The 143088-nt window shown below is 35.0% G+C and overlaps 1 protein-coding gene across 1 annotated transcript; it reads left to right on the top strand.

Moving 5' to 3' along the window:
- The first annotated feature begins 40659 nt into the window (after positions 1-40659).
- On the top strand, positions 40660-105595 carry LOC138698272 (uncharacterized). Its single transcript, XM_069824058.1, has 7 exons — positions 40660-40745; positions 72767-72987; positions 79333-79404; positions 82659-82730; positions 87277-87342; positions 97194-97428; positions 101626-105595. The coding sequence occupies exons 2-7, from the start codon at positions 72786-72788 to the stop codon at positions 101684-101686; spliced, it is 708 nt and encodes a 235-aa protein (XP_069680159.1). The 5' UTR covers positions 40660-40745; positions 72767-72785; the 3' UTR covers positions 101687-105595.
- The last annotated feature ends 37493 nt before the right edge of the window (positions 105596-143088 follow it).

Here is a 143088-nt window from a genome sequence, read left to right as displayed (position 1 = left end):
TTAAAAAGTATGAATATATAATATGTTTTCCATTTTGGATATTAAAAATTATGGCAGAGGTTGTACGAAGGAGAGTCAAAAAGTAACATTAATAATTGTTTTATTAATTGAATATGTACAATAAGACTACAAACACTTTATCACTTTTCAACATAGTCTCAACTAAATTCACACAATGCAAGTGTTCCTGTTATACTATGTTAAAAGTGATGAAGTGTTTGTAGTCTTATTGTACATATTCAATTAATAAAACAATTATTAAGATTACTTTTTGACTCTCCCTTTTATATACACGACGGAGGCAACCAATGTTAAACTATAAAAGATATTCACTGTATTTAGTGTGCAATATCGAATAACTTTTTTTTTTTCAATTATACTTGGACCTGTTACGATACGATAGGTACGGCTATCACTTCCACTCTGTCAGCAAAGATGGAAGAAGAAGATATTGCAGATGTGAGGATCGACAGAATTGTAACGTAAGATGCACAACTAGGACTGACTTAGATAACATCGCTATATATAAAGATGGCAGTGCAAAACATCAACATAATGCAGGTGTGGAGGGCGAAGTTAGGAAAGTTATGAATGACCGTAAGAGACGCGCAGAAGAAAATCCCAACGAACCTCCGTCACAAGTCAGGCATGCAGCTCTTCACGGCGTGGCGGACCAGGAAACCCTTCTAATGTTGCCGTACAGAAACTCCATGAAGAGACATGTGAACCGAACTCAAAATAAAACTCGGCCACCAATTCCTCGAACTTTACAAGAACTTGTTCTCATGGATAAATAAATTTAAATGAATTAATTTTCACCAAATGAAATATGTTTCATGTCATCCATTTTTTTTACCATAGTGGACGAAATATAATCTTTTCGCTGTAAGAAAAATCCTAATATAAACAATAGCACGTGACTGAAGTGAGGCTTCATTGGCCACTGTTTGGCGCCATAGATTCTCAGTACGTGTTCCCGCCTACTGTTGTACATTCTGTTTCATGTTAAACATTTCCCGTTACTCGTCAAGTAGGCCTAACCTCACTACTATGCATTCTTTTGCTTAGAAAACATTTACTTTATAATTACTGCAATTAAATTATTTTTAAGTCTTATGTCTTCACAATGAACAGTTGAGGATGCAGAAGCCATACTTCAGTACCACATGCTTACGTGAACAATTACGAGCTCAAGTGACGCTAGCTTGTTACAAGAACAGACTACCTCGGTATTACTGTTGGTATTCATCCGCGTTCATAGTACATAACAAAATATAAAAGTAGCTTTTCTTTTACATAGCGTTTTACATATGAGTGAAGTTAAATGTTCCATCGTATTTAACAACTAGAATTCAATTTTTATTTTCAAATAATACAAGATTATGGTTTCCAAATACGAACTATATTTTCCTGCGTCATGTGAGTGTTTCGACTGGGAGCCAATCACGGGTATGACAGCAACGTGCTTATGTTTACGTTAGGATTTTTCTTACAGCGAAAACAGTATAGTCAGTGGACGAAAACATAATGGACGAAGGATAAAAATAGACTAAATGATCAGTGGACAAAACTTAATGGACGAATCATGACATGGACAAATGTGTCAGTGGACAAGAAAAAAAGTGGACGAAACGTGATGGACCAAAGACCCTATAACAGTGAGCAGACATATTTAATCAATATTGTTTTTCTGTATTGTATTTCATTCAGTATTATATATTTTCTTCCTGTAAGTATCTTCTCAGTGTATAACGATGAACGCCAAACTGAGTGTTCAAATTAGTGTAATGACCGACGAAGAACATGTCGACGTTCTTCGCTGTCGCTTAGGGTCCAACAGGAGATCCGAAAGTCGTTTTGTTTACTCTTCAAACATTATCTGTAAATACTTGTTTATAAAATCAGTAATTGAAGCGTCGGCTGGAACAACGTTGTAAGTTACAAAATTTTCATTCGGCGTGTTTCCGTGTAATAATGTTGTCTGTCATGTCACCTTGCTATACTCTTTGGCTTGCAACTGTCCATCAATGCAGTACGTGAAATTTGTCCGCTCAAAAGTTTGCTACCCTATAAGAACAACGTTGTACGTGTACACATTTTTGCTGCTCCTGTAAATTTTACCAAATGTAACTTATAACGTTGTTCCAGCTGACGCTTCAATTCTATCAATATGTGTAAAAAAAATAAAATATTAATGCCACTGTTAACGCCATTGATGAAGAATTAGAAACGTGTGAATAGTAAGTCCTTGCACCTTTCAATATAGGCTTGTAGCCAGTGGTGGCTCGTGGGTATTGAATTCAGGGGGGCTGCATACAAAAATAAACCATGCAACTTACTGTACTCCAACCACGAGAAAGTCTCCAGGGAATGAAACTAAGCGAGGTGATGCTGTGAATGAATGTTGATATCATAACATGTCATAAGGTTACACACGTGGGTACTCGTATCTCTATTAGCTATCTCTCAAAGCACAAACCATAACACTGATATACACATTTTTATACTACCCTAGTTACAGAATTAGATCACTGTTAATCTCCTGGTCTTTTAATCCCTCCATACAAGAAATAACATATACAGGAGAGCGCATGATTTTTAAACTGGTGTTATAACTCTAATATTATCTATCTACTTCGCTCCAATAGATGACGCAATAGTAAGCACATTCCCTTCACGGTTTACCTCCTGGTTGGAGAACAGTAAGCTACCTTATTTAAATATTAGTTCCATGCGCCTTGTCTTGTAGGTCGCAAACTTTTGAACCATTTTCTTATTAAAATCCGATATGTCGTTTACCATAGTCTTTACAATGGAAAACATAGCTAATGCGGTCAGGCTCTCTTCTCTCATCGTATTTCTAAGATAGGATTTTACTCTCTTCAGACACGAAAAGCAACGTTCTGGTTCGGAAGTTGTCATTGGTTTGGTGATAGCTATGCTTAGTAATTTCACAACTTCTGAAAATGAGGCCTGCAAGTTCTCACATAGAAGAAACTGCAAGAGCTTGACTGCGTCACTGATATTTCTGAATTATTCTTGTTTCTGATACAACACAGTGAGTTCCGTTTTTATTTTGTCTTTATCGAACATTAGAAAAAGCTTCACACATACATTTAGGTCATTCTCAGGAAATGAGCTTTCGTAGCATTCAAATTTTTCTTGATACAGAAGAGAAGATAATATCAGATGATCTATGAACTGGAATCGGGTGTTAGCTAGTGTGATAATGAGGTCACACACTTCCTTGGCTGTCGCAACCCTTGTCTGAATCCCTTCGACATTACGACGCTTTTTAGGGTTTTCATTTTCACACATCTCGCCGCTCAACTGTGCATTGTTCCGTATTGTCTGTATGGCATTAACGAAGCTTGATATGCAGAGTCGGCCTTGGTAGCATAGTCGGTTGCGGGTTCGATCCCGGGCCAGGTCGATGGCATTTAAGTGTGTTTAAATGAGACAGGCTCATGTCAGTAGATTTACTGGCATTTAAAAGAATCCTGCTGGACAAAATTCCGGCACACTGGCGACGCTGATATAACCCCTGCAGTTGCGAGTGTCGTTAAATAAACCATAATTTAATTTGTTTTATATGCAGATTTGAATCTTAGAAATATCTAACTGGCGATGTTGTAGTTGGTTGTATAATATATCTACATGATACATCACTAAATAAAAAATAAAAAAAAAATAAATAAAAAAAACTGAGCCAGCAATTGAATTCAGGATCTTCAAGAGCACGCACCAGGGCGCTTGCCTCATTAATTGTGATGTTAGATGTTTCAGATTCCATTATGGTTTGAAAACATTCTAGCAATGGCTCCTTCTTCTCATGAACAACATTTACTGTTCTTATTTTAAAACTCCATCTTGTTGCCCTATCTGATGGAATTATCTTTGAAACACATTAATCTAATACAGACTGTGTGGAGATTGAGAGAAGAAAGCAGGGATACTGGATAAATCAGCAAAAAATATGCGAGCCTTTGCATTTTGTTTAGCGGCTCTTACCGTTATGAGATTCAACTGATGGGCACTTAATTTCACATTTCTCCTGAATTGTTAAGGTACTGAACTGAATAGACTGTAAATATTGTACAGAATTAAGCATTGTTACACTTGTTATATTCACAACATTAAAAAAAATGTATTTAAAACTGCGCGCTACTGACAAGCTGCTGTAAATTTTGCAGTGCCTTGAAACTCTGGATTCATGGCCAGGGGCAGCAGGAGGAGGGGTAAAACTAACGCGCAAAGCATCCGAAACGAGACTGTCAGCTCCAGGGGAGGAAGTGGCTTCACCCATAGTCCTTGTTTCTGGCTTCGCTCTGGCAGCACCAGGGGAGGAAACGACTTCACTAACGATTGCGTGCATGTCAATGAGAGCGAAATTTTAAAAAATTCGAGCCGCTAAATAGAGACTGTATAATAAATATATTTCAGAACATAAAATGAGACAAGAGCCACAAATGTCTGGGGGTGCTGCAGCTCCGCAGCCCCCCTTCGAAAGCCGCCCCTGCTTGTAGCCTACAGTCCCGTCGCTCTAATTTCCGGCAGCCAATCGCGTTGCAGGTCGGCTACATTTAAACGTGTGCGTCTTGTGATTCACTGAGGAAGACGTTATTCATTTCTTAAGGCTCGATAAATACTTAATATAGTCGCCCGCAATTTTGGCTCTTTCGTTGGCGTTCGCAGAAAGCACACAAAGACGTTATTTGCCGCTCAATTATTTGCTGAATTACAGTGCGTTTGATTTATTATCATAGGAGCTACGACATGATAATGTTTAACGGTGTGGCAAATAGATTCCTCGTATGGTAGCTCGGCAACGAAATAACAAAAATGGCGAAAGATACTACCTACCTAGACTTTATAGAGCCTTGACTTCCTAAGACGTAAGCAAAGAGGAGGAGTCACGCCGGGAATAACAGCGTCGCGACTTTAGTATTTACCGTACCTACTAAAAGTCAGGGCATGGAAAACCAAAGCAAAGGACAGAGATTTCTGGAGGCGAAGCATCAAGGAGGGCAAGGCTCCATTTGGGCTCTAATGCTATAGAAGACTAAGATGAAGTGTTTACCTTGTATAGTAATCTAAGTCTGTTTTAGAATGATTTGAATTAATCTTTCATTTAACTTAGTTCTTTGGTGACGCAATTCCCTTCAACGCAGGCGATAGTTTGGGCCAAAATAGCATAGTTTTGAGCTTCTTCTTCTTCTTCTTCTTCTTCTTCTTCTTCTTCAGTCCCTTCTGCTGCTAAGCGTCGGGTTCGCCTCTCTCCGTCCATTTCATCCATTTTTCCCCGTCTCTACACATTCTCTTCATCTCTACCATTGTTTTTCCTTTCTGTTGGCCTATTCTTTCTATTGTATCCTCCCATTAATCCTTGGTCTTCCTCTTCTCTTTCTTCCTTCCACTCTCATTTCCATCACCTGTATAACCTTCCTTTCCTCTCCCATACGATATACATGCCCAAACCATTTCAACTGCCTTTCATTAATCACCTCTGTTAATGCTTTTCTCATTTCAACTTCTTCTCTTATCCTGTCATTCCTTATCCTATCTCTTCTGGTCTTTCCTACAGTTCTTCTAAGATATTTCATTTCGACTGCTGTTAATTTACTTCGATGTTTATCTAAGAGTGGTAAGCTTTCGGTACTATATTGTATTATAGGTTTAATTATTGAATTATATATCTGTATTTTTGTCTTAGTGGTTATTTCTAGTTTTGAGCTATTAGTACAATAATTCAGCCGCGAGAGTCTGTCAAAACCGTTTACGACTGTTATGAGATATGCGAGCATATTTACTTTAACTTAAGAAGTGAAATACCAATAGACATAAAACGCTAGCCTTGACAATAGTTTTTGTTTTGTGCACGTGTTCATCTAGAACTCCACTACGAAGAACTCGAAACTTGATGCCAACGTCTGGGTCCCTGCAGGTTGTCATAGCCGCCACAATAAAGCTCCGCGCAGACCGAACTTGAACTTTGACATCCCATAAAACGAAGTTACGTGATGCCGAGCAGGACACACAATTAAATTACAAGGAAAGGGCGGTTCTTTCGATTTTATTACGGTCAGCTGCCGCAGTTCAGAGCAGAGAAAATAGATTTGAAAAAATGGCGTTGTAAGAGAGAAATATTCTCCATTTGTTAACTTTTTTTTTTGCGTATACATCGTATACATTTATTTTATATAACTTATAATACATTAACAATAGCAAGCTGTTTTCTTCATTACGTCCGCCATCATCTTCATAAATGCCATCCTCATTAACATAATCTCGATTTCAGACATTAACTTTTCTACTTCCATTACCATTGCCGTCATTATGTACCTTCGGTTTTATCAACTGTAATCTCACTAGAGGTTTTGATTTATCTAGAGAAAATCAAAACTCGAGTGGGATTTAATTGACTATTACACGATTAGAAGAAAGTATATAAAGATTAGAAGTAACAAAGTACTCCAATACAATAAAATATTAATTGGCTCACGAAAATACAACTGTCTTCAAATGTATTATTGTACCATCTCAACATTACGCTAGATGGCAGTAGTGTTTTATGATTATGTTTTCTTGTTATTAGTTGTGCCAACTATGGAATCTTCATTGAACTCTGTGGACGGTTACTAGTCAAGAAGGCTTTGTTGATTCAGTTTCATTTTTATTAAAACATTTGCATTCCACTTCAATCATCCGGATCCCAGTAATCAACGTCACTCGACAGATGATTTTCAATAAATCTTAGTATTAAACAATCTCTGATACGTGACTATCCATAATATCATATAAGTTAGCAGAAGTTATAACAAACATAACCTAAATAATGTAAACAAGTGTTAGAAAAGTTTTAATTAGGGATGATGAAATAAACAAGAAACGTTTTAATTAACGATGATGAAATAAAAATAAACATGAATAATTTTAAAAGAAACAATTATTGAAAGTACAATTTTCAAATTTGAATGTTTTAGTGGTTGGTGAGCATATAGAGCGTTAGTTGGGAGGTCGGAGGGAAAAAGACCTTTGGGGAGGCCGAGACGTAGACGGGAAGATAATATTAAAATGGATTTGAGGAAGGTGGGATATGATGATAGAGATTGGATTGATGTTGCTCAGTATAGGGATCTAGGGCGGGCTTATGTGAGGGCGGCAATGAACCTTCGGGTTCCTTAAAAGCCGGTAAGTAAGTAAGTGGTTGGTGGTTCAGTTGATGTTATATTGGGCGTGTGCATGGTGTATCCCTCTACTTAGTCAGGATTTCCGAATGGTGCTCTTCATATCATATGACCAGTGATCTTTATTAATTCTTGTTCTTGAATGCCAATGCGAGTCATATTTGAAAGTGTTGTGCATCGACTGGAGTGGTTTGTAATTTTCTGTTTTCTGACGTCCAGACCAGTGCAGTTTGAAATGTTGGAAAACAAAGAAACAAATGCTAGGGTAGTGATAAAAATAAAAAAATGCTAGGGACGCGATAAAATTAAACAAATGCTAGGGACGCGATAAAATTGTGCGATAAGCAGCCATGATTGGTTGAAAGAGTTCTTTCGTGCCGTTTTATTGGTTATTTATTTTTTTATTTTTTATTGGGTTATTTTACGACGCTGTATCAACATCTAGGTTATTTAGTGTCTGAATGATATGAAGGTGATAATGCCGGTGAAATGAGTCCAGGGTCCAGCACCGAAAGTTACCAGCATTTGCTCGTATTGGGATGAGGAAAAACTCCGGAAAAAAACCTCAACCAGGTTACTTGCCCCGACCGGGATTCGAACCCGGGCCACCTGGTTTCGCAGCCAGACGCGCTGACCGTTACTCCACAGATGTGGACCCGTTTTATCTGTCAAAAGTAGTGTGACGTAGTAAAAGTGTAATAGTCATCTTAATTTACCTCTTCAGTATCTCCCACTACGAACTATTTCATTTTCAAATATCCAGTGATCTAGAAGTCACTCAACTCATACAATAATTTTATTGTTTGTTGCTGTACAATGATGCCTGACGCGTAAGTCCGTTGCTAGAAAAGAATATCTGAATGTGACTGTACATATCAAGGTCAGCACACATTGATCACGTGATCTACCTTCAGTCTGCTTCTGAGAGGACAAAAAGACGGGAGGGGTGCAATCGAAGGAAAAATGCTTGCAAACGGTGCGATGCATGTGACGTCACGCCCCATAATCCTCTGCGAAATACCGCCAAATATTCAATTGCTGCTGTCTGTTTCGGTCATACGTAAACGGTTTAGAATGGATGTGGAGATAACAGGGGCTCATTTCACAATCCTAACAAATTACAAATTAACAATTTACAAATAACAATTAGAAGATTGTGTAGGCTACCACAATGCTATCTTATTAATTTGTAAAGTTTGACGAACTTCACAAAATCAGCTAAAGAAATTTACAAATAAGCATTATTAGTTATACAATATCGCCAACGACAGTTTACAAAAATCGCTAAGGAGCAGAGCTATAGTCGCTGTATTTTTACCACTGTCGATACACATATTTATATTTTGTACTAAAATAGATTATTCTAAGCTTGCTGATTCATATTTCAGCAACAGAAAATATAAAGTATTGTTTTAAAAAATTAAAAGTATTTAGATTTTTATATATTGGCGACAATGGAGTTTCATGTGTTGTGATTGGTCGAGTATAATAATACGCCTATTACTTAAATGACCAAAGTTAGCGCCAAATTCAGTTAAATAAGTAAAATAACAGATTTTTCTACGTACAAATATGCAATTGATAAAATAATTACAATGTCTACCACAAAATCAGGTTCATTTTTTTGTGTTGATCCATCAGTATTTATTAATGTTGCATCCATAACCTCACAAACATTAGTGATCCCAGCAGCAGCATAAAAATTCTGTGCTACAGTAAATAATACGAGTATTTTGGTGATCAAAAACCTGCCTTGAATTTAACTCTTTTAACAACATTAACTACCCTGTGGGCACTTTTGCACACTGATATCTTAGAAATTCCGTGCTTATCTGCTAACGCACGGAACTGACAGCTAGTATACAACCAATGCAAAACAATACAGTTCTCGCTTTGAGGTTAGGGCACCACTTTTCCATTTTGGATGTGATGTCCCATATCTTGTAGGAAAGATTCCAGCGAAACGGGACTCGAAACGGCTTCAGAATACCGCGTAAGTAGTGTCGTTATTGTATTATTTATTTTTGATACAGGGAACTTCTTTTTTAAGTGCGATATAGTCTCCTTATATAAATACTTACGCGGTATTCTGAAGTATAGCGCGGGACTCATTCGAAACTTTTCATTAAAGTCATACGATACGAACGTGTTAATTCTTAGCCGGAAAATTTTACGTATACAACTTCGTTTGATTAGGCCTAAATTCAATATCTTCGTCTGAGTCATTAAAACTACTTAATAACATCAAAACTAACTTAGTTTAATTCTTAATATTATCTAGTTCCTTGAAAATTAATTTAATAAATACATATATATTTATTGTATTTATTCAGAATTCGTTGCAATATCAAACTACTGTATATACATCTCAGAGCTACTGTAGAAAATATGCTAACTTTACAAGTAAAGTTTACACGTTTGTAAAATTACCCTTCATTGTGAAACAGAATACTTGTAAAGTGCGCAAAATTTATTTTGTAAAGAATTGATTTCCTTTGTAAAGTTGAACATTACAAACAAAGATTGTGAAACAGAAGTTTACAATTTACAAGCAAAGTTTACAATTTACAAAGATTGTAAACATTGTGAAACGCCCCAGGAGTATCATTCTCCGCAGCAAATCTCCTGCATATGGCAAGAACCAACGAAAGATCGCTGCTTCACTCTAACATAGGTGGCCTGTGCGGCGAGACTAAGGCGGCCATACCGAAGCGAGAGGGAGGACATAGGCCTAACCATTTTTCGGCTTCGTTACCATTTATCATGTCGTAGCTCCTATGGTTACCAGAACAATGGAAGGAGTCCGTAATCGTACCTATCTTTAAGAAGGGGGACAAGACTAACTGTAGTAACTTTTGAGGAATATCACTTTTGTTGACGTCGTACAAAATTTTGTCCAATATTCTTTTGAGAAGATTAACTCCATACTTAGATGAAAGTATTGGGGATCATCAGTGTGGTTTGAGGCGTAATAGATCAACTATTGATCAGATATTTTGTATTCGACAGATAATGGAGAAAAAATGGGAGTATAAGGGTACAGTGCATCAGTTTTTCTAAGATTTCAAAAAGGCATATGACTCGATTAAGGGAGAGCTTTTATATGATATTCTTATTGAATTTGGTATTCCCAAGAAACTAGTTCGATTAATTAAAATGTGTCCGTATAGGTCAATTTCTGTCAGATGCGTTTCCAATTCACTGTGGGCTAAAGCAAGGAGATGCACTATCACCTTTACTTTTTAATTTTACTCTAGGGTATGTTATTAGGAAAGTCCAGGATAACAGAGAGGGTTTGGAATTGAACGGGTTACATCAGCTGCTTGTCTATGCGGATGACGTGAATATATTAGGAAAAATCCACAAACGATTAGGGAAAACATGGGAATTTTACTTGAAGCAAGTAAAGAGATAGATTTGGAAGTAAACCCCGAAAAGACAAAGTATATGATTATGTCTCGTGACCAGAATATTGTACGAAATGGAAATATAAAAATAGGAAATTTATCTTTTGAAGAGGTGGAAAAATTCAAATATCTGGGAGCAACAGTAACAAATATAAATGATGCTCGGGAGGAAATTAAACATAGAATAAATGTGGGAAATGCGTGTTATTATTCGGTTGAGAAACTTTTATCGTCCAGTCTGCTGTCAAAAAATCTGAATGCTAGAATTTATAAAACAATAATTATATTACCGGTTGTTCTTTATGGTTGTGAAACTTGGACTCTCACTTTGAGAGAGGAACATAGGTTAAGGGTGTTTGAGAATAAGGTGCTTAGGAAAATATTTTGGGCTAAGAGGGATGAAGTTACAGGAGAATGGAGAAAGTTACACAACACAGAACTGCACACATTGTATTCATCACCTGACATAATTAGGAACATTAAATCCAGACGTTTGAGATGGGCAGGGCATGTAGCACGTATGTGCGAATCCAGAAATGCATATAGAGTGTTAGTTGGGAGGCCGGAGAGAAAAAGACCTTTGGGGAGTCCGAGACGTAGATGGGAAGATAATATTAAAATGTATTTGAGGGAGGTGGGATATGATGATAGAGACTGTATTAATCTTGCTCAGGATAGGGAGCAATGCCGGGCTTATGTGAGGGCGGCAATGAACCTCCGGGTTCCTTAAAAGCCAGTAAGTAAGTAAGTAAGTTCCTATGGTAATCAATCAACCCCGCTGTAGTTTTCCATAGATATGTCAGTTTCTAACAGTAAGGAAAGAATAGAAAGAAATCGAAATATTTTTTGAAATGAAGAGATCTGTTCAAAATAAACATTTACACCTTCGAAAGTTAGTAAGTGGCAAACCTTTTTTTCACTTTACATAAGTGCACAAAGCAAGAGAAATTTTGAGAAAGAATGGAAATTACTTTTAAAAGTTAACGCTATTCAAAATCTTTAGTACTAGTTTCCGAATCACGACGAGTTAAAGGAGCATTTTCGCTTGGCGAAAGACTCAAGACAGAACATTTTGTCTGTTAAAAAAGAAATAACGCTGGGATATTAAGAAAAGAACTAGTACATTGTAAATATCAATATTGTCATGCGTGGCTGGTAGCGTCAATTACAACCTTTTCTCTCTCTTTTATCACTACTACTGGCTTTACTCAACGGCATGGTGTAACAGAAATATTCCTTCACACGAACTAGAAATGATCTGCTTTTTGTGCAACGTTAAAAAACGAATGGGGAATCATAAGCGTGTCGAATGTGTTTTTGTTTTCTGTTTTCTTATGTCTACGTGCCTTGCGTGATGCAGACCGTTCTAAACAATAGAGCTCTTGTTCCAGATTAAGTTCGAACACTGCGCTGTAACCCTTAGCGTATCTTTATATAATTGTACAGAGGGAACGGTTTGACCTAAAATTAAGTTTTTTTTTTTTTTTTTCGGACATACTTAGACATTCATTCTCTTTATATCCGGCAAGCTACTGAATTTCGGAATTAAATAAATACCCGACCGACAATGTCCCCTTTGATAGCGCTACTCCTTTATTAGGCAACGTTCAGGACCAGATTTAGGTAGGCTATAGTGCCGCTCCTACGTAGACAGTGCTAAAATTTGCCACTCCCAACTCTCACAAAGAGAGTATGAGCAGCTTTATACAGGTCATGTTTAGTTTAAATTAGTTTTAATTAAAATGTTACAATTCAGAAAACTAAAAATAGTCCACATCTGTGGAGTAACGGTGGCCCGGGTTCGAATCCCGGTCGGGGCAAGTTACCTGGTTGAGGTTTTTTCCGGGGTTTCCCTCAACCCAATTTGGGCAAATGCTGGGTAACTTTCGATGTTGGATCCCGGACTCATTTCACCGGCATTATCACCTTCACCTCATTCGGACGCTAAATAACCGAAGATGTTGATACAGCGTCGTAAAAAAAAAAGAAAACAAGAAATTACTGGAATCAAAACACATGCATCTTACTTGTGAATTAGAAACGTTTCCTTCGCAATTTCTTCACAGAGAAAGCATTGATGATGTCATCAAAATCGAGCTGACGAAGCTAGGGTTACCAACTCTCTCGTATTTCCCGTGATCTCTCGTATTTGGCCCTAATTTTTAACAGACTTCCGGCTCCGTATTTTTCTTCTCTTCAAGCATTTTTCTCTCTTATGTTCGCATAATGTACAAATTTTCACTCGAAACATTTGATTTTGCCGTCAATGATGATTTATATGATGAATTTTGAGATGCTCTAAAATATACAGTCTTTGTAGAAGTGATGTTTGCCAGAAATGAATTTTAGTGTTCACTCGTTTAAAATTAAATCTTTTTAACGTTATAAATTTGGAAAAACTGGCGAGATTATTTTTCTAAACATACCAAGTAATTAGTAATGCTCATAGAAAGAGGGTGTTTCATCTCGAACAATAATTGGACAAATGTTCAATACAGGAACACGACGCATCTAATCAAATCATAACTGCAAACTGCAGTTAATTTTAAGTATTACGCGAGACAAAATATGTCTAAAAATACTCCAAATTTACTAGCTGCCAAAGTGTAGAATAAAGTTGCTTTTTAGTAACTAGATTATTTGCCCATTTTCTATGTGAAATTTTGTCAATTTCTGTCTCTGGTATTTTCTTCAAAAAAAGTTGGCAACCCTAGACGAAGCACATCAGACTCGATCATAGACAAATAAGTAGAAGACTCGATGCAAAGAAATATACCTATTCAAACTTTTTCATTGTTGAAACAAAATTGATTTGTGAAAAAACTGTGGTTTATTTTTAACCACTGATTTTGTTGATGGTATAATTATTACGAGTATTTCTTACTTCGTTAGGAAGTCTAAAGTAAACTGAAAAATAAACTCCAACTCTTTGGGAAATAAACCTTTCATATTGAATTATATAGTTCACATGATGGAAAGTGATTAAATAGTATTGTTGACAATATATTATAATGAAAATGTAACAACGATAATCTGTGTGTGTGTGTCTAATGCCTACCCACTTCAATTGCGTCATTCGGGTTCCGCATACTGCGGATAGATGGCACGACTGTAATTCATTTTTCAAGTTGCACACCACTTCGGCGGGCCACGTTATGCATGATGTGTATCTGTGAAGAGTTATGTCGTTTACTAGGGTGAGTGTTCGTGTAAGTGTAGTGTAAGGAATGGGCAAGGATGATGGTGAGGAAGGGAGAAGGGGGAAACCCGGTGCCGGCACGTAGCCTACTCCTGACGAATAACCAGGTCTAACGTCTGCATCAGACGGACGAATCACTATCAGTAATGACATATGCCTTCCCTTCAAATGCACTGTAGAGAGATTTGGGATTTAACCCGGCATATTGGTGCACAATTTAGTGATTAGAAGTTGTGCACCGTCATCTCTTCTAGTTCCGAGGTAGAATAAAAACACATCCAATTTGATTTTCAATAATGCATTCTTGTTTATATAAGCAGTTAAATTTAAGCAGTTTCATGGTATGATAACGCGATACCGGCATTACAATATAATTATGCAGCTGTACACTTTCCTTTTACTCTCGCCACGACCACGACAATGCAATAACAAAACAATATCCGACTTACACAATTGTTCAAGAAGAAACTTCAGAAAAGATTTACTAAAAAGTGGTTTAAAAACAAATTTCACTGTAAAAAAAAAAAAGAAAAGAAAAATGCCGCCCTGCCTAAATCCGGCACTGGCAATGTTACGCTCCTCTGATTCGCTGGAGCTGAAGTTCATATGCAGTAGATTTGCCGCGGAGAATATTAGATTGTTATATCAATGTACTGTAGAGATGGGAAAAGTTGTTATTTTCTCGTAACAGTTCCAACTGTTCCAGTTCCACGAAAATACTAGGTTTCAAATAACAGTTCCAAAATAACAGTACCACAATATAGTATTATATAGCCTACGCCGAAGTTCGCTCCACTGCACCGGATCGAATCCCTCTCCTCCAGTGTTTTTCCCTTTGTGGCCTGACTCCATGTTGTTACTATAACAGATAAATTCTGTAGGATCAGAAATTAATTTTTACATTATATATATATATATATATATGTGTGTGTGTGTGTGTGTGTGTGTGTGTGTGTGTGTGTGTGTGTGTGTGTGTGTAATTTAATTTGGAAACTGCACCAAAATAAAACACACCAGGAATGAACGAAACTCCTCCAGAGTCAAGTCCCTAAATTCAGTTCTGTCATTCTGTGAAGCGTGTGACAACTTATTTATGTTAAAACACTTTACCCAAAGTAGTTTATGCAAACATTTGAGTAAAAAAGGCAAAAGTATAAGTCGAGGGCCATGAGAAAGTTCAGAAGTCATACTGACAGTATTGACACCACGAAACCAGTTACGTTATATTTATGCACGACCCCAGTTCAGGATTAAAAGTTGGTATTGATTTTGTCCCTGAAAATTGTTAAAAGTAGCCAGATCTAGTGACAAAGTCGCTAAATTGACAACACTGCAGCAACGGTTGTCATAATATAGTTCCATACACGGCCGACTTGATGCTAGCTTCGCTTCGCGAAGGGACCATCAAGTCGGCCGTGTCCCATAACATCGAGTATATTGTAACATGTAACAGCAAGTATTTTGTATAACAGGTACAGTACTACTAGTATATAATGTAACAGTGGTCTTTTGGAACAGGCCGTTACGTTACTTTATAGTCATAACTCATAATGCAGTTCCATAACATCGAGTATTTTTTGTAACAGCAAGTATTTTGTATAACAGGAGTATTTAATGTAACAGTGTTATTTTGGAACAGGCCAGTGAGCATAGAGCTCACTTCCCTATATGCCATGTGATGCAGTACGATGCCATAATGAGTCGAGATGTGAATTCCTGGAAATGAAATCTTTTCTAATGCTACAGTAAATTGAATTCGTAGATCAGGTTTGTTCGAAGCAGGAAATGTAATGTAATTTTAAATTATTTGTAAATTGGTCACGAAATCGAAATGGATCCTAGTGGTAAATGAAACCTAACCTATTCTTCCTCTTCTGCTTAGCTGAAGGTCACAATAATGTTCAATTTCTCCAAAAATGCATAAATAAAAGCTATAATCAATTCGCCCGCGCTAAAATTCATGTTAATAATGTACCGTCATGAAGAATAATAATCTCATTGTAATGAAATATGAAAATTTACCGTTGTACTGTTTTTTAAACAAAAGAACTTAAATAATACAGTCATGTTTCAACAGACTTTAGTTTAATTTCAAGAATTGGTAATGAAACTAAAACTGTAATGTATTTGGAAATAATACATAACCTATATATTTTCATCTCCCTTGATAAAATTCACAATGCAGTTACTATAATACAGGCATTATGTTATTTGATAGAATCCTATACTCAATTAACATCATCAGTTCCAAGATAATGTGTACATTTTTTAAAGACGATCTTCGTATCTTTACTATTTATCTTTTACTTTAGTTTCCAACATTAATTTCAGTACGACGAAAGGATTCCCAATTCTGCTTTCAAACAGTAGCGCCAACTTATATGGGCTCGTCGTGTTGTGAGATTTATTTAACTTACGGCTCGTCAAAATGTTTGAGCCCACCCACTGTTTTCCAAAAGTTGGCGTCACTGCTTTCAATAGTACCAAACATGTTCCGTTCTGTGGAACAGGCGTTGTCATAATGTAGTTCCAAAGTGAGACGAGTATTTGTAACCGCAAGCATTTCATACTAGCCTAGATCATATGATCTAGGGTACTAGCACAGTCTAATATATACAGTCGCGCAACTTCAACACTTTTTTTGCCAGCATTCACGACACTAGCGCTCAAGCGGCAGGCAAGGCACTGGTCATAGGGTTGATACAGCCGGCACGTGCTTTAAAGGTATGCGAGATGTTATAATAACGTTTTAATCATGCGTCGGAATAAAGGCAATGTGTGCAATGACGAAAATTGCAGTAACAACAAGTTTAAATCTCCGAATTTGTCGTTCTTCAGATTCCCTAAAGACCAAGAGAAAATCATAACTCAGTCATAACCTATAATCCACGCTGTAGGTAGCCTACGTATTGTGTTCTATAAAACATTTATTAGTTATCAGTTACCTATTTGTATGTCAGGAAGGAGAGTTTAAATAAGAACAAAGTAAATACCTGTTACAGTATATTATTGTTTTGCAGAGATCATGTGTAAATGTGTAACCATTCCGATTTTGGATAATGTATCTACAGTTTTTAATGCAAGTAATTCCATAATTTTTGTATTCGTGTTTTTTTTTTCTTTATATTTTTCAAAAGTTGAATGTTATATTGCATTCAAGTAGGGATTATGGTGTTAATTTTTTCAAGAATTCGTGGCGTATTGGAATCCTTTTGCAATTTATTCACTTCTTGAATAAATCCAGACTGTGTCGATAAATTTCTGATATGTTGGTGTAGATTCATGTGGCAGACGTATTAAGTTCTCAAGAAATAAAAGAGCCTTTTTAAATTTAATATAAAAAGCAATCTTTTCTGTAATAATTTGCATGACTGTTATTGGTGATGATTTTACATTACCAGTGATTATTTGAACCATTCAGAGCAGAAGTGGTATAAGTCAAAATTAGGTAATGAGGTTTAAAGTAAAAATTCTGTAAAATACAGAGCAAAGTAGCAATTAATATATCCTTCGTATTCACTGACTACTAATAGTTTAAATAAATTCAATATTAACTGCTACTTTGCGCTGTATTTTACAGAATGTTTACTTTAACCCTCATTACCCATTTTTGACTTACACCACTTCTGCTCTGAAAATAAAATTAGGCCTACATTTTCTGAGTTAATTGAAGTTACAATTTTTTCAACAAAATTGTGTGTTCATTTATTTGTTCTCACCTACGTCATAATAACAGTAAGTGCATGTAAATTAGGTATTATATAGGTAGGGTGACTTCAGTGGAAAAAACATGTCGAAAGGATGGATCGCACTAGATGGCCTAAACAAATTCTTACTTATGTACCAAGAGGAAAGAGGAAATTGGGAAGACCACGAAAGCGCTGGCATGAGACCGTAACAGATCCTGTAGGGTCTAATACGTGAGGGATATGATGATGATATAGGTAGGGTAAGTTAAAATTAAGCTATGTGTGAAAACTGGAAATGTAATGTAAAATGCGGTAAACTTTCCATAAAAATTTAAACCATAATATCAGCACTATAAGCGACTCAAAATAATAAAAAAAAATTGAAAAATAATGAACTTCATAAATCAATGTCTGTCAAATTAAGGTATAAATCTTCCCCTTTTTATTTTTAAGTTTACCTCAGCGGCCGAGTTTACCCCAATTTGCGGTATGGAAAATAGTTAATTTCTCAGGAAATAGGGAGAGGAATTCACCATGCGATGTACCCTACGAGATATGCCCTACAATTTTGACTCTTCTCACAGGAAATATAGAGTTCCAATGGTTTATAAATATATTTAGGAATGAATTGAATTAACCGTCCACGTACAAACAATTATATTATTTCAAACCATGATACGTGATCAGGGCCATGATTCAGTTGTAAGGAGCAGAAAGAATTACGTTTATTCCCAGCTTCTGAAACTTGTAGATTAACTGCGTGTGAAATTCTTCCAGGATTCTAAAGTAGAATTAGTAAGAACCATATACACTCATTGTATAGCATAAAAATATAAAATAAATTACGCAAAACCCGTTTTCTGATGTGTTATCATATGTCGTGTGCACACTTTTAACTTGCTTGCCGCTAGGGGGCTACTGTCGCGCCAGCTGTCAAATGTTGGCATATTTTATACGTATGAGTTGCGTGACTGTATCTATTAGACTGTGGTACTAGCTCAAAGCAACACTGTTATTTTGGAACATAGTGTTCCAAGGTGCTGTTACTTTTTGGAACAGTTCCAAACAAGGAACAGTTCCAAAATAACTGTTACGTTATTTTTTCCCCACCTCTAATGTACTGTACAACAGTCAGAATACCAGGTTAGGGAGTTCCGAAAACCTATACTTTTCTTTATGAGAAGACACTGCATTTTTTTTTTTTTTTTTTTTTTTTTTTTTCAGAAAGTTGGTGTATGATGTTCGATTTCGGACAAACGAATCGTGGGTTCAATATTTTTCATATTCTTTGTGGATACTGCTACGAATGAACCGGTTGAACGTTAACAGACATTATTAATCAGTTCCTATCGATTTTAGAAATTCATAAACGGAAGTGTTGGTTACAGCAAGATGGGGCAACGTTGCACAAAACATATTCCATAATGTTACAAGAGTTCTTGGCAAACCGGTTGAACATTATGTTGTGTTACATAATTAATCATTGTCCCTATCCATTTTACCCATTAAATATAAAAGCACACGGTATTGTTTACGTGTAATTTTAGACTGGAAATTGTCAACACAACAGGGAAAGGTCAGATCACGTCATTTCCCCATCCCTTACCATTCCCTCCCTCTCTGCTGTACTCAGTCGGATACACGTGACACTGTGCTATGTTGAAATATTTATTTTAACGATTTTCGCAATTATTCAATTTAAATTCATGGCTAAGCAATTTAATTTGCAAATAAGGCTCAAAGCATTAGCTATTCAGATTGTGTTCATCTATCTGCCTATAACTCACAGCAGTAAGAGATTTCTCTCGGGCCGTTACCGCAGTAGATCGCTGCAAACAATGGGCACGCTATTTTTTTCCTGCTTAACGGCGCTTTATTGAAGGAAGAGAGTAATAAAAGTTTTATTATAATTAACATGTAGAATCATATCTTAAATTTTGGTGCATAGGTCCCCTTCCACTCTGCATAATATTAGACGTTATGAAAAAGAAATGCAAGATACTCGTAATATGGAGTGTGATGTTAGAATTAAATTTATAATTATTAGAAAAATTACAAAAATAAATAAATAATTCTCTGGCTTGCCCATCGCATGCAACACTTTATTGAAATTCAAATTAGTAGAATGATAAACCCGCGTTTAACACCTAGAGTCAGGTGCATGATATAGATTAGACCAGGCATAGGGATATGGGTGGGGAGTAGAGTTGAACAACGATCGAGTAAGCAAGACTAACAGCGCCCTCAAAATCGAAAACCGCACAACAATGTTGTATACGTCACATCGTTGACGTAAAGACTGCTTGTGAGTGTTTCAAGACTCGGGACTTCGGGAGAGATCAACTCTCGAACTTCAAGCAACCTTGCATCGCCAGTTTTACCAGGCTGAACTTTTATCTACTTTGGCAACTGTTACATATGTATAAAACATAAAGTAGCCTATTTGAAACATCATCTTTATCTTTCAGTGTATAATAATCCGTTCCCCAATCTTTATTTAATTACTAGGCCCTTATTAAAAGGCTAGGAATTTTCTTTTCGTATGTTTGAAATCAAGTGTGCAATCTCAAGTAAAAAAATATTTACGCTTTATTTAACGTTATGTTTTACGTTTCTTAAAAATGCAAATTCATTTGAGAATTGTTTTCTTTTCTATTTATATAACCATAGGTAATATCATATAATAGAAACCAGAACATTTTGATAACTAAGATACTGTTCTATTTTGTCTTTCTGTCTCAATTAAACATTTATAATGTTATTTATTTTAATGATGTAGATTATTCAAAGTTACGAAATCTTTCCGCGCCGACCAAATGCTATATCGAGAATGATGAGCGAGACTCGAAGCGCACGTGAATGACGAAACGAGAACAAGACTCGAAAGACAAATGCAACGAACACAGCGAGCGAGAGCGGCATTTAGTTTTGTTCATCTCTAGTGGGGAGGTATAAATGATCGAGTTCTCTCCTTCCACAATATTTCGGACGTAGCTGCTTGTGTTTACATCAAAGAGTAACTACATGAAACTTAGCTTCTCTACCGCTTAGGGGTGTACAAAACTAATGAGGTATGCCATTACATTTAACATTTCAAATCAAGTCAAATACGCAATATAGGCTTTCGTGTGTTCACTATGGTTTAGCACTCTTTATACATAATCACTTATGTGCTTTAGATCGCCTACACTCTTTGGTCAGGACTAGTCTGTCTATATTAGGATGTACATATATTATTACTATATAAACGTAAAGCAGTTACGAGATGGTAGGCTGTTAGACGGATACACGCAGTATTTTTAACCAGGTTCATTTCAGAAAAAAATTGTTCTCAGATATTCGTTGATTCGAAGATTTCCAGCATCTTAGCTGCGAAATTACGTAAGTTAAGAGACTTGTCATTAGGTAATAATTCATACAATTCCTTACCGGTTTTACCTCAATTTTACAAAGAGTATTGTTCTCTTCGACTCGCCTACGTGTTTTTTAATTCGATAACTTGATTGCACTGCATTTTGGCAGTGGGTTCGCTTATCCATAAACAAATTACTGACATCATTTATTCAGAATAATCAGGAAAACATATTAGTGATTGTTTCAAATTTTTATATGTTCTATGTTTTAAATGTCGTATTTTTTCTCCTTATTAAAGTGAGTAAACATTCCAGAAAGTAAACAATGTACCAACTTGTATATCAGTTAATGGTTATTACTTAACCAAATACATTTAAAATAAAATACATGCACTTACCTTATCTTCCTCGACGATGTGGGGACTTTAGAACATCCAGATGATTTCATAGCAGCTCATGCCCATCTCCAATAACAATAAATGTTTTTCTTCAAATATAATATAAACTGCGGATTTTCAACACACGGAAAACGTCAGATGTTACAGTTAATATAATATATCCTGTTCATGTTCAAGTCTTTCTTTTAATTCCTTTCTTCCTCGAATCGAGAATTAATTCCCCACGTTACATGTGAAATATGATCAATAATTACAATCATAAAATGGGAACAACTGGATAATACGGACGGAAAACCAAAGTCGGTAGTCTACGTTGCTCGCTGACCACTAGTCACTAGGCCGTACCGAGCCGTGTCAAACAAAAGACAATCGAAATGGTGGTAGTAAAATTCGCGACTATATTCTTAAATAATTTACTGCATTAGTCATGAGCAAGGTTTATGCAGTACAACGGAGATGTTTTGAATGCACAAAAAGAAAATGCAGATGTAGTAAGATCTTAAAATAGATTATCATATCGAAATAAAGGGGGAAAAGGTGTGTTTCAGGGAATATCATTCAAATGAATGAAAGTAAATTTCCGGTTAATGTTCACTAGAGCGTTAAGTATGTAATTATGACCACGTTGCCGATTTATTTGTGATCTAGACAAAATACGTCTTTTACGAGGAAAACTTTTAGCGGCCATGAAATTAATCACCGCTTTCATATTATTGTTTATCAATATTACGGTTTTGTATGAAAATAATTATAAGCGCTGAACATCCTACATGCCTAGAGTTCCACAATTGAGTGTCCTTGTTTTTTATCCGCACTGCAGCAATCTCGGGATTGATTTCGAATAATGACTCACTTCTGTATTGTTTGATAATGATAACTAAGGTTCGGAAAAAGTAGCTGTATCAGGAGAGGCATCCTTGGTCTCTGCGTTTTGTTTACAAACATTAACTGCAGAGGGTCGTACTGAAGGTCATGAGCAACCCAGTACTATAATTCCAATTTCAACAATGTAACAAAAACAACTATATGATCATAATGTACAGACTTTGCACTATGTATTGACATATTGTGACGTCATTAGCTTCTAACACGTGATCACAGGCAATGTTTGCATAATGGTCGACAACGATGATTCGTTTCGACAGCGTGCTGTCATTGAATTCCTTATCAACGAGAAAAAATCTTCTGCTGAAATTCATCTCAGGCTTCAAACTGCATACGGAGATATGTGCATGGGCGCCAGCAGTGTTAGGAGATGGGTGAAACATTTCGAAGGTGGGAACACGAGCATCCGAGATGAGCCTCGTAGAGGTCGCCCTCGAACAGCCTTCACGGAACGCAAGAAGGAAAGAGTTGATGAGTTCTGGGATGCATTCTGGTTGAATTTCCTGAACCTGGAGAGACCATAAATGCTGTCCGCTATATTCAGACACTTTTGAAGCTCCGTAGTGTATTGCGCGAGAAACGACCTGAAAAGATCATCCTGCAACACGAAAACGCAGGGCCTCACATTGTTCGTGTCACCATGGAGAAAATCAGGACAGTTGGGTGGGAAACTCTTCCTCAATCACACTACAGTCCCGACTTTGCACCCTTCGACTACCATCTTTTCGGTTCTCTAAAGCAGCGGTTCCCAACTGGTGTGTCGCGTAGCCCCATGAAGTGTGTCGCGAAATTTTGAAATTGAAAAATAAATTTTATGTCATCCAGAAAGTCTCTTTGCGAATTATTTTTTATTTACAACGAAGTCTTTGATATGGTACATTTTATTTTGAGACAGACTTTACCAATGAAACGTGAACACAACAATGCTCAATTTAATTTTCCTGCGTGGCAATAATTCGAATGAAAGTGAACACCTGCAACAATGCTTAATAATTTGTTTACTCTATCCCTCTTAGTAATAAACAAGAGTTTAGAATCGTCGGAACATATTGGTCAGTTTCAGTATATATGTACATATGGACGGGTGAAAGTGCGATTATTTTATCAAAAGAGGTTTATTTAGATTTTATCATATACAAATTTTTAATTCGAAAAAGACAATATGAATCAATTTATGGATTAGATGACAGCAGTGTTAATTCAAATAACGCGAGCGAAAATTCTCTTCAGGGTTCACAAAAACATAAGTACTGCGTTTCGTAAATATAGTGATGTATACTTGCAATATGGGTCTTACGTGGCGTGGAGATGAGTATAAACAAAATCCCGAGTATCTTATATGAGGAAATGTTTTATCAAAACCGTCGATGGTGCCGAATAAACTAAAAAGACATTTAGAACTGCCGTTTTCAACGTCATACTTGTGTGAATCAGCATTTTCTACCATGAAAATAGTGAAGTCTAAACAAAGGAATACACTGCTTCATCTCGAAGATTATTTACGTGTTGGCCTGTCACCCATAAGACCACGCTACGTATAGAGAAACTTTGTGTAACCGACCAAGCGCAGACTTTAGATTAATTTAAATATGTGAGTTTTCAAAAAACGGTTATAAAAATCTTTTATTGGACATCTAGTAGGCCTATAGATAGGTTGGGATTTTTGACACATAGGTACCTTTGTTTTTTTTTCTAATGCCACTAAGTTGCTCCTTGTTCCTTAGAATGTTGGATTGCGTGTTAACATCGACCTAACTACAACACTGGATGTCAGACACTACATAGAAGTTATCAGTGCTTTTTTTTTCTGGCACCTTTTTGTTGTATTTTTCGTCATGCAATTGAAATATGTGTGAATAATTATGTTTTTAATATAACTTTCCTTTGAATTCTGCTTAGAAGTTGAAAGTCTTATTTGGATGAAAAGGAGACTAAAAACGATAAAATTCCCGTGCTGTGAACAGTAATATCCCAGTCCGCTATAAAATATTCTACACAGAGTTCCACCACCTTTTTCTCCAGAGGAAGAGCACTGGTTGTTATTATTATATTATTATTAATAAAAACAAATAAGTGTGTCGCGATATCGTGAGCGATCAGCAAAGTGTGTCGTCAGTTAAAAAAGGTTGGAAACCACTGCTCTAAAGGAACAGGTGCGAGGCCAACTCTACATCAAGCTGGAACGGACTTCTACCGCAAGGAAATTTTCTAAAATTTTTTGGGGAAAAGAAATGGTGGCTATGTTGAAAAGTATGTATGTATGTATGTATGTATGTATGTATGTATGTATGTATGTATGTATGTATGTATGTATGTATGTATGTATGTATGTATGTATGTATGTATGTATGTATGTATGTATCCACACTGCAAATGGGTATATACCCGGTGGCAGTGGTAACTAATTACACTCAATAATGACAATTAATAATAAACACAACTAATAAAAAACAATAATTAATAATAATAATAATAATAATAATAATAATAATAATAATAATAATAATAATAATAATAATAATAATAACAAGGAGCATCCTAAATTAAATTAAGGTCACTTAAAATAACATTTAAAGTAAATTTGTATCTTAGCCCTAAGTTCGAACTAAGACCCACGATTGTGACAGGTTCATACCTGCACAAGTACCTTTCGGCACTACACTTATTTCGCTGTCAACTCACTCACTGCACTGATTCTATCCTGATTTCACTAATACTTCTAACCATTTCACTGTTCAAATACTTTGCACAGCCACTTCACTGACATCAACACACTTCACTTACACAATAGACTTCACTGACAACACACTTCCTCACTGATAGAACACTTCAAATAACAAGATATCAATTACACCCTTTAAATAGTGTGTATAATATACTACCGTCTATTAGTAAAATTCTTAAGCCTATTTTGAAATACTTTTTGGTTATTGGTAAAGCCTTTAGTAACTCTACAGGTAAAGCATTCCAGTCCCTGATAGTACGATTGAGAAAATAAAACTTTCCAGTGTCCGTCCTCTGTCTTCTTTCTCTCAATTTATATGAGTGATCGTTCCTTGAAGAGTAATTTGGCGGCTGCAACCTATTTTTTATTTCTCTCCAGGCAGGCTCACCTCTGTAAATGTTAAATGTTATGTTTTATTTAACGACGTTCGCAACTGCAGAGGTTATATCAGCGTCGCCGGATGTGCCGGACTTTAGTCCCGCAGGAGTTCTTTTACATGCCAGTAAATCTACTGACATGAGCCTGTCGCATTTAAGCACACTTAAATGCCATCGACCTGACCCGGGGTCGAACCCGCAATAGAAGGCCCGCATAGAAGGCCAGCGCTATACCAACTCGCCAACCAGGTCGACTCACCTCTGTATATTCTGATCATTGCGCATAATCGAATTCGCGTTCTCCGGTCCGTGAGTGTGTCCCAAGTGGCAGAAAAGTCTGTAGAGTAAGATGATGTACCTGGTTTGGCTAAAAAAATAAAAAATTAAGATTTATAACAATGGGTTGCTCATGACCTTCAGTATGACCCTCGTAGTTGTGGCGTGTCCCCCAGTACTAAAAAAATACATTCAATCCCTATCGTCTGTACTGTCCATTCACTGATGTTTTAGCAAGGGGAGTGCTCTTACCAGCAGGTAGAATTTTAGCTAGTGGAAGGGGGTAGTATTTAGTCTGAAGCAAGTCAAGGGCCAATCCTATACACATACAGTCTATCCTGATACAGCTACTTTATCCGAACCTTAATGATAACAATTCACTCACTGATAGTTGGGAAGGAAAAGTCAAATTTGCACAGTGTTATATGAAGAACACAAAAACACAGGAAAAGGAGACTTAACAAAATGACTTAAGTTACATGAAAAAGGGAAGCTCCGCTTTGAACTGAGAGTTGTAAAGGGGAAGTTTCGCAGCAGCGCTCATATTTCACAGCAAAGATAGTAAGTTATAGGAAAGACATGGTTTTGATTGAAATTATCACAGTTTCTATATGTAAATATCACCATTAGGCCTACTAATATAATCACATGAAAACTATAAGTTATACATTTTTTTCATTTGTGGAAGGACAGTTTTGGAAATAACTTGCCCATACGTATACAGGGTGTTTCTGGGCTAATGTTACAACTTTCAGGGATGATGGAGAACATGTATCAATTTGAGATAAGGAACCCTGGTCCGGAAATGACGGAGTCGAAAGTTACAAGGAAAAATATTTGTGTATAAATGGAATAATTTTATTCCTCTGTACACTTTATTTATGTATATTTAGCTGTACATCTTACACATACTGTATTCATCTGACATTGTTTACGTTGTCTACTTACAGTATTCCATTCAGTGCGCTGTCTGAGGGGTGGGGACAGGAAACTACACTAAAGCAATGCAGATAGCGTAATGTGTAACGGACATGATCGGTCCTGATATGCACGTCTGTAGACAGCAGTGTAGGTGTACAAGTTGCAGTGTCCAGTCGATCAGTCCTAGTGAAATGGAGGAGTACACGAGAGCGGAATAAGCAGACCTGATTTTCGAATATGTATGAGCCAATGGGAACAGTAGACGAGCTCACAGATTGTATCGGGGCAAGTATTGTCGGACCATCGGATCTATGCCCCTTCAGCGCTGTCGTCGTTCTTGGAAAAGTTAACGCCTCTACTCACCCCATTTCACCCGTTTCTCTCCCACTACGTCAAACAGCAGGCCACGAATCTTGCCGAATAGGGATGTTGCCAAACTTCCGTCAAACACTGTCATGTCTCTTGAATATTGCTTATAATACTGTAAGGTTAATTATTACCAGGGAAAGGATTTATATGTAAATACATATTTACTTATAAAGCTAATATAATTTATATTTTGCATTATCTTTATGTTTCACAATGTGTAGGGTTGAAAAATCCTACTTTTATTTTCCATATTTTTCCATATTTTAGAGTTTAGTACATATTTTCGTTAATTTCCATATATTTTCCATATTTCATATAAAACAGTCCATATTATATTAGGTTTAACAATAAAACAAAACAAAATTCCATTAACTTTTAAAAATACATTTCAACAATAGAGATTTAAACACATGTTCAGTAATCCCTTTAACATCAGAGTTATTTGAAAATTAGCAGTCCTATCAACAATGGGAAAGTAAGTTACAAAACTGTATTAATTTAATTTAAAATTTTTAACAGACTTCAGTTGTGCAGCTCAACAGTTAAATGCCAGTCAGAGTACACATAGGTTCAGTTTTGTAAATCATACTATAAAGACGGTAAATATGCCAAAAGTACGTCATTCAGTCAATTTAAAATCAAAACTAACAAGTTACATTTCAGAATTTAAAGAAGATGGTTTATCAACTGACAATAAAATATTATTTTGTAATTTGTGTCAGTGTGCAGTATCATCTACACAAAAGTTCCTGGTGCAACAACACATTACAACTAGTAAACATCAGGCCAACAAACAACTAAATTCCAAGCAGAGACAATTGTTTTTAACACAACCAACAACATCGAATGTAAGATCTGAGTTTAACATCGACCTGTGCCGTTCTCTCATCTCTGCTGATATTCCTCTCTACAAACTAAAGAATAAGGTCTTCAGGGAATTCCAATGAAAAATATACTCAACATACAATCCCGGATGAGTCAACACTTAGGAAGACGTATGCTCCATCCATCTACGATGAGACAATACAGAAGATAAGAGATGAAATTAAAGATAGTTCAATTTGGGTTTCCATTGATGAGACTCCCGACAAAGAAGGTAGACTTGTTGGTAATGTAGTTATCGGTTTGTTAAGTGAACAATATTCTGAACGAATTCTTTTACATTGTGATGTTCTAGAAAAGTGCAATAACAAAACTATAGTTAAACTGTTCAACGAAGCTATGGGTATCCTGTGGCCAAAGGGTATTATGTACGATAATGTGTTATTCTTTATTAGCGATGCTGCCCCTTATATGGTCAAAGCTGGACAAGCATTATCTGTTGTATATCCTAAATTGACTCATTTTACTTGTGTGGCGCATGCATTTCATCGTGTGGCAGAAGTGGTCAGAGACAATTTCCCTAAAGTAGATTTGTTGATTTCATCAGTGAAAAAAGTATTTCTCAAAGCTCCCAGTAGAGTTAACGTGTTGAAAGAAATGTACCCTGAAATTCCATTGCCACCAAAGCCAATTTTAACTAGATGGGGTACATGGCTAGAAGCAGTTGAATATTATGCCGAACATATAGACTCTATTAACAATGTTCTCCTTGCATTGGACTCTGAAGATGCAGTCTCAATTGATACTGCGAAAACAGTTACCTGTGACATAAGTGTGAAGAATGACTTAGCTCACATTCAGCATACATTTTCATGCATCATAAAAACGCTCAAAAGTCTCCAAAATAGGCACCTTTCACTATCTGAAAGTTTTGAAATTATAAATAGTACTGTGGAACAACTGAATCGTGGTAGAGGTAAAGTTGCAGATGCAGTAAGAGCTAAGGTGGACACTGTACTTTCAAAAAACCCTGGATATGAAGAACTACAAAAGGTTGTTGCTGTGATGAGTGGTGAATCAACAGTGAAGATTAACTTGGACTTATCCCCAGCAGACATTGTGAAATTGAATTATGTACCAGTTACTTCTTGTGACGTCGAACGCTCTTTTAGTCAGTATAAATCTATCCTCAGAGACAATAGAAGAAGATTCACTTTTCAGCACTTGAAAGAAATGTTTGTAACCTATTGTTATGGTAACAGACAATAAAAATTGTGTTTTGTTGAAACTACATTGGAAGATAAGGTACGTCCATTATATTTTTTGTTTAGTTTGATTAAAATGTACCAATATTTAACGTACATAGTCATTTTTTTATAATTTTAAGTCCATATTTAATTCCATATTTTGGTAAAAATCCATATTTAATTCCATATTTTGGTAAAAATAACTACATATATATTTACATATTTCATATATTTTTAGTCCATATAAATCCGTTCCCTGATTATTACTTATTCATAATTTAATTTAAGTAGGTCTAATGACGCTGATTGACTTATGTAAAATGCTATTACTTGCTTAATAATATTTCTTTCACCACTCCGTGCTACAGTATTCATGTTGAGTTGACAACACTGGACTGCAAGTGCAAATAAACTGTCCCGCAAGAAGGCTCAAAATTGTGAGTAGTGGGGGAGAGAAAAAGAGAGGGATAGAAAAGAGAGAAATAGGAATACAGGGAGAGAAATGAATTGCCGAGGCTGAAAAGGAATTAAGGTTCAGTTCGCATATCTTACGGGGGCACAGATCCGATGGTCGAACTACACCCAGGTAGAAGACATCCGGTTCATATCATTTTTCTCACGACTGTTCCAAAGGTTAAGGGAAGAAGGGCACGTGTTGCGAAATTACAATTCTATTTCCACACAACTATTTTTGCTTATAACTTTCGACTCAGTCATTTCCGGACCATGGTTCCTGATCTCAAATTGATACATGTGCCCTTCCCCATCATCTCTAAAAGTTTGTAACACTAGCCCGGAAACATCCTGTATATAGGTCTATATCGGGAAATGTATGCAAAACATATTTACCGGAAGAGTAAAAACGGGTGTGTGTAACTACTACTTGTTTCATGAAAACAGGTAATTTATTGTCCAGTTAAATAAGTACACATTTTAACTAGGCCTACGTATCATATCCGAAAGCATCCAAGAATATGCGGAGATAGAACGATTTCCTTGGTGGGGGAGCACAATAGAACAATAAAATAAGGTCGAATGAATGAATGAATGAATGAATGAATGAATGAATGAATGAATGAATGAATGAATGAAGTAAGTGCATTTATTGGTACACAATTATACAAACTCATGTACACAAGATCCTTCGCATGAGCCCGCAGGGCTATTCGTGCTATAACTACGCACAGTTTGAATCTTCAAAGAAAACAAAAATAATACTAGGCCTACTAGACCTAATAATAAAATAAGGTAATTCGTAGATAGGCCTAGTTACATATTCTCATCGTGAGCATAGAAATACGCCCACACGCAAAAAAAAAAGATAAAACTTTACATAGGCCTACCTTTTTTTTACAGAAGATAGGCTCTAAGACTGCACTGCAGCCTGAGGCTTATTGTGCTTACCACTCCTGTTATTTAAATGGTTTTTGTCGCCGAACGGCTGTGCTTTTGTACAAATACAGCACGCTGTACCGTGAATTAACCCGTGCTGTGGTAATAATGACAACGGCATTCTATTTCATATTTCAGTTAGTTGAGGGAACTCAATCAGGTAACTTGTCCCAACAGAGATTTGAACCCGGGTTCAAACATGCTAACCGTTGCTCTATAGCAATGGACAATACATACACAATTAAAAAATAAACATTCATTATGTCCTCTGAAACCTATACATTGCGCGCTGGAATGTTTACCAATGCACATTTGAGGATTAAAATCCCAACCGTGGCGCAAATGGCATACACCCCTTAATAAACTCCAAGGCATGGAGCCCCAGGTCCTTGCTATGTCAGCATCTGAAACGAGTACTCTCTCTCTCTCTCTCCCTCTATGAGGCCGGGGGGGGGGGAATCCCTGTACACCGCGACCTGAGGGATGAGTTGCAAGCCCACCGACCGCGCCCACGCCGAATCGACCTAACACCTACGACCAGTTCCACCATCCTTCTAAGTCCGTGTACCATTCCACCCAACAGCCCCCCCACAGTCCCCCCTCAAAAGGACAGAAAGTGTACGCCACCCCTCCCTTCTGGCCAACGGAAGAAAATATGAAAGAAAGGTGGAGAGTGTTGCTGAAATAAAAGAGGGAAATGGGCGTATCCAGAGAAAAAAGCCCTCTGCAGCGTCAGTTTTGTCTACCACGAATTTCATCACAACTTGGGCGGAGGCCGAACCCTGGACGCCAGACTGAAAGACCAGCGCCACAAACGCAGAAAAAAATATGCGTTCCAGTACGAGAGCAATTGGGTCATTTTTTAAGAAGTGAGTGAATTTTAATACGTCTAGCCTTTGACAGTCTGACAGAGTAAGCCTTATGTTCACGTAATGAACAGGGCGATAATACTTAATTCCGCCACTGGTTCTCAACTATTTCCAGTAATTACTATTTATATTTTCCCACTGACCTTCAACTGTTACTTTCTTTTCATTTGTAACGAATTATGATGTTTATTGTGATGAACATAAATTATTTTTAAATGTAGTGTTTATCGTGTGCTCATTATCAATAACTCTTATTACATAATTTCAACGCTAGAGACCCAGTATACATCGGTCTGTAATATTTGTCATAGTAGGCACTTTAAAGCTCTTTCAAAATTCAGTAGGAAACAAACGATTAATTAATTAGGGTCTAATGGTTTTGTTTTGTTTTTTTGTTTGTTTGTTTGTTTTTGTTTTTTTTTTTGTTTTTTTTTTTTTTTTTTTGCAATCTCTTATTAATGCGTTTATATTTTATATGAAGAAGGGAAATGTGGTCTTTCGGGAACGGAAAGGAAGACAATTTTAACTAAAAGGTCGTTTAAAATAGAACGGTTGGGATATTCGATTCCAAAGCACTTGCAAAGCCGACAGGATGCTGGAAGTAACATGGCGGCTTGTCGCCATGTAGAATACTTTCATAACCTATTTCAAGCAGAGGGCCATAAAACTCGGCCTTGTAGTTCGCTGCAAGGTATTTCGCAACGTAACAAATGAAAAGTAACCACAACAAAATGAATGATATAAGAATATTTTGTCTTTTTTACGTGCCTAGGACAAAATCTTAACACATACAGTAGCATATTATTTGTAGCGTATAATTGAGTTATAAATCTGACACTAAATAAAACAAAATATTGTAGGTAGTTTAATTTTATTTCTGTATAACCATGGAACCTTCCATTAAAATGTATGAAAGCTAGACTGCACTGTAGCACTAGAAAAGAAATAATGTAGAGACAGGACAGAGAGAACTGAAACCCGTAAAATGGAATAGATTTAGAAAATTAACATTCCGTTAGACGCGCTTTTACAAAGGTAGAATATAAATAAATGATGAAATAATAGTGGAACGGAAAAAAATTCTCTCCGGCACCGGGTTTTCAGCTGATGCTTTATGCACTAAGCCACACCGGATTCCCATCCCGGTGTCGGATCGAATCGTCTCAGTTTAAGTTCCACCTCTTGGGTTCCCTCTAGTGGCCTACCCTCTGCACTACGTCACAAATATCTATGAACATAGGACAATGTCCAAATATTTGCGGAGGTGCACTCGTTATAAATGACTGATAGGCCGGGATCCGTCGGAATAAGCGCCGTCTTAAATCACAAAGTGATTTACGCATATCATGTAAGTGAATTATTTGTTTAATGTACCGAAGTACATATGATGTTTCCATGCAGATATTCTGCGTCATCGTACGATGAAAGAGTAGAGGAACGGAGAAAAATTTTCTCAGCTGAAAACCCGGGTTCAAATCCCGGTGCATGGAAACATCATATGTACTTCGGTACATTAAATAAATAATATATAAATAAATGAGCTTACAAAGATAGGAGATCGACACTACATTTACATATTAATAGCGGAGGAAGGAGACAAAAGAGAACACTTCAATTTTCACGGTATAAGAAATATCCTTGGCTGACAAAGTACACTGACACAAACAAGTTATATTGTTATACCTTGTATTCTGTTTGTGGGCGAAAATGAGTGGTCATCTTATTGTGGGGACAAAAAATCTTGATGGTAAAGCCGAGAAACATCTACTATATAAAATATATATAAGGTAAGTAGATTTTTATCAGCCTACCCAGTAGCTATTTACTATTTACACCTTAACATCGCCAGTAATTCATATAGAGGATTGTTTCCGATCTCTGATAACGAATTTGAATGACATCATGTGCGTCAGGAGTCACACGACAGCTTAACTGCGGCGCGAGATGACATGCCAGTAGTGAGTGATCTCATAGTCAAGAGTGCACGGCGACTCACAGCTGAAATTCCCAAGAAAATCGTGTCTTTTTGGGAAGGGTACATTATGACCCTTTCCAATGCCAAGTACAATTAACTGAAAATAAAAGAAGCCTGCAATAAACGAGGTTGCGTTATTTCCAAGAAAGGCATCTTCTGTGTACTTAATAAGATTGGTAAAGCTCGAATGGAATTAATTTGTAGCATTTCGTGGGGTGCGGCGACCTGTGACGGGGGTGGATTTACTTGCTTTTTCCACTATGGAATTAATCTCATCCGAGCTTTTCCAGTCTTATTAGGTACACACAAGATGCCTTTCTTGATAATAACGAAACCACGTGTTTTACAGGCTCCTATGATTTTCACGTAACTATACTTGGCATCGGAAAGAGTTGTTATGTACCCCTCCCAAAAAGGCTCGATTTTCTTGGGCATTGGTACATGATACATCGTGTATTCTGATTATGAAATCACTCACTACTGCTCTGTCACCTCTCGCCGCAATTCAGCTGTCGGTGTGATTCCTGACGCACATGTCATTCAAGTTCGTTATCAGAGATCGATAACAACCCTGTCGCCTAGGCCTAGGCCTGCAACTCATTTCGTCATTGTTCAACCTACTAAAGTTACAACTTTAACAAAATAATTCTCTATTCTTAGCAGAAGAAAATTGGAATAAACCATGTGAAATGTTTAAATACAATATATTTCTGAATGATTTTCAAGATTTGTGGATGAACTAAATAGCCTACACTTCAAGTTTCTCAAACCATCAAACAAGGGCCAAAAATTATGAAGATAGTGTATATATATATACATATATACATACATATTTATTTATTTATTTACTTAATCTGGTAAAGATAAGCCATCAGGCCTTCTCTTCCCCTCTACCAGGGGATTACAACTACAATGTTAAGAATACAATTACAATTATAATTAGGCCCTACAATTAATATTAAATTTACAAATACAATAAAAATCAGAGTACTAAAATATTAATTGATTAATAAAGGTTAGGCAATTTATTACAGAAGTTAAGAACAAAGAAATATTTTTTTCCTTAAGTAAAAATTAAACCTAGAATAATAAAAGTAGGCCTATATAGTGATGAAATTACCGGATATTGAAATATTTTGTGCTAGAATAAGAGAACTATTTACAAGCAGTCATGTCTGAACGAGTCTCAATTACTGACCAAGTGCCTAGTAAGTTTGCGTTTGAATTCAATTTTATTTCGACAGCCCCTGATGCTAGAAGGTAGCAAATTCCAGAGTCTTGGCAGGATGACTATGAGGAGGTGCGCTGGGATGGTATTGTTAGTACTGTTTCATGGCGAAAGCGTGTGTTCAGATTATGGTGGGAAGAAAGGTAAGTAAAGCGAGACGACAGGTACGAAGGAATAGAAGAGTTCAATATTTCGAAGAGAAGAAGTGAATGTAAATTTCTTTTCTTATCTAGTTTAAGCCAACCTATTGCTTGCAGGGATGGGGTAATATGATCATATTTACGAGCATTGCTTACAAAACGTACACACAAATTATGAACACGTTGAAGTTTCGTTTTGTTGGCGTTGGAAAGGTGAGTCAGTAAAATGTCGGCATAGTAAAAATAAGGCAATACAAGCGTCTACGCAAGGGACTTTTTTTAAACGAGAGGGAAGATGAATATTTATCCTTTTTAGCACATGGATAAATAGAATATACTTTTCTGCAGGTTTCTGCGATAGATCATTATTCATGTGAATGCCAGGTAGTGAAAGGTAGTGTGACTTCTGCGAAAACGTAAGAGTCATTCAGTTTAATAGGGGAGGAAGTAACATAACTGTACAGACTTTATCAGTTCTCTCATTTGGATAGATTATAACAAAATATTCTAATACCATATTAGTCCCAAATGAATATTACTCTCAGGAAAAAATAACTTTCCCCTAAATGTTAACACTGTTTTACTCCATTAGTAGTCTACTATCCGTACAGCTCGATTCAGGGATTTTGAGCCTTGCAAAAAGTAAGTAGATAGACTAAGAGCGAGTTACTCATCACTGCTAGCGAGCTGGGTCACACAGGTCAGGCCGCGCAGACATAACATCTACCTCTTCCTTCTTCTTATGTCGCGGTACACTCCGCCTTAGGGTACGTACACGTTGGAGCAACTATAAACGATAAAAGAAACGATCTAGCGACGCTTTGGTATTATCAAAGAATCAAGTGTTCATATCGGAGCAACGAGGACGCGGGAAGCCAACATTTTGATTTATCAGTAGAAGATATTCTATACATCCACTTAATGAAAGAAGATATATAGAAAATATCAGCTGCTAGATTCAAGGTTAATATAACTTAAATACGTACAAAATTAAACACGTTTCTCATCCCAAAGATAGTATAAATTCGTGTGTTGTGATTGGTTCTTGTGATCACATAACATATGACGAATAAATACACACCTGATCAATTTGCCAATATCTACAATAATTAATTTAATATGCCGAAATAACAATAAATCGATTAATATTCGGATATATTGATAACCACCGGTAATTAGATAGATTAATATTATCTTAATCAGAGATGATATGAACGACAAGAGCGAAGAAAATGGAACTTTTCTTTTTCGTCCCTTTTATCGTGTATCTTCCTTTTATCGTTACTCCAATATGCACACCTCAATGACAATGCATGCTTCAATTCTCTCTGATATAGCATCGCTGCTTCCTTTATCGTTTATCGTCGCTCCAACGTGTACGCCTAAGAAACACAATATTCTTCCACACGTCCCGTTACTAACCACTACGTCTGTTGACTAAACAATGTCATGATGACATATTTTCTTGACATGAGTGTCCCTCAGCTATAGGTCTCGCAAGCAGGGAATACCGACGGAATGAATACGAATGAAACACTGCGATAAGGAAGAGCGGGCGACAGGAAAGGTCACGAGATAACTTGAATGATATTCAAGAGTACAGTTGGAAGAAAAATGACATCGATAGAATCAGTCTTGCGTTGTGATAGTTACGTTACGACTTTAGTTTGTTCCATTGCATGTGAATACGTGTGTTGTATCGTACAGTATTATTATTTCATTTGTAAACATATGTTGAACGTTTAATTAGCTTCGAATTTTTCTCTTGCTACGTTCTTTATTTCCACAGCGGTGTTCTTATTTGTTAATCTTCTTGGAAGAGACAGTACTTCCATCGGCCCGCACTTTTCGCCCCCTCGGCGTGCCTACATACACACGTCAAAACAGACAGCAACGCCACCATTATTTTTCGGTAATCGTTCCTTGCGCGAGCTATACGCGCATAGATATTATTTTCATTTTTCCTCTTCCCTCTTCCGCTCCTATCCACATTTGTGATTAAATTTCTTTCTTATGACGCAACACACAGCTCTCTCACTAGCCAAACAACCAAGGACAGGGGCTAATAACGTTGAATCGAGCTGTACTGTACGTTTCTAATTTATAACCTTACATTAAAGAAAATGGTCAGGAATGATTTACCCCTAAACAGTTTTTTCAATAAATTGCGGATTTTCTTACAAATTAAATAAATTAACATGTATCATTATTTCCTGGCCTTAGGTAGTCTGACAATCCTGCTGCAGTGACTAAACGACGGAATGCTGAATTCGTGTAGGCCTACTTATGTATTCGTAGGTGAGCCGGAGACACGCTGCTGCCAAACGTCGCAGAATTTCAATCGAGTTTTCTAATTAATCACGCAATTAAATACAGAACGCATAATAGTTTATTTATCTTAGTGCATTCCATTACTCTCTTTAATCGGCATAATTATATGGCATTGTATACGAAACTATTTGAAAACATTTCTCATGTACGCTAAGCTGACATCAAAACTGCGATGGTCCAAAAAGAAGTGCACCAATAGAGAACTCGCAACATCATATATTTTTGTGGTCTTTTACTACAACAGAGAACATATTGTGGCGCTGCAAAAAATATTTCAAGAGATTTTCGTGCAAAAACATGTTTTCAGCATCTGTAATCCCCAAAAAAAGTTTTGGGCGTGCTTGTTTTTTGTCCGTTCGTTTCGTCTGATTTTGTTCACATTCAACATCTATGAGTCAATATGAGTATATCCGGGAATGATGCACACACAATAATGTACAATAATTTTAGTAAAAATGTTAATAGGATTTCATTTCAAATTAAAAACGCAATGTAAAGACGATTCATACGATTTCGCATAATTGTTAAATAAGCATAGGCCTACACTTCTTTAACTTAGATTTCATTACTTCATCTGCCTCATCCAAATCATAATTTTATTAGCCTATGTACGTTACAGTAAGTGATCAATATTAGTGTGATTAAGTGTGTGTGGGTGTAACAATTATAACCATTTAAATGTTCAGACCTATCAGATAAGCTTCTTTCTTTTCTACAGTTATTACAAATGAAAGTAGGCCTACGCTCGAAGATTTTAAAGCTGTTACATGATACATAATATATATCTTAATTATATTATATATGATATATAATTAAATAATTAAATATTAGGCCTACAGCTTTATTATTTTTCATAATATTTTCCATTTTAAATATGAGACAGGCTGGCACAAACGAATTGGAAACCGGCACTGCGGAGGAATCTGCAGATTTACCCATCCCACCAGAAGAATGCAACAATGGCCTGAAAAAAGATTCACAGCAGGTGGAGCAGGGAATTGGTGTGCTTCAACGCCAGTTTGATCCGATCAAAAAGAATCACTGACAGAAGGGTTAAATAAGTTTCTAATGATGACAAAATATATTTCCTAAAAAAGGATGCAATAATATTTGCAATAGGTCTACATTATAAATTTGAGTCCGTTAGAGTCATAACTCACTTGTTCCAGAAATGAAAATTTTCACAAATGAGGGAAAACATATTTGCAATACTTGGAGGCCATTTTGTTCACAATGAAGGTCAATAAATGAAAGACCAATGATTAAAAACTACTATTCATATTTTTAACCGTATTTATTTATACAGGAGTAAAAGTTATTTACCTTTAACTTATGGATCATACGAGTTTTGACAATGACCTTTGGATCATGAGTGTTCTGAGAGTGCTCCGTTTGGAACACGTGAGTTTAGAAAGTGACCAGTTGGGATCATGTGGGATTTGACAGTAACAAATTAAAATATTACACAAGAACATTAACTCAAGCATATTTTAAAATGTACTGTAAAAGTATTGGTGTCCAATTATTAAATTCTTCAGATGAGTACACTTTACAAAATAATATAGTACAGTATAAATTGAGAGAATGGTAAGTCACAAATCTTGGAATAGGGAATTTAGGTATTCTCAAAACAGTCTGAGAATTTATTGTGGAAATTTAAATTCCAGTGGGCTAAGCTATTGCCAGAGTTATTGCAATTATGACACAACATTCTAGAGACGAGAAAGAAACTAAATTTTCTTAGAAAAGCGGGTTCTCCCCTTATTTGAGTCGAACCCTCAATTTACAGCCTACAAAAGAAATACTGATTATAAATTTTATCAAAATTCAAATTTTCTTTACTAAGTTCCTTTATATCACACAATTAATATCTGCGTCCATCAATTCGCACATATGTTCAGTATTGTCCAATTGATTATTATTTACGGCACCATCAATCACATACATGTAGAACTTGAATATATTATAACTGTGATAAAACACTCGATCCTGCTTAATTTACCAATACATCAGTAGGAGCCAAGTAGAATCAGAAAAGAATATTATAACCTTGCTAATTTGACCTGGTTTCTTTTCGTTATTTCTGGAGCTGCTATACATTTCCGTGGTCGTCCTCTCTCTCCAACGGTTGATACCTTCTCCTCCATAATATTACGTTTACAAAATGCTCAAATACAGCCGCTAAATTCACTGATATTTATAAAAATAACAAGGCACATGCAAGATACTCATCCACAACCCTATTCTACACAACAAGAAGTGGAGAAGCGGGAGGGAAATACTGATCGGTGATTGGTCGAGAAGCGCTATACAATAGAACTCACAAGATCCAGTGAATCATGAGACTTTTGACAGAAACCGGGAAGTTTGTCGTCCGTTTACTCAAGCATCATGTAAGAAATGTGATAAATTAACCACTGAATCTTGTTCTACGCAGATATGCGCATGGAAATGTAACGGTATCTCAATTTTTCATTTTTTGGAGCATGTGAGTTATGACTCTAACCAACTCATTTACTCTCCCTTCTTGCCAGAACTAATACGCTAATAACATGTATTTGCAACGCTTCTAATCAAGATATCATACTTCATACATCGAATTATGCACACTTCATCCCCCTATTACCTATTCACTCGTTTTCATACTCTCTCTCGGTATCATAATATTAATACTCGATCACAACGCGATAACACGCTAGAAATTCCACTTCACACATCATCTCTGTATTCCTCATCTTTCACTGTTGCTATCTCTCGTCACTGGAACTCTCTGCCGCCTGAAGTCAAGGGCTACCGAACATTGAAATCTTTCAAATCCAAGTTAGAAAATTATGTTATGACGAGTTGCCAAACTAACTTACTATTATGACAAGTGTTGTATTGCATGTTTCCACGTATTCACATTTATTTTTATGTTCTAGTGATATTTAACTTATTTTATATTTTTGTTTTCATATTTTCCGATAATGGTATATCTATAGTGATAAGTTGAGCTATAATATAATCATAATTTTCCTTACTGTGTGTACTTAAAAATATTGTATTCATTGTATGCTTTGTACTGCACTATTTTATTACTATTATTATTATATTATTATTTATCATTATTATTATTATCATTATTATTATTATTATTATTATCATCATCATCATCATCATCAATAATTGTCTTATTTTTTTATACTTTGTATGTCTCATTTATTTTGACCTGCTGTTCACATTTTATTATACTTTTTTTCTTTCTTTCTGTATGTTATATATTATGTCTGATTTCTACTTACTTGTTATTTACATTTTATTATTATCTTATTAGTTTTGTGTGTAAAATTGTAGTGTACTTCGTAAATTTGTAGTGTTTTTTGTAACGCAGTTTTACTGCTGGTTGAGTGTTAGAGAAGGCCGTATGGCCTTAACTCTGCCAGGTTAAATAAATTATTATTATTATTATTATTATTATTATTATTATTATTATTATTATTATTTATATTACATTTAAAACTTCATAGTGTCATGCGTGAGACATTTAGCTACATGTCAGTATATTTACAATTATTATCAGTGTTCTAGAATGGAATCTGCAGCATAAAAACTGAGAGAGAGCGTCAATTTCCCTATTCCAGCAATGTTAACAGAGCGAGCGCTTGGGTCCAGCCGCCGACATTTTCGGCACTCTGTCTATATATGCAGAGCTCTAACACCTGATTCTAAAGAGAGACGCATGGCGAGGACTCCTTGAACTTCACGTTCCCCACTCCCGTTTGGAAGGTGGGTGCGAAGCGCACTTGCCTGGAAATCCCAGCGATTGGTAACACTAAAGTCATAAAACTGTGTCGCTCTCCTGCGGGGGTTTATATAGCACAAACAATAGCGTGCCAGCGTCACTGCTGATTTGAGTTGTGAGGAGGTTGAACGTGTGAAGTCTGGTTGGCAACTGAAGGTGACTGCAGCAGCTTTTGTAAGTCCATTGTTTTGCTTTTATTATGGAAATGGAAGTATTTTTACTTCATAATTCACGGTTCTTACGCAAATCAAATATTGGTGTTAATGTTTAATGACTGCAGATGCAACCAGGTTTTGCTAGAACAATATAGAGTTTGAATCCTTTGTTCCTCGATGCGCCATTTTGTATTCGTGTTTCTATAGAGTTGTAGTCTACATCGTTTTAGATTTTGCTGTTTTAACGTAGCCTATGTGACCATACTTACTGCAGTATTATTTAAACTTCTGTAAATAATTATTATTATTTAATATTTTCAATATTTTAAAGGAACTTCGTAATGAATTCAGTGAAATCTTCCTTTCGGTTCGTTCTAGAACAATGACAGAAAAGTTGTAATCATATTAAAATGCGGGACTTAAATAGTAGAATATAAAACTTAGTGGACTTCGATAGGTACTAAGAACAATAACATGTCGTAGGCCTATACGGTGGACTAAAAACACAACTACTTACTCTTGTTTCAAATGTCATAGTTTGAAAGCCATATCGATGTTCATTTATACATCAGAATAATGTATCGTGCTCTTCATACTTACTTACTTACTTACTTACAAATGGCTTTTGAGGAACCCGGAGGTTCATTGCCGCCCTTAGATAAGCCCGCCATCGGTCCCTATCCTGTGCAAGATTAATCTAGTCCAGCGTTTCTCAAACTTTTTTTGAAGTGGGGACCACTTTTATAACAGAACAGTTCCGCGGACCACCTTACCCTTGTTCCCTTCAAAAGCAAAATTTATCATTTTTGTAGCATTTTTTAATACCAGTATACTTATATTTTAAAATAGAATTAATTAATTATAATACTCTTTTATTTATATTTTTTATAGCCAATCACAAGTAACTTATAACAAATTCTGTGCATTGTTGATTCATCGCTTGCCAGTTAGTTGTTCGAAATCCTGCTTATGTGATCCACGCTAGTACTTGTCCATGTCTCTGTTAAATAGTGCCCATTATAAATAATGGAAAATTGGCTTCGATCCGGATCTTTGAAAAGAAAGGAACTTGATGATACGCTTCATTTAGGCAGTGCTAATACTTCAGAAGCTGTGTGTGAAGAAATATATTAATTATAGCGCCATTAAAGAAATATCTAGTCCTAGTGGTAGCTATTCAAAGAAAAAATACTTTCGTAAATATGACAAGAGTTAATTGGAACTTGTATTTGCATAGTGTGGCAATGAGAGTGAAACAAAACCTCGATGCATTGTTTGTTACGAAGTGCTTTCAAACGAGTGTATGAAACCCGCGAAATTGAAACGGTACTTAGAGACGAAACACGCAAGTGTAAAAAGTAAACCTGTCGGATTTTAAAATAGGCGAAGTCTAAAATTTCTTATATCGTCATCTGGAAAAACAAATAAAAAGATTAATGCAGAAACATGCCCGATTTTCAACAAGTAAAGATGCAATTTGGCACGTTCTATTATTGGTGTATGCCGTACAGTACGTGCCCATTTCAATGTGCAGACTGGGTGTCGGTAAAACTATTAAGAAATTCATCAATACACGAAAATGTTCGGTACTTTGGTCCTCTGTTATGAATTCGAGTGGTCTCTGGCTGGGTTAGAGGCTAGCCAAATATACAGGGAAAAGATGGCTAAAATTCCCACATTTATGGTGCTTTACATCTCTCTTTTGTTGCTGAGTGTAGAGTGGGAAGTGGGTATACGGGTAGGGTAAGAAATTTAATAAAATATTAGTAGACTACTGGGAGAAAAAGTAAAAGGCTATTGCCATGTGTCCTTTCTAAACTCTGAGATTTTCAGCTGTAGTGGATACGCAATTCGTTTGAATTTTATTTTTTCATCTGTCTTTTTTTAAGGACCACAAGGGCAGAACTCGAGGACCACAGGTGGTCCGCGGACCAAAGTTGAGAAACGCTGATCTAGTCTATATCATCATATCCCACATCCCTCAAATCCATTTTAATATTATCCTCCCATCTACGTCTCGACCTCCCCAAAAGTCTTTTTTCCCTCCGGCCTCCCAACTAACACTCTATATGCATTTCTGGATTCGCCCATATGTGCTACATGTCCTGCTCATCTCAAACGTCTGGATTTAATGTTTCTAATTATGTCAGATGAAGAATACAATGCGTGCAGTTCTGCGTTGTGTAACTTTCTCCATTATCCTGTAACTTCATCCATGTTAGCTCCAAATATTTTTCTAAGAACCTTATTCTCAGACACCCTTAATCTCTGTTCCTCTCTCAAAGTGAGAGTCCAAGTTTCACAACCATACAGAACAACCGGTAATATAACTGTTTTATAAATTCCAACTTTCAGATTTTTTAACAGCAAACTACATAGATGACAAAAGCTTCTCAACCGAAAAATAACAGGCATTTTCCTTATTTATTCTGCGTTTAATTTCCTCCCGAGTGTCATTTATATTTGTTACTGTTGCTCCAAGATATTTGAATTTTTCCACCTCTTCGCAGAATAAATCTCCAATTTTTATATTTCCATGTCGTAGAATATTCTGGTTACGAAAATAAATTTCGGAAACTTGTTTCTTTTAATTGATCATGGTATGAAGAGTAGTCTAATTAACTTATGTACATTTAGTTTTGAGCAACTACTAAATGTACGTAGCCTACTCTTCATATCACAACCAATTAAAAGGAACAAGTTTCCGAAATTTATTTTCGTAATTCCCCAGAAAATACTGAAAATGTACAATTTTCTTTTCTTTTAGACTACAGGCTTCTTTGATAGGTCTATGTATGCAGGCCTAGTGACAGTGGTTTTAGTTTGCAGCTACAAATACTTCCAACTTAAAAATCGTTTGATACTTAGGTCTACCTGTATTTTTAATGCAATTTGCTGTACTTCCCCCTTACTTCTTACAAATTAGTAACATAAAAGGAGAGCCTACATGAGTGTATAAGAATATAGGTAAGTATGAAATTAATTTTTATATTGAAAGTACCATTTGTAGCTGCAAACTACAAAAAATGTGTTTATTATACATCTCACAGAAGTCGGTAAGTGAAAAGAAAATTGTGTTTCCTTTGGTGTACGATTTCTGGGGTAAATACCTGAATTTTTAAGAATACCAGGTTATAGTTTTTTTTTCGTTTAACGATAGATCTACTATGTCTATCGCAGTTATCAAGTACTGACAGAATTAATTTCGGGATAGTTTATTACCGAGATGAATGTCTCAGGATTCGCTGTGATATTTACCTGACAATCGTACTGAATTTGTGGAAAATTTCATAAAAATAAACCAATCACATAAGTATCAGACTAAGCGGGATGTAGGCCTAGTCTATATGACTCACAGCGAAATGTGAACACAATGGCAAGAGTTAAAACATTAAATATTGTAAATATAGTACAAGACTATAACTTAGTCATTTGTGACTGTCGAAACATTTTCTGCACAATTATTTTCCTCCAACAGCTACAAAGCTTGAGATTCGTGTTCAGACACGTAAAGCCTCGTTCACGCTTTTCAAGTAACTTGAATATAAGTTAACTTACGTGATTTCAAGTAATCTGAATTCAAGTCGCCGTTCAGACATATTCAAGTTATTTTGTTTTCAAGTAGGATAAAATGGTGTCGATGGAAGTTATGCAATTAGGAATTTCTGTATTAACAAGCCTCTGGACCAGGGAAAAGATAAATATATTGAAGAAATGGGAGCTGCGTTGTAACAAAATACAAGTAGGTCTGATTTACCATAATTGAAAATGATTATCTTGAAGCTGTTACAGTTCCCAAAAAAAAAAAAAATCTATCAGCCACATTGAACTATGCCAGTTTCGGCCGATAAAATGTCATCCCTTCAAGCAACACTCTTCTTAATCCCTCCTATCTTCCTCACTTCTTCTGTATCTACAGTTCAATGGTTTTTAATTGTCTTTCATATCTCATCTGTGTCCACTTTAAAATCTCTGCTGCTCAATTCTTCAATGAACTCTTCCTTCCTTGGCAGCTTCATTTGCATTTCTGTCACGAAACTTTGTAGTTTCTATAATCCACAGGCCTTCGTGAATTTTATACAACTTCAGAAACGAACATATTTGGTCATTATTTCATTTACTATTGTTTCCTATTATTTTTAAGTTCCCAGTAGAACAGAAAAACAATCAGCTGTTAATTTAACGCTCTTAAAACAGCTGTTAATTTAAATTCCTGCGCTTTTCTCCTTGATTTCAAGTTATCAAGTGACGTTCACACTCTTCAAGTTGTTTCAAGTGTCCTTCCAAGTCAAGTAAAAAGAAGAAAGAGATTCAACTTCACTTGAAACTTGAATTCGAGCCGTTACTTGACTTCAAGACAACTTGAAACATAGTTCACACTTTTCAAGTTCGTCGAATCTAGTGACTTGAATTCAAATTACTTGAAAAGTGTGAACGAGACTTAAGGTAAAAGCTACGTGGTACTCAGTGTTACCAACTTCAAAATTGACACGGTTCTTAGATTCATAATAAAAAAGAAAGAAAACAGGAAAGCACTGCCTAAACAATTAAATAATGCAATTTGTTAATAAAAATTCATTATTTGAGTCGGTTGGAGTCATAACTCATTTGTTCCAGAAATGAAAATTTTCACAAATAAGGGAAAACATATTTGTAATACTTGGAGTCCATTTTCTTCACAATGAAGATTGATAAATGAAAGAGCAATGATTAAAAACTACTATTCAGATTTGTAACCGTATTTATTTATACAGGAGTAAAAGTTATTTAGCTTTAAATTACGAATCACATGAGTTTTGACAATGACTTTTGGATCATAAGTGTTCTGAGATGCTCCGTTTGGAACACGTGAGTTTAGAAAGTGGCCAGTTGGGATCATGTGGGATTTGACAGCAACAAATTAAAATATTACACAAGAACATTGCCTCAAGCATATTCTAAAATTCAATGTAAAAGAATAGGTGTCCGATTATTAAATTCTTCAGATGAGTACACTTTACAAAATAATATAGTACAGTATAAATTGAGAGAAGGATGTCACAAATCTTGGAATATTGAAATTAGATATTATAAAAACAGTCTGAGAATTTACTGTGGAAATTTAAATTCCAGTGGGCTAAGCTATTGCCAGAGTTACTGTAATTATGACACAACATTCTAGAGACGAGAGAAAAAAAACTAAATTTTCTTAGAAAAGCGGGTTCTCCCCTTATTTGAGTCGAACCCTCAATTTACAACCTGCAAAAGAAATACTGATTATAAATTTTATCAAAACTCACATTTTTGTTACTACGTTCCTTTATATCACACAATTAATATCTGCTTCCATCAATTCGCACATATGTTCAGTATTGTCCAATTGATTATTATTCACGGCACCATCAATGACATATATGTAAAACTCGAATATTTATTGTGATAAAACACTCGATCCTGCTTAATTTACCAATACATCAGCAGGAGCCAAGTAGAATCAGAAAAGAATATTATAACCTTGCTAATTTGACCTGGTTTCTTTTCGTTATTTCTGGAGCTGCTATACATTTCTGTGGTCGTCCTCTCTCTCCAACCGGTGATACGTTCTCTTCCATAATATTACGTTTACAAAATGCTCAATTACAGCCGCTAAATTCACTGATATTTACAAAAATAACAAGACACATGCAAGATACTCATCCACAACCCTGTTCTATACAACAAGAAGTGGAGAAGCGGGAGGGAAATACTGATCGGTAATTGGTCGAGAAGCGCTATACAACAGAACTCTCAAGATCCAGTGGATCATGAGACTTTTGACAGAAACCGGGACGTTTGTCGCCCATTTACACAAGCATCATGTAAGAAATGTGAAAAATTAACCTCTGAATCTTGTTCTACGCAGATAACTGCATGGGAATATAACGGTATCTCAATTTTTCATTTTTGGAGCATGTGAGTTATGACTCTAACCGACTCAATCACACTTTTTGTTTAAACAATTCTGCACTATTTTTGTCCCTTATTGGTATCAATCAACTATCTGAAACATCCTCTGAATAAGACGACACTTATGAAGCGCTGGATTCTGTTCTAATTTTTACACGAGGTCTTCTGGTAGTTCGTAGTTGTGACAACATTCCTCTCCTTCCTGAGCCCAAATCCAACATGTATACTCTATCACTGCATATTATAATATGTTAACGTTCAAACGACTTCTTGGTTTAGATTTTCATTAGATTCATCATTCATCTGACTAAACACTCTTTCAAGTTCGGTGTTAGAATGGGGGAAACGTAATAATTGAGCGTGTCTTGTAAAGGCGTATCCACCTCTCATCACTATAGAAGTTAACCTCGGCCCAAAACTTCACAATATGCGTAACTTTACACCATTTTACATTACGTAAATTATCCCATTGCGATTCAATGCCTGTTCTATTTAGTTCTATTAGTCTGAGGATTTTAAACTGGTTCAAGATATTCCACTGGGGAAAACAAGTAGGGCCTACATGTCCCTCACTGTGTTAATATTTTGTGGACGCTGCACAGTGGTGGGGAGAGAGAAGTGAAATTTTCGTCACCGGATCTCTCGTCATTGTACCACCTAGTCACTCCAATTTTGTCACCAGGTGTTTTGGTCACTTCGACTTTTTGGTCACCCGATGTTTAGGTGACCAGTACACATTTTTCTTTTAAATAATCATTTATTTTGACAAGTAAAATATCCACAGGTAAGCTTATACTAAGTTATATAAAATTTAATGTGATTAATGTTTCACAATTGCCACACAGCATAAAATGTTACATGATTTATGTCTTAAAATTTCCACCCAAACTGTGTCCGATGGCTCTGAGGTATGTAAGAACATCACCATCTCCTTTATAATCAGGGTATCGTTCTGCAATATCCTTCTGTGTAAATCCTCCACTTTCGTCTTTTCACGAAATAATAACCTTACAATGACATTTAAATCTCGTTATACTTATAAGCGTAACCACGGAAACAACCTTACAATGACATTTAAATCTCATTATAATTATATGCGTAATCACGGAAACAATCTTACAGTGACATTTAAATCTCATTATACTTATATGTGTAACCACGGAAACAATCTTACAATGACATTTAAATCTCATTATAATTATATGCGTAATCACGGAAACAATCTTACAATGACATTTAAATCTCATTATACTTATATGCGTAACCACGGAAACAACCTTACAATGACATTTAAATCTCATTACAATTATATGCGTAATCACGGAAACAATCTTACAATGACGTTTAAATCTTATTATACTTATATGCGTAACTACGGAAACAACCTTACAATGACATTTAAATCTCATTATAATTATATGCGTAACCACGAAAACAATCTTACAATGACATTTAAATCTCATTATACTTATATGCGTAACCACGGAAACAACCTTACAATTACATTTAAATCTCCTTACACTTATATGCGTAACCACGGAAAAAACCTTACAATGACATTTAAATCTCATACTTCAGTTATATGCGTAACCACGGAAACAACCTTACAATGACATTTAAATCTCCTTACACTTATATGCGTAACCACGGAAACAACCTTACAATGACATTTAAATCTCTTACTTATATGTGTAACCACGGAAACAACCTTACAATGACATTTAAATCTCATTATAATTATATGCGTAACCACGGAACAATCTTACAATGACATTTAAATCTCATTATACTTATATGCGTAACCACGGAAACAACCTTACAATGACATTTAAATCTCATTACAATTATATGCGTAATCACGGAAACAACCTTACAATGACATTTAAATCTCCTTACACTTATATGCGTAACCACGGAAACAACCTTACAATGATATTTAAATCTCATACTTCAGTTATATGCGTAACCACGGAAACAACCTTACAATGACATTTAAATCTCCTTACACTTATATGCGTAACCACGGAAACAACCTTACAATGACATTTAAATCTCTTACTTATATGTGTAACCACGGAAACAACCTTACAATGACATTTAAATCTCATTATAATTATATGCGTAACCACGGAAACAATCTTACAATGACATTTAAATCTCATTATACTTAATTTATATGCGTAACCACGGAAACAACCTTACAATGACATTTAAATCTCATTACAATTATATGCGTAATCACGGAAACAATCTTACAATGACGTTTAAATCTTATTATACTTATATGCGTAACTACGGAAACAACCTTACAATGACATTTAAATCTCATTATAATTATATGCGTAACCACGAAAACAATCTTACAATGACATTTAAATCTCATTATACTTATATGCGTAACCACGGAAACAACCTTACAATGACATTTAAATCTCCTTACACTTATATGCGTAACCACGGAAACAACCTTACAATGATATTTAAATCTCATACTTCAGTTATATGCGTAACCACGGAAACAACCTTACAATGACATTTAAATCTCATTACAATTATATGCGTAATCACGGAAACAATCTTACAATGACGTTTAAATCTTATTATACTTATATGCGTAACTACGGAAACAACCTTACAATGACATTTAAATCTCATTATAATTATATGCGTAACCACGAAAACAATCTTACAATGACATTTAAATCTCATTATACTTATATGCGTAACCACGGAAACAACCTTACAATGACATTTAAATCTCCTTACACTTATATGCGTAACCACGGAAACAACCTTACAATGATATTTAAATCTCATACTTCAGTTATATGCGTAACCACGGAAACAACCTTACAATGACATTTAAATCTCTTACTTATATGTGTAACCACGGAAACAACCTTACAATGACATTTAAATCTCATTATACTTATATGCGTAACCACGGAAACAACCTTACAATGGCATTTAAATCTCGTTATACTTATATGGGTAACCACGGAAACAACCTTACAATGACATTTAAATCTCATTATAAGAACTTACTTATATGCGTAACCACGGAAACAACCATACAATGATATTTAAATCTCATACTTATATGCGTAACCACGGAAACAACCTTACAATGACATTTAAATCTCCTTACACTTATATGCGTAACCACGGAAACAACCTTACAATGACATTTAAATCTCTTACTTATATGTGTAACCACGGAAACAACCTTACAATGACATTTAAATCTCATTATAATTATATGCGTAATCAAGGAAACAATCTTACAATGACATTTAAATCTCATTATACTTATATGTGTAACCACGGAAACAACCTTACAATGACATTTAAATCTCATTATACTTATATGCGTAACCACGGAAACAACCTTACAATGACATTTAAATCTCCTTACACTTATATGCGTAACCACGGAAACAACCTTACAATGACATTTAAATCTCATTATAAGAACTTACTTATATGCGTAACCACGGAAACAACCATACAATGATATTTAAATCTCATACTTATATGCGTAACCACGGAAACAACCTTACAATGACATTTAAATCTCCTTACACTTATATGCGTAACCACGGAAACAACCTTACAATGACATTTAAATCTCTTACTTATATGTGTAACCACGGAAACAACCTTACAATGACATTTAAATCTCATTATAATTATATGCGTAATCAAGGAAACAATCTTACAATGACATTTAAATCTCATTATACTTATATGTGTAACCACGGAAACAACCCTACAATGACATTTAAATCTCATTATACTTATATGCGTAACCACGGAAACAACCTTACAATGACATTTAAATCTCCTTACACTTATATGCGTAACCACGGAAACAACCTTACAATGCATTTAAATCTCTTACTTATATGTGTAACCACGGAAACAACCTTACAATGACATTTAAATCTCATTATAATTATATGCGTAATCACGGAAACAACCTTACAATTACATTTAAATCTCCTTATACTTATATGCGTAACCACGGAAACAACCTTACAATGACATTTAAATCTCATTATACTTATATGCGTAACCACGGAAACAACCTTACAATGGCATTTAAATCTCGTTATACTTATATGCGTAACCACGGAAACAACCTTACAATGACATTTAAATCTCATTATACTTATATGCGTAACCACGGAAACAACCATACAATGATATTTAAATCTCATACTTATATGCGTAACTACGGAAACAACCTTACAATGATATTTAAATCTCCTTATACTTATATGCGTAACTACGGAAACAACCTTACAATGACATTTAAATCTCATACTTAAGATATGCGTAACCACGCAACCTTACAATGACGTTTAAATCTTATTATACTTATATGCGTAACTACGGAAACAACCTTACAATGACATTTAAATCTCATATTTATATGCGTAACCACGCAACCTTACAATGACGTTTAAATCTTATTATACTTATATGCGTAACCACGGAAACAACCTTACAATGACATTTAAATCTCATTATACTTATATGCGTAACCACGGAAACAACCTTACAATGACATTTAAATCTCATTATACTTATATGCGTAACCACGGAAACAACTTACAATGACATTTAAATCTCATTATAATTATATGCGCAACCACGGAAACAACCTTACAATGACATTTAAATCTCATACTTAAGTTATATGCGTAACCACGGAAACATCCTTACAATGACACTTAAATCTCATTATACTTATATGCGTAACCACGGAAACAACCTTACAATGACATTTAAATCGCGTTATACTTATGCGTAACCACGGAAACACCTTACAATGACATTTGAATCTCCTTACACTTATATGCGTAATCACGGAAACAGCCTTACAATTACATTTAAATATCATTATACTTAAGTTATATGCGTAAGCACGGAAACAACCTGACAATGACATTTAACTTAAATCTCGTTATACTTAAGTGCGTAACCACGGAAACAGCCTTACAATGACATTTAAATCTTATTATGATTACATGCATAACCACGGAAACAACCTTACAAAGACATTTGAGTCTCATTAAAATTTTCTAATAAAACATTAATAAAATATTAAATGTAATCGGTGACGAGAACACCGGTGACTAAAATGTAACCGGTGGCAAGAACGCCGGTGACTAAAATGTAATCGGTGACAAAAAGGTATAATGACGACATCTCCGTGACGAGAATTGCTAGACCCGTGGGAAGACACCTGTTTGACGCGAAAAATTCGAAGGACCATTCTGATTTTGATGAAACTAAGCTATGCTTAACTTATGTTGTCAAATGTTTTTCCACGTGCTTGCTCCAAATATTTAAGTTGATTATTTAACGACGCTGAATTAAGTACTAGGTTATTTAGATCGATGTAATTGGTGAGAGGAGATGATGCTTGCCGCGATGAGACCAAGGATTTCTCCATAGATTACCTAACATTCGCCTTACGATTGGAGTAAATCCAGAAGAAGACAACCAGGTAATAAACTCAAGCAGGAATCGAACCAACGCCAAGAGGAGCTTCTGATCACAAGACAGACGCCTCTGCCGACTGAACTAGGCCGGTGGCTTCCAAATATTGTTAACGCATGTTTACAGTAGTAGTAAGCTTATACACTTTTCCTTTTAAAATAGGCTACACTTCGGTGAAATTTTAATTTTCTTACGCGATTAAGATATATTTTTGAATATTAGTACACATATACAGGCTGAACCTTAAGTACTGTTATTAATTTCAGGGCGTTATTCTTTGAGATATTTCAAACAAAAAAGCTTAATACAATTTTGCTCGTTTTTGTTTTCTTTTCGAGATAAAACTTGTTTTATATGAAACATTTCATTGCGTGTTTTGGGAAAGCTATTGAAAATTCGCAATATGCTAAGGCAATTTAAAACAACAGTGTATTATGGTAATAAATGATTGAGAGAATTTCAGTTTTGTCTTTTAAATGTGCAGAAATTTAATTCTAACAAATGTAACATTGTAAAATTCGTTTGCAGAACGAAAAATTAGATCAAATTTCTGCACATTTTAAAGAACAAAGCTATATTTATTATCATAATACACTCCTCTCTTAAATTAATTGAACATATTGGGAATTAAATCAATGGCTTTCTCAAAACATGCTACGAAATGTTTCCTATAAAACAATTTTTATCTCGAAAAGGAAGCAAAAACGAGCAAAATTGTATTTAATTTCCTTGTTTGAAGTATCTCAAATTATAAACTCCTGAAATCAATGACATTACTTATGGTTCACTCTGTATTGCTGCATGTAAGATTAAATAGCCTCTGTACAAAATTAAATCTCCTCTGGTCCAAAATTATGTTAATTTTAAAAATTATTGTAAATTTAAATTATACCGTGTTTTGAAAAAATTGCAATTTGTTCTAGGCCTATTAAAATCAAAATGATAGCCTTACCTTTCAAACTCTCTCAAACATAACTTGCTATTTACTAAGCCTACTGTTTTCACATTATTGCTAAAGTGCTAAGAAAAAATTATTTTAATACAGAAACAGATAAAAATTGTGATGTGATTTTTATAGCACTTTAAGAATAATGTGAAAAACCTAAACAGAAAGTTATGTTTCAGAGAGTTTTGAAGTTACGTAGAGCAGATTTTAGGCAAACATTTTTACTTTTGTACGAGAAATAGTGCTTTTTCAAAATACATTACAATAGGCTTACAATTTAAATTTACAAAAAAATTATTAATTCATGTAATCCATCAAATTAAATAACATAATGTACAGAGGGATGCAGCATGATGTGTGTTGAAAATTTCAAAGCTCTATCTCATACAGTTCATCCTGCGACCGCTAAGCTCGTTCACTAAACATCAACCGTGAGTTGTAACAGTAACAAACTTGAATAGGCAGAAAAATCTTAGGGAAGCCGGAGGGAAAAAGACCTTTGGGGAGGCCGAGACGTAGGTATGAGGATAATATTAAAATGAATTTGAGGTAGGTGGGATATGATTGTAGAGACTGGATTAATCTTGCTCAGGATAGGGACCGATGGCGGGCTTAATGTGAGGGCGGCAATGAACCTCCGGTTTCCTTAAAAGCCATAAGTAGACCTAAGTAAGTAGGCCTATGTATGCAAGCAAGGTTGATTAAAATTTTAGGTCGATAGGAAGTCGGTTCTTGATTCTGGTGGGAAACGTAAACTTTCTCCCATGAGAGTAGCGGAAAGGGACTGAACCGGTTTTTAGGTTGTTGTAGAACTTCCTATAGATCGTGCGTGAATAAACTGATGGTGCCAATAGCAGTGTCTCTATGTAATTGACTGTTAAGGACAAACCAAGAAGAACTGAGTGAGATTCGTAGGGCTTTTATTTTGAAATGATTGCATGCGTTTCATTTCAATTAATTGCAGTTCCACCCAAAACAGGAGAGACGTAAAGCAGTAGAGGTCGTTACAGAGATGTGTACAGTGACATGCGATTTGCTTTAAAGATGATTTCTCGTTGAGAAGCAGATATAAGTTAGTCCTACAAGGGAACCGTCCTAGGTCGTGTAGTTTGAATTTAATTAAAGTGCATTATTTAAGCTAATTTTCGTTCGTGAAACGTGATGGTAGTCGTTCATTTCGCTTTCTCCTCGTTTACGAAATACTGTATAATGACATTTTTTTATTGTTGTTTATTGTTAGTAAAATAACATTTACAAAAATACAGTCTTAATTCTTCCCTGAAGGAGTAAAAATCGTGCTCAAGGAGTTATCTAAACACATACTTAGGCCCTAACACAAACAAAGATAATTATTTGACACAAAGCGGGTCGGGAAAAAAAATTATAGAAATAAATAAACTTCAAAAATTCAATTTCAATTTTAACAATTTAACTCATACAAATAGGCCTACATATAGATAATTATTAAATCAATATATATTCTTTAAAAATTATATTCCTAACGCTATTTTTGAAATTTCTGATATTAAAATTTTCCAAATTTGGGTATTTTTCAATTATTTTACTATAATAACCTTGAACTAAAGTAGGTAGCATAGCTAAGAGCTGTGCTTTGTGAAACACTTTGGTTCCTGTAGTCGTAGAAAATCGGATCTTTTAGTTCTATATTTATGATGATACAATTTGAATTTATTACCATTTTTATTTACGAAGTTTAAGGCAATATAATAAATTTGTTTGATTTCCGGATGAGTAATCTTTTATTCTTTTTTGAATAATTACGTATTAGTGGAATTACATTAGAATTACAAGCATTTCCCCCATCCTAAAATGAGTGAAAGATGCCATGGATTGCACTACTACTTTTTAATGTGAGTTAGGAGAAAATAAATTTGCTAGGGCATTAATGCGAGAGCTGTGATACGGTGTCGCGAAGCTATGAGGATACGAGTGCGCGCAAGAAACTGTATAAGTAGCAACGATTTTCAAGTCTTTATATTTCGTAAACGAGGAAAAAGCGAAACGAACGACTATCACTACATTCCTTAACGAACGAAAATTAGTTTAAAAATGCATTTTCATTTAATTCAAGCTACACGACCTGGACAGTTCCCTTGTTAGTGATTCTTGCGTATGCCAGTTCAACTTCTTGATATGATTCCATGATACGTGGCAATCTAAGTGCACTCCGAGATAGTTTACAGCTTCATTCTCGTAATTGAACTCATACGCAACATGGTCCTGAAATACATAACAAGTTGGTGTTAATACGAATCACTGTAAACATAATTTTAAAAAAATTCTTGAAAGTATGGAGTTTTCTGTAACCATAATCAAAATTGACGCAACCCTTTGATCGATTTAATTAGACAAACGTGGAAATTAATTATTATATTATAAGCTGCGATTAAAAAAAACAGCAATCCAGATGACAATGAATATCAGAACCTTTATGACGCTCATAATATTATATTAAATTTATTATAGGTATAATTTACTGAATCTAACAATATCGCATTTTTATAATCAAATTATAATACTTAAGGATAAACACCAATGTAGGTACAAGTATTTCTCCTTCAAACAATTGATTACCAAGTTGACTTCAGGCACATGACTTTAGCCTATGTGTTTATAGTTACTATTACTGCCACCAGATAGCGGACTGTCGCGTCGCAGCCATTTCCAGAGTCCGCCATTCCCGGACTCTGGCCATTCCAAGCGTGATCCGCTCCTTTAGGTATTGCGCAACGAGAGAACTGCAGGTAGTGGCACGCAGGGTTGCCAGATTGGCGAGAAATCGAGGATTGGTCTACTCCGGAGTCCTCTTTGCGACTAATATTTGCTCCAGGCGATTTGCTAATTCTTGGGCTAGTAGAAATTTTGGGGAATGAAATTTGGACTGTTAGAACTACTTTTCATTTTTAAACATTCCTTTTTCATTCGTTTTTCTTTGAGTTTATATTTGGTATTACATAGATTTTCGAGTCGTAAATCAATGACGCTCTTCTAATAACTTAAACGATACTCAGCTATGGGCACAAGGGGGGAAGCATAGAGGGCGAATGAAGATTCCCCCACCCTCCTCACGAGCCGTGGTGTGTTTCTTACCAAGACGCTCTCATGGATTCGGTCTCGCAATGGCGGAATATGTTAACCATGTAGCCGTGCACAAAAGAGCTAAGCTAATACGTATTTACTTACTTACTTATGGCTTTTAAGGAACCCGGAGGTTCATTGCCGTCCTCACAAAACCCGCCATCGGTCCCTATCCTGAGCAAGATTAATCCAGTCTCTATCATCATATCCCACCTCCCTCAAATCCATTTTAATATTATCCTTCCATCTACGTCTCGGCCTCCCTAAAGGTCTTATTCCCTCCGGCCTCCCAACTAACACTCTATATGCATTTCTGGATTCGCCCATACGTGCTACATGTCCTGCCCATCTCAAACGTCTGGATTTAATGTTCCTAATTATGTCAGATTAAGAATACAATGCGTGCAATTCTGCGTTGTGTAACTTTCTCCATTCTCCTGTAACTTCATCCCTCTTAGCCCCAAATATTTTCCTAACCACCCTTAATCTCTGTTCCTCTCTCAAAGTGAGAGTCCATACAAGTCCAAGTGAGACAACCATACAGAACAACCGGTAATATAGCTGTTTTGTAAATTCTAACTTTCAGATTTCTGACAGCAGACTAGATGACAAAACTTCTCAACCGAATAATAACATGCATTTCCCATAGGCTATTTAGTCTGCGTTTAACTTCCTCCCGAGTGTCATTTATATTTGTTATTGTTGCTCCAAGATATTTGAATTTTTCCACCTCTTCGAAGGATAAGTCTCCAATTTTCATAGTTTCATTTCGTACAATATTCTGGTCACGAGACATAATCATATACTTAGTCTTTTCGGGATTTACTTCCAAAGCTTATCGCTTTACTTGCTTCAAGTAGAATTTCCGTGTTTTCCCAATCGTTTATGGATTTTCTCCTAACATATTCACATCATCCGCATAGACAAGAAGCTGATGTAACCCGTTCAATTCCAAACCATCTCTGTTATCCTGAACTTTCCTAATGGCATATTCTAGAGCGAAGTTAAAAAGCAAAGGTGATAGTGCATCTCCTTGCTTTAACCCGCAGTGAATTGGAAAAGCATCAGATAGAAACTGGCCTATAGCCTACGGACTCTGCTGTAAGTTTCACTAAGGCACATTTTAATTAATCGAATTAGTTTCTTGGGAATACCAAATTCGATAAGAATATTATATAGCTAAAACTATTAGGCAAATTATGTATTGTAAAGTATTACGCGTTAGAACACCAGAAAGATGAACGTGAATGTAGCCTATTCGTATTATGAATTTTATTCTGAATTTTCCATCATTAAATGGGCAACAATTTTGGTAATCCTACCTTGAATAGTCTATTAGAAAAGTTTATACGTAAATAGGAATTTGTATTGTATTGTATTGTATTGTATTTATTAACATTCCATGGTATTCATACATGCTTACAGCTAGAATATGGAACAAGTCAAAAAGCTTAATATTATTATAAAATCTTAATTTATAGTCACAGTCTAGATGAAATATATACAGACGAGATTTACAATATAGTCTACTAGTACAACACAAAGTTTTAGTACCGGTATCAATTTCATGAAGTGTTATTGAATGTCATGAATTCACCTACAGAATAGAAGGCGTGAGAAATTAGGTACTTCTTTAATTTGGCCCTAAATAATTTTATGTTTTGAGTTTCATTTTTTATATCGATAGGGAGACTATTAAAAAATTTACTGCCATATAACGCCCTCCTTTTTGATAGCCGATGGAGTATGAAAGTCTTTTTTTGACGTGTAGGCCTATTTATGCTATGAACTGTTGAATTAGTTACTAAGTTTTCACGATTACATACGAGGAAGATTATTAATGAAAAGATATACTGACAAGCCATGGGCATTATTTGTAGTTTTTTTAAAATAGTCCTACACGATTCCCTAGATTTGGCACCTACTATTATTCTAATTACTCTTTTTTGTAATAGAAATATATTGTTACTATCTGTGGAATTTCCCCAGAATATTATTCCAAAACTCATTACCGAGTGGAAGTATGCAAAGTATATTGTTTTTAAGATATTGATATTTACTATCTTTTGCATAGGTCTAATAGCAAAACAAGCTGAATTTAGTTTGGGGGTAATTTCTTTAATATGATTTTTCCTGCCTGTAAGTCGAGAACGGAATCCAGATTTTGTCATATTCAAATGAGAAAATAGGATCTCGCACATATAGTTATGTAGAACCAAAAATAGCTACAAACTTAGCTTCAAATGAATGTAATTTAGGCTATTGTGAGGATTTATTTGTTTGTAAAGTTTTTTTCCTGTGAGAGATGAACACAGATCATGAAATTGAGAACCACATTTCAGGTCTATCAGTTCCATTTGAAAGTCTGGGTCAGTAAGTTTAATATTCATATTGAATAGATTTCGAAACATTTTGGTCATAGGCGAGATCTCCTAATGACACTGCGTCTCGAAAGGGAAATGCGTTCAAACATTTAAGTTTTTTTCAGGACACACAGTATCTGATGCCTTAAATAACCATTTTTAAACTAATGTGCTATCTCTTGTGCAATGTCATAGCTTGCTTCTAATGCAGGATTGAAATTTGATTTTTCTTCCAATTCCATATTAAAATCTTTCACCAGATCCATATATTTTCTTTTCCTATCGTCAACTGAAATACGAGTATAAAATAAGCCTGTCTGTAAAATATACGTAACTTTCAAAACCAATAGGCCTAATTCTGTATGAATTTCGCAGTGCCTTCGTGCGTTATACGCTTTTATATTTTGTAGGCCTAACTGTTTGTTACAATACACACAATGCATTTTATCATTTTTAAATCTGCAATGCTTGGGAAAATTGGCATAAGTAAGTCAGTCCCCACAAACATTTTTTATTAATTTATTGACAACTTACGGAACATCTGCTCGCTTGGGAAAAGATACATAATTTAAACATTTCTCCCATTACAATAATTCATACAGAAGAAAATCAAATCGACTTAAACCCTTTGTGAAGACAGTTTTTTTCCTTCTCCTGTAAAATTAACATTTCTGACTTGTGCCACTTTTCTCGAGCACTACAGAAATATCATGAAATAAGCATTTTCTCATTTCTTTCGAAACATTCGAAGCCTTCTTTTACCAGAAACATTCATTTCGAAACCATACAGTATTATAATACACCACTGACTGCATAACAGATGTTCAGACAGGGTTGCCAGATAAAGGAATCGAAACCGTCGTACTAACTTATGAAAACTGTCATACTGCAGCATAAAATTGTCGTACATTTCTCAACTACCTAATATACTTCTAGTCCACGCTGTGTAATAATGTTTAGCACGTCTAACTGTGAAACGAGCGGGCCGGAGTTCAAATCCCGGATGAGACGAGTTGTTTCCGTTTTTTTTTCCTCGACCCATTAAGAGCAAATGCTGGTTAACTTCCGGCGCTAGAGTCATTTCGCTGGCATTATCACCTTCATATCATTACGTAGCTGATAAAGCATAGCAAAATAAACTATATAGGCCTATATGTCTATCAGTAAATTTTTAGTTCCAATTAAAAATACTACTAATTCATGTTCACATTCACAATGACATTCAGCATTCAAACAAATCACCAACCATTCCTTCATCAGCAATACTGTCATCGCAGTAAGGCGTGCACGATGATGCTTGGCTAGAAACAACTTAGATATATTTAAAGTCAGCAGAAATTTGATCTTTGACCGACGCGGCGGCAGATAGGCCTATTTTAGTATCAATCAATGCGGCGGCTGAAAATTATATCAAGTTAGTTCATCTACAGTCGACTCAAACCCAACACCTCTATAATGTCGGCGCGTTTAGAATTTTTAATGCTACTGCGATACTATTTAATTGATAAAATATTTCCTTTATCGAACAAACAAGGAAGTTAATAAAATTAAACTCGTATTACTTTGATATAACTTAACTGCGCCGTAAACGTGAAACCTAGAGCTGAAGATGACAAATTATGACTTGCATGGCAAGCATAGTTACCAGATCGATTTTCAAAGCATTTCACCCTCCCCTTAAAAGCATGTTTCTTTCATATTAGTCCAGAACATGCTAAACTAAATGAAGAAACTTGTCTAAAAGGGACGAATTAACCATCAATTTTATTTTAATTGTTAACCAACATTATAAGTTTCCAATTATTTTTTCCCATCAGTGAAATAGCGTACGATATGGTACCTCGTACAATTAGTCAAAATAGTCGTATGGCAACCCTGTAGTTCAGGAGAAGTAAACAAACTGCGTTCAGCGCTCCTTAACCGAGGAGTGGGGGATACGTGTCATGCTCCACTTGGCCCTGGGTGCCACGAATCCCCTTGGCTGAGTCGATACTTATTGAAACCCACGTGAATACCTCCATGTTAAACAATTGTGTTACGCCTCCACATGTATTCGAAGAGGCTTCCCCAATCCTACTCCGTCACTTATGAGGAAATAATGATAAGTTATTTATTCTTTCATGTTATGTGTTTAATTATTCACAAGATGCGATGGGTACTTTTAGCCATGTAAAGTGTAACCACCGCACATTGTTTTTAATTTTTACCGTGGTAACCGCTAGATGAATTCCGCGCCGTGGCGTCGTGGTCTAAGGCATCCTGCCTAGGTCTCGCGTTACGGAATGCGCGCTGGTTCGAGTCCTCATGGGGGAAGAAATTTTCTCATGAAATTTCGGCCAGTGTATGGGACCGGTGCCCATCCAGGGAGCTACGATAGGTAGCGAAATCCCGTTACGCAAAAGCTATAACGGCTGGGGGGCTCATGGTGCTAACCATACGATACCTCCATTCTGGTTGGATGATCGTCCACCTCTGTTTGGGCATGTGGCCATGAAGCCAGCAGCCGGCTTGTCGATCTTGGCCCTTCGTGGGCTGTAGCGCTACGGATTATTATTATTATTATTATTATTATTATTATTATTATTATTATTATTATTATTATTATTATTATTAGCCGCTAGATGAAATTACACAAGACTAAAGCACATGATCGTTGTTCTTGATCAGGAAAAGGTAGAATTGAAGGAATTTCGTATCAGTATTATACTGTCGGTACCACTACAGAAGATAGTGTGACATGAAATTAAAATATTGGGTAATTTGTTACTCTAAAAGGTGATTTTCAGAGAAATTATTACGATTTTTTTGTTTAAACAATCTGGCAACTCTGTGCGTCAGTCATTTCACCAGGGCGGCGCCAGCAATGTGGGTGGGTTCAGCGAGTGCCCACACAAAGAGAAACAAAGCCCTGCCTCTGCCCTTTCTGCATGCAACAATCGAAACTTGCCAACCGTGGCCATTACACTTGGCGGAGTTGGGTTGCGGCAATAGTAGTCATATTTCATCGTATCTTTATTGTGTTTTCAATGCTGTATTTTCTTTTAACTTAATCATTATACGAATAGAGAAAATTCGGATACTGCAAAAAATATATATATATATATATATATATATATATATATATATATATATATATATATATATATATATATATATTTGTAAACGATGTCTATAGTGAGGATCACGTAAGAGTAGTTCCTAAAAGGCTAATTTGACCGTCTCTTCAGTGTTGCCAATTAATACTAGATATCACCAAAAGAGGGTAAAATCACAATGCCATGTAAAATAATAATAATAATAATAATAATAATAATAATAATAATAATAATAATAATAATAATAAGCAGTGGCTTCAAGAACACGCAACTTTAACTGATGTATCTCAGTATTATGTATAACAGGAAAACCGTCAATAATAGTAATTTTCTTAAAATAAAATAAGTTTTTTTTTCTATTTTAACAGTGCTTATTTTGTTATTTTTAGTGCATATATCGTGGTTTTTAAGTGTATACGTATATGGATATTTTGCCGTTTTTAGTGCATATGAATCCGCCCCTATTTATAACTATTAACATGATAATGGAACCTGCATATAGGTCTGAAACATTGCAGATATTGAAACTTAACACTTGGTTTAGAATTCAAAACTCTTCTTCTGAACACAAAAATAGCAAGATAGTTAAAAAGCCTTTCAAGTAGCAAACGTAGTAAACTGTCGAACTAATGATTGCAGCAATGGCTAGTATAATGACCCTTGCAACGGAAGTATCTTGCATTGTTCTTTCTATTATTAGACTCAATCGCAGCCGCAGTGCATAACCAGGAGCCTGATATCGTGCCACTTGGAACATTCAAACGTAACACAAAGAATAGTAAAACAAACGCAGCGGCCATAAAATATTTTCCTCTCGTCTAGAACTAACTAATGTAAAGCAACTCGTCATTCCAGAGTTGCCATATGTAGGACTACGGTTATTTTGACTAATTTTACGAGCTACGACCGCACTATGTCGCACAGTGGTTCTTTTACGCTCTGGTCGCGCAAAATTAGATTCTATATTAAAATTATGTAGAAACATTGAAATAACAATTTGTAGGCTACTTATCTTAAACATTTTCCTTATCCATATCGGCATGATTCGAATTCAATTTAGGCTTAATATTAACTCTCAATCACAGATACAGGTATTCCATAGACTACAACACTGTAGGACTTCTGATCTTCATCACAGGATGTATAACTTAAGTAAAATACATGGAAGATCAGTTACGCTAAAATTTTTATTTAAATTGCATTTTTAACTTCATACATGACACTTTTATTCCAATAAAAACACTAGGACTATATGTTTTCCTTTATGTTAATCAAGTAGCTATATCAATTCCATGCAGAAAGTAGTGAGTGCCTCAAATTTTAATAGGCCTAAGTTTATCATAACAAAATGCGCCCCTAAGTTAAATTTGTGCGCCGTGAATGCAAGAGACGAGCGCTAGTAGCTCTAATTGCTCTAGTTGTTAGTATACAACCTACCGTTTCGTCTGCGAGTGAGGTCATGTTACAAGAGAGAATGCAATGAGTGAGGTAATATAGGCTATAGGCTATAATGTGTGTAAGAAATACGGTGCATAATATTAACACTTTTACAGTATTTATACGGGTACAACACTTTCAGCACCTTCTATACACGTGTATTCACCAACTACAAAAAAAAAAAAAAAAAATCTCGCTGGCACGAACAGTAAACACTTCTTTATCAGCTTAGTATTCACTCATAGATCACAAAGGCCAGAGGAAGAGGGAACGGTGATTCACATTTTTTTCTGGACGCAGATTTAACTTGGGCACGTAGTAGACACACGTGTGTGCATTCCTATATATTCTCTATAGTTATAATATATTCACAGTAATAATTTTACCTCCACAGTCGCAGAGTGAGGCGCATGTCACTTCTGCAGCTATGTGTTACTTATCGCAGCTTGTATAACTTAAATATTGAAGAGATAAAATAGCCTAATGTGGTCCTTCCGAGCAGAGAAGTATTTCAATCAAACATTCATTTTATGAGGTCTACCACACATTTATCACTTCAGTGTTTTCTATTATGACATAGTTTTTATCAACAGTAATCTCACTAGAGGTTTTGATTTATCTAGAGAAAATCAAAACTCGAGTGAGATTTAATTGACTATTACACGATTAGAATTACTCCAATACAATAAAATATTAATTGGCTTACGAAAATACAACTGTCTTCAAATGTATTATTGTATCATCTCAACATTACAAATATTACGCTAGATGCATGCTAGATGACAGTGGTGTGTTATGATTATGTGATGTTAACAGGTGTGCGAACTATGGAATCTTTGTTGAACTCTGTAGACGGTTACTAATCAAGAAGGCTTTGTTGATTCCATTTCATTTTTATTAAAACAGTTGCATTCCACTTCAATTATCCGGATCCCAGTAATCAACGTCACTTTACAGATGATTTTCAATAAATCTTAGTATTAAACAATCTCTGATAATATCATATAGCAGAAGCTATAACATAACCTAAATAATATAAACAAGTGTTAGAAAAGTTTTAATTAGGGATAATGAAATAAACAAGAAACGTTTTAATTAACGATGATGAAATAAAAAATAAACATGAATAATTTTAAAAGAAGCAACTATTGAAAGTACTATTTTCAAATTTGAATCTTTAGTGGTTGGTGGTTCAGTTGATGTTATATTGGACGTGTGCGTAAAAGAAGTGAACTCGTTGATGTACATGATGTATCCCTCAACTCATTCAGGATTTCCGAATAGTGCTCTTCATTTATTTGTAAATAGGGTTTCAGGGAAGATGAATAGCTATGACCAGTGATCTTTATTAATTCTTGTTCTTGAATGCCAATGCGAGTTATATTTGAAAGTGCTGTGCATCGACTGGAGTGGTTTGTAATTTTCTGCTTTTTAACGTCCAGACCAGTGCAGTTTGAAATGTTGGCAAACAAAGAAACAAATGCTAGAGTAGTGATAAAAATAAACGAATGCTAGGGACGCGATAAAATTGTGCGATAAGCAGCCATGATTGGTTGAAAGACGTCCTTTCGTACCGTTTTATTGGTCAAAAGTAGTGTGACGTAGTAAAAGTGTAATAGTCATTATAAATTTTGAAGAACATTTTGCAAGTATAAGGTAATGGTGATGATGACATAACGTACACTAATAATGAAGTCCATGCCTGTGGAGTAACGGTCAGCGCGTCTGGCTGCGAAACCAGGTGGCCCGGGTTCGATTCCCGGTTGGGGCAAGTTACCTGGTTGAAGTTTTTTCCGGGGTTTTCCCTCAACCCAATATGAGCAAATGCTGGGTAACTTTCGGTGTTGGACCCCGGACTCATTTCACCAGCACTATCACCTTCATCTCATTCAGACGCTAAATAACCTTAGATGTTGATAAAGCGTCGTAAAATAACCTACTAAAATAAAAAAAAATAATAATGAACAGTTGTCACTATTCACTTTTCTTTTACTTAATGTAGTGTTAAAAGAGTTTTCAATAATATTTAGTTCTCAGTGCTGCTGTAAGTTTCAGATTAAGTTCCTGACAAGGGCGCGGGGTTTTGTTAAATAAAAAACTTCATTGAGTTGCCTATTAGTCCACTTCTCTTTCACGTTTTTTTTTTTTTTTGTGAGACTGCTTATTATACGATCTCACGGCACCAAAAGCATATTCAGCATTAGATGACAAGCCACTTATGGAAGCTTTTTCTGTATTTTCTTCATATAAAATGAATTTCTCTCTAGCCACTTCTTTTTGGGACTGATATTTACTCAGGAGTCGGTGACAAACAAGCAAAATTAACAAGTTTCTTCTTAATAGTATCTTTAAAACGGATTATGTGTAAGTTTTCAAACATTATTTTACAGTAAACAGTTAAATAGTTCAACACATCTTTCTGATTTATCATCTGTATGGCGCCAAACATGAAAAAGATCGCGCCGCGATACCTCTTCTGAGAGTATACTAAAACTTAAATAAAAAGGCAAAGTTGCATAACGTTGCAGCTAGTTTATATAAGAAAGAATAAGGTATTGGCTTTAGTCTTCTGAAAAAAAAAATTGACCAGTGGTCGACAATTCCAAATTTCCGTGTCTAAAAATACTCAAAACTAGAAGTTAAAATAACGATAATTTCTCAATTTTCAAGCAAATTTCACTTTAAAGTAGTAAGTTCTATGGGATTTTTAAAATATCACGAATATAGCACATACCTTGATCGTCCATATCCACCGGTAACCGATGAACATCGTCGAAAAAGCACGTCCTTTCAAGCACAGTTATCGAACATAAGTTACTGTAAATTATGAGCTCTACTTCAGGCCGGGGATGCGATAAGAAACGCCATACTTCTGACTTCTTTTGCAACACAAGAGCTGCACAAATAAGCATAACTATAACAAATCTCGTATCCCTGGATATTATAGTGATTAAAGACTCCATAAAATATTAAAGTATGTGATACTCAATTTTTATATTTTCCGCACCCAAATAGCGAAAAAGGACCACTGTGTGTCGTACGCAATTTTGTTCGAGGAGGCTTTGGAAGCGACAAAATTGTTTTGGAACTTATAATATTGTTTATAATTAGAATAAAATTAATGGTTAATTCGTTCCTTTTAGGCAAGTTTCTTCATTTAGCATGTCCTTTACTAATGTGCAAGAAATATGCTTTTAAGGGGAAAAAATGCTTTGAAAATCTATATGGTAACTACACTTGCTATGCAGGTCATCATTTGTCATCTCGAGCTCCAGGTTTCGTTATACAGCGCGGTTATATCAAAGTAATAATAGTTTAATTAACTTTCTAGTATATTCGACAAAGGAAGTCTTTTATCGATGAAATAGTAGACCTAGGTCTGCCTGCCGACAGTATAGAGGTGTCGGGATTGAGTCGACTGCAGGTGAATTAATTTGACATAATTATCACAGCTGTTGCATTGATTGAATTAAATATCTGCCGCCGCGCCAGTCAGTGATTAAACTTCTGCTAACTTTATAATCTGACCAAGCATCATCGTGCGCATTTTACGGCGATGACAGTGTTGATGATGAAGAAATACTTGGTGATTTGTTTGGGTAGTGAATATCATTGTGGATGTGAACAATAATTTGTAATATTCATAATTGGAAGAAGAAATGGTTGGTGATTTGCGTACTGAATATCATTGTGGATGTGAACAATAATAATTAGTAATATTCTTAATTGGAACTAACATTTATTGGTAGAAGTATATATATTTTTATTGGTTTATTTGACGACCCTTTATCGACTGCAAGTGTTATTTAGCGTCCGAATGAGATGAAGGTGGTAGTGCCAGCGAAATGAATCAAGGGTCCATAGCCGAAAGTTACCCAGCAATATTGTTCTTGATGAGTTGAAGGGAAACCCTGACGAAACATTAACCAAGTATCTTGTCCCAACCAGGATTTGAACCCCAGCCCGCTCGTTTCACCACCAGACATGGTAACTATTCTCCACAATGGTGGATTGGAATTATATATTACAGTAGTAGACCCGCACCATGGCGTCGTGGTCTAAGGCACGCATGCACAGCCGGGACGGATCTATCCTTCAAAGGAAAGCGTGTGCCTGCATTGTATTCTGAGATTCTACGTCACTGTTGCACTTCGTTTCAAGGCTAAATTTGCCCCGGCCGAGCATGCCTGGTCTAAGCCATCCTGCATAGGGCTCGCGTTACGGTGCACTGGTTCGAGTCCTCATGGGGGAAGAAATTTTCTCATGAAATTTCGTTCAGTGTATGGAACCGTTGACCATCCAGCATCGTGATGCATTTGAGGAGGGGCTACGGTAGTCAGCGAAATCCGGTTATGAACGCCAGCTATAATGGCTGGGGGGATTATCGTGATAACCACACGATACCTCGATGATCGTCTACCTCTGCTTCGGCAGGTGACTCTGAAGCCAAGAGCCGGCTTGTGAGTCTGGGCCTTTAAAGAGCTGTAGCACCACGGATTATTATTATTATTATTATTATTATTATTATTATTATTATTATTATTATTATTATTATTATTATTATTATTAAGTTGAGAAATGTACGACAATTTTATGTTGAAGTACGACAATTTTCATAAGTTGGTACTAGTACGACGATTGCTTTTAATTTATCTCGCAACCCTGTCATTCTTTAAGGAATGAGTTAGTCATACTCTTCATTTCACTATGGTTATTCGCTCTTAACGTTCTAATTAAGAGTGTAATTTGAAAGACCGTGGAGAAGAAAAACCTTATAAATTTTTCCTCGACTCACGTCTCTTAAATTTCGTCAATTCTGTCACGATAATTATCATCCTCAATATCATCATCATCATCAACAGGGACGGGAAACTGCCGCTCTTCGGAGTAAAGCTCCCTATTACATTGAATGAAACTCGTTATACTTTATGCAAAGTTGAGTGGTTACAGGGGAAATGTCAGAGGCACATTGGACTAGCTACATTAGAATTCCACTGCTGTACTGATGTTTCGCGTCACGCACAAATAGAGAGCCCTATTTCGGAGTAATACGTCATAACTTCCCTTCGACCATACCCACCAACTTATTTCAAGTGATGTGAAACAAACAGACATTATTTTATTTTGTAATAGACTATAGCAGAGTATTCTCGAGCGAATAGGAGTGCTGTCAGCTTCTATTGACAGGATCAGAAAGAGTTAATCAAGTGTGGCGACGCACAGTGATCCTTTTTCGCTATCTGGCCGCGCAAAATACAAAAACTGAATATCACATATTTTCATGTTTTATGGAGTTTTTAATTACCATAATATCAAAGGATACGAGATTTGCTATAGTTATGCTTAGGCCTATTTGTGCAGCCCTTGTGTTGCAAAAGAAGTCAGAAGTATGGCGTTTCTTATCGCATCCCCGGCCTGAAGCCGAGCTCATAATTTATGTTCGATAACTGTGCTTGAAAGGACGTGTTTTTTCGACAATGTTTATCGGTTACTGGTAGATATGGGAGACCAAGATCTGTGCTATTTGTCATATTTGAAAAATCCCATACAACTTAGGCCTACAACTTTAGAGTGAAATTAGTTTGAAAATTGAGAAATTATTGCTATTTTAACTTCTACTTTTGAGTATTTTTACACCCTGAAATTTAGAATTGTCAACCATTGGTCTAAATTTTTTCAGAAGACTAAAGCCAATACCTTATTCTTTCTCCTACATAGAAACTAGCTGCTACTTTTTGTAACTTTGCCTTTTTTTCAGGTTTTAATACTCTCAGGGCCGATTGTATAAACCATTTAATCTTAGATCAGAGATTAAATTGATCCTCGGTCTAGCTGAACTTGGAATTTTGTGTTGTATAAAATCTAATCTGAGATTAATTTGTCTTAAACTAAAGTCAACTTTGACTGAAGAAATTTCTCCGATTAAGTTAGATGATCCAAGTTCAGTTATTTCTTTTCTGTTTGAAATATACGAGTGGCAGATTGTGCAAAAAGAATATCCATTATTATTAATATTAATACATATGGTAGGTACATTTATATAATTATTAATTTTTTCAATTTCTTGCCTTAATACCCAAACGTTCTTATATTATATAAGGCTTTATCGTGTTCAGCAGTATCAAATAACATAACCTATAATTATATTATGTTCATAACAACCATTACTTATTATTATTAATGGATATGATAGGTACATTAATTTTCAATCAACTTTATTACTAAACGAAAATTGTCGTTTTATAAAGATTTATTATGTTTAGCAGTATTAAACATCATAACATGATAACAATTTGGAGAACGGTCAACCTTCTTCTTATTGTCCGCCATTATTTACAATGCACAAAACAAACCAGTGTCTCCAACAGAGTGTACGGAAAGTCGCCAAAAAGTAATTGGAAAGTCGCTAGATTTCTCATTATCAACTAAGAAAGATTAAATTTTGTCACTTTAGGTGTTAAAAAGGTCGCTAAATCCCTATTTAAGCCATGTAAAAGTTAAAAGAAATTGTCGTTGAAAAATAGTTAAAGTCGCTACATTGGCAACACTGAACAAATCTTTACAACATGGCCCGCGCATCACATACTTCACCTGTTTATGCGATGTTGCCAAATCCTTTTCACGTGAACTTAGATTGCATTTGAACCAAAGTAATTTGATCGCAGAAAAGTTTTATACAATAGAAGAAGTGCCTGAACTCGGTTCACTTTCCGATCTTCGATCAAAGTTGATCTTTAGTCAGGGAGTTTTATACAATTGGGCCTCAGAAGAGGTATCGCGGAACGATCTTTTTCATGTTTGGCCCCATACAGATGACAAAGCAGAAAGAAGTGATCAACAATTTAACTATTTACTGTAAAATAATGATTTGAAAACTTACATATAATCCGTTTTAAAGATACTGTTATGATTTTTAATTTTGCTTGCTTGTCACCGAATCCTGAGTAAATTACAGTCCCAAAAAGAAGTGCCTAGAGAGAAATTTATTTTATATGAACAAAATATAGAAAAAGTTTCCAGAAGTGGCTTGTCATCTAGTGCTGAATATGCTTTTGGTGTCGTCAGATCGTGCAATAAGCAGTCTCGCAAAGAAAACGCTAACGAGAAGTGGACCTATATTCAATGAAGTTTAAGAACCCGCGCCCACTTCAGGAACTTAATCTGAAGCTTACAGCAGCACTGAGAACTAAATATTATTGAAAACACTTTTAACACTGAATTACATTAAAGGAAAAATTAGTAGTGACAGCTGTTCATTATTAGTGTACGCCAGTGATGTCAAGGCAAGCGCATTTTTCTAACCTTGACGTCGTGAGCGGGCAGCAAGCGCTAAGTATGGAAAGAGGAAGGGTTGTGTATATGAATAAGAAACCTGTTGGATTAAGAAAACAGTGGTGCACAAACTTCAAACGGAACGTGAAATTTTATGTCGTTATTTTTAAATGGCTTCTTTCTGTTTAATATTATCTATATCGTCTGTAAAACAAAAGTACTAACACTGATTTCTTAATATTGCACTTGTGTTTTAAATCTTAATAACATAATAGAGAGTTAAGAAGGAATATTCACTTAAATTCCATAGTAGTATAATATTAACTGTATTAAGTGGATGAAACACATCATTCATAAAGAAAGCGATATTCCAAAGAAAGAGATTGAGTATGACATGATAAGTTGGAATTTATATTGATGGTATCTTTAGCCTTACATAAGTAATCAATAAACTAATCAAAACAATATTACAGTACAAAGCAAAGTTACCTAGGTACTGTATATGTTTTAACTGTAACTAATATTACATAACAAAACTCTTATCGCATTATGCTTTTAAGGTGATATTTGTGAGCAACTTCCTATCATCAGAATATTAAATTATTTTCTCGAAATCTGCTGAAGCTATAGAGCTGACATTTTTACAACACATGGGCACGTATCTTTTGCTTATGATGTAACAGTAGTTGCTTTGTTAATTAATTTCCTTACAAACAATTTCCATGCGAATATTTTCAAAATTTTCAATACACTACCTTCAGTAATACGTAGGCTATATACGGTATATATTAGATTTACGAAAACATTCTGTAAGGCTACTAAATAAATAAGCCTATACCTGAAAATTTCACTTTTCTATACGAAAAGTTGAGAAAATATTTCTTTTGAATAAAAAAAATCAAACTTGTGAAATATGAGCATTAAAATTAAAACTTACATTCTTATAATGCACTGATACTTCTCAGGCAAATCTAAAAATTAACATGGATGCAGTTTTAATAAGTTCTATTCCCTTTATCTATTGAATCAGTGCTGGCCATCCCTGAATATAGCTGGACCAAGCGGCATATACCACCTCTTTCGTCTGTCTCTTTCCTTTCCGCTGTAAAGCGCTCAGGCTCTCCTGGGCTCTAAAGCGCGCGCTTGCTCCTGTGGGCATCAATTGACATGCCTGGTGTACGTCATGTCATCTTCCCCATTATTTTATACTTGTAACATTTTCCTCACAATTTACAGTATAATAAAAAACTAGCTATATCATAATATAAAACACTGTACTGATAAATGTGTGGTACATCCCTCAAAATGAATGTTTGATTACAATACCACCCTCCTTAGAAGGACCACATAAGTAGAACATAGCTGCACAATGGCATGCTCCTCACTGCGACTATAGAGCTGAAATCATTACTGTGAATATATAAATATAGAGATTATATAGGAATAAGCTTACACTCACGTGTATCTAGTTTTAATGTATTATGTATTTTGTTGTTAAAATTTGAGGCACCCACTACTTTCTGTATAGAAAGAAAATGTATTTACTGATTGTAGCGAAATATCTTACTTGATTAACATAAAGGATACCATGTAGTGTTTTTATTCAAATATTATGTCATGTGTGAAGTTAAGAGTGCAATTAAAACATAAATTATACTGTAACTGATTTCTTCCATGTACTTTACTTATATATTTCATGCATGGAGTGACGAAGACCTGAAGTCCTACAGAGTTGTTGCCTATAGAATACCTGTATGCCTGTGACTGAGTTAATATTAAGCCTAAATTGTCGATATGGATAAGAAAAATGCTTAACATATGTACAAATTGTTATTTTAATGTTTCTACATCATTTTAATACTGAATCGAATTTTGCGCGACCAGATACCGTTGGTACTAGTACGACGGTTGCTTTTCATTTATCTCGCAACCCTGTCATTCTTTAAGGAATGAGTTAATCATACTCTTCATTTCACTATGGTTATTCTCTACGTCGGTAGAGCATTCGTGCGTTAAGCGAAGGTTCCGAAATCGATACCTGGCCCCGGAACAATTTTTCGCTTGAAATTATTCATTTAATAATCAGTCAATAAGACTAGTAAAACATACTCTATACTTCATTGAGCTTCAACTACTACATGCAACTGGTTTAGCTCAAGTGATAGTGATCTGGACTCGTGAGCCAAGTTTGCGTTCAGGCGTGGTTTCGAATCTCGATTGAGCTAATTACGTGATTAACTTGTTTTATGGTTACCTAAACAACTGTAAACCTAATGTCAGGCAATACCATAACCTATTATCGACATTATCTCGCTATCACCAGTTAGTCCAACGATAGATAATTTTGCAGTTGGTTCAACGTTGTTTAATGGCGGTTAAAATTTTATGTTCGCAGGTCACAATAAGTCGAAGACATGAATACGTTTCACAAAGATCTGCAGGATTCATTGATATGTTCGTCCTGCAAGAAATACAAGCAGGATCTCTTCACACAGTGTGCAAACGGCCACAGTGTATGCACAGACTGCAAATCTAATCTGAAAAAATGTGTCGAATGTGGAGAGGCACTTACGTCAGTCTGTTTTGAAGACATCACAGAAGGCCCAAGTAATGAAGGTAGGTGTTGTGCAAGAGAAATCTGGTGCTAATCGTCTTCATCTATACTAATAATAAATCTGTAGCCGAAATTTTTCTGGTAATTTTCGATTTTCCAAAAATAATTGGTCCTAACATGTATAATTAACCACCCTGAAACCGAAAATCGCATTTTTGAAATTTTTGTTTGTATGTCTGTATGTTTGTTACCTTTTCACGCGATAATGGCTGAACCGATTCATATGAAAATTGGAATATAAATTACGTTCGTTGTAACTTAGATTTTAGGCTATATGGCATTCAAAATACTTTATTTAAAAGGGGGGTTATAAGGGGGCCTGAATTAAATAAATCGAAATATCTCGCTTATTATTGATTTGTGTGAAAAATGTTACATAACAAAAGTTTCTTTAAAAATGATTTCCGATAAGTTTTATTCTTTACAAAATTTTGATAGGACTGATATTTAATGAGATAAATGCGTTTTAAAATTAAAATAACGCCTCTAAGACGGTGCAATGAAATAACAAATGACTTCGTCTATAAGGGGCCTTGGACAACAACAATCGAAAAAGGGGCCTTGGACAGCAACAATCGAAAGCTATTAAACTTAGCCTACAGACAATGTTTCTGTGTTTGTATGAAGTAATATCGGAAGCTAAATTAACCGATTTGTATAATTAATTATTATTTCACCATTGGAAAATGTAGTTTCTCTAGATGGACATACTGCTATAATGTTATTACAGTAACTTCTTAGTAAATCGAGGACAGGTAAGATTAAAATAGCTTCTTATGGACAGAAAATTTGATAGACTATTTTGTACATTCGTTTTCTGTATTTCTTAAAATAATATTTATGTACACACTCATTTTAATCTCAGAGAATTAACGAACAACGAGAGTGTATTGATTTAGTATGCAGTGATAGTACGTTAGCTTAGCAATCCATTATTTTATAATTCAAATTTTAACTATGCTCAATCGAATCGTGTTAAAATAGGCCTACATAAAATAGACTATATATATGCAATAAATGCAATGCAAAAAAACAAAATTGGGTAATGAGTCAAGCAGATTATGTTGCGCTGTTGTAAAAGTTGTTGCTTCTGAGATTCAAGAGCTCACACAACAAATTAAAAACTTTCTTATAGGAGTACATCCGTTATCAACGCATTTTTATATAATGCAATATAATATAATATAATATAATATAATATAATATAATATAATATAATATAATATAATATAATATAATATAATATAATATAATATAATATAATATAATATAATATAATATAATATATACTAATAATAAATGTATAACCGAAAATTTTCTGGTAATTTTCGCTTTTCCAAAAATAATTGGTGTTAACATGTATAATTATTCATCCTGAGACCGAAAATCGCTTTTTTGAAATTTTTGTTTGTATGTCTGTCTGTCTGGATGTTTGTTACTTTTTCACGCGATAATGGCTGAACGGATTTCGATGAAAATTGAAATATAAATTAAGTTCTTTGTAATTTAGATTTTATGCTATATGGCATTCAAAATACTTCATTTAACGGGGCCTGAATTAAATCGAAATATCTCGCTTATTATTGCTTTTTTGTGAAAAATGTTACATAACAAAAGTTTCTTTAAAAATGATTTCCGATAAGTTTTATTCTATGCAAAATTTCGTAGGTCTGATAGACTTTTAAAATAACAATAGAATACGTTTTCACCGCCGCCTCAGATTGTAGCGTTGTTGTTCCTGCAGTAATTCCCATGTGCAAAATATAAAATTTTTGAGCAGGAAGAAAAAACACATTTATTCATTCCATGGCAATGGTACATAGGAGATCGTGAATTCTTACATTTTCAAAAGAAAGAAATATAATTACATATCACTGTTTATGCTGTATCACTATTTAAGTTATTTGAAGGGTTCAGAACCATAGTGGGCCAAGCGCCGTTTACTGAAGACGTAGAAAACAAGGGTTAAAATTAAGTTATTACCATAATTCAATGGAACCATATAGCAAGTAATATAAAGTTTACACATTAAAACTAAATGATATGTCAATCTTCATTAAACTAATAGTTGCATGTAGTAACAATTAAGAAACATGTTAAAGGAATTGTCATTGCACCAAATGAGTGCTCTCTGGACCAAAATGATCGCAATTTATTTATTTAAATACAATTTCAATTAAGTAACATATTGAACGATTTATCCTTCTAACAAATACGAATGTCCCCTGGATCAAACGTCCTATTTTAATTATGTAATTACTTTATATTTATTTCTAACAGGTGCAGCGGAGCGCACGGGTACGGCTAGTTTAGAATAAAAATGACAACATTACATTGTGTTGCAATCATCTCACTATTTCCTTTGGGAATTGAAGGGTTCAGAACCATAGTGAGCCAAGCGCCATTTACTAAAACCGTAGAAAAGAAGGGTTAAAATGAAGTTATCACCATAATTCAATGGAAACGCAGGGCAAGTAATATAAAATACATACATTAAAACTAAATGATATTTCAATCTTCATTAAAGTATGGTATTCACTTAACTTTAACCCTTGCTTTCTCCGTTTTCAATAAAAGGCGCTTGGCCCACTATGGCTCTGAACACTTCAATTGTACTCTCACATTCAAACAGAATTTTTAATTTTATATCATGCCAAGAATTATAGTCTGATCCATTTTGGAAGGCATAAAATAAAATGACAATAAATGTTATACAAAAGTTATTTATTTTCAGTTTCAATATGATGTCAAACACAAGAGTTTTGAGTCATTCTAACAAACACCGTCTCCTGCGAGGATAGGAGCTAAATGAATGTTTTGTTTTACAGAATTTGAAACATCAGTTCAACGTCGTTTTCGCAATGAGTAGTCTATGGGGTTCGGAAAGATCCGAATTACAAGTCTATGGCGCTTGTACGCTGAATATACAACTCGTCAGTATTACTAAAACTCTCACCCTACCCTGCATGAACCATGTTTAGAAAAAAATGGATGACATTTAGACCCAGTCTTCATTCCACGGCTGCAACAAGAAAGTGACATGACACGGTATTACTGTAGGATGTCGCACAACCTTGCGATTTTCTCAATAATAGTTGACATCAACTGGTACTTTCGTGGTAGTCTAATTATGTGACCTCCAAAATGTCCAGACCTTAGAATATCATTTTTGGGGAGGGAGGTTGTAAAAAATGAATACAGGATGTTAAAGAAAAGTATCCAATATTTTAGGAGGTGATAGTATGCATCAAAACAAGAAAATAATGTCTAATAAATAGGGCTAGGATTTTGATGAAATTGCATCTTTTTTCTAGTAAGCCAGAAACATAGCTGCTTTAGTATTTATATTATGTGGTAAACTGAGTGTTTTAAGACATATTTGTTAGGGCATTTTTTTTTTTTTTGCATTTTTACCTGTTTCAACTCATAAGAGCATCTTTCGTTTCATTCAGTCATTTTTTTTAGGTATTTTCATTTAATTTTGGCCATAAATCCCTGTTATTAATGTAAAATAATGTCTATTTCCTTTACATATTTTGTCCATTAATACTCATTATTTTGTATAATATTTTAATCGTTTTTCTACACAAATATTGCCATTTTAATGTAATACACCCCACGTAATGAATCAGTCCAATCATCCCTTCATTATAAACTCCTCTATACCTGCTAATTCCAGATAAGAGTGGCCTTGTGGTAGACTACACGGAAACTAAAAGTAAAGTAAATCCATCGTGCTACAGCCCATGAAGGGCCAAGACCGACCAGCCGACTGCTGACCTCACGGCCATATGCCGACGCAGAGGTGAACGATCATACATGGAAACTACATAAGATAAAATAATTAATTAAAGTGTACTACTTAGAAAATACTGTATTATGCAAAATTTAATTTAATTACTAGTCTAAATGTTAAGTAGCACAAAACCTCTTTTGCTACTAAGACAATTATGTAAGATCAATTTTTAGGGCATTTTTTTTTTTTTTTTTAGATTTTTAGGTCATAAATGCATTGTTTTTAGGACATTTTTTCATGATTTATAGGTCATCAAAATCCTAGCCCTACTAATAAATATGGGTCCTACAACATACTTTCTGAGATATGAACACTTGTTCATAGGAGGTGTTCAATGTGGTGTCCATTCATGGCAATGCATTCCTCTGTCCTTCGGCGTAAGGAATCACGCACTCTTTGAAATTTGTTTTAATACGTTAATAAGAAAGTCCTGATAACGATCCCCAGTTAATCTTTGTGGTAGCACGTATGGCCCTATTAATCTATCACCAAGAATGCCTACCCATAAGTTGATTGAGAATCGGTGCTGATGCATTTTTTCTTCAACTGCATGGGGATTTTCATCAGCCCACACATGCTGATTACGAAAATTCACAACACCATCTCTGCTGAACCCAGCTCATATCCGCAACCAGACTTTTGTTTTCAGTATTCCTTGCAACGTATCATTATTCCATGCCAGGGGTGTTAAGTACGGTATGATTATCTGATAGTCTGCTGTATTGTAGGGCAGAGAAATGCATTGACATGAATGGACGTCACATTGAACACCTCCTATGAACAAGTGTTCAGATCTCAGAAAGTATGTGTTGTAGGACCCTTGTTTATTAGACATTATTCTCTTGTTTTGATGCATAATATCATCTCCTAAAATATTGGATACTTTTTTCTTAACACCGTGTATATGCACAGCAAGACAACGATATCTCTTTATCTAAAAGCAAATATTCTCGCAGCTTTTGAAAAATGTAACCTGAAATGTAAGCTCACACATTGGAGGGGGAGCGATTAGCCTCACATGAATTCTATTCTGTACAAAATAGTGGGCGCGTTTAGGTATAATGAGATCAAAGTCCCATCCATCTAGAATGCATTCACGATTACTGAAGAGTACACCGTAATCATTCTCATATTATACCGATTTTCACTTGTAAAACCAATCATCATGTATTTTAAGGAAATTAGTTATAAAGGTATTAATATTTGGGTTTCGAATTAATGTAAAATTGTAATACATTCCCGGTAGGTGACTAAAAATAAAAGACGTTATTTCTCAAAGGATTGCCAATTCCTAGTTGAAATCTCCGTTTTAAGCAAATAACTTAGGCCTATTTTATACAGGATGATTCAAAACCTCTGCGACAAACTCTGAAGGGTAATAGATCTAACAATAAGGAACCCTTTTTGTTAAACAACCTAGCTATGTCTTTTGACGCGTCGTTTCGAAGTTATCGTTGGAAATGTTTTTGCGCGGGCGTACGTCAATGTATGCGAATGTGTGCACCCCTTTTTGTTTGTTGAGATATTTGTAAGAGAGGAGAAGGGTTGTTGTTGTTGTTGTTGTTGTTTGTTTACGTTTAATGTTCAATGTGGTTAGCATTTGTGATGTGTTCTGCATATGTGGAAGTGTTTTGTAATTTTGTTATGGCTGTGATGTGTTCTTTGTAATGATCTGCCTGTCTATCCTGTATAAAAGTTGTTGCTAACCACACCTACAGCGTCATAAACACAGACACAAAAATTCTACATATCCAACCAAAAAGCCAGAAACTAAAAACACTAGAACAATATGAATATATATACACACAAAAACACATCCAAATGAAATTCTCAACACAAAACTCAATTTCAGAACACACACACTCTTTGACTCGACATTACACTAAACAAACACACATCCACAGAAACGCAAACAAAAGGCGCCAAGACCAGCTCTGAAGATGGCCCATAACAGGTTGAAACTAGTCAACCCGGCATCATAATATTTAACACGCGAAAGCTATATAATACATATTCCGAAGTGATATAATGTTAAAAGTTGTATAATCAAAATGTATAAGGTACATGTTTTTTACTTTGTATTAACCATATTATACATATATATAGACATATACATATTCATATACATATACAAGTATCTGCTTTTAAACAAGACATGCCTTACTTTTGGCATTGCAAAAGTTGTGTTCTGTGTGGAATAGAGAGAATACAAGGATTTGTCTTTGCATGAGTGTACAGTAAATTATTAAATTTATGTATTTTGAATAGTACAGAAGTTAAAAAAAATGAACTCTAAAGGACTATTCTAATTTGTAACATGTTAAAGAACCTAAAGAAACTACAGCTGTTCAACTCGTGAAACCTACGAGAAAATTTGTGGTGGTACTCAATTTTTCTTTTTCCGCTGCATTCTGTAGACATAAGGAACAGAACTCTCTTCAACGTTAAATATTAATTTCAACGTTAAAATATAGGAACTGTGTCTCAAATCAATGCAGAGATGTAATGAAAGTATCCAGTTACACATAATATGTTATTATTCCTCTCACAGAAGAGCCTGAAATGACATCCAGCCTTCCAGTTGTCCCATGGAAGAAACCTGAGCGAAATTCCCGTATCACCCGTAAGTTGCAATTGTTTGTTAATTTTAATAATTTATTTAAATTTATTTGCGAAAACATAGACATAATGTCTTAAATTCGTATATGTATTTATTTCTACACACTACTATACCAAATAAATACACAGAATAAACATAGCCAACACCAATCTGAACAACCTCGTGCTTGGCAGGGGGGATTCCTATAAATAACAATTTTGCACTACAATACAATACAACAAAAATTCTGTAAAATTAAAAAAATGGAATACAATAATTACAAAACAGGAATTACGAAGATAAAAGTCGAAATATTACCTAGGTCTGGATGTATTATCAATAGGCCTGAGAAATATATGCCGTTATACTACCAGTGTGCTTCGTGCGCCTCTGACTTTGAGTCCGTCTCAGAGTTGGGGTGAGTTAACGCAGTGTCTTCCGTTCGTTTGAACTCATGCTTATCATCACGGTAAGTTAGTCCTCAGCATTTGGGTGGTTTAAAGTCACTCCTTTGACTTTAAAACACAACTATCTGTTAATAATAATAATAATAATAATAATAATAATAATAATAATAATAATAATAATAATAATAATAATAATAATAATAATGGGTGGCGCTACAGCCCGTGAAGGGCTAGACCGATCAGCCGGCTGCTAGCCTCACGCCCACATGCCGAAGCAGAGGTGGACGATCATCCAACCAGAATGGAGATATCGTGTGGTTAGCGCGATGATCCCCCCAGCCGTAACTATCTGCTAAAAAAAAGGTAAAGACAATATTTTCTTTGTTAAAGAAAAAGAATTGCACTATTTTAAAGACATTTTAATTTCTATCTGTAGAAAATACACCTAATATAGTATTGACAAGTATCAGCCTTTTTATTTCACTATGTTAAAATGATGGTGTATTACGTTTTTGTTTTACGTAATTTTTCATTTCATATATTGTTGCAGTGAATAACAAACCACATTTTCAAATTCTCAAAGGAGAATTATTATCTGTTGCGACAAAACATAGCCTTACATCCAGATAAACTTCGTTCCACTTATGCAGAAACAATGAGGACATATTTGAAATATTTTACATAACCATTATCTATCTCAAAATCTGTGTCATTATTAATAAATTTCCTCATTTGAAATTAAGTCGCAAATTTTACATAAGCTTAGAGCTAAATATCCATAATCCTTATCCAGTATTTTTTTCATCTTGCTTGCTACATTTTTTTCCTATTTCGTGTTCCAACTATTCAGTTTCTTCACAATAGCATTGACTACATGCTGTCTGTAGAAAATACACATAATATAACATTGACCAGTAGACTATTAGTATTGTTATTTCGCTATGTTAAAATGATAGTGTATTACGTTTTTGTTTTACGTAATGTTTCATTTTATATATTGTTGCAGTGAATAACAAACCACATTTTCAAATTTTCAAAGAAGAATGATCGCCTGTTGCTAGAAAACACAGCCATATATCTAAAGAAAATTCGTTCCACTTCTGCAGAAACAATGGGGGAGTATTTGAAATATTTTAATCCAAGCATTATTTATCTCAAAATCTGTATCATTATTACAAATTTCCTCATTTGAAATTAAGTCACAAATTTTTTCCTCGGCATCTTGCTATTATTCTTCTTCACAGATCGTTGTTTGTTGTCTGTTCATTATTCGGGCGTAATGTAACCGATCAACTAAAGTTCACTGTTCAACGAAACACACTGAAATTCACACCCAACGCAATTATTACATACTGGTACCTAAAGTCAGAGGCACATGAGGAGCAATGTAACAGCATACAATAGCCCTAATTATCAATATTGAGTTGCATAACCTTAGTCTGTAACTATGGCTGTGACGTAGTCCACTGGTCGTGTAACATTTAGATTCAATAAAATTAAAGGACATGTCAATTTTTTTCTGATAGAATAGACATGATGGTCTTCTTTATATTTTTGACGATATTTATGTTAATATTTTAATAATGTATATTTGTATATTTGTTCAGTTAAAAAAAAATTAAAATCGGAATAAATCAAAGTTGGATAAATAATCATTTGACTTCATGAAGCAAATTCCAATTACCCGCTTTTGAAGCAATACCAATGGAAGAAGTGTAAATTTTGTTGTTGCTCTCTATCCGATTATACCATATTGAGTAACAGCTTGAACCAAACCTACTTAAACTAATTGCATAGTACAGCAAAACCTCGTTAATCCGGACTAATTGGGAGGGTTTAACGAAAGTCCGGATTAACTGAAATAACATGAAACAACAGTAGAAAGTGCAACTCCATTTATAACAACAATGATGCATTTAAAGGGCATAGGCCTAAATACACTCCTTTGCCTTTGTTTGTGTGTTTGTATAGTTTAATTACTTTAATGCTTGATGGCTTTTCTTTATTTTTAATACTATAGGTGTAATACTGTAATTATTATATTCCATAGTTTTAATGTATAAAAGTAAGACCTAAAACAAGGTTCCTTAATTTTTCCAAACTCATAATTTTTTTTGCCTGTCCGGATTAAGCGAAGTCCGACTTTTCGGGGTCCGGATTAACGAGGTTTTGCTGTATTTCTGAAGTTTTTAAGAACGAAGTATAGCAAACTTACAAATTATTTTACAAAATGTGTTAAATAATGGAGAAACATGTTTACCCGACCTTAAATGCTGGCCTAATATGAATTTTTTTATTGTTTGCTTCTACAGTTTCTAACAGTATTTCCCTTCAGAAATAGACTTCGGGTATTTCTCCTCCTGGAACTCAAGGTCCCTTTCACAAGGTACGGAAGTTTCTCGAAACGAGCATTTATTCGAATCGATTTGCACCGTCCGCACGAAATCGATTCGCATAAAGCACTCTCCGACCATTTCCCGTACCGCGTGAAAAGGATTAATATCTCCAACGTTACTGTATATACAGGTTATATTATCAGGGCAGATGTTTGTGACCAGATGGGTCGCCACTCTGTTGGATTCGTTACTTCTGTCTACTCCTGGCAACTGATATATTAGAAAAAGAGAGAAATTTAAAAAAAAATAATATTAATTAATGAAGAATGTCGCAAATTCAGCGGGCCAACCTAAAAATCACCTCCGCGCTTTTGTGTGACTGTGCGACACAATCAGATTTTGATCACATTCATTTTGGTTCTCCCGCCTGATCACGCCACCCGATGCAGATGCGCCTTTGTCTGTAAATGTAGATGTAATGTTCCAATATGTAGCTACGATTTCCTACAGTTGTTATAAGTTATTTGTCTTCCAGAGCCCATAGAAATGCATGAGGTAACATTTACATCAGATGGAAGGTTCAAGTGGAGGCTGCAAATTAACTTAGGTAAGGAAACAAACCAGCCACAATTGAAAAGGTAAGACTACGTAAACATAAGACGAGGTAAGGCAAGATCTTTTCTAATTCTATTTGACACTAATGTGTAAACACAGAGGAACACAAAATCAAGAAAGAATTTGCTTTTATCGCCACAAATCTCATGGAATCGTCCAGGAACCTACTTCCGCTACATGTGGTAAATTCAAATAAAGTGACAGAGTATTTCGGACACAGATGTAGCTAGAAATATTTGTAAGGTAAAGGTCAAGGTATCGCCATCAAGGCGCTTGGAAAGGAATGGAGGTAGAACTCCATGCTTTCTTGACCTCGGCACAATATATATTATAGAACATAATAGTAAACATGATACACATTAACTATAAATACTCTATATATAATATATATTCAATTAATTCATTTAACGAAATCAACTCCATTACGGTGAACAAAAACATATTATTCTGAGATTATGAAATTCATATATTTTACTATAACTGCCAGTAAAAATTTGTTTAAGCTAAGAAAATGTTCTTCCTACATCACATGGCGTTACAGGGACAAAATAATGATAACAAAAATCAATATACAAATTATCAATATTTATATTTTACACAATATGTACAAAGAATTCGTTTATCAAAACCTATCCCGTTGCAGTGAACGAAAACATATAGCCTATTCTGTGGTTATGAAACTCGAATCTTTTACGAACATTACATACAATTTGTTTAAACTACGCCATATGACGTTACAGGGGCGCATTTATATTACATTACATCATTATTATTAAATGACCCCATGCGTACATGCTTGTAATTCGACCTTGCTTACGCATCCACGTGACGTAACAGATGTAGCTACCAGAAGAAACTACTTGATCCGCTGTACCTTTGGGAACGAAAATGCGCTGCCTAGTTATAATCTATATAAAAACTACAGTATAAAATCACAAAAAATATATGTTTTTTTTTTCTGCTGCAAAAGACATTTTTCTTATCAGGACTTAAAAGGAATGAAGTAATTGATGTTTAGATTGTCAAAATTAATAAATGTTAGTTTATTATCTGCATGCATAACATTTTTCTACGTTACGTATTTTACATGTAAATTACACGTGAAATACGTACAGGTAATTTACTCGCCCAACTTTGGTTCATAAACGTTCTCGTGAAATTATCGCAGAAAGTCAATTTTGTGATATTAGTTCTAATATTTCCAGTGAAAGTGGATTATCTTACCATATAGGCCTACTATTTTACTCTACCCTACCCTATCCTATCCTACCCTACCCTACCCTACCCTACTCCACCCTATCCTATCCTACTCTACACTATTCTGCCCTACTCTACCCTATACTGTCATATCCTACCGTAACTCATCCTATCCTATTCAATCTTACCCTACACTATCCTGTCTTATCCTACCTAACCTAACCTACCCTATGTCATTATATCCCACCGTACATTATCCTGCTCTATCCTACCCTACCCTACACCATCCTACCTTACACTATCCTACCATACTCTACCCTACCCCATCCTAACCTAACCTACTCTACACTATCTTTTCTATACTAGTCTATCATATCCTATCCTACACTACACTATCATGCCTTATCCTGTCCTATCAAACCCAATTCTACGCTACACTAATCTGCCTTATCCTATCCTGTCCTATATTACTCTTTCCTACTCCATCCCACATAATCCTATCACATCCTGCCCTATCCTATCCTATTCTATTCTTTCATACCCAATGCTATCCTACCCTACACTATTCTGTCCCATTCTTCCCTACTCCACCCTACACTATCCCATCCTATCCTACTCCACACTATCCTGCTCTATCATATACTGCCTATCCTGTTCTATTCTTTCCTGCGCTATCATATCCTGCCCTACTCTACACCATACTCACCTATTCTATCCTACCCTTCCCTAAGCTACCCTACACTACCTTATTCTATCCTATTCTATCCTACCCTATCCTATCCTACCCTATTCTGCTTTATCCTATTCTATCAAACCCTATTCTACACTATACTATCGTGTTCTATCCTATCCTAACCTATCCTTTCCTACTCCACTTCACTTCATCCTATCCTATACTGTCCTGTCCTATCCCATCCTATCCTATTCTTTCCTACTCTATGCTATCCTACTCTACACTATCCTGTCCTAGCCTATACTACCCTTTCCTTTTCCACCCTACACTATCCAATCGTATCCTGCCCTATCCTACCTATCCTGTTCTATTCTTTCCTAAGCTATCATATCCTGACTTTCTCTACTCTATCCTCACCTATTCTATCTTACCCTCCCCTACCCTACCCTACGCTACTCTACACTATCTTGTCATATCCTATTCTATCTCACCCTATCCTATCCTACACTAGTCTATCCTACCCTATCCTCCTATATTGTCCTATGTATGTAGGCCTACACTATTCTACATTCTCTTCACGTCTTCTTAGCTATCTCATCCTGAATGAGTAAACAGTTGTCTTTGTCGCAACCAAGGTGTATAGTTGTGCTGAAGTTAGCTTGTATTTATACCGTGTTGTGGAAGGAACTGTCTTCAACGTTTCGGGATTACTCCCCAGTTCCATCTCCAGGGGGAGACAGACAACCAAGATGTGTCACGCATATTGCAATTTCCACTTATTTACCTTGGGCCAAGATGACTAAGTAGGGGTTGCAATATGTGTGATGCATTTTAGTTGTCTTTCACCCTTTGTAGATGTAACTGGCTAGTTGTTTCGAAACGTTGAAGACAGTTCTCTCGACAACACGGTATAGACACTCCACGAACCTCAGCAAAACTATAATGATGTGCGAGCCTCAGAGCTAGCCACTGCTTTTATGAGGCTTTAATTAACATAGGGTTGTAATTGAAAAGTGTGGTCCCAAAACTCACTCAGTCCATTTCACCATTTTTATGATTAAGTTTTCTTCCAAAATAAAATCAATCCTTGTCTACAAGGTTGTGATATAGTGCATGTCACTTGAAAACATGCTCAGTCCGTAGACCTGTGGATACAAAAACTAGCTCAATAATTTCATAAAAAAATGGACTTAACGTATTTTCGGACCAGACTCTTCAATTGTGTTAGTGATTTTGTTTTGAACTTCTCTCTTAAAGTAATTTTTATTCAGGAAAGATAGGGTGAATTCAACAATGAAGAGAAAGTGGAATATAACAGGGTAGTCGGAGTCACATTCTTATCTTAGATCAGCGTTTCTCAAACGTTTTTGAAGTGGGGACCACTTTTTTAAGTCAGAACAGTTCCGCGGACCACCTTACTCTTGTTCCCTTCGAAAGCAAATTTATCATTTTTGTAGCACATTTCAATACCAGTATACTTATATTTTAAAATAGGATTAATTTATTATAATTCTTTTATAATTATATTTTTTGTAGCCAATCAAAATAACTTATAATACATTCTGTGCATTATTGATTCATCGCTTGCCTGTTACCAGTTAGTTGTTTAAAATCCTCCTTATGTGATATACGCTAGTAGTTGTCCATATCTCTGTTAAATAGTGCCCATTATAAATAATGGAAAACTGGCTTCAATCCGGATCTTTGAAAAAAAAAAAGAGGAACATGATGATACGCTTCATTTAGGCAGTGCTAATAGTTCAGAAGCTGTGTGTGAAGAAATATATTAATTATAGTGCCATTAAAGAAATATCTAGTCCTACTAGTAGCTTTTTAAAGAAAAAAAAAAACTTTCGTAAATATGACAAGAGTTATTTGGAACTTGGATTTACTTGGTGTGGCAATGAGAGTGCAACAAAACCTCGGTGCGTTGTTATATACGAAGTGCTTTAAACGAGTGTATGAAATCCGCGAAATTGAAACGGCACTTAGACACGAAACACGCAAGTGTAAAAAGTAAACCTGTCGTATTTTAAAATACGCGAAGTCTAAAATTTCTTATATCGTCATCTGGATAAAACAAATAAAAAAATTAATTCAGAAACATGCCCGATTTTCAACAAGTAAAGATGCAATTTGGCACGTTCTATTATTGGTGTATGCCGTACAGTACGTGCCCATTTCAATGTGCAGACTGGGTGTCGGCAAAACTATTAATAAAGTCATCAATACATGAAAAGGTTCGGTACTTTGGTCCTCTGTTATTAATTCGGATGGTCCCTGGCTAGGTTACAGGCTCGGCGCCAGATATGCAGGAGAAGATGGCGAGAAACGCCACGTTCATAGTGCTTCAAATCACTCTTTTGTTGCTAAGAGTAGAGTGGGAAGTGGGTCGGGTAGGGTAAGAAATTAAAAAAAAAATATGAGTACTGGGAGAAAAAGTGAAAGGCGATTGCCATGTGCCATTTCCAAGCTCTGAAATTTTCAGCTGTAGCGTGATACGCAATTCGTTTCAATTTTTTTTTTCTGTTTTTTTTTTTCTTTTTTGTTTTTTTTTTTTGGGAGGACCACAAGGGCAGAAGTCGAGGACCATAGTTTGAGAAACGCTATCTTAGATCATAATAATCCTGTACATGATGTGTGACTTAAGCTCCTCATTTTTGTTTAGGCACCCCGAATAATCCAGACATTTGGCACACATATACCGGTAAAGGTTACACACACTTGGTTAAAGGTGAGTATGAAGTCCACTGACATTGTCATTTGAATGTTACGAATTTTAGTTTTCGTGCGATAATTTTATGTTAAACATGCAGGCCTACAGTACCAGAAAAAGGTAAAAGTTGGCTCATAATAAACCGGAAACGGAAACGAGAACGGAAATACATTTACTTCAAACATTATTTCTGTTCAATTAACTATTGCGAATGCTTACATTTAAATACATTTATTTTAACATTACTTCCGTTCTCGTTGTCGTTTACGTTCCCGGTTTATTGTGAACCAGCCTTAATAGGTCGACTCTTGGAAGTCATTTCACAGCGCCACTCGCAAGGTAACGTTCGTAAGGTGATTCAGATGCCCTGTCGCTCAAAAGCGTATCCTTTTGTCTCGTCTCAGATCAGACGACTCAGTCGTCCGTTCGTGATGTGAAAGTGTGCAAGTTCGGTTCTCATTCCAGTCACTTTTTGGGAGTTTTGAGTCCTGGTACCAATATTTCAGTTAGTTGGTTTAACAAAAAAATGGAAAAATTACAGCCCAACTCATATAGGTTATCATTAACCTTGATCTTGAAGCAATATTATAATGATTAGCGGTTGAAAATTCAGCTGCATATTTTTACTACTTGCGGACATGCAGGGTTGAAAGTAAAATAACCTTGCAGATCGAAAGGCACGGTAGGGTACACTTAAATGAATAGAAAACCTATATTACGTTTTGTGATTAAATGCACGGTTAATTAGAAAATCAAGTTGGGAGTTTCAGCAGTGTGATAACATCACCGCTAACACACTTTTCTCGTAATATAGATGTAAGATTTCAACGAACTTGGTCTGTCTCGCTAGGTGAGCTACTCTCTGGCTACGACGCAACGTTGCAATCTGCTCGCATCGTGCAGTGCCTTGAAATTAATGGTTTTTAATTACATTTACACTAAAACCCTCCACGCTATTGAAATACTGTACACCAGAGAGATTCTTTATTGGGTTTCCTATCGATATGAAAGAAAATCGCCATCCTACTCGCAATAGTTACCGAATAAGAGGGTGTTAAACATTTGAGAAAAACATTTTTTCTGAAAAACATTATGAAATTTCCACCAATATGATAGTATATTTTTGTTACACACACCATGAGTTATTCGCTCTGAAAATCTGCAAAGATATTTCACTTCAACCCCGTATACTTATTTTCAAGATTATGGGCGCAGATAGCGCGGAGGGAGCTGCTACAGATGAGGAAGCGAGACCTGGCGTGTGAGCTGCGAGTTAGGGGAAAGAATGAGCTATCAGAAAGAGAGTTTGTTTCATGATGGTCAGTGTCACACGAATCTACCTACATGGAAGTTCATCTCAGGTTAAAATCTATTTTCCTCCTCTATACCTATTGGTGATATAGTCACGACATATGATTCGACCACAGGACAGGTCTTAGCTTTTCTATTGAATATGTCTGGCAAGAACAAAGATGTTTTTCTGAAATAAAAGAACAAGTTCTCGTCTACATACTGAAGAAATACGATATTTAGTCACCTGCATTGTTGACATTACGTCATTGTAAGAAATATTAATGACTCTTTCGTTTATATGACGTCATTAATTTTCGACCAATGAAGTGTAATGATTTCGAATTTCAACCAATCACAGTCATATATCGCGATCATTTTTTCAGCTCAATTTACCACTATCAATTTATCGCATGGTCGTACTTTAGTCTAGTCAGTATCGCCAACTGTTTCACCGTAAATCGTTGAATATGAATCATTTGTACTAAATAATGTGCGAAATCCTACTTTCACATCTACATCTTCCTCTTCGAATTCCATGTCCGTTGTATCTAAAGAAAATGACACTCCTTCATAACAATTGTTCATTTAATTAATGTATAATAATAATAATAATAATAATAATAATAATAATAATAATAATAATAATAATAATAATCCGTGGTGCTGCAGCCCACGAAGGGCCAAGACCGACCAGCCGGCTGCTGGCCTCACGACCACATGCCAAAACAGATCATCCAACCAGAATGAAGGTATCATGTGGTTAGCAAGATGAGCCCCCCAGCCGTTATAGCTAGTTTGCGTAACCGGATTTCGCTACCTATCGTAGCTCCCCAAGTGCATCACGATGCTGGGTGGACACCGGTCCTATACACTGGCCGAAATTTCGTGAGAAAATTTCTTCCCCCACGAGGACTCGAACCAGCGCGCATTCCGTAACCCGAGTCTTAGGCAGGATGCCTTAGACCACGACGCCACGGCGCGGGACAATTAATGTATTAATCAGGTTATTATTTTGTAACTATATTATAAAATGTTTGAATTAAATTATGATTTCAGCAGATAATGAAAATGTATTTCTGTTATAATAACAAGAGAAAAGCGCAGTACATGTAATTAAAATTGTTAAACCTGTATTTTGCTTTTCTCAATTGGCATTACTGAATAACATCCAATTTCTTTATTCCAGTAATCGATATTCATCTATTTCAACTTAACAATGTCCGAATAGGTTAAGTATTCATAAATATGTAATTGTTAACATTTTGTGAGCGAATTTTAGCGATATATTATTGTTTAAATTTTTATTTTATTCACGAAATAGTCCTAACAAATGTCAATCGAGGTCTGAAATTTCCCAGATAAGTTAAATCCACTCGCTTCGATCGTGGATTTATCGGGAAATCTCAGGTCTCTTGTGATATTATTGTAGACAATTTATAGAGTTTTTTTTTAATGGACTGAAAGTAATCGAACTCTTAGGAAAGCTTTAGCTAAGAACAGTAGGTGGATGAATTGTACTGTAACCTTCCCGGAAAATGTAATAAATGCAATTAGACCTTGTGAAAACCTGAATTTACACCTGGTCCCAGCACAGAAACGTTCTAGGAAACTGAGGAGAGCAGTAATAAATGTATGAAACGAAAAGTGCAAACATTTTTAACAAGTAGGCCTACGACTAGGTACAATGTAACTTACCTTGTTCGAGTTTTGGGGGACACGTTTTTGTTTCTTTCTTTCATAATTGTGTTTATTTTTATTTTTTTTCAGAAAGACAAACTATCTTCCAATATGAACAGTTTTCATGGGGAAAGCAGGTCGAGCCTAATAATAACTGACAGAAGTTAAGATGTAATTATTCCACATTTCGTTAAACGAAGTGAAACATCGGTACCAGGACTCTGTAAAGAGATGGAAGGCTTGTCTGCGCGCATGTCAATATCCCCAAAAATGTTCACACTTTACAGCACGACTTATAGGCCTAATAAGTCCATCTATTATTTACACCAAGTCCATTTTCTTCGCATCTTTTCAAGTGCGTTTCAGAACGGCTTGCGATAACACCACAGTCTAGTATATACAGTCACGAAGCTCAATACGTAGTAAATATGCATCCATAGATAGTTGCTAACCACTAGGATCGCTAATATCGCCTCATTACAGACAATGCGAAATAGTACGAGCACAGTCTATTGTTCCTAGCACCCTCACAACTCAAGCTTCGTGACTGTATATAGTAGCTTGTGATAACAACATAAATATAACGAATTTCAGTAAAAAGCGATCGCTTGTGTAAATGTGCTCTAATATGTGCGACCACGTTAACATTCAATCGCGGGATGGGAGGTAAGAGCGTCACGAGCGGAGTGGTCAGGGGCGACCTGGGTTCGCAAGGAATGAAGGAGAGGAGACCGTACAGTCAAGTTTACAGTAGCCTACTGTAGAATAGCGCAACACATTAAACTAAACTGAACGGTTATCTTCAAGTTACTACTACGTCTGCTGCTGATGAGTGATGAATAATGCTGTTAATAATAATAATAATAATAATAATAATAATAATAATAATAATATTTACAAATGGCTTTTAAGGAACCCGCAGGTTCAATGCCGCCCTCACATAACCTCGCCATCGGCCCCTATCCTGTGCAAGGTCAATCCAGTCTCTATCATTATATCCCACCACCCTCAAATCCATTGTAATATTATTCTCCCATCTACGTTTCGGCCTCCTCAAAGGTCTTTTTCCCTCCGGTCTCCCAACTAACACTCTATATGCATTTCAGGATTCGGCCATACGTGCTATATGCCCTGCCCATCTCAAACGTCTGGGTTTAATGTTCCTAATTATGTTAGGTGAAGAATAAATGCGTGCAGCTCTGTGTTGTGTAACTTTCTCCATTCTCCTGTAACTTCATCCCGCTTAGCCCCAAATATTTTCCTAAGCACCTTATTCTCAAACACCCTTAATCTCTGTTCCTCTCTCAAAGTGAGAGTCCAAGTTTCACAACCGTACAGAACAACTGGTAATATAACTGTTTTATAAATTCTAACTTTCAAATTTTTTGACAGCAGACTAGATGACAAAAGCTTCTCAACTGAATAATAACAGGCATTTCCCATATTTATTCTGCGTTTAATTTCCTCCCGAGTGTCATTTATATATGTTACTGTTGCTCCAAGATATTTTTTAATTTTTCCACCTCTTCGAAAGATAAATCTCTAATTTCTATGTTTCCATTTCTTACAATATTCTGGTCAAAGACATAATCATATACTTTATCTTTTCGGGATTTACTTCCAACCCAATCGCTTTACTTCCTTCAAGTAAAATTTCCGTGTTTTCCCTAATCGTTTGTGGATTTTCTCCTAACATATTCACGTCATCCGCATAGACAAGAAGCTGCTGTAACCCGTTCAATTCCAAACCCTCTGTGTTATCCTGAACTTTCGTAATGGTATATTCTAGCGAAGTTAAAAAGTAAAAGTGATAGCGTATCTCCTTGCTTTAGCCCGCAGTGAATAATAATAATAATAATAATAATAATAATAATAATAATAATAATAATAATAATAATAATAATAATAATATTGTTATTATATTATTATTATTATTATTATTATTATTATTATTATTATTATTATTATTATTATTATTATTATTATTTTTATTACTATTTCATAGCTTATTAAGCCTAATGAACATTTAGGCTGGAAGCAGATGATTCACTATCAGAATCGGACTCACTATCGGAATCCAGCCCACCAAGATTAATGACAAGTTGCTCAATTTCGTCATGCATCAAGTGATCGCGTTCCCAATAAGCACTTTCGAATCGTTTTACATGAGCCACAGCGTTTTTCCACTCGTCTACTGTTACACACTTCACGGCTTCTATTGTGCGATTTGTTAGTTTGTGACCAGCAATATCTGCTAATTTCGATTCTTTTCTGATTTTACTTATTGTGGATTCGGACTTCCCAGTAAGAGAAGCAGCGCGTTTAGTCGCATTTTCGATGGGATATTTAAGTGTTCTGGAAGACTTTTCTGCGTCACAATGCTCTATCACTTTTCTAATGATCTCACGGCCCTCGCTGTGAATAGTAGGTTCCACTTTCGAAGACATAGCACAATAGCTTTCGCTTACACCAGCTGTCTCAAACATGAGCTAATCGGGCAGACCTCGCTCCTACCGGAATAAAGGTCTATTCACACATCTCCGGGACGTGACGGTACTTTCCTTGTCCGCATCCGTTCTTTCCGACATGATTTTTTCACGTCTGTTCTCACATTTCTGTTCAGTTGTAACTCGGTAGGATTTTTCAAAGGATCCCCAGTCGATCTCTTTTGTTGCTAGAAGAACTACGGTCCACCCCGGTCACTAAGGGACGCATGCGGAAATTTCTAGGCGCGCAGTTGTCACATTTTACATTGACTTCGCCCCAGGTGGCGTGGGTATGAAACAATCTATGTTTATTTCTAAGGCCCGCTCCCATTTAGCGGAATCGAATCGAACAGAATTTCTCTTCACAATGTATTTAAATGGAAGATAGAAAGAGGCGAGTCGAATCGAATCGTTCAGAACAGAACTCACGAGCTAGAATATTTATTCCACTGCCGGAATAGAATGTCTTTTTTCGGGTATGATCGTAAGTTCTCGTGAAGCCTTCGTGAAAAAACAAATAAACCACTTCCATTATTGGCGGCATAATTTGTTTATTATTGAAAGTTATTGCTGAAATAGAACAAAAATCACAATGTAATAGGAACGAAGAAAAATTAATAAATCTTGTGCAGAATTATTCTCTTTTGTATGACAAAACAAAACATAAAAGTACTGTTCGGTTCGATTCCACTAGATGTGAGCGGCAGCAGACTTTTCGTTTCGATTCGGTTCGATTCCGCTAAGTGGGAGCGGGCCTTTATACAACAAATTGTACTTTCATTCAATCAATCACGAATTAATGAATGGTTAATTTTGAGTTACTGTGTATATAAAGATCCGTTATAGAACCATTGTACGGTCAACTTCTTCAAACTAATATAGTTTCATGCTTATATCAATAATAATAATAATAATAATAATAATAATAATAATAATAATAATAATAATAAAAAGTAACACCGTGTTTCATGTCTAAATCCGCAGCGAAATCTGAAATGATATGTAATAAAATATGACAACATTTTGCTTCTCTTACCTCTATTAGTCGTCACTCTCTCCTAAATGAACCACAAATCTCTCCTGGTTACTGTCCCTGTCATACTTCATATAATTAGTTCCGTTTTAATTGCATGTTGAATACAGGAGGACCAATTATGGGGACCGATTGTTGCAGATCCATCACGCAGAAGTTAACACACTAGACTCAACTCGGAGTAATATTGTTTTTCCTAACATAAGACTTTAGTTGATGCCAGATTACATCCAAAGGTCGACCTGGCATAGCGCTGGCCTTCTATGCCCGAGGTTGCGGGTTCGATCCTGGGCGTTTGTGTGCTTAAATGGGACAGGCTCATGTCAATAGATTTACTGGCATGTAAAAGAACTCCTGCGGGATAAAATTCCGACACACTGGCGACGCTGATATAACTTCGGCAGTTGCGAGCGTCGTTAAATAAAACATAACATTTAACATTTCCAAAGGATTTAGAACACAGTGGTACGGAGGAAGTCGTAACAATTCGTGTCCATACGAGGCTGCGAGCAACTCCACTGCATGTTTCTTACTAATATTGGCTGATTTGATTTTCTGCAACATAACTCCCTTGATGGATATGGGATTGGGCATGGTAATGTTATTGTGCCTCAAAGTTAATTATATCTTTAACATTGCTGTTCATCTATCATTGCTATCTTGGAATTGTAAAAAAAAACTAAGGAATTTACAAGACTTTCAAACAGCAAACAAAAACACTTGTGAATTGTTTGAACATGTTAAGAAAGACTGCAAATAGTGTTAGCATTCAGGGGAGAATTGGAAACGTTTATGTTTGCCTCAGAAAGCGGAAACAGAGATTATCCCATCCCCCGAGTGGACAGAAAAGGTTGGGGGGAACCGTCTTACTTCAAAAGGCAACCGCTCAGCGTGCGGTACCCTCTGTCTTTCACGTCCGTGAAAACAAAATAATATCAGTGGCCAGCGAAAACGTTTTGCCGGCAAGGATCACGGAGAAGCACTGAACGTGTCGGCGAATGCCGTTGCCGGAGATGTAGGAATGCACCGCTTTGTCTGCAAGGCGACGATATTTTATTTTCTCGGAAGATGCCGCCACGTTACGGAGAGCATCGTCACGTCCCGGAAATGTGTGAATAGACCTTAACGCTGCCCTCACGAGGGCAGCTAGATAACAGCGTATTCCGAATCTCACCGTTCCGGTGGCATCAATGACGTCACGTTGCAGCGAAATAAGGAACAAAACTGCTGGAAGGATCGATGGCTGTCATGGCGACTGTACAAGTTGTTGTCTATGCTACGCTAGCAAAATTTTGCGAAATTTTCGTACTCCCATCTCGTTCAAAGAAAAGATAGTATAAACAATTTATTTCTTAAACCGGTAGTAATAACGGGTCCGTTGACATGTTCGCTCATAAGCCATTAACATATTGTTTTTACGTTGTGCTCATTACAAACAATACAGCAGAACTAAAGCAGAACACACCGCCATGACACAACAGTGCACGATGTTATTCGTCTGCTAATTCCCGCCCTATACAAGAATCAATCAGATTCACTGATGGCGGCTGATGGAGACTGCCACCACCTCTGTAAGTTGATGGCACCGGTGCGACACCGGTGGAGCATCAATGACGTCATCGGTGGAATTCGGAACACCGTGATGCCATCGTATTGCTCACCGGTAAGATTCGGAATACGCTTTAAGTGTTCGGATACGTTCGCGACAGTGATGTCAAACACCGCGTAATATGAACAGATCGACTCGGTCACTTACACATTGCTTTCCGTTAGCGTCCGTAGAGAAATGACTCTGTCTAAAGTAACTATGAAATCTGAAAACTATGCGTTACGAGGAAGTTTGGAAAAGATTATTTGTTTACAGAGAGTGGAACTAATAAGGTTGAAATAAAGGAATTTTTAGACAGTCTTTAAGCACCCAGTACCAGAGCTTATTGATGAGGAATGGATACAAGATTTAGCCTTTCTTAGTGATATCACTGCGTCTTAGTCAAAAGCCTACAAGGGAAAGATAGCTTAATAACTGACATGTATGATAAAATCAAATCTTATATATCATGAGGCTCACGTTATTGGAAGTCCAGCTGAAACCCGAGACGTTAAAGGGTTATCTGGTTTAACAGAACAGCAATATCTTAGATACAGTGAAATTTTGAAAAGTCTTAGATCTCTTAGAATATCATTTGAGCATAGATTCAATGAGTTTCATCTTTTTAAAAAAGGAATTTGAATTGTCTACAACTCCATTTTCGGTTATGTACAGTATGTATATATATGTATATCTGTGTGTGTTTATTTATACAATTTCGTATAGTTGATTAGCTTTCGTCATTTTTAATATTTTACACTTTTAATTTTAATTTTGAGGTTCTTTAAAATGAATGTTACAATGTACAAGTAAGTTATTTATCATTCCCAAATATGAATGAATACACATACAGTATATGGAATAGGCCTATATCCATTCAGAAAGCTTATTTTTATTTTCCTAACGCAGAGACCACTCACAGTGTCACACGCTACGGATTATGTACATAACTAACGTGAAATATAATACGTTAATAACATGTTAAGAGTCAAAGGTGATGTAGGTGTACGTCTTATCACAGAAGCGTTACAATCAGCGCTCTCAAGGTTACATCATTCTACGATCGGGTTCCTTCGCTTTCGCACTGACTAACGATGCTTTGCCCAGTGCAATTTTAACCTTGAGACCGCTGGCTTACACAATCACGTAAATAGCGCACTACACTCACTGCACACATTGTACGTTTACCCACTAGCTTATCTGGGATCAAGAGAGCATCAACCTATCGTAAGCGGTGTGTCCTCCTACCCTCCCACTCGTCGCCTTTATTAGTTCGCATGCTTTCCGAAATTTTTGTTAGTGTGGTCGCACTAGTAGTTCTCTAAGCATGCGCAGTTTCTTGTATCTGGGACTTAGAGAATGTTCAAGAGGCTCATTACTTTTTATCTGGTACTGTACAATCAACCTGTTATGTTAATTATTTACTTTATATCTAATTTTCAACGTTTATTGTAGGTCTACTTCAGTTTTTGGTTGGATAGTGTTTTATCGAATCATTTGCTATTCATATAGTTATTTTATTTCATTCGGAATAAGCAACGGGCATAATAAAAAGCTGTATTTAAAAAACAGTTGTAACAAAATTTATTGATTTATTTCTTAATATTTTCAATATGTCATTACTGCAGACATTAACATGAGAATGTCACAACCAAAGAAGACGTTGAATTCAGAAGTGCTAACACAGCTATTGTTTTAGCGGTCTAATAATAATATTGTTAGCAGTAGCCTGATATGTGTGAAAGTGTATCGAGGAAGAAATTGTAATCAATATTTCTTACGTTTCTTGCAGAGCGCGCTGTGCCTTCGGTGGCATCGCATCACCAACGCATTGAAACATTGAAACAGAAAATGCTTTCCAGCATTGCCAAGATCCAAAAGGGATGCGTTAACTGCAAGAAGAAACAAGTAGATCCTTCCACAACGTGTAAAGATGGTCTTTGTGATTGTTATGATTTCAAATCTAAGCAGAAAATGTGCCCATGTCATAAGCGATTTGACAGTAAGATCGAAGCTTTCATGAAGAGGTAAACTTTTTGACTACACTAGTGTTTTTTCATCATACAAAATACTTACTGTACTATGTTTTTTGCACTGTACATGCAAGTCTTATTCTAAGTTGTGTGATATCGGTACGGAATTGCAAATCTATGGGTCTAGAAATGTAATGAGAAGAGATTTCTCCTCTCTTAAATTATGGACCTTATGAGCAATGGTGGTCGAAAATGTTCTTTGTTAGATACGTTCAACTTCCTTACATTTAATTTGCACAAGGAATTCCTAAACCAGGCTTAGTCAACTGCAGAACATTTAATATTTTAACATGATGTGTAGAGATATTAACAACTTAAAATACAAAAATTACCACTTTAAAAACCAAATTTAGTATTTTATAACAATTTCAATGTTAGAATTTAGCAGAAGTTAGCATTGTGTGGCATTTTGGGTTGAAGTATATTCTAATTCCTCTTCTTCTGAGGACTGTACTATTATGGAAGATTTGGTGATAGAAATTCAGTGTCATCTATGTGTTGAGAGGTGCATTTTCTAGATTTCCAGGTAAAATAGTTGAAAATAATAAATAAGTAAAGAAGCATAAAAAAATTACAGTGAAATAAAATTGAAGGGTTTGGGGGAAATCCAGGTAGTTCCAATTCAGTACTTTTCGTGATAATGAAGAAAAACTTACCGCCAAACAATAAGCATGTATAGTAGAGGCAAGTCAAAAATGCATTATAACTGTGAATGTAATTCTTGGAACTATTTGGTTCTTCGACCAAACGATAGCGCGTATTATTTTTCCTCTGTGCATAAATATTGTCGGACCATCGGATCTGTGCCCCTGTAAGATATGCGAACTGAACCCTAATTCCTTCTCAGCCTCGGTAATTCATTTCTCTTCCTGCATTCCTATCTCTCTCCCTTTCTCTCCCCCACTATTCACAATTTTCTCTCCCCCACTATTCACAATTTTGAGCCTTCTTGCGGGACAGTTTATTTGCACTTGTCAACTCAACATGAATACTGTAGCACGGAGTGGCGAAAGAAACATTAATAAGTACGTACGTAATAGTATTTTGCGATGAAGAGAAACAAATAGGTCAATATCTGTTTCCTATAAATCAGGCAACAAAAAGAGCAGCTGCGATCACAGGTGAGACTTATTTTATTTAAATTAATTACGTATTAAAATTACTTACTCAACTAATACTGATATAATACAACATTTTTATGTAATTTATAAAGGCGGGTCAGAGCGCCTAATAAAGAAAATCAGGAGAGAGAGAGAGAGAGAGAGAGAGAGAGAGTCTGTGCAGGAGATGAAAAGCTAGAATCACCAGGGAAGAACAGACCAAGGGAACCTAATTCTTGTAGATGAAAGATGTTCCAAAATTGAAGAAATTACTGAAGGTTGCGAGAGAAGCAATAATGTCCGAGGTTGGACAGAAAAACTACGGAAAGTGATTCGAGACATGGGATTTAGGTTTAAAAAATGTAGAAATACAAGATGTATTTTGATTGAAAGAAATTATATTGTAACATGGAAGATCAGTTATTTATGACACCGTTTGACGGAAGTTTGGCAACATCCCTATTCGGCAAGGTTCGTGGCTTGCTGTTTAACGTGGTGGGAAGAAAGCGGGTGGAATGGAGTGAGTACAGGAGTTAACTTTTCCAAGAACGACGGCAGCGCTGAAGGGGCACAGATCCGATGGTCCGGCAATAACTCAACAATGAAAAAAAATTGGAGCTGCCTGGTTTTTCCCCCAAACCCCTCAATTTTGAACATTAAGAAACATGCTAAAAGATACAGTGCGATTTTATCCCGACCCAGCTTGTTGCACAAATCACAATCACCAGCTGCCACATGCAGCTTTTTCCTGAGGTAACACTGAATCTAAAGTGATTGCATAGACAGCCAATACTTTACTACCGGCACCAGACAGATTAGTTGAAATGTATGAACCTGTATGTAGCAGGACCTTTATGTAAGATGACCAAACGTCCCGATTTGGCCGGGGACAGTTCCGGTTTTCAGAGTCGTGTCCCTTTGTTGCCGCCAGGTTCGGCCGGGACGCTTGCATGTTCCGGTTTTTCCAAAAGAAATTAAATTACTTATGAATTGACTGTAGATTAAATGAAATTGTATAACTTTCAACACTAGTGACCAGTTATGAACAGGCATAGGCAGTGTTAGAACCTTAGCGTCAGGTTGTCGTGGATAAAAAAAAAATTCGTGTCATAAAGTAGGTACCATTTCCTGTTACGCGTTTCAGACTCTCTGTAATTCATTCATAGTGTTCTGCCCAAGGCCAGGTCTTTTACTGCAGACCCAGCATTCTCCCATCTTTCCTATATTCTGCCTTCCTCTTAGTCTCCGCATATGATCCATTTATCTTAATGTCGTCTATCATCTGATATCTTCTTCTGCTCCGAAATCTTCTTCCGTTCACTATTCCTTCCAGCGCATCCTTCAGAAGATAATTTCTTGTCAACCAGTGACCCAGCCCATTCCTTTTCCTCTTCCTGATCAGTTTCAGCATCATTCTTTCTTCACCCACTGTTTCCAACACAGCTTCGTTTCTTATTCTGTCTGTCTATTTCACACGCTCCATTCTTCTCCATATCCACATTTCAAATGCTTCTAGTCTCTTCTCTTCACTTGGTCATAATGTCCATGTTTCTGCCCCATACAATGCTACATTTGACACAAACCACTTCAGTAGTTTCTTTCTTAGCTATTTTTCCAGAAGGCTTTTAGAAAATGCTCCTTTTTCTATTAAAAGCTTTCTTGGCCACTGCTATCCTCCTTTTGACTTCTTGGCAGCAGCTCTTGTTACTGTTTACAGTACATCCCAAGCATATGAAGATGTTCACTTGCTCTACTGCTTCATTTAGAATTCGCAAGTTTGCCTTCTTTATTTTTCTTCCTATGACCATGGTCTTCGTCTTATTTGCATTTATCATCATCCCATACAGCTCACAGTTGTCATTTAGCTCGATTAGCATATTCCTTAACAGCCCCTCATCTTCTGCTAACAACGCCATATCATCAGCAAACAGCGTATTCCGAATCTCACTGGACCGGTGGACAACAATGACGTCACGCTGCAGCGAAATAGAGAACAAAACTGCTGGAAGGATCGATTGCTGTCATGGCGACTGTATAAGTTGTTGTCTGTGCTAAGCTAGCAAAATTATGCGAAATTTTCGTACTGTCATCTCGTTCAAAGAAAAGAGAGCATAAACAATTTATTTCTTGAACCGGTAGTAATAACTGGTCCGTTGACATGTTCGCTCATAAGTCATTAACATATTGGTTTTACGTTGTGCTTATTACAAACAATACAGCAGAACACACCGCCATGACACAACAGTGCACGATGTCATTCGTCTGCTAATTCCCGCCCTATACAAGAACCAATCAGATTCACTGATGGCGGCTGATGGAGACTGGCACCACCTCTGCAAGCTGATGGCACCGGTGCGACACCGGTGGAGCATCAGTGACTCCATCGGTGAAATTCGGAACACCGTGATGCCATCAGATTTCTCAGCGCTGAGATTCGGAATACGCTCAAATGTTATACACTGCATTCTTCTTCCTCCTACTATCACTCCTCCCATGTTCTGAAAACAGTTCTTCACTAAAACTCTTTGTAATGGTAATATTATAAACTTTAAAATCTATGTGTAGTGAACCGTAGTAGCTTGCATAGTTACTGAGGAATTTACTAATATGACTCTCTAGCACTATAGAATTATTATTATTATTATTATTATTATTATTATTATTATTATTATTATTATTATTTAGCCTGTATTATTATCTTTTCTGTAAAGGGATAGGATTTATCACCCCTAGAAGATAGGGGTGCAACTTGAAATTCAAAAGTAGAAATGGTGAGTGTTAAGGGGTGGAATAATAATAATAATAATTTTGTTAATAATTAATAAAACAGGATAAGGCAAACAGCAATTTAAAAATTGTGACTAGACAGAAAATTAACTGAAATTCTGAACATATGTTGGAAACGCAATTCATTATTCCATTCTTGTCGCACATTTGCAATTAAAGGACTTTCGTTCCAAAAATCAGAGTTCATATTAATTGGGAACTGATGGTTCAAAATGTGAGACAAATAAATCAACTTATTATCTTACATCTGTTGTAGCAATAATAACTTATTGAAATTAATGTAATGAACTTCTGTCATCCACAGGACTGTGTCGCAGGCCGCGTTCCGATACATGAAACTGAAGGCTGTACGCCGACCATATTAATTTGACCAACAATGCTGTAGTTATCAGAGGCGTGGCTACTTACATCTGTCCAATAAACAACAATACAAGAAGAAAAACTACTTCGCAACAATTACACTACAAGATTACAAGAAGATTGAAGAACTGACCTATTCCTGAAATTCATCTTTATAGCATTAAAATTTCAGTATTCACAAAATAGAGTAATTTTGTCTTAAAAAACAGGGTTGCCAGATTGATTTTACCTAAAGTCGCCAAATCTTGGTGCTATTGTAGATCAATGTCGCCAATTTTCTACTTTAAAAGTAAGAATCTTAATATAACTTATGCGTTTTTATGATAAATTAATATAATATTGTTTGACTTGAGGCTTTCCCGGCTTTTGATGTAGAATAATTCTCCTCGGGTTCTCAGCCAAGTGAGTTGAAGATTTGCTTCCAAGCTTTCAGTGGCTAGCTCTGCCATCTTCTTCAGGGAATGAAGTGATGTGGGACCATGTCTCGCCGGTATACATGCAATAGTAGGGCTTCCCGCTGCGGGCCGATCAGGAGCTAGTTCCTTGTCCCGACCGCCAGGCGCATTCTAGTTGGTGGAAGCGGTGGCCAATCAGGAGCTAGTTGCTGGTCCCGACTGGGAAGCCCTACTATTGCATATAATACCGGCTAGACATGGTCTCACATCACTTTATCCCCTGAAGAAGATGGCAGAGCTAGCCATCGAAAGCTTGGAAGCAAATCTCCAACTCACCTGGCAAAGAACCCGAGAAGAGTTATTCTATAATATTGTTGTTTTATGTCATAGCTACGTAATAAATTTTGTCAATTTAGTATTTATGGCATAGCTTTGCATTGATTTTTGTATCCATCTTCTCAGATTTTCCCCACTTCTCTATGTTTGCATAGCACAAGTCACTGCTACAACCCACTACAAATTGAAACAACCTCACTCAACAGCACCTTTGAATAAATGAAATATATGGGGAATGAAGTTGGAGCAAGAACTAGAGTTAGATTGCTTTAAGTTTTACACTGCTAGAAAATTCTCTACAGTGCTTAGTCTGTAAGGTTCATTGTTGATCCTCAGATTAAGAAAAAAAACGCAGTAGGCCTATCTCCTGGGGCGAGGAAGAAACTATAGGTTTGTTTAAACAAGTGTCAAAGATCGGTGACAAGTTCCGGCGTGTCTACAATGATAACTATAGTCCCGTCGCTCTTATTTCCGGCAGCCAATCACATTGTAAGTCGGCTACATTTAAACAAGTGCATCTTGTCATTCGCTGTTGATTTCGTTATGGACTTCCTAAGGCTCTATAGATGCTGGGTATAATTGTCCGCCATTTTCGTTCTTTCCTTGCCGTTTGCAGCAAGCAGACGAGAATTTACAACAGTACAAATTTTAGGTGTATTTGTTTAAAATAATAATAATAATAATAATAATAATAATAATAATAATAATAATAATAATAATAATAATAATAATAATAGTATCAAGGGTAACAATCGACTTGGAGCCATGCAGCTGGATACTCCGGTAATTAAACCTTCAACAACAGTGCAACATTTGATCCACATACATTAACATTATAGTCAACAATTGATTTCGTTAGGTATACATAAGCTATCTCAACATTCACTTAGCTGTTTATTTTTAAGTTTCTCACATTAAATATTATAACAAGAACGTAATCGACAGATTGAATTTTTTTCCGGCAGCGAGTCCCACAAAGCGCGGGGCCTGGGGTGACCCGCCCCACACTATGAGAATCCACAGTTCTAACAGACCTAAGTTGTTACTCTGCAAACTGAGGTCCGCGCATTTGTTATTCCCAGTAACTGGGAAACTACGACTAGTACAGTACAGATTTCGAATAGGAATAACTTTTAAAAGTAATTCTTTCTAAACATTTCTCTCGCCTTGACTCCTATCTGAAGTTAAAAATATAAAAACTTTTGAAGGTGTCAATGTCTATTTTGAACATGACACTTCGAAGTTGGTAATTTTTTCTCCCTTCCCAAAAAACATTTTGATTTCGAATTTTTTCTATGCTTTCCTTAGATATTTATCTATGAAACCTAAAATTTACAATGCGATTATCATAGGTGCTACGACGTGATAATGTTTAACGATGCGGAAAATAGCGTCGTCTGCTAACCGCAACTGGCAATGAAAGAACTAAAATGGCGAACTATTATATGTACCTATTCTTTATAGAACCTACTCTTACTAGGACGTAAGCAAAGAGGCGGAGCCACGCCGGAAATAACAGCGACGTGACTATAGTACCGTATTTCATGTCGGACATTGGATTGGATTAGCGATGTATCAGCAATGAACTACTCAATAAAATAAAATAAATACACGATTACGTGAGGTTTTTCTGTGTCGCCCAAATTTCGCAAAATTCCAGGCAAAAGTCGCCCAAATGGCGAAAGTCGCAAAACCTCTATTTATGCAGCCCAAACGGCGAAATATCGCCCAATCAGGCAACCCTGCAAAAGCTTCGAAGCTGCACACCAAATGAGAAAAATTTAATAGGAAGATTGTCCTGAATCCATGTAGCTAAACTATTGGTTCTTGATTAAATTTGCCCTTATTTCAGCTGTATAATAAACAATGAAAGTTAACTGGTGGTGTAGCATTGTCTTCCATATCATCATGAATGTGTTGTCACAGTCGTCCACACAATAAAGGGAACCTTGAAAATATGATAATTGCATTTATTGCCGATATGACTATTTTCAATGTTTCTGGATGAGTTACTGTGACTTTCCAATATTATTATATTCTAATGTGTATTTTATTAGTATTATTGCATTAATTTTTATGTGTATTTATCTTTATTGTGCAATGTATGTTACGACATGACTATATCTTCCATCAATACTGTTATATTCAACTTAAATGGAAGTAGTTGCATTTTGTGTTTCAAGCCTATTTTCATAATATAATAATATTAAACAAAACTCTGTCGAATGAATTATTTTTCTTTTTAAACGTTAAGAATATATTAGAATAAACAGAAAGCTCTACTGTTTGCGAGCAAAATATTATATGATGACTTAAATCATATGTATGTGATTCTTTGAAAGTTTTAATTTCTTTTATATGCAGTCGCGGAGCACTCGGATAGGAGAACTAGATCAAGAACAACTATTCCTCCTTGGCCCCTCTCATTTGAAATTATAATGGGAATAGTGAAGGCAACTTTTTCTGATCCAGAAGTTTAGTATTCATTAATATGCAATTCAAATTTCATTTATGTACCACCTAAAAACACTTGAAACAATTAATAAATAAGTAAAAAGGAACTGAAACTGATCATTTGTAAATTACATTTTTTAATATTAACAGTTGTATAAAATGTAATAAAGAAAACTAATACAAATTCATCACTAAGAAATAAGAATTCTCAAATTCAATTATAATTAAGAATTAACATTCTATATTAAAATATATCGAGAAGGAAAATGTTGAAACCCACGTAAATGCTTACATTCCGTGTGCTTGCTGATTAATTTTCGTTCCACCCCTTAACACCCACCACCGCCACTTTTGAATTTCAAGTTGCATCCCTATCTTCTAGGGGTGATAAATCCTATCCGTTTAAAGAATATATAATAATATAGGCTAAATAATAATAATAATAATAATAATAATAATAATAATAATAATAATAATAATAAAACTGTACTATGGAAAATACAAAAGTCTGATAGGAAGATATAAACAAATTAATCACATATTACTTATACAAATTAAAAAATAAGTGGTATGACATAGTAAATTCGTAAAATTTATTTTACACAATTGAAAATATAACAAACTACTGACAAGCATTATGCAAAATTAAAAAATAAATGGAACAACACAAAGATTAAAGAAATGCATTATACGAAATTAAAAATGAATTGAATTAAAAATGAATTAAGTTAATATATATATATATATATATATATATATTATGGAGAGATATAGATTATTAATGAAACTTGCTAATATATAAACGAACAATATCAAGACTAAGAAATGTATTTAAAAATAAATTAAACAATAAAAAACTTAATTAAATATGTTACGCAAAGTTAAAAGTGTTATAGAACAATATGTAAAATTAAATTTGTTATACAAAATTAAAAACGAAATGGAACAATATGAACAGTTAATGAAATTCTTTAGACATAAATAAAAATAAATCGGGCTGTATAACAAGTTAATGACATTTATTATAAAGAACTTAAAAAATAAGTAGCGTAATAGAAAAAAAACTATTTAGATTTTTATAAGAAATTAAAATATTATTAGGAAAGTAGTTGTATACATTTTATCTTTCCACATTTTCAACATCGTCTTTTAATAGGTAAGCATTTTTAGCACTTTCACAATTTCAGACTGTTATCGTTAAATGTTCCCAAAACCGGGTGCTCTGTGCGGGCTGCTGCTGCTGCTCTGTGCACTGCCGTCGACACTGTACTTTCACCAGCGTGGAAAGATAAAATGTATGTACTATATAACAAACTAACCCAATGTATTATACGTAATGAAAAAGTAAATAGAATATAAATAATTATGAAATTTGGTATTGAAAAAAAAAAAACAGTTTATGCTACAAAATGAAAAATTAAAGACTCTATTGTTCATAATTGAAAATGAATGGAACAACATAAAATTTAATTGAAATTTATTGCACAAAAGGAAAAAATAAACGGAACAATATAATAAAATAAATAAGACAAAATTAAACGGATAAAAGTTAGCCTATAACAAGCGTATCTATTTGACTACATAATAAAGAATATATCAGATAACTATGCAAAAAATAACGTATCGAATAAATAGCTGTAGAAGTGTTTTGAAATAAATTGTAACTATTCTTTTAACATTTGTGTGAGTGGAGTGGAAAGTGAGTTAACTTAGGTTAAACATTAGCCTATCGAAGACCCTCCAAACGGCACCGCCACTGTTTGTCAACATGTGCATCAACGGTATGTGCACTAAATTTAAAGGAAGTACAGTATAAAGACTTGAAATATAACGCAGAAAAATGCAACTATATTCATCCCAAAGTTGACGATGACAGGAAAGTTATAGGTAGTGTATTCGAAGTTATTATACACAAAATTAATTTTTTATTAACAACGAAACTTATTATAAGATTTATTCACTGACATTTTAGCTATAGTGAGTGCGGTGACTTCATTGGTACCCGAAGTAACAGCATACAACATTTCTATTAGATCCATTGTTGTAATATTTTCCAGAAGAAAAGATCAGTTTTGTTTTGAAATTACCAGTAGCTATGCTAATCTATTCATAATTCACAAAAGAGTAACTTGTGTAAAATTACTATGTTACGTTCTTGAAAATCAAGACCTAGGCTATTTAATTATTTTGACATTATTAGCGACCATGAACAACGCTCTCTTAAATTTGACGCGGTAAATATGTACGAAAAAGTAAATACACATTACATAAATATTTCAAAGAGTTATGAACAGTATACTAAGATCCACTACAGCAAAATAGTCCTGCAATAAATATGCTCTGAAGAATACTTTAAGTTTTCTATGACCAATTGAAAGAAACTGAAAATAATACGGGTATATGTTTAGTGAAATTAATTAATTTAGCATTGTTCGCATCAAAGCCGCGGGTAATAAAAACGCGTTTCCATACTAGAGAATAAAACTAATTAAAATATTGCGTTAGCACTGACTTTACAATAATTCGAAAACATATTTTAACTCCTGAGCGAAATATAGCAACGTTTTCGTCGTTCATATGTTTTAATAACAAACGGCGCGCGTCAAAGTAAATAGAGATATTTCCTTGCCTAAAGTCATCCCTGTTATAATTTTTACTTTTAATTAAATGTATTTAAATTGAAGACAAACTTTAATAAATGACATACCGAAGTTCATGTTGAAACAATATATAATATGAAATCACCTTAAATACATTCATTACAACATGACTTGAACAAGTTCAAAACAAATAGAAAAACCATGACAACAGCTCACCCATATAGCTGAAATGTCTAGTGTAGGTATATGATAAAATATCACATTAACAATGTTATAATAAACTATAAAATGTTATACATTAGTAATGGCTTTTCTTCTCTTACGATTTTTTATTATGATTATACTCATATATGCTACACTCTAATATCACTTCATATATTTGCATTTTAAATATGTTATATTACTGCATGATTAATATTGTATCCTATCTTCACAGGTGGACACATTCAATAACATACCTTATAATATGATTACATGTTTGTCAAACTTCATGTGCAAAATGTATACTCTGATATCACTTTATATGCTTGCATATACTATAAAATAAGTGTTATATTACTGCGTGATTAATATTATATTCTACCATCATTGATGGATACATTGAATTACGTACATCGTGCTATGATTACTTACATGTGTCACAACTCGTGTGCTAGCATTTAGCTACTAAGCACGATGGCACACAGTTATTGTTGCATTTTTCATTTTAGGTTACATGATTTTATTGTCGGCACTTGAATAGATACGGTACTAATTTTGTGAGAGTGCATTTATAATCATTTCCATGTTAACTTTGTTAGATACAGTAGTTAAACAGTGTATTCATCTAAATAAAAATAATGTATGACTAGATAAGTTATAGTGAGGCCAATGAGTGATGATCCTGATTAAAGCAACTGAAACATGACAGCATTGCTCTTTATGACGACATGAATTATAAATGGCCTTTATCAATTCAGTGCTTATAACCCATATCTTTTAATTTTTGTTTTCAAGAAAATTGAATTTACATCAAAATTGAGTACAGTCAAACAGGTAATGTCATAATATTTTATGACCACGATGTGTCTTCATACAGTGGCAGCTGGTTTTCTCTTTCTGCCTGAAAAAAATGTATAGTGCATGTACTATGAATTTAGAAATTATATAATAAAATTGGCAATTTCATGATTCCTATATTAAAAATGTAATAAACTTTCAGATTTCTATAAATGTGTACTCGTTTATAATTAAATCGGAATTATTGAACAGCGGTGAAAGGACTTAATCTATCGTTTCGAAAGTAGTAAAATGGAGCAAAAACGTACTTAAAAATATTCCTTTTCTCTGTGTTAAAGCGGTATATGTTAATAAGTTCATAATCTTTCTACAACGCCTTTGGGGGTAGTTTCGAATAGTTTCGAATAGTTACGAATCGTATAGATGAATTTTAGTTTCAAACTTAAATGAGATTATCTTTAAAAATATTTTTTTTTAGTCATAACCAGGTGTTTTAAATTGTGTTCCCCTAATTTTTCATCATTCATGAAATATTTAAAAATACAAGTTTTTAAAGCACAGAAAGTTACCTCGTTTTCTGGACATTACTTCTCTTTAATTAGATTTTTTTTCATTATATTTTAAAAAATAAACACTGATATAGTGAATTATATGTGTAGCAGTGTCGTAAAAATCTTTATTTTCATTTTCATATAGGGAATTGCTAAAAATTCACAGCTTGAAAATATATAACCATGTAGCATATTACCATACCAATAGATTACTGTAAAAAGAGCAAAGGACATATAAAAATATGATTTTTAAAAATGAGAAAACACGTCTTTTGACAACTCTATAAAGAATATTTTTTGTTACCTACGCTATCTATAACTAAACAGAAAAAGCAAAACTATGTCGACTATGTTCAAGTAGTTCCTCTTGTTATTTTTAAGCTGTGTTAAACAGCTGTTATTCTCTGAATAGATAGATGTACGGTTGGTTTAACCTTGAGAAAACTGGCATGAAACTTGAAGAAGTCACGAGCAGACTCGGTCAACAATCATCACTTAATGACCTCACTCTGCACTTAGTTTTTGCGTTAGCATATACTAGTAAGAATCAGTTTTTGCGTTAGCATATAGTAGTAAGCATTAGTTTTTGTATTAGCATACAGTAGTAAGCATTAATTTTTGTATTAGCATACAGTAGTAAGCATTAATTTTTGTATTGTCATATGATAGTAAGCATTAGTTTTTGGTTGTTTTTGCGTTAGCATATAGTAGTAAGCATTAGCTTTTGTATTAGCATATAGTGGTAAGCATTAGTTTTTGCGTTAGCTTATAGTAGCGAGCATTAGTTTTTGATTGCTTTTGCGTTAGCATAATAGCATTAGTTTTTGTATTAGTATATAGTAGTAAGCATTAGTTTTTGGTTGTTTTTGCGTTAGCATATAGTAGTAAGCATTAGCTTTTGTATTAGCATATAGTAGTAAGCATTAGTTTTTGGGTTAGCATATAGTAGTAAGCATTAATTTTTGGTTGCTTTTGCGTTAGCATAATAGTAAACATTAGTTTTTGTATTAGCATACAGTAGTAAGCATTAGTTTTTGCGTTAGCATACAGTAGTAAGCATTAGTTTTTGCGTTAGCATATAGTAGTAAGCATTAGTTTTTGGTTGTTTTGCGTTAGCATATATTAGTAAGCATTAGAGTTTGCGTTAGCATATAGTAGCAAGCATTAGTTTTTGTATTAGCATATAGTACTAAGCATTAGTTTTTTGCGTTAGCATAAAGTAGTAAGCATTAGCTTTTGCGTTAGCATATAGTCGTAAGCATTAGATTTTGCGTTAGCATATAGTAGTAAGCATTAATTTTTGTATTAGCTTACAGTAGTAAGCATTAATTATTGTATTAACATATAGTAGTAAGCATTAGTTTTTGGTTGTTTTTGCGTTAGCATATAGCAGTAAGCAAATAGATATGTAGTAATTGAATTATACAATATTCATTACATAACTATATAACCTTTCAATATTATAATGTACTTGAATTTAGTAAACTAATAAAGAATAACATATGGAATAATTATTTTTTGTTCGTTTCACATGACACTATAGTATTTTGAGGAGCCAAATCCTATGTCCTTAATCGAATGCCACTCGGTGAAACTCTGGTGATTTTTTTTAACACGAATCAAGTATTCATTGTTTCACTTTCACACGACACGAAGTATAAATATAACAAATGGATTTTCAGTGCTCATATAGGAATGGCTTAGGGCTCCGGGCCAGTGGGGCCTATTAAGATACTCGTCAGAGGATGGGACCTGGCTCTATCAGGGACTGAGGCAGAATGGTGCACCTGTCAGCTTCAGATTCACGAATTATACACAGCCACTTACAGGAATTGGACAATCATCGCATATTTAGAGCACATAAATAAGCCAAGTGTGACGATGAAAAAGAAGGGATTTTCAGATTTTCACGGAAATCAAATTTTCAAATTTCAAATTTTTTAATTTATTTATTTAATACACAAGGTTTACACTACATTAGACATTGCAGCCCGAAAGAGCAGAAGCTCGTGCTCGGGCGCAGTTCAGTCTACTTATAAAATTGAAGTGTTAATTCAGGACAATAATATTAATATAGTAAAATACAGACCATGTAATGACCTATAAAAATATATAAAATATAAAGTACACGAGAATTAGATTACAATTTTAAACTCATATAGCTTAAGAAAAGGCAAAAGAAATAATTGTTTCGAAATCTATGTGTGTTCAGTGTACTTAATTCAGGGTAAGCTCTAATTAATGCATTATATATTCTGGGTCCAATATTTCTGCTGTGTTTTAATCCATCAGTTGTGTGGCATTTGGAGGTGTTGAGAAAGAAACTGTAGTTTTGTCTCGTATGGTATCCATGAGGATCAAATTTAAATTTATTGTGATTTTTATGGAAGTAAATCAGCAATGTTTATTTATAAATTTGTTCTAGATTTGATACACCAAATTCCTGAAAAATTAATTTCGTTGGATAATCAAAAGGTTTATATAGACAAATTTTGATATTTCTTTTTTGGAGCAAATTTAAAGGCTGGAGAGTCTATTTTGCCATTCCTTCCCAACCTAATATACCATATTGAATTACTGATTGAAACAGAGCTAAGTACACAATACGCAGAACATAAATAGGTAAATAAGAACGTAGAATGGAAAATTTGTGGATTGTTTTACGCAATCTGTTACACAGGAAGGAGATATGCTTGTTCCATTTTAAATATTGGTCAATAATAATGCTTAAATATTTAACTTGTGAGGATATACTCAAAGCGTTACATGAGCAAGTAGGAAGGTTACAATCATGAATTGTTATATTTCTATTATTATTTATCTTTAGTTGTTCAAGGCGATGTGATGTTAATGAAAATGGTATTAATTTTGTTTTAGAAACGTTCAAAGAAAGTAAGTGAGCATCCAGCCATTCTTTAATAATGTTAATACCACTGTTGGAATTTTGATAAGTTTCATTCCAACTCGAACCGCTAAATATAACCACAGTATCATCAGCATAAGAATACAGAGTACCAGAATATTTCTCAATGTCAATTTTAAGTAAATCGTTGATATATATTAAAAATAAAACAGGAACTAAAATCGTCCCCTAAGGTACACCTATACCAATGCCACGTGATTCACTAAGATGATAATTTATTTTAGTTCATTGAGTTCTGTTATGTAAGTAAGATTTAAATAATTTTAAAGCCAATCCATTAATTCCCAATCTATCCATTTTATTCAAAAGTGTATTGTGATTGACTGTATCGAAATCTTTCTGTAAGTCTAGAAAAATTCCTAGACATTTATTTCCTACATTTAATTTTTGAATTATTTTTTAAATAACTGCCATAATAGCATCATCAGTGCACAATTCTTTTTTCTGAAACCAAAGTGATTATCATTTAGTAGTTTTTTTTCTAAAATTTGTATTAACCATGTTTTTATACATTTTTCAAATACCTACTTTAGAGAGACTGGGTAATAGTGAAATGGGTCTGTAATTATTAAGATTATTTTTGTCATCAGACTTGTGTATTGGTATCACCACAGCATGTTTTAGGACTGAGAGAAATATCTTGAGATATGCACAAATTAAATATAAAGGTAAGTGGTTTAGAATTAGCTTCGATAATAAGTTTCAGGGTATTTGTTGTAATACCATCAATACTAGGAGCCGCATTATTTTTAAACTATTTACAATATTAACGATTTCACATTCGTACAGGAAACATAAACATAGATGATAAACTTTTATTATAAGTAAGCTTATAGTGATGAGTATTAAATACTTTCTTTTTTATATTAGATATGATATCATGACCTACATTAGTAAAATGATCGTTAAATTCGTTTGGAATAATTTCCTCATTGTCAATATGCTCATTTCGGGTATCTATTCATATGTATTCAATTCGTATGTAAATTGTAAATAAATTTGAAACTTAAAATTTGAATTTGAAATTTGAAATTTGAAATTTGAATTCTTATTTCATTTCGACTTATAATTGTCTTTAATATAATATTTTTATTACATTGGATGTCAGTAGCTTCGTTTATGGTCTGCCAAAATTGCTTTTGATTATTTTTATTTTTATTTTTGTCAAAATTTAAATATTTGATTCTATGATTTCTTATGACATAAGTGAAAATATTTCTATATTTTCTGTAATAATTTAATAAAACAATGTTTTCTGGGTCACGTTTAACTTGCTTAGCTAACTTATCCCTAGATCGTATTGATTTAACAATACCTGTGGTAATTCAAGGTTTATTTTTTGTACTTGAGAATTTGAGAGGGACATGATTAGAATATTTACAAATAAGGTTACGGGGTATTTTATAAACATTGTCGACACATATATCTGCGTCTTCATTGTAGAATATAGATTCCCAAGTGATGTTATTAATATGACATGGTTTATATAGCTTATAATTGCCCGAAGGTTCAGTGGCTTCTCTGCTAATACTTTTATTACGGATTGACAAAAATGCTAAAGTCATACAATGATCTGTTACTGCACTTGCGTAAAATACAGGTATAAAATTTAAGTTATTTCTAGTTTTTAGAAAAACATGGCCAAGACATGAATTGGATGATGGACGAGTAATGGAATTTAAGTATTTCACGAAAAATACTTTTACGGTTTAAAGAAAATTATTTATGTATAAGATGTTGGCAGTTCACTGTGCAGTGATGAAGTGTTTCCCTCATAACTCATAAACTTGTTAACTTTTCATGTTTTGTCTCTTTTATTTTATTGCTGAATCTCATGTTTACAATATCATGCCCTTTCAACTACATTCCTTAATAAATAATATTTCTTTATTTGGGCTAGAAGAAAATACTGATATTTGACAATTTTTTAAAATGAATTTAATTTTTATCAGACAATTTATCAAAGGTAGAGAAGTGATCTTTCATTATATTGTAGATATGACATGCATAAATACACAAACAATTTCATCACAGAATGTTGGATAGTTTTTGAGTTGTGGGAAACCCTTCATCACTATACAGTTAACTGAATTTTGAAAAAAAATTGTAAATAATTTTTTTAATCGTAAATATATATATATATATATATATATATATATATATATATATATATTTCATATAGCAGAAGAACAGTGTTTTATACCTACTAATTTTCATTATTGTACAAGATACAGCAATGGAGGAAAAAAAAATGTTGAATATTTCCAAAATTTTACTGCTGTAAGCTGTATCTAACCCGTTAAAAATTCATTATTCTAACATAAAAATTTCACGAAGAGAAATCTGAAAATGCAGTTCATCGCATACTTTTGTAGGTAATAGCAGATAATAATTACATTCCGTTCATCAACCAGTTCTTCTTTAGTCAACTGTTCAAAAACAGTTTGGAACCTCATAATAGATGACACCAATAAAGCATCATTCATGAGACAACAAAGCCAAGAGATAATGAGGTATGGTGGTCAGTTCCTTTCCACCTCTATTGTATACATCGCTGACTAGTAACATATTTCACTAAACAGACTGAGATGTATACAAACAATATTGAAGGGTACCAGTACACGGAAAGAACAATGAAAGTTCAATTCTCTTAGACCAGCCATCGTCAACTGGCCTGCATACTAGTTCCGAGCGCCGAGACGCTGAGGAGGTGTGCAGTGTGCAGTATGACGAGCCAAGCCAACGCATCCCATCACAGAAGTCAACTTTCTGACCATAATTTACAATGTATTCTTCGATTGTGTTCTACACGAGCATTGACATCTGACATTGAGCAGTTTGTGAGGGAAAAACGAATTAAAAAATCCAAGAAACCAATGCTAATAATAAGCGAAAATAATTGTTATCATTTGTTATTTACATTGTAATAAAATAATTTACTTCAGTCTTGTAACAGAAAAGATAATACATGTCATATGTTATATATAATGAGAAATAATTGGTTTTGTTATATATAGTGTCAGATAAAAAAAATGGATAATTTATTTTATTTTATTTTATTGACGACACTTGAACAAAGGAATAGGACGACATGATTTAAATATTACTAATGGATTCGATTTGTTTAATATTTTGTAACAGTGAAAATGCATTATAGGTCTGTAGTCCTCAATTACTTTAATATGAAAAAAAAAAAACTATTTACTTTCAAAATCGTTAAAATACATAACGGAAAAATACAACTGGTTTCTTGTCTTAGACTGAAAAGTGACTCACTCATTATATAGTTCCTCTTAAAATAAATTAAGTACATACTTCTTCCGTATTTATTTTTATTATAATTATTAGACATTGATTAAAAGGGTTGAACAAGTGAACGGACACCACTGCCATCACCTGATTCCTTCCCCCCACCTCCTGTTGCACAGTTGATGTCCAAGGGATAGAACTGAACTAGCGAGCAAACTGTGCTTGCTCCATAGTGCACTGAGACGACGACTCGTGTCTTAGACTAAGGATGATGTCAACATCTAATTCTGTATATTACTGAAAAATGTATATGTTCTTTTATCAAAACTTGTAAAAGAGAAATTATCACCCTGGATACAGTCATCCTTTCCTACTTTTTCATTAGAAACAGCAATCAATTTTGCAGTAATATAGGTTACTAAATTAGTTGATAACATCACTCTTAAGGGGATTGTGACTTTTATTTTTCTTCCCTGTACCCTTCAATTTAAGATTTTTTTTTCCTGGAAGAACAATCATAGTCCAAAAACAAAACTTTTCAGGAGAAAGAAAAAAACTATCTGGCATGCGTGTTGTTGTCAATTATGAAATTCATCATGACATTTCTTAAGGTGTTTTAGAAACTTGGGAAAACTGAAGTACATTTATAACTTAAATTGCCTCATAGAAATACTTGTGTAAATGTAGGTAACTGTGGGCAATGGTGGTTTAAAAAAATAATCTGTTGTGGTTGAAGTGTGCCACTCTTTTAATCTTCTTTTTCTTTATTATATCCTGTTTATTCTCCTTTCGTTGCTTACGTTTCTGCACCTAAAGATGACTCCATAACTAATATAACAATTCATGTGCTAAAGTATTTTTCTCTGAGGTGGCTTTTGCCGTGTACATAAGAAGCAGTAGGCCTATTGCAAATCTAGTACAGTTTAAAATTGTATGGGTAAATGTTTCACGATGATATTAATGGAATATTTTTAAATGCTACCATTGTCCTGAACAATGGCTGTTTTCACAAAAAAAAGTCTGAACTATGGTTGTTTTATGAAAACTACTGAAAATTTCCACTCCTAAAACATTTGAGTATGGTTTTTTTCCACTCATAACTAATTCAGTAGATGACCGCTACAATACGCACATCACATGCTTAATATCTCAAATTTCCATTTTTTGGACTACGGTTCTTTTTAAAAAACCGTTCAGGTATTTTCCTCTAAGGTGGTTTTTGCCATGTACATAAGAAACAGTACTGCCAATCTACTTACTTACTTACTTACAAATGGCTTTTAAGGAACCCGAAGGTTCATTGCCGCCCTCACATAAGCCCGCCAGCGGTCCCTATCCTGTGCAATATTAATCCAGTCTCTATCATCATACCCCACCTCCCTCAAATCCATTTTAATATTATCCTCCCATCTACGTCTCGGCCTCCCTAAAGGTCTTTTTCCCTCCGGTCTCCCAATTAACACTCTATATGCATTTCTGGATTCGCCCATACGTGCTACATGCCCTGCCCATCTCAAACGTCTGGATTTAATGTTCCTAATTATGTCAGGTGAAGAATACAATGCGTGCAGTTCTGTGTTGTCTAACTTTCTCCATTCCCCTGTAACTTCATCCCGCTTAGCCCCAAATATTTTCCTAAGCACCTTATTTTCAAACACCCTTAACCTATGTTCCTCTCTCAGAGTAAGAGTCCAAGTTTCACAACCATATAGAAAAACCGGTAATATAACTGTTTTATAAATTCTAACTTTCAGATTTTTGGACAGCAGACTGGTTGATAAGAGCTTCTCAACCGAATAATAACACGCATTTCCCATATTTATTCTGCGTTTAATTTCCTCCCGAGTGTCATTTATATTTGTTACTGTTGCTCCAAGATATTTGAATTTTTCCAACTCTTCGAAGGATAAATCTCCAATTTTTATATTTCCATTTCGTACAATATTCTGGTCACGAGACATAATCATATACTTTGTATTTTCGGGATTTACTTCCAAACCGATCGCTTTACTTGCTTCAAGTAAAATTTCCGTGTTTTCCCTAATCGTTTGTGTATTTTCTCCTAACATATTCACGTCATCCGCATAGACAAGAAGCTGATGTAACCCGTTCAATTCCAAACCCTGCCTGTTATCCTGAACTTTCCTAATGGCATATTCTAAAGCGAAGTTAAAAAGTAAAGGTGATAGTACTGCCAATCTACTACAGTTTAAAATTGTATGGATAAATGTTTCAAGATGATTTATGTTGTCAGGACAATGGTTGTTTTCACAAAAAGAAGTTTGGACTATGGTTGTTTTATGAAAACAAATAAAAATTTCCTCTCCTATAGCATATGACTATAGTGTTATATTTTCTCACTAATAACTAATTAAGTAGATGGCCACTGCAATAAGCTCACCACATGCTTAATATCTGAAATTTGCATGTTTTGGACTATGATTTTTTTTCTTTAAAAGAACCTTCAATTGTGCTTTCTTTAACACAGCGTTTCTCAAACTTTTCTGAAATGGGGACCACTTTTTTAAGTCAGAACAGTTCTGCGGACCACCTTACTTTTATTTCTTTCGAAAGCAAATATATAATTTTTGTAGCATATTTTAATATGAATATACTTACATTTTAATGTAGAAATAATTAATTAAAATTAATTAAATTAAATTAGTTTTATATTAGTATTAACTAATTAAGTTAATGTTAATAGAAGAAAATTTCTTATATCGTCATCTCCAAAAAGAAATTAAAAAATTAATGCAGAAACATGCGCTAATTTCAACAAGTAGAGATGCAATTTTGCATGTTCTATTACTAGTGTAGGGGAGAGTCGTGTAGTATCGGACATCGGGTAATATCAGACAGTGAGTTTCTTTCATCTACCACACGATGATAGTACCTGATTGACATGGTTACGTTTCTGTGATGTCGCATAGAGAAACGTAACCATGTCATTCATGTACTACCATATGGTGGTAGATGAAAGAAACGCACTGTCCGATATTACCCGATGTCCGATACTACCCATGTCCGATACTACCCATGTCCGATACTACCCGACTCTCCCCTACGACGTACAGTACGTGACCATTTCAATGTGCAAACTATTAAGAAAGCCATAAATACATGAAAAGGTTCGGTACTTTGGTCCTGTTATGAATTCGGGTGGTCCCTAGCTGGGTTACAGGCACGGCGCCAGATGTGCACGGAAAAGATAGCGAGAAACACCACGTTCATAGTGCTTTGCATCCCTCTTTTTTGGCTGAGAGTAGAGTGGGAAGTCGATAGACGGGTAGGGTAAATAAATTTCATAAAATGTCGGTACTGGGAGAAAAAGTGAAAGGCGATTGCCATGTGTCATTTACAAACTCTGAGATTTTCAGCTATATAATGTGATACGCAATTCGTTTGAATTTTATTTTTTCTTCTGTCTTTTTTGAAGGACCACAAGGGCAAATCTCGAGGACCACAGGACCGGACCATAGTTTGAGAAACGCTGCTCTAACACATATCGTGAAGTGAGATGTACTGCCTGATAATATATATATATATATATATATATGTATATATATATATATATATATATATATATATATATATATCAGCCAGAACCTTAATCAGAGATATCATCGACATGTTGAATATCTGTTTGCATAGGCCTAATTTATTGTATTATTCTAAGCAATTCATACAATTTTCAGAAAATTTATATACGCCTATAGATAACTGTGCTGTAATCATAAAATTATATCTTTGCAGTGTAGAATCCTAACACGTATTTTTGACGTTAGTCATTGGGGTACCGGTAAACCTTTGACTTTCATCGTCATGTTCCTACAAATTAGGACACGTATTTTAGCATTAACGTGGGTTGAAGGGCAGGATGCGGTGCTGAGTAATCTTTAATACCTGTGGTTCTTATAATACATTTTCGTCGTTACGTATAGGGTGGAATACTGGTAGACCTTTGTCCCTTATCATTACATGTAGTTTAGTTTTAACGTACAAGGGGCAGGAGACAGTGCTGAGCAATTTGCAATACCTACTGTCCATACAATAAGCATTCCTATTAGACAATTCAAATCAAAATGAAATCCAGTGACCCTTAGCCAATCTTCAAGACGGACGCAGGCGTCGTTGTTTTTGCACATTTTTACAAGGCCAAAACTACATGATAAGATCGAAGAACAAACATCCACGTACTATGCTATAGTTTCACAGTTTTTGTCAGACCAATTAAATTCTTTCCTAAAATATTCACGTAGCAAATTATTTTTTTTTTTCCTTTCCGAAGTCCTTTGTTGTAGTATATCGACTTTTTAAAACGAATAACTATATCTTCATAAACATTATATTTTTTAATTCGAGTAACTACATGAACATCTAATTTTCCAGAAATATGGCTGGGTCCTTAGAGTTCAATGAAATCAATAACATGAAATGACTCAGATTAGCTATCGAAATCATCCACGATGTCAAATCAAGTGGCCACCGACATCAACAATGAAAAAAATCTACAGTTCTTAACCAGTGTTGCCAAGCCAGCGGTTTTATTTCCAGGACTATGGCCAGCTACAGAATTTTACCGTCAGCGGCTATTTATTTGGCGTTTTTTGATTTATTTATTTTATTGGGTTATTTTACGACGCTGTATCAACATCTCAGGTTATTTAGCGTCTGAATGAAATGAAGGTGATAATGCCGGTGAAATGAGTCCGGAGTCCAGCACCGAAAGTTACCCAGCATTTGCTCGTATCGGATTGAGGGAAAACGCCGGAGAAAACCTCAACCAGGTAACTTGCCCCAACCGGGATTCGAACCCGGGCCACCTGGTTTCGCGGCCAGACGCGCTGACCGTTACTCCACAGGTGTGGACTGCGTTTTTTGAGGATTCCGGCAGAGAGAGATGATATTTTAAGTTCTTTTTTTTTCTGTAAAGATGTTTTTATAATTGTTTTTATATGTAGGCCTACTTGTGGACAACAATGTTAGTTAATCATAAACCAGATTTTAGTACGGTATTATCACACTTTTTTTATTGTGATAGTATAAAATATCAACGTTTTATGTAAACTAGATTATGTTCAACCATGTCCATTTCCTGCCTCATCCATTGTTGCTATACAAATAAGGTATGCCGCGTTCATTAAACTCTTAATCTAATGTATGCATTGTTTTTGTAAATGAATTGAATTTAATCATAAAGAAAAGATAATGAACTGAATTATTATTTTCCTTTATGATAACCTATATGATATATTATTTAATTTATCATTCCGCATTATAGTTTATGTAGGCCTAACACATACATAGGGTTAAAACTTAAAGCCAGAATCATTGTTGGCAGGACTGCCAGCTCAATGTGAAATCAAGATTTCGAACCGACTGTTGTGATTGTGAATGATTCCGAAGTGTCCAATATATTCTTCATCTATGTATTTCATTCAATTTTGAAGAAATATGCCGCGTAAAACTCTACGAGGATGAAGACGATTTTGCATAGAGCCCATAAAGTGATAAGTTACATATTTCCATAATTACGTCTATATTTATATAAAATCGTCCAGTTCCTAAAACTGTAGGCTATCGTTTGTATTTCAAATTTGGAAGTGATGTGTTAAGAAAAATCTGGAGTTTTCTGACTACAGTTTAACGGCTTTCTCAAGCTTGTGCAGCGATAAATGGAATTCTGAGTTGGCAACACACACACACACACACACACACACACACACACACACACACACACACACACACACTGAACGACTTGGACGAACATGTTCAAAAAGATTATTAAAACCAAGCTTCAACAGATATTTTTAACGCCGGCAAAAAGAACGGTTTTCAGACACACACCTCGGTTTTGCGACGGGTACAGTGTTGTCAGGTTGAGACATTAATCTCACGGTGTAGGGTAGGGATGGGCAAAAATAACCGGTTATTTTGATAACCGGTTAATTATCGGTTATTTTTGCTTGCCACCAATTTAACCTGATAATCGGTTATTTTTCTCAATAACCGACCGACCGGTTATTTTTAAAAATAAACATCGAATCAAATGTATTTAAAGTTTTTCTCTAATTTAATGTCAATCGAACATCGCTTCTTTTATTATTTTGTACTGTATATAATCAATCTCGTATACAAATTGTCTCGTGGGCTATTTCTAAATGGAGTACGGGTTACTCCTTTACTTACTTCATATATCCATAGATGACAAAATGAAATGCAACTTCGAATCAATGTCAATACTATATGTCTAGCTTAATCGCTGACGTTATCTGATTGACTTATAATAGGCCTATCTACCGGTATTGGAGCATTTCAAACGGCGAGAAACTTTTTTTGTTCTAATAATAATAATAATAATAATAATAATAATAATAATTTATTTATTTAATCTGGCAGAGCTAAGGCCAGTAGGCCTTCTCTTCCGCCCAGCCAGACTCTAATTCTAATTAAATACATTTGCTTACATAGTTATTACATTAATATCTAGATCATAAAACAACATGAAAGTAAATAATGAAAATTGGATAACTAATGTTAGTGTGACAATAATAAACACTCGTAAGAAATAGTTATAATAATAATAATAATAATAATAATAATGATAATAATAATAATAATAATAATAATAATAATGGTAATAATAATAATAGTAGTAGTAATAATAATAATAATAATAATAATAATAATAATAATAATAATAATAATAATAATGAGATAATTGATATATCTATCTGTGATTTATATAACCATTAAACACTGAGAAACCTGAAACAGCTATTATTGTTGACAATAATTGTTAGAAAAATATCTCGTTAACCTATTCTTAAATTGATTTGATGTCTGACAGTCGTTCTAATGGTATAGGTTATTGATATTTTTTATATCATTGCCCCATTAGTTTTCTAGCTTCCCAATAGCGATCACTTTCACAGGTGGACTTCAAGGAGGGACATGGTTGTAGATGTTCTCTGTTCATACGTCGAGAAACTTTGATTTTAGTATTTAATAGTTATAGGAGAATAGATTACCCGTCGAAATTTATCATAAACAAGGTTATAATTGCTTATCTTCTTTACTTATCTTACCTATAACTCTAATGTGAATGAAGTAAGCAACTAAATGCAATTTCATAACCTATGATTATTTTTCGGATTTTGCTTAGGGACGTCATTGATGATCTTCAGCATCCAATTATGTTATTTTGACGATCTTAAGGTTGGTTTACAGTTGATTGCAAATTGTTCTTTGATTTCTGTTGCATTTTGTTTTCTTGAGGAGTCTGCTGACTTTAAAAATGTTAAAAAATAATAATTAGATAATAACCGGTTATTTTTTATCGGTTAACTTTCTTTCAGGTTAAATATATTTTTAAATAATCGGTTAACTGATAACCGGTTACTTTCGAATAAACTCCCATCCCTAGTGTAGGGTAGCCCTGGGCATAAAGAGGAATTAAAAAGGGGCAAAGAAATTCCCGCTCATGTCCTTTTTGCTTACACCGCCTTAGAAAAAAACGCATAGTAAGACACTGTACATTCGTGGTGGATATTAGGCGACCAGCGACAGCCTAAAGTTCGTAAAATCTATGATGCTTGCTTTATTACAATCCGTCACTGAGCAATGCTTACCTTCCTGTCTACTCGTAGCCGACCGAAATATTACTATCTCAGCTGGGGAAGATGGAGTGGGGAGTTAAGGGGTAGTCCGCAATGACTCGATTGAAGTATTAATGTCCTGACCTGGCGTAAGGCGTTTTGATCTGAAAGGGATTTAGAGATTACATTTTAAAAAGTGCAATAACATAGGGATTTTTTGAAACCATTTAAAAAATAAATGCAATTCTGCAGAAGGCAGAACATACTCGTCACTTCAGTAATGTATTAACAATATGATGTAACGTGTAACATCACATTGCTCAACAATGGAACGAACACGGCATGTTATTGAAATTTAAAATCACTTCTTTCTCGTACTCACATTCGATATTATATACATAGCAGCGGTACTCATGCGGCTCTCGAGGACATTATTATTGTGGCTCTTGGAATAATTTTACTTTCATTACATTTATATCGAAATTCTAAAATCTAAATTCGAAGTATAAATATATACTTTTTTTATTTATTTGTATTGTCATCAACATTTATACCAGTTATGGTGTACCACCACATTTCTGTATACGGCTTTCACCATTACTTTCGTCCACACCTGTGGAGTAACGGTCAGCGCGTTTGGCTGCGAAACCAGGTGGCCCGGGTTCGAATCCCGGTCGGAGCAAGTTACCTGGTTGAGGTTTTTTCCGGGGTTTTCCCTCAACCCAATACGAGCAAATGCTGGGTAACTTTCGGTGCTGGACCCCGGCCTCATTTCACCGGCATTATCACCTTCATCTCATTCAGACGCTAAATAACCTAGATGTTCATACAGCGTCGTAAAATAAAATAACGCATTACTTTCTATTACATATACCTACAATATTAGCATGCAATCCCGACAGCCTGTTAAACTAATAACTCTTCTACTCTCGCTATTAACTTAACTCCAAACAGTCAATTTCTCGTTATTGATCTTTAATATTCACCATCCGTTCGTTCCACACTTACGTTCCTTTCAGCATTCTATTCTTACAGACAAATTTATATATAATTCCGTCTTTCTACGTCCCATCTTATTCGTTCTACTTTACAGTATATTATTCTATTGATCATTATTATATCAAAATATCGTTCTTAAATTTTAACTGTCTACCCTATTTAAAATCACTATACTAACATTTCCTACTTAACACTTAATACTTCACAGTAATATATTAAAGAATTATGTATCAAATTCGTTTAATATTTGTATACAATATATAGGCATAGAGTGGATCGGGGGAAGATGCCTGACTTTTTCTTTGACTGAATATTAAGATACTGTTCATTTAGTTTCGAATTCATACTGAATATCTGGAAGTATTTTGAAACTATATTTTTTGTACAAAACAGAAAACATTAATTACCTTGTTTATAGATACAGGTTTTCTTCTTGCCTGCACTGTAGGCATCTTTCCCCGATAGTCGGGTAAGATGGCAAATACAATTAAAACATTTACTGATAAATGTCTTTTACCTGAACTTGGTTTGATACATGTATATAACAAAATTGACTTAGTCTAAAGCTCATGGACACTTTCTCACTCGTTTATCACTACTTAGAAACACAGTCATTGCACATATTTTATTCCCGTGTGCAAGACCCGTGAAATCACTTCTTGCACACAATGAATTCAATCCAGTACGTTTTATTGTCATCATTCTTTTTTAGGAGGCGTTTAAGGTTACGGTAAGATAATCCGTACGCTTGCGGTGCTTTAAAACATTTCATACCCATCGCAAGTTGAAGATTATCCTCAATCCAATAACTTCTATCAGAGAAATTTACGTAATGTTTACATATTCCCTGCAATAAAACAAAAAATAAAACTCTTGCAATAAGTTGCCATCTTATCCCGAAAAAAAGTGAACATCTTCCCCAAGTATCGTGGTAAGATGCTTAGTGCTGTGAATCAACCTAAGATGGCGGAACAAGGTGGTTCGTTGTTAATAATACAAACTTTAGAACCTTTACTACAATATCCATTACGAAGGTTTGACAGTTATTACGAATTCAAGGATGTATTAAAATTTTAACATACCTTTGCAATTATTTTATAGCAGAAAAATGAGCTGTTTTCTTGTTTTTCTTTTTCTCACAACAAGAACGCGTGGCAAAATGAGTTAGCTTCCACTCTACAGACATTCAACTGTCTCAGTGATCATGAAGACATGCGCGTGGCTTTCTCTCTTGGAAGAATGTGAAACTATAAAGAAATAAGCATCTTCCCCGATAGTCATCTCTCCCCGATTCACTATATGGTTTTTACTTCTCATAGGAGTTTTGTTTTTCCATTTCCAACGCTATCAAATCATTACATATTTTAATTGTTTATGAGGTCAACGTCTCAACTCTCATTATAAAGGAACTCTAGAGTCTAGACATTACAGATAATGACTGATTTATTATTTCATCAGCCCAGTTAATTTTATTTGAGTACATAATGTACCTAAAATTGTATTAATTGTATATGTATTATAACTCGGCTGTGTCGACTGTTAGCTGGTGTGATGTCAGCGCAAACTCTAGGAAAAAAGCAGAATCTCACGCTAAAGCTGGTTTGAAGGTCATTGAAATCAGTCCTGCTACATCAAAGGTATGGAAAAATTAAAATAACTTGGAGCAACAGTACCAAATACAAATGACGCTCGAGAGGAAATTAAACACAGAATAAATATGGGAAATGTCTGTTATTATTCGGTTGAGAAGCTTTAGTCATCTAGTCTGCTTTAAAAAAACTGAAAGAAAGAATTAATAAAACAGTTATATTACCATATTATATGATGCAACGAAGTACATATGATATTTCCGTGCAGGAATTCTGTGTCACCATATAATGAAAGATGAATAGAACAGAAAAATTCTCTCAGGCACCGGGACTCGAACCCGGGTTTTCACTTCTACGTGTTGACGCTTTATCCACTAAACCACACCGGATTCCAATTTTTTGTATGATTGTGAAACTTGGATTCTTACTTTGAAAGAGGAACAGACATGAAGAGTGTTCGAGAATAAGGTGCTTAGGAAAATATTTGAGGCTAAGAGGGATGAAGTTACAGGAGAATGGAGAAAGTTACACAACACATAACTGCACGCATTGTATTCTTCACCTGACATAATTAGGAACATTAAATCCAGACGTTTGACATGGGCAGGACATGTAGCACGTACGGCTTGACTAGCTACAAATTTAGAATAGAATGGGATATTAACACGAGGCCCCTGACTCGTTAGAAGACTTAAAACTATTTTCTCTAACTTGGAAAATGTCTGTAATAAACTAATAGCGAAATGGCTAATAAACTTCTGTTTATTTTTCTAAGCTTAACTGTTGCACCATAACAATAGAATCATTTGTTCTAGCACTGAATTTATTCTCTAGTCGCTTAATTAATCTTGATTGTTCAATTTGTTTGTCAGTTATTAATTAATTTAAACTATGTTAATTGCATTATAATAACCCTAAATTAATTTTAAGACCACATTGGTTGGGTCACTGGCTGAGAAGAAACTGCCTACTGAAGGATGCACTGAAAGGAATGGTGAACGGAAGAAGAGTTCGGGCAGAAGAAGATATCAGATAATACGGGCCTCGGAAACTGCATACCAAACTTTTCTAACTGGATTTCGGTCATAAAGGAACTGCACACCAACATTTTCTACCTGGATTATGGTCATATGGAAACTGCACACCAAAATGTTTCCTACTTGCTTTGCCGATACTATACATAGTTTTAATTTTGTTCGAAATGGAGCGTTTGTTTACATCTGAAAATGAACAGGAAAATTTAGTGCTGGTATATGAGGACTGTAAATTTTATAAAGCGAAGGAATTGAAAAAGTATGAAGTAATGTGGAGGTGTTGTGTTAGAAAATGCAATGCGAAAATTTATAGCTTGCTAAAAATGTGGAAGTTATCAGAGAACGCGGTGAGTATAACCATGTGGTGGAAAGAACTTATTAGCAAATTAAGTCGCCAAATAATTAATGCAGTTACGAAAAGAAAAGCCATTGATGATGTTAATAGTAAGGTATCAAAAGTATTTCATGCTGTTTGTCAAATTTTTCCTACAGAAAACCTGAAAGTGCGTGACATATCTCGAATAAATGATAACTTATACAACTCGTGGAGGAAACTTCAGCCTGTTCTACCCAAAATTCATGACCGACTGAGTCATTTAAACTTTATTACTAACCGAGGCGAAGATTTTATTCTTTTCAATGACAAAGACAGTGGAATAATTGTGTTTACCTGCTTTTTCAACCTGGCCTATTTATGTGGACTTGTTAACATGGACGAAACTTTTCGTTATTGTCTTCAGTTTTCACATCAAATGTTTAAAATTCACGGTGTAAAGAACGACCAATATGCCCCTTTGATTTTTTGTACTAAACCTAACAAAAGTGTTCAAACGAATGAAAAGCTGTTCCAGGTAAGTATAAATAAATGTGCAGCGTGCAGCATGAGCTTCACTCCATCTAATGTAGTAATATACTTTGTACTAGCTGTACATGCTGAAGTGGTGAAAACTTGGGAATGCGTTACTATTATACTCGTAGGTTACCGCTTCCATCTTGCGCAAGCATGGTGGCGTAAAATACAGTGTGTAGGACTGGCGAAGGAGTACAAAGAAGACGGTGAGATAGGACAGTGACTTAGGATAATTGGAATAATGTATTTGAATCCAGAGGAAGTCGGGAATTCCTTCGCTATGGAATTGGCATAGATAAAACCGATAGATACTAGACTTGAGAAATTTCCAGATATTTACTAGAAACGTACATCTCCGAAGATGCAATTGTCTCTCATACTGTATGGGTAGCTCTGACTGCATCGACCTCTCGCACAACAAATGGCTGTGAATCATTTCACAAGCATTTTAATGTCGGTTTTTACAGCAGTCATCCTTCATTGTATAATTTCGTGAATCAATTTTTAGGCATACAAATTGAGAAATATATTAAACTGCAAAGCAATGAAGGAAGAAAGTAAGAGAAGTTTCAATTTAAAGTCAGCCAAATGCAAAAGAAACATATTTTGTAAATCGTGCTGTGTCCGGGTAGGATTAGTAAAACCCTCGTGAATCAGTGTGCAGTATCCGGATAGGATCCGTGCGTTTTTTTAAAGCGCTTCAGTAAAGCGCTTCATGCCTTTGCTGCAGCAAAATGAGGGTCGAAAAAAAACGTAAGTAGGTCAAATTACTGCAAAATGGTGGACAATTAATATTGGCTTCTATTTCTGCCGTTATACATTTAACCCTAAAAGAACCAAACATGTAAAATAATTTCCACTTCCATGATAATGACATGGAATTATTATTACTAGACGATTTTGACAATAATAAACGTTGCAAAAGACCAAAACACACATTCCGCCATGATGGATCGTGCAGCAAACTCGTAAAGCGAAGTTTTGATTTGCTGCACGCTTGCTACAGCGCTGCTGCAGCGACGGTGAAGCAAATGTAATAAAAGAACGGTCTGCTGCAGCGACGGTGAAGCAAATGTAATAAAAGAACGGTCTGCTGCAGCGACGGTGAAGCAAATGTAATAAAAGAACGGTCTGCTGCAGCGACGGTGAAGCAAATGTAATAAAAGAACGGTCTGCTGCAGCGACGGTGAAGCAAATGTAATAAAAGAACGGTCTGCTGCAGCGACGGTGAAGCAAATGTAATAAAAGAACGGTCTGCTGCAGCGCTTTACGTCTTGCTTTAAAAAAAAAACGCACGGGATTAGTAGGTCCCTCGAAAAGCGGTGCGCAGTTTCCGGATCAAAGCGTGCAGTTTCCGCCTACCCAGATGATAGATACAATATGGATCATATGAGGAGACCAAGAGGAAGGCAGAAAATAGGGAAGATTGGAGAATGCTCGGTATGCAGTGAAAGACTTGCCCTTGGGCAGAACAATAAATGAATTAATATTTTCGGACTTCAGAAAGAGTTTTAGGCAGGAAGCGAGGTAGAGGTGGACAAAACATTCATACCTGCTCTTCACACCACGGACCTTGACCTTCGTCATTAACTTACTACCCTATCTATACAAAGGACCGGAAAACATTTCAACCTTTCCTTCAATACGAATCGAACTGAACTTTAGACACGCATTAGTTCACAGATACTAATTCTAGTGTATCCTAGGTACCACTTCAGCAGTGTGAGCTGATCCGTCCAGGTGTATGTGTGCATTCTGAAGTTCCCCACAGTGGATATCACCAGCTGACGACATCCAGAACAAAATCATCATATTATTTCATCGCTATTGTGGAAAAGGATAGCAATATTGGTAAGTAAATTACATTTATAGTTCGTTAACGCTATATTAGGTTTTGTCCATTAACATAAGGGTCATTCCATACAAAATTTTAAGAATATGCCAGCGACGTCATGAATTTTTTTGGGCTTTTAATATAATAATGTACTATCAAAATAAATTAAACTGCCTACTATTACCGCCATATCATTAATATTTTAGTCATACGGATAACTGAAAAAATGGGTAGCAGTTACATGTTATCCATAATTTAAAATATTCTAGACATCCTATATGAAGTGTCATCGAAACTAAACAGACGCCATTGTAAACCTGAATAACCATACCTTAAATACTAATGCGAATAATATTAAGGCATGCTCATAAAAACACCTCATTGAAAAAAAGAAATAGTTTTATATTCGACTGCACCAATGTAAATTCATGCGAATTTCATTCGTATTAAAGAACATCTTATTCCTAATTCATCTCCCAAGTTTTATGACATAATCTCAAAAAACCTATGAATAATTAAATTAATTGAATTGTTAAGCTTTGTTCCGACGGTCGATAATCGCTTGCTGTGTCTGGCGGTCGCAGCGTTCGGACTTCGTAACGATGAGTAATCTCAAACGTCCGTCTCCCTGACCTTGATCGCGCAACATTCTGTACGACGGGAGAGCCTACCTGCTGAGCTCCTTTGTTCCGGTGAGTTATCTTCATTAAAAACTGACATGATATTTAAGTCAGCATTCTGAAATTTTCACAGTGGAATCAATATAGGCCTACTCTAAAGAATTAAACACATGTTTTTTCAACTGTAAAAATGAGGTGCATTGTGTGTTCTATATATTTTTTAATTATTTTACTGTGGGTAACTATTTAAAAAATTATATATTTTTTTTCATTTTAAGAGCATTTATAAACAAGGCTCTCCTTTTTCGAATTGCACTGAAATGATTTTTCCATCTTCATTTATATTGTATGAAAACTACAATGAATGAAACCGTGTTCTTTGCTAAACCAATATTTTAAATGCAGATTGCTGCCAAACTATGAAGGTTATAAATATAATATTGCGTGAAATTCGTATTTAGAACATACAAAATGACCTACTACAATATTTTTAACTTTTGAAACATCATGGTTCAAAAAGATACTTTTTTGCATGGAATGACCCATAAGCAGTTACGATATACAGTAGGCCCTATAATTTTATTTCTTTTTCACCCACAAGAGTGACGGAAGCTGATGGTGGAAAAAATATGAAGAACATTAATTATTCTGGGCAACAAAATTAAACAATTTGTCTGTTAAATCGAAAGAATGATTCATTCGTATAGACATTTTCCTGCTAATTTAAAATGTGTTTGCCAAATTTTTCCATCGCTCAGGGTATTTCAGCTATCGCGTGAGTTATTTCGAGCATCATATTATGTTTAATTTTGTTGTGTGAAAGTTCACTTATCTGGTAAAGTAGGTGTAGGAAGCTCTGATCCGTTAGGCACCGGTCTAATTGCTGGTATATAACAGAGTTATTCCAAATTTAATTAAGTAGAGTGAGGATCATGTAAGAGCAATTCCTAAAAGGCTAATTTGGCCGTCTCTTCAGTGTTGCCAACTAATACTAGACATATCACTAAAAGAGAGTAAAATCACAATGCGATGTAGTCTACTATTACAATAATAATAATAATAATAATAATAATAATAATAATAATAATAATAATAATAATAATAATAATAATAATATAGTATTAACAATAACGATATCTTGCTTATTTACTACATCTCAACTTTATGTTGGGGAGGTGTTTTCTAAAAGATTCAATAATAATTTGTGAAAGAGTATATTTTCCTTCTGCACCTCTCGCACATTATGTTAGTACTTAGTAGATTACTGTATGATCTAATATTAAAATGTATTTTGTCTAACAACATGAAATTCATTGCTTTGATTAAACAGTTTATGATTCACAAGACCTAACCTAAATATGTATTTTGTTTGATCACGTGAAACGATTAGTACGAATTCCGGAACGAATGTCACGTTGAAATGTATGCTTAAGAATATTTACTCCATTATTGTAATAAAAGTCTAAACACGAAAGAAATTAATTAAAATATGAAATGATATTTCCATCGATTACCCAAGTTACAAAATGTTATATTTATTTACACTTAGCCCACCTGACTATAATCTTGAATTGTAACCACAACATAAAGCAACACAAACAATAACTATTGTGTATTAATATTAATACTGATATCAATTAATTATTAGTATGTTCAAATTTCACTAGCTTCCAGTAATATACATCAGTCGACCTGGTTGGCGAGTTGGTATAGCGCTGGCCTTCTATGCCCAAGGTTGCGGGTTCAATCCCGGGCCAGGTCGATGGCATTTAAGTGTGCTTAAATGCGACAAGCTCATGCCAGTAGATTTACTGGCATGTAAAAGAACTCCTGCGGGACAAAATTCCGGCACATCCTGCGACGCTGATATAACTTCTGCAGTTGCGAGCGTCGTTAAATAAAACATAACATTTTTCCAGTAATCGGCTCAGAAATCTAGAACAATTTGAATTTTCAGAATTTAAACTACCGACAACATGTGCCACTGCTGCCAACATAAAAGTTATAAAATCACTACCAGTTGTAGTATTTCTCAGTATCGAAATTCGTAACGAAGTTGGCAAAACAAAATTCAACTTGCAAACTAGAAAATCACCATAATCCACTAGCTTATGTAGTAATGGGAGGGAAATGGTTAGGTTTCGCCCTTAGGGTATTAAGTAAGCTGATCCGGACTATAATCAAAATTCTCAGGACAGAGAACTTTCTCCATTGTGTTTCTAACATTTCAGTAACCGTCAGTGATGTTATTAACACTTTTATCTGAAATGTTAATAGATTTTCAGTTTCGTATATACATTAAGTTCATAGTTTTAACTGTTTTTCTCTGCGGAGAACATATTTTAGTCATGTATAAATTCAAATTCTGGAGATGCGCTGCCAAAGATTTATTTTCATTTTTGTTATTATTATTTAATATTGTCCGCTTATAATTTTTCTTCTGCTGAATAATACGAAATATCAGAATGAAGTATTTGTTGGATGTGGTTCCGTTCTTTGACAAAGAGTCTAAATTTTCATTTCCTTTTAATCAACTATGAGAAAACATCCATTGTTTTATAAAAGGTTTGTTGAATGATCTCTAGGTTCCGACGCATAATAAGATTATGATGGGATCAGCCACAGGTATGGCTCAAGAGTAAATCGTTTTTCTGTTGATCCGGAGTTGCTCTAGGACATGAGTTCGATTCTCGCTTGAACTGATTATCTGGTTGGGGTTTTCAGAGGTTTTCGAACCGTAGGGCAAATGTCAGGTAATCTATGGCGAATCCTCAGCCTCATCTCGCCAATACCATCTATCACTAATTCCATCGACGTTAAATAACCTCTAATTGATAGAGTGTCGTTAAGTAACCAAATAAAAAAGTGATGAAATCCTTTAGTCAGCAGGTTGGGCGAGTTATAAAAAGTACCATTTCCTAAATTTGTAGATCATCATTGTTTATGGATCACAATAACAGAGGACTACATTCTTCACGTGATTGCTCTAATTCTTTTGTCTGTTCTCAGCTAAACTGAAATCATTCTTCATGAAACATCCTTCATTGCATATATTTTTATAGTAACAATTCATTTTTTTGTGTAATATAGGCCTACAATACTCGGTGATTATTTTAAAATGTGTTGCGTAGTGTGCTTTATAAGGTGAAATACCTGTCTCGAAATTTTGTAAATCATTTAAACCATTTTTATTTTATCTTTGATGAGTTAAGTTAACTTTTAAGGGACAGAAGCGAAATATCATTGCTTTAGTTAAAATATTTTATAAGCGGGTATATATGTAATTAGATCCTCACATCCGTTGTGCTTCATGTGTATCAGGAAGCCAGGGATTCGTTCCCTCGAGACCGGCAATTCTGACTGAATTTCGTTGTCTTCCAAACATCTTTCGCTCCAAACGCCGAGATTGTTCCTAAAAATATAGGCCACAACAGCAAAATTTCTATTCTTCCATTGCATCGCATTCTAGCATTGATATGGGTATTGTCTGAAATTACGCTGCTAATAAGGATTTGCACTTAAGCTTAGGTATTAGTATTTACATAATAGGCCTACTCAAAAGTGAAGCCTAATTCTAGTCCAACATCTATTTATATATTTTTTCTCGTCTGTAACTGCCACCTGGTGAAAATCTGTTCGTAGATCGTAATTATTTTTAAATGACAGACACAGAGATAAATATATCTTGGTCTAAACAGTTTGTAGGTGATAAATATTCATTTATTAAGCGTCCCTCGGGCACTTGCTGCTCTTAAAAAATTTATAAAGGATATTTAAAATTACCTTTCTTTGTATGAGAATAACTTTTAGTCGCATAAAATTAGAGAAAATTTTGGTTAATTCTGTATCATTCAACAGCGAAGGTGTTCAACAATGACACGCATTTGATTTTCTTTCATAATACGCGCGTGCTCTAAGCATGGTTATTTACAATTATATGTTGTACTTTGAAGATTTAAATTTAAATATCATCTCAATTAAAAAATCGCATTAGAACTATTCATTTTTGCTACTTGGTACTATAGTTATGGGTGGACACGATAATTTGGGTCTCGATACGATGCAAAATACTTTTAAGGAGAGAGGGACAACATTGGCCTGCAAAAATTTAGTGAAATTCATTTTTTATATGTGAGCTACCATAAAAGCTAAATGAACAAAACTTTTCATGCCTAATATACATACATTACACTTTATAAATCACTATTCAGAATATTAAAACAGCTAATAATTATCTGTAAAATAATAACAAAAATATTCTAAAGACCTACTGTACATCAACAACATAGTCTAGGATATTTTACTTATATTCCTTCAGAACATATTTTTTGTTAATAAAAAATTTTATAAAATTTATTATTGAAGAAGATAACAATTAAGGGAAAAATATTTCTTTGAGGACTATGCTGTTGATGTAGGTCTTTAAAACACTCCCGTAAAGGAATCATGCAGATATTTAATTTGCTGTATATTTTATTAGACTAGACTATGTAAATGATATACGGTTGTAAAAAAATACGCAAATTTGATATTATTTTTACAGTTAATGATTAGCTATTTTAATATTCTGAATAGTGTTTTATAAAGTGTAATATATATAATATATTCAGCATTAAAAGTTTTGTTCATTTAACCTTTATAGTAGCCGAGATAAAAAAAAAATTCACTAAATTTTTGCAGGCCAATGGTGTACTTCCCCCTTTAAAATGTAGGCCTTAGATAATAATTTGATAGTACGATGGAGATTATATTAATGCATTTCGCGGGGAGTAATATCAAAGAACTATTTTTCCCCCAGTCTCACTTGCACATAACTATTCAGATATAAAAAGTAACAAAACATCACAATAAGCTTTCGCATATTACACCAAACTATGTAATTATGTGACATTCAATAGACCAGTACCAGTAATAATTCTCAACAGGGCGGTAGCTGCCCCGTAGGCCCTAATGGTCCGAAGAGCAATTTATGAGAGAGCCGCGAACATAATAATAATAATAATAATAATAATAATAATAATAATAATAATCATCATCATCATCATCATCATCATCATTAACAGGGTTACAATGTAAACTACATCTTACTGTATTCAAAGTGTATAAATTCTCATCTTCTTCCTCCATTTTCTCTTGCCTCCCAATCCCGTTCTTCCAAGCCTCTCTCCTTCACTCCACTTCTTATATCGTCCATCCAGGTTTTCCTTGGTCTTCCCCTCTTTCCTCTTCCTGGCGGAATCCATTCCAAAATCTGTCTGGGCAATCTTGTTTCTGGCATTCTACGTTCTAATTGCTTGTAGCTAACGAAATCTAACAATGTATTATTAACTCCCATTTCTTGTCTAATGGTTGTATTTCAAATTTTTTTCCAATTTAGAATGTCTAGTGGAACGTCTAAAACAATTCATTTCAGTGGAGAGGAGTTTCAATCTCAGACTCGTGCTTAAATACCACGTTTCCGTCCCATATGTTACAGTACTCCTTATATAGATTTGGAGTTTTGTTTCAATTGTTATTTTTTTAACCCATTAAACCCCATTCAACATAGCTAATTGCCGATGTACCTTTCTGAATTCTATGTTTTATGTCACTTTCCTGGCTGTATGTTGAGTTAATTTTTACCCCCAAATATTCACATCCTTTGATACATCCCATTCCATCTTTCTAAACCAAATCTTTCATTTCCTCCCCACAGGACATATATAGTGTTTTCTCTAAATTTATTTTTAAACCCCATTTATTATATTCTTCTGTAAGTTTTCTGGTCATATATTCTATGTCCTCACAGTCCTGTGCTATAACCAGCTGGTCATCTGCAAATAACAGAGTATAAATTGTAGAATTCTCAGTAGGTATTCCCATATCTTTACACTTCTTCCAATTTTGTAAAGCTTGTTGTATATATATCTTAAATAAAGTTGGGGATAAACTACACCCTTGACGTAAGCCTTTTGTAACTAGAAATTCCTCCGAAACATTCTTCCCAATCTTTATCCTAGAGGTTGCATTTTCATATAATTTGCCTATAGAATTTACAAGAAATTTCTTTCTACTTTATCCTTTAATACTTCCCATAATTTCTTTAGTGGGACGGAGTCATAATCTTTTTGTAAATCAACCAATACAAAATGTATTGATTGTCTTTTGACACATTTCTTTTCCATTAACTGTTAGCCACAAAAATTTGATCAGTTGTTGATCTCCCTGCTCGAAAACCTTCCTATTCCTCATCCTCTTTCCCTTTATATTCTGCTTCTAGTATATGTTTTATAATAATAATAATAATAATAATAATAATAATAATAATAATAATAATAATAATAATAATAATAATAATAATATAGGATCAGAACATTACGTAAAGTGTGATATTTTAGTATTGACAGAATTAAGGCAGGATAATTCAAATAAATAATTAGTGACAGAGAATATAAGAGTAGAATAAAGGTCAATTAAAGCGGAGTGATATCAGGTGTCTTTGAAATAGAAAAAAGAGAAAAGTTGAAATACTGAGAATTAGTATTAAACGATTCGTAATAGTAGGAACGTCCATAATATTAATGCTATCATGTCCACCGCTGCGGAGTAATGGTTAGCAACCCTGATCATGTAAAGAGCGGGCCCGGGTTCAAATCTTGGTTGGGACAAGTTACCTGGTTGAGGTTTTTTCTGCGGTTTTCCATCAATCCGATAAGAGGAAATGCTGCGTAACTTTCGGCTTTGGACCCTGGACTCATTTCGTAGGCATTATCACTTTCATCTCATTCGGAAGCTATATAACCACAGCAGTTGAAAAAGCGTCATTAAGAAATCAATTAATGTTATCATTGTATTCATATTTAATGAGGGAGGAATATGGAGAAGAAGGTTTAACCGGGAATTATATCAGTTATATGAAGAACCGGATATAGTGGCGATTATAAAAGCAGAAAGGATAAGATGGCTTGGTCATCTCATGAGAATGAGTGAAGACGAAATAGCCAAAAAGCTGCTTTTTAATGAAGCTGGAGGGATAAGGAAAAAGAGAAGACCTAAGCTCAGATGGTTTGATGGCGTGACAGATGACTTGGTGGCATTGGGAGTGAGAAATTGGAGGAGGAAGGCACAGGAAAGACAAACATGGAAAAGAATTGTTGAGGACGCCAAGGTACATGTGTGGCTGTAGTGCGGAGATGATGATGATGATGATGATATGATTGTATTGTATTGCATTGTATTAGGCCCTATATAGTATTATATACTCACAGTATTAAATTGTATTAAACTGTTACTATCATTATAGTCGAGTTAGGAAGCACAATAATACAATGTCCTACGTCTCCCCATGGGGAGAATAGAGTCACCTGAGCAGTGTAATTTGTGAATAAACACCGGACGTAGAGAGAACGCACAGGCAGCCAGTATTCCACCATCAGCACCAGATTAGTTGAAAACTCGAGATAACGGTACAGATAACAACAAAGTGGGTATACTTCGCACGAAAACATGACGACCTTCCCTCATCCCCTTCACCAGTTAACTGCAGGCACGCGCAAGGGATAAACCCTTAGCCGAGTTGCCAATTCTTGAAGTCATTGTGATTTGCGAACGTTTTTCAAACTGTGTTCCGTGAAACCGCGATTTTCAGCGAGACTATATTATCTTTGTAAATATACCTTAATTTGTAATTACTAAAACAAAATCGGTGTAAAAATGAACAAACTTATTTTAAAAACACTTTATATTTATATTTTCACTAACATGTTTTGCCTAAATAAACAAAAAAATGCAGACTTCTATAATAAGTGTTAAATTCTCATGTTATTGAAGTTCCAGAATTTTATACTTAATTAAGAATGTTGCGCCGGTAAAATTTTCTGAAACTGTGATCATTGAATAGTTATAGAATTTATAGTACAAAAGAGTAAAGTTAGATTTTATCAGCTTCGCCTTGGGTGATAATTTCCACGAACGCATAAAGTCTGTTTACTCTAGTGTGCTATACAATATTTTATTCATTACTAGTATGTAAATTTAATTTTAAATTGTAGGGCTTTTCTTTGTAATGTGTTGTTGGCGAAGAAGTTCATATATATTCATTTTACTATTGCTAATATGTTGGTTGTCATGTAGAGAGTGATTTAAAAACATTTAATTCACTGCTGTAAGTTAGAAAACTTTCAAGCACTGCTGTGAATAATGTCATTATTTAGGTTGCTAAGGACGGTGTTGCTGTTGGCGATATATCTTTCGCGTACTGTTGACATACTGTTCGGCGAAGTAAATCACGTATAAAATCGTCTATCTTACCGAATTATGTTTTAATTTGTTTATTATCTCTTTAGTTGGTGAACTGTAATTCTTAATTTCTATGCCCATATATCCAACTCCGCCGGTTGCGTCCGATGTTAAGTGGTTAAGATTTATACTTATTGAACTGCCTGAACTTTCGATTACTTTTTGGATAGAATTTCTAACGTTAGACACAATTTTAATACTTTGTTTTCTTAACTACGCTCCTCTGCAAGTAAGATATTCTGTTTTCTTCGACGGTGTTACTTGTTCTTGTCGTGATCTTCAGGTGTGTCAGGAGGCCAGGCTGCGGATCATCTGCTCCAAAACTCATTAATCATGGCCGGAATAAATTATACATATTGAAGCGCACAACGGTATAAAACAACACGTCGACAAAGACACTGAGAATGGGTGAAAGCCAACAGGTAGAGGCAATGACTACTAGATTTGGCAATGTTGGGCTCTATTGTATTCCTGCCACGCGGCTAGGGGTTGAGTAGAGGATGGAGGTTTATGAGGGATTACCAATTCCAAGAACAGAGGCCGTCATGTTTCCGAGCCAAGTATATCAGGTAGATCACATTCTTCTGCTGTTTGTGCTGTAAAAGTAAACATGGAGGTGCGGCCAAATTACTCCATAAGAAATCTAAGGACCTGTGTGTGAAGGGGCCTTTAGATAAATCCTGATTTTTCTTTTAGAAAAAGCTCAAATTAATTTGTGTAATTTCGCACTTATTTCGCAGGAACACAAATAGGGTAAACATTGGTAATTTCGTGGCAGTGGTTATTTCGTGATACTTTTTCTTTGCTCTTTTGTGAACTAACCAATGGTGTTACGAGATTCAAATTTCCGCCAAGGGATTGCATATGTTGTCCGGTTTCCAGAAACATACAGCTACGCTTTGTGTGACTATTGTGTGGAGAGAGCAAGTTAGCGTCGACTTCTCAGGCGTACAAATTTTGTGGATGTTTTTAATTACATTACAAGCTCATTACTAAAGGTAAGCATATGGTATTTGGTACAAAGATTTATTATATCTTAATGAAATTTTAGGAAATGTTTTTGGAATTTTAGATACAGCTGTAGTCGCCATATAGGCTTAGCTTTAGTGATAGAAATCTTAGCTGTTTGAGGCGAAATTTTGTTGAGCATTATGCGTTACATTTTATACTATTTTAAAAATTGTATTACAATACGAATTTTAGAAATCTAAAGATAAGATGTGATAACAAAAAATAAAAGGGGGACGCAATGGGTTCAGTGTAGCTTCTGCTTGATTTGTTATCATGCTAAGTGTCAATGATAATGTTTGAAGTCTTGTAACAATAAATGAGAATTTCATTTGACTTTAATGAATTTTTACACAATTTTTCTACCTCTCACGAAATTATCAATGTAATATCACGAAATTACCAGGATTATCACGAAATAACCAACCTTTTAGCTTAGGTTGTAAAAGTGGTTTTTGGCACTTGTTCAAGAACGTGTCCAATCTTTTATGTCTCCAGATTTGTACAGCAAATTATCGTCTTTTAGATGAAAAAATCGGAATAAGGATATATTTATACATTTGCATTTTAAATTAATTTTCATGAAATTATCACGAAATTACCAATGTTTACCCTATTTCGCATTTTATACTCAATTTCTTTTATTGCGGATTATAAATCTATAGCAATACACTTAACATCACTTTAAAGATAAAATTACTTATTTTTACAGAATTTGAGCACATTTCACATTTATTGTGGTTATGAAAATCTTCCACCTCTAATGACGATATCATTACAACTGCGGCGCTCCTTTGCTGTTGTAATTAAGTACCCATGGGTCTAATTTGCAAACCATAAGGCCTATGGGTCCTACCTCAAATGTGAAAGAACAGTCTATTAATTTATAAGTTTGAGCTTTAATGTGATTTGTTTTCCTGCTCCTAATTGGGATTGCATCGATGTCATCCACAATTCGATCATTAAGTAGGTTCTATTTTTCATTCATAGCCCAGGTTTTGCTTCTAGTCTACTAGAACATTGATCAAATGGGATGCACACCTATAGACCTTCTTGTTGTGTTAGAGGATCAATCCTAATTTAACTGAATCACTAAATACGAAAAGGGAATAAGTCAGTTTCAGTAACTTTTGAGAAAAACACAAATAACTTCCACATACAACGAAATACAAACAAATTGCATTGAAAATATTACTTTGAACCAATCGTGACTACACACGATATGTATGAAAAAATTTGTATTTCTCAATTTATCCTGCTCTATAGAAATAATTTTTGTGTGTGGACTTGTTCCCCTTTCATATCTAACGAAATATATTGTAAAAATATTATACAAAATATATCGTTAGCTCTATTATTCAAATCAAAAGCTTTATTGAACGGAAATTTGTGAATAATACTAGAGTGTAGCAAATAGAATCATTGAAAACTGTCGATTATTACATAAACCAAAAAAGTTGTGTGTAGGGACTCGTTCCCCTCTCATATCTAACAAAATATACTGTAAAAATATTAAACAAAATGTATCGTTATTCCTATTTTTTGAAACAAAAGCTGTATTTTATGCCAATTTATGAACAATAGCAGAGAGTAGCACATAGAAACATTGAAAGCTCTTGGCCAAACAATATACTTTGAATTTTCTTATTAATCTTCAGTGTTGTTATCAGTAGTGAACCACTGTAACATCTCATTTCAGAATTCTTTCACCTCCTCAGGTATGTACTTCACCAATTTCTTACTGTCCTCAATTTTGAGTTTGTTTATTGAACATTGTGTTGCATAGGTCTTTTCTATGGGCAAATTGGTAATAACATTTTTCCGTGACAAGAGCTCAAAAGTGTGACAGATCAAACCATCAATATTCTCATATGCCACAATTCTGCCAGGAAATGAGCTCTCATACACACACACATGAAATATTGTGAAATATTGAAATTTATTTTTATGGGCGGGATGGTTCGTCCAATGGACTCTATTGAAAGTGTATTCTTCTCCTGTAGATGGCAGGAACAACAAACTTGAATTTCTTATGAGAAGGGAACAAGTCGTGGACTAAGCTCCTTTTGAAAGTAAACATGAAAACTAAAGTATTGAAATCTAGACTAAGGGGACGCGGGATCTGTTTCCCTTCCGTGCAGAATGAAAGAGCATAAGTCACCTAAATTAATATGACTACAGTCTTAACTCATTTTTGCCAAAACTGGGACTTATTCCCTTTTCATATTTAGTGATTTAATTATATATTTTAAAAGATTATGCGCACTTAGCATTTTCTGAAAGAAACCACCCAGCCATCCTGAAATTCGTCTGTTTATATAAGCAATTCCAGCATTTTTTCCCCTTGGTGATTTAACACCGCTGCATCAACTACAGGATTATTTAGCGTTGATGTAATTGGTGATAGCGAGATGGTATTTGGCGAGATGAGGCCAAGGATTCGCAATAGATTACCTGACATTCGTTTTACGGTTTGAGAAAACCTCGGAAAAAACCAACCAGGTCATCAGCCCGATTAGGAATCGAACCCACGCCCTAGCGCAACTCCGGATCAGCAGGTAAACGCGCTACCGCCTGAGCTACGCCGGTGGCTAATTCAAGCAATAACGACGAAGTATTAATTAACAAATTAATAATGTATTTTGAGGGTTCTTTGTTTCAGTGATTTATAGACTATCTTTATTCAAGGCGTGTGTCGTGTTACGAACAGCTGTGGTAGACCTGTGATATCGGCATCAGACTGAAGTGACTCGTTTCGACCAGGGCCTTCTTCAGTTACAAGCCGGAGCCATAAGTCGGCAACACTGTAATTAACTGTCAAACGGAGGCCTACTATCCAGAACACGTGATTGTGCTAATGCCGATTTTCAATGTAAATTAATGTTACAATATAAGTGTGTGTCGATGGAATTATGTTCGCGGTCGTACCAAATGTTAATTGTTGATGTATTATAAACTAAGTGCGTGTTGGCGATGAAAACAAGGCAATAAATGAAAATATGGCTGCAGTCTTTGGCAATTTTTACGGTTATTATTAATGACAAAATGATTGAACAATTCTTCTAAATATTAAATATTGCATAAACTACATTTTCATAGTCTTACTTGTGGTTTGTGGTGTGTCAGAAATCCAGCCAAATTGTTGGGTCTCGCCTGTTATATCAATAAAGTTACGCCGTTGATTTTCAAGTTCATTGTAAACAGCTGTTTTGTGATCCCATAAATGTTGCAGTTTTGTTGAAGATTCGGAATGCCTGCTATATGTCAGAACTGTCTATATTAATTGTAGATGCATACACTCAAATTTTTGTATTTTTCCAGGTTTGTTTATTAATATCATTTCTTTTGTAATAAATTAGTTATAAACATGTTTTTTCACTTCGTATTTACAGGATTTAAAGTTCACCGAGTTTACGCTAATTGGCACATACTTAATAGATAATGATGTGTTTTGTTATGTATTATGTTGAAGGTATGTTTCTTCATTTTTTCATAGATCTTTATACTTGGCCTTGGAATATTTAAAATTATATTTTAGAAAAATTGTAACAAATAATTTAGGATACCGGTAACAGTATTGTTAAGGTGATCGGAGAGGTTCAAACTAAAACTGGCTTCCTGGGCATCTGAAATATTTATAGAAAAGCACGACAGATAATCACATGAAATTAAAATGTACATGATATCCTAGACCTTTCACGTTCAGAGGTGAAACAACATCAAGCGGCAAACCATTGTCAATTTACTACCCACATAAAGGTTGATTGATTGGAATAGGGTACTGCGAAAGTACGTCGTTATTTTATTTATTTTTGGTACAAGTAACATTTCTTCAAGTATTTATTTATTTATTTTCCCTTGTACCAACAATGCTTTTAATTTTTTTAAGTTATATGTGGCTGTATGCAAGTGCTTACGCGGTATTCTGAAACTCAAATAAAATACCATTTCGGATTCCGTAATAAATTACGCACATGAATACACTGAATCTTGATCATATGCACTTAGTCTTGTATCAATTAATATCGAAAATTTACATGTGACAACGAAATCAAAGCACTAAAACGTCAAACGTCATGCCTTTATTTCGC

Source organism: Periplaneta americana, chromosome 4 (genome assembly GCF_040183065.1).
Source record: "Periplaneta americana isolate PAMFEO1 chromosome 4, P.americana_PAMFEO1_priV1, whole genome shotgun sequence".
NCBI classification, from domain to species: Eukaryota; Metazoa; Arthropoda; class Insecta; order Blattodea; family Blattidae; genus Periplaneta; species Periplaneta americana.
Note: the sequence above shows the minus strand (reverse complement) of the source record. Positions and strands in the feature narration are given on the sequence as shown.

Bases quoted from the DNA above. Each gene is read 5' to 3' on its own strand.
- LOC138698272 (XM_069824058.1), top strand. From the start codon at position 72,786: ATGAATACGTTTCACAAAGATCTGCAGGATTCATTGATATGTTCGTCC. The intron at 79,405-82,658 runs GTAAGTTGCAAT...TTTGTCTTCCAG, and splicing joins GCGAAATTCCCGTATCACCC to AGCCCATAGAAATGCATGAG. The intron at 97,429-101,625 runs GTAAACTTTTTG...TGTCATCCACAG, and splicing joins ATCGAAGCTTTCATGAAGAG to GACTGTGTCGCAGGCCGCGT.